This window comes from Cajanus cajan, chromosome 6 (genome assembly GCF_000230855.2).
Source record: "Cajanus cajan strain Asha chromosome 6, NIPB_CcT2T_4, whole genome shotgun sequence".
In the NCBI taxonomy this organism is placed as follows: Eukaryota; Viridiplantae; Streptophyta; class Magnoliopsida; order Fabales; family Fabaceae; genus Cajanus; species Cajanus cajan.
Genome location: NC_138522.1, coordinates 11,550,292 through 11,694,470, shown reverse-complemented (window position 1 = coordinate 11,694,470; position 144,179 = coordinate 11,550,292). Strand labels below are relative to the sequence as shown.

At 32.6% G+C, this 144,179-nt stretch overlaps 10 protein-coding genes, 1 long non-coding RNA gene, 2 other non-coding genes and 2 pseudogenes across 28 annotated transcripts; 8 read left to right on the top strand and 7 right to left on the bottom strand.

Moving 5' to 3' along the window:
* Positions 1-9,265: 9,265 nt before the first annotated feature.
* LOC109806300 (protein FAR1-RELATED SEQUENCE 5) lies at positions 9,266-13,046 on the bottom strand. Its single transcript, XM_083076062.1, has 3 exons — positions 9,681-13,046; positions 9,502-9,585; positions 9,266-9,271 (listed from the first exon to the last, which is right to left on the bottom strand). The coding sequence occupies exons 1-3, from the start codon at positions 11,982-11,984 to the stop codon at positions 9,266-9,268; spliced, it is 2,394 nt and encodes a 797-aa protein (XP_082932188.1). The 5' UTR covers positions 11,985-13,046.
* A 1,591-nt stretch (positions 13,047-14,637) lies between these two features.
* On the top strand, positions 14,638-15,944 carry LOC145958964 (putative phospholipid-transporting ATPase 9 pseudogene; annotated as a pseudogene).
* Positions 15,945-30,284: 14,340 nt separating this feature from the next.
* On the top strand, positions 30,285-33,256 carry LOC145958961 (pentatricopeptide repeat-containing protein At5g15010, mitochondrial-like). Of its 2 annotated transcripts, none has more exons than XM_083076732.1 (2): positions 30,285-30,406; positions 31,188-33,256. In XM_083076732.1, exon 2 carries the CDS (start codon positions 31,454-31,456, stop codon positions 33,254-33,256), a length of 1,803 nt encoding a protein of 600 aa, XP_082932858.1. In that variant the 5' UTR covers positions 30,285-30,406; positions 31,188-31,453. The 2 variants fall into 2 exon arrangements, with proteins under 2 accessions (XP_082932858.1, XP_082932859.1); XM_083076733.1 differs by lacking the exon at positions 30,285-30,406 and adding an exon at positions 30,481-30,733.
* Positions 33,257-33,976: 720 nt separating this feature from the next.
* LOC109795987 (putative phospholipid-transporting ATPase 9) lies at positions 33,977-37,364 on the top strand (annotated as a pseudogene). The gene is made up of 5 exons (XR_014434552.1): positions 33,977-34,118; positions 34,200-34,328; positions 34,439-34,495; positions 34,594-34,686; positions 36,435-37,364. The product of XR_014434552.1 is annotated as a putative phospholipid-transporting ATPase 9 (transcript).
* A 5,080-nt stretch (positions 37,365-42,444) lies between these two features.
* LOC109795989 (vesicle transport v-SNARE 13) lies at positions 42,445-45,600 on the top strand. Of its 9 annotated transcripts, none has more exons than XM_029270851.2 (6): positions 42,445-42,599; positions 42,851-42,967; positions 43,952-44,028; positions 44,103-44,294; positions 44,725-44,895; positions 45,040-45,245. In XM_029270851.2, exons 2-6 carry the CDS (start codon positions 42,874-42,876, stop codon positions 45,136-45,138), a joined length of 633 nt encoding a protein of 210 aa, XP_029126684.1. In that variant the 5' UTR covers positions 42,445-42,599; positions 42,851-42,873; the 3' UTR covers positions 45,139-45,245. The 9 variants fall into 9 exon arrangements, with proteins under 9 accessions (XP_029126684.1, XP_020211170.1, XP_020211167.1 ...); XM_020355581.3 differs by lacking the exon at positions 45,040-45,245 and adding an exon at positions 45,252-45,600 and having other exon boundaries at positions 42,446-42,599; positions 43,970-44,028; XM_020355578.3 differs by lacking the exon at positions 45,040-45,245 and adding an exon at positions 45,252-45,600 and having other exon boundaries at positions 42,446-42,599.
* A 1,818-nt stretch (positions 45,601-47,418) lies between these two features.
* On the bottom strand, positions 47,419-53,548 carry TOC1 (CCT motif -containing response regulator protein). 2 transcript variants are annotated; one of them, XM_083076734.1, is made up of 7 exons: positions 52,846-53,548; positions 52,194-52,266; positions 51,918-52,079; positions 51,679-51,812; positions 50,590-50,757; positions 49,651-49,747; positions 47,419-48,790 (listed from the first exon to the last, which is right to left on the bottom strand). In XM_083076734.1, the coding sequence occupies exons 2-7, from the start codon at positions 52,231-52,233 to the stop codon at positions 47,841-47,843; spliced, it is 1,551 nt and encodes a 516-aa protein (XP_082932860.1). In that variant the 5' UTR covers positions 52,234-52,266; positions 52,846-53,548; the 3' UTR covers positions 47,419-47,840. The 2 variants fall into 2 exon arrangements, with proteins under 2 accessions (XP_082932860.1, XP_020211166.2); XM_020355577.3 differs by lacking the exon at positions 52,194-52,266 and having other exon boundaries at positions 52,846-53,545.
* A 7,736-nt stretch (positions 53,549-61,284) lies between these two features.
* LOC109795986 (uncharacterized) lies at positions 61,285-63,916 on the top strand. Its single transcript, XM_020355573.3, has one exon. It carries the CDS (start codon positions 61,433-61,435, stop codon positions 63,284-63,286), a length of 1,854 nt encoding a protein of 617 aa, XP_020211162.1. The 5' UTR covers positions 61,285-61,432; the 3' UTR covers positions 63,287-63,916.
* Positions 63,917-64,760: 844 nt separating this feature from the next.
* On the top strand, positions 64,761-66,735 carry LOC109797897 (putative pentatricopeptide repeat-containing protein At1g74400). Its single transcript, XM_020358057.3, has one exon. It carries the CDS (start codon positions 64,955-64,957, stop codon positions 66,290-66,292), a length of 1,338 nt encoding a protein of 445 aa, XP_020213646.1. The 5' UTR covers positions 64,761-64,954; the 3' UTR covers positions 66,293-66,735.
* Positions 66,736-72,290: 5,555 nt separating this feature from the next.
* LOC109797858 (galactoside 2-alpha-L-fucosyltransferase) lies at positions 72,291-75,259 on the top strand. Its single transcript, XM_020358009.3, has 2 exons — positions 72,291-72,646; positions 73,548-75,259. Exons 1-2 carry the CDS (start codon positions 72,424-72,426, stop codon positions 74,993-74,995), a joined length of 1,671 nt encoding a protein of 556 aa, XP_020213598.1. The 5' UTR covers positions 72,291-72,423; the 3' UTR covers positions 74,996-75,259.
* A 3,123-nt stretch (positions 75,260-78,382) lies between these two features.
* Positions 78,383-80,971, bottom strand: LOC109797223 (FKBP-like peptidyl-prolyl cis-trans isomerase family protein). 3 transcript variants are annotated; one of them, XM_020357184.3, is made up of 5 exons: positions 80,844-80,971; positions 79,324-79,493; positions 79,108-79,217; positions 78,693-78,835; positions 78,383-78,589 (listed from the first exon to the last, which is right to left on the bottom strand). In XM_020357184.3, the coding sequence occupies exons 2-5, from the start codon at positions 79,466-79,468 to the stop codon at positions 78,547-78,549; spliced, it is 441 nt and encodes a 146-aa protein (XP_020212773.1). In that variant the 5' UTR covers positions 79,469-79,493; positions 80,844-80,971; the 3' UTR covers positions 78,383-78,546. The 3 variants fall into 3 exon arrangements, with proteins under 3 accessions (XP_020212773.1, XP_020212774.1, XP_020212775.1); XM_020357185.3 differs by having other exon boundaries at positions 80,840-80,924; XM_020357186.3 differs by lacking the exon at positions 80,844-80,971 and adding an exon at positions 80,734-80,827.
* A 3,266-nt stretch (positions 80,972-84,237) lies between these two features.
* Positions 84,238-105,467, bottom strand: LOC109798104 (DNAJ heat shock N-terminal domain-containing protein). 3 transcript variants are annotated; one of them, XM_083076730.1, is made up of 20 exons: positions 105,179-105,467; positions 105,034-105,103; positions 103,898-103,940; positions 102,376-102,453; positions 102,161-102,242; positions 101,972-102,054; positions 100,995-101,052; positions 100,391-100,501; positions 99,544-99,601; positions 99,216-99,312; positions 96,027-96,062; positions 95,074-95,210; positions 94,830-94,900; positions 94,684-94,737; positions 93,734-93,876; positions 93,287-93,427; positions 85,656-85,895; positions 85,378-85,437; positions 84,887-85,165; positions 84,238-84,789 (listed from the first exon to the last, which is right to left on the bottom strand). In XM_083076730.1, exons 1-20 carry the CDS (start codon positions 105,315-105,317, stop codon positions 84,661-84,663), a joined length of 2,109 nt encoding a protein of 702 aa, XP_082932856.1. In that variant the 5' UTR covers positions 105,318-105,467; the 3' UTR covers positions 84,238-84,660. The 3 variants fall into 3 exon arrangements, with proteins under 3 accessions (XP_082932856.1, XP_082932855.1, XP_082932857.1); XM_083076729.1 differs by having other exon boundaries at positions 84,238-84,801; positions 105,179-105,466; XM_083076731.1 differs by having other exon boundaries at positions 84,238-84,801; positions 100,412-100,501; positions 105,179-105,466.
* Positions 105,468-119,479: 14,012 nt separating this feature from the next.
* On the bottom strand, positions 119,480-119,551 carry TRNAQ-CUG (transfer RNA glutamine (anticodon CUG)). Its single transcript has one exon. It is a non-coding gene; the product is annotated as a tRNA-Gln (tRNA).
* A 9,086-nt stretch (positions 119,552-128,637) lies between these two features.
* Positions 128,638-129,877, top strand: LOC109795871 (uncharacterized). Its single transcript, XR_014434390.1, has 4 exons — positions 128,638-128,949; positions 129,103-129,357; positions 129,521-129,588; positions 129,695-129,877. It is a non-coding gene; the product is annotated as an uncharacterized LOC109795871 (long non-coding RNA).
* Positions 129,878-130,460: 583 nt separating this feature from the next.
* On the bottom strand, positions 130,461-130,534 carry TRNAI-UAU (transfer RNA isoleucine (anticodon UAU)). Its single transcript has one exon. It is a non-coding gene; the product is annotated as a tRNA-Ile (tRNA).
* Positions 130,535-140,406: 9,872 nt separating this feature from the next.
* LOC109797014 (uncharacterized) lies at positions 140,407-142,580 on the bottom strand. The gene is made up of 3 exons (XM_020356895.3): positions 142,172-142,580; positions 141,734-141,863; positions 140,407-141,440 (listed from the first exon to the last, which is right to left on the bottom strand). Exons 1-3 carry the CDS (start codon positions 142,302-142,304, stop codon positions 140,546-140,548), a joined length of 1,158 nt encoding a protein of 385 aa, XP_020212484.1. The 5' UTR covers positions 142,305-142,580; the 3' UTR covers positions 140,407-140,545.
* Positions 142,581-144,179: the final 1,599 nt, after the last annotated feature.

The window sequence follows — 144,179 nt, the reverse complement described above, 5'->3', positions numbered from 1 at the left end:
ATCATTAATTATGTTATTATATGCATCTTTCACATAACCTTTTATGTAATATTATTTCAATATGATGTGTACACTCATTATAATTATAGGTTGACAATGCAACGAGGATGAAGATAGCCCTTCATTTGGTTTTGACTTCATATAACACCAAAAAAGATGAGGTCCTTAACTATGCTGCCAAAAACTGGAAGCATCTACAACAAAAGAACACACAACTTATTGGTTAAGTTGGCAAAATATGCAACAACAAACAATGGTTAACTCTGTCTCAGTTTATATTATATGATTTTTGTTTGTAATTAATATATTTGGATGTTGCGTTGGGCTTTTGGCAAAATATGCAACAACAATGGTTAACTGTGTCCCATTAATATTTATCAATCATTGTTAGATAGTCTCTAAACTTTTTTTAGTTTTCAATAACTCATTTTTTTTCATGAACTTCTTCGTTAAAATTGCATACCAAAATTAAATATTTTAAATTTTGTAATATATAATGTTAAAAAATAATATTAATATATCAAAATTATATGACTTTCAATAATTATTTTTCATTCGCAATTTAAAATGAAATATTTTATTATTTGTTTATTTATCAATAACTATTATTTCTATGACTACTGTAATTTATCATTTTTTCCATAATAATTTTTTTTTAATATAATACAATTACAAAATGCCTTCTTCCCGCTACTTATAAACTTACAAATACCAATTGATAATATGTTTAGTACATCATGTTAAACATTAAAATACATATATAATAATAAACCCTAAACATTAAATTACATTCAATTTAGGTTGACAGCAGTGTCTCTTCACACACTATCATCTGGTGCTCATATTGCACAACACGATCATAAGTCCTATATTGTAACGTCTCATCCCTTGCATTCCATGTGGCCATAACTCCCGTTTCATTGTTGACAAAGATAATTGAATCATCTGAGGAACACGCCGGTAACATATATCCTGCAAAATTATTACTAACTTGTTAAATGATAACCCAAAATAACACCAACATTTGTTTGCCAGTTCAAACTAATCCAATGAAGACAATGCCAAAAATAGAGTCTCATAGATCCCTCATCAACACAAATAGAAGGCTGTGTAATTGTGTTTAGGGACTCATCTTGGAAATCCCTCCATGAACCAACATTCAAAGAATACACAAATGCACGATGAGATGGATCATATTTACTAAGATAAATTTGAACCACAACATAATTCTGTTCAGATGGGACATAACCAAATCCATAAAAATCTAAACCAAAAAAATCACCCGAGATTCTCATTATAGTAGATGGATTTGCACGAAAAGCACCAAAAAACCCGGTAGAGGGATTCCAAATGAACAAGGATGTAGGAACCCAAAAAAGTATCATGCCCCTGCACGTACCAATAATTTTCATGTACGCATTGGAGTAGGACATTGGTTTCTGAAGAATACAACTTGCGTCAACAAGAGCCTTGCTTGTGTCTACGCATAGTATTTCATTTACGAAACATGAAAACAAAATAATTTTTTTCACGATTTTGGATTCAGCGTAGTGCCTTTTTGCGAAGACAGAATCGGCAAACAAACAAAACCAAAGTTTACACACTGCTTTGCCTCTAGAAATTGATTTGACGGGAGGCCGCAAAAAAGTCTCAATTATTAACTCCACTAGAAGTGCCATTCTATTTACGGTGGTGTATACTGTACACCATGACCGTATTTCTTGTGCAGTGAACGAATGATGACTAAAATGACATTTGCGGATATATATACCAAAAATGACGTATACGAAGAGATACTCCCATACGCAACCTCTGTTCACAATAACTGCACCCCCTGCCTCCCACGTCGCCTCGAGTACAACCATTTCGAAACGTGTACCCTACCAACTGTCTTTGAAAAATGTGAACTTGTAAATTGCATTATTCGGAGAGTAATCATTACTCATTACTTGTAACTTGTAACATATAAGACTGACGCTTTGTTTGCATCATAGACAGACAATTCTAACTTTCTTCCCTTTCATCTTCTTCTAAAAAAAAATTTTCTCTCATATTCTTCGCTCTAAACCGTTAACATGGCCGACGATACCGTCGTTTCTGCAAACAAAAATCCTCAGTAAGTTTCATTTATGTTGTTATTCCATATGTTTAGCGTTTTGCAGTAGATACTCATGTTTGTTATTTTATTCATTTTGACTGTCACTAAATTTTTTTTTTCTTTTAACATGTTTAACCCAAATGCTAATGTTGGTTATCATTAGTGTGTCCAACTTCAATTTTTGTTCTTATTTTATTTTTTTTTACTTTTTAATTCATTGCATGGATATACAATACATACGATTTGCTTTTCCTATTTATATTTGTTATTTGTCAACCTTATTTACGACTGATAAATGCCATTTTCTTTATTTTTAGGCCATTGGTAACACATTTCACTTCTTTTTTGGCACCAAAAAAGGTATTTATGTTATTTTTTTCTCAACTTTTTTAAAAATTCATAAACAAAAAGTTAGCATTATATATGTCTTTTTTAATTTGTGTATGTAATTTTTTTGCAGCCAAAAATTTATTGGAACTATTTATTTTTTAAACAATGGCAAGGGAGGTTAAATGTATGTCAAACTATTGATCCAAAAGGAAATAGTTTCACTCTTGGTTTAACAAAAAAATTTGGTCCGACAGTCGGATATTTTGAACAAGGAGTCAAGGAATTACTCCTATTTTATGGTATAAAAAATAGACATACTATTCAGTTTCGGTATAAAGGTAATAGTACATTTCATATGCGTATTTTTAATATGGCTAGTGAAGAAATTATTTATCCGGACAATCCAAACCCTCAAAATCTAAGGTAACATTTAATTTATAAAATTTCTTAACTTGTTTATTCTTATACTCCTACTTTATAAAATTCATTCAATGTTCGAAGTTGTTGTTATCAGCGACAATAACATAATACAAGAGCCCAATGAGGATAACCTGCCCGTTTATCCACCGTGGTATTTGACTCTAACAAAAGCAGCAGCTACAGGGAAACAACCATTAGTGAGTCAATTATTTACTTAAAATTTATTTTATTAATAAACTTTATAAATTTGCAGAAAATAATTAACAAAACTAAAATATGCTTAATATAATATACTTTACTAATTCTTTTTTTGTTTGGTGTCAGCATTTTCTTGTTGAATACGTGGTTGCTTGGAATATAAATGATTATGGATATTGTTTTTTATTTGATGTCAATCAAAAAAAACAATATGAATCATATATAAGCAGAAGATCGTCCCGCCATACTAAGGAGTGTTATTTGGGTTCTGGTTGGATGCAATTTTTGAAGACTGCAAAATTCAAAGCGGGTGACGTCTTGAAGTTGGAAAAAGTTTATAACTCGGAATATCTAGTCATAAATGTTTCCAAAATTTAGGTTGTTTCTTGTTTTGCTCAATCGTTTAATACATTTATGTTGTTAAACATTCGTAACTTTTATACTTTATTTTCCTGTCATTTACTCTCATATGCATTCTTTTAATTCCAATGACGACAAAAAAATACACAAATATATAATTCTGTTAACTAATTACATAATTACTTCAATTGTATTACATTTAATAAATTCTTTTATAATATGTCATTATTTATTATTCAATAAATTGTTAATAATTTATTTTTTATTATAAAAAAATTAATTAATTATTCAATATAATTATAAATATTATTATTATTATACTGTAATGCGTTTGTATGAAACATTGGGATAATCAAACTCAGCATGCTTTCGTACTGCACGCCTGTATGACAATTATGGCATCTGCATACTTCTGAAATCATCAATAGTTATCCAAATCATGTAATCGCAGTCATTAATAGATTACATATCCCTCTTCAAATCTCTATGTGCTTCGTAAATGTAAATGTAAATACGGTTTGTGTGTCATCACTTTTATATCAAAATTTATAGATTTGTTTATTACATAATTAATATCCACTTGTGTAAAACACGCGTTCCTTTTCGCGTTACGGATTTACAGTTTACACCCCCGCCCCTCAATGACTTATTTAAAGTCACCTACAATACACAGTTTTCACATTCCATAACTGACGACCATAACACCATTGCCTTCATTTTAGGATTTATTCAACATTCACTCCATCCTTCTCTGATCCAGGTATGCCTGTATTGAGTCTAAAAATTTCGAAATCACATCTTCGTTTCGGTATTATTCACCATTCACTTCGTACTACTGTTTTTTTTTCTTCAGATTTTAAACATGGCATCTTCTTCGACATCGGTAAACAACGACAAGTTCAAATACTGGTTTCAAACATCCGCTAGAAAATTAACTCCAGGAAAGGTATTTTCATTCTATTTTTCATGTTCAGTAATATTATTTATCAACTATTGTTGTTTGTAATGTAAGCTGCACTATTTGAATCATATGCAGGATTCAATGAAAATGTCTAAGAAATTTCTGAAATTTTGGGGTCATCGTTTACTTACGGATTTATGTTATGCCATGGATCCCAATGGCAATGTCAACACACTGGTAATTGGTAAAAGAAAAAACAAGCATTCCTTTACAAGTGGGTGCACTGATATGGCAAATTTTTATCAAATGAATACAGTTCATCTTATTTTCATGCACTTTATAGGAAATAATCATTTCCATGTACGTATAATCAATGAAAAATTTTATGAAATCGATTACCCAATTTCAAACGCATTCCTCAACCGGCGTACTATTCAGTTTTCGACCAACTTTTTTCAAACATTCAGAACCAACATAAATAATGAACAGGTATTAATTTTAAACCCTACTAATCAATACACAAAATGTGTCCACTTCTGTCTATGAATATCTTTTTGTTTAACATTTTCTTTAACTTATTTAACGCAGGATATATTGCAACTTGGAGGAACTTTTAACTTTTTTTGGCAAGATAAGATGAATGTTGGCGTTGCCGTCATTACTGATCCTGCAGGAAATGAGTTTTCTTTGCAATTACAATACGACGGTATTGATTTCGAGTTGACTGGTGCTTTGCAACTCGTACAAAGATATAATCTTGAAAACAATCATGTGGTTTGGATTCATTATTTGGAACATAATAAGTTCTTAATAAGGGTCTTCTCTGCAGTCAAGATCGAAATTAATTACAATATTGGTAAAGATGAAGAAAATTTACAACAGTTCATGCTTCACAAAAGTTGGGTCAAAATAATTACTGATGAAGATTTTAATAAATTTCAAACACTGGTAACTTTTTTCCTAATTAACAACTTATATGGTAATTTGTTCAAAAATATTATATAATGTTATATTTCATCACTAATCATAACATGTTGCTTTTGTAGACGATTCCATCTCAAGTTGTTAGGGATTTTATGCCACTGGACCAGAAATTATTAGTCTTACAGGATGAACATGGAAATCAATATTTATGTGACTTGAAACAAACATGTCATGAAAGGTACATCGTTGAAGGATGGTATCAGTTTGTCTGCTCCAACAACTTTGTCGTGGATGATGTCCTTCAGTTTTATTTTACTCATAATCCTAACATACTATATGTACAAAAAGCCTAATGATGTATCCTTTTTATTTGTAACAATTTTATACATAATAGATATTGTATTACATTACTTTATCTACTTTTCATTTATAATTTGTAATCATATTCTTACCTTTTTATCATCAACATTAGTACATTAATTTATCACTAGTTATAGACACAATTTTTCTTATTTAACTAGTCGATTTCGAGATGCATAGTCACATCAAATATAAATCGTTTTCTCCAACAATATTCATAACTTTTTCAAATTTTCGCTAGTATCATTTCAAAATAACTCTACCACAATAATTTATACAAACACGTATGACAACGACTGTTTTGTGGGTTGTAATAATTCATCTATCATACAATTCATTTATGGCAAAACAAATTAAATCAAAAAATAACATTAACTTACATCATCCACCTTGATTTTTCATCATACTATGTAGGAATTCACACCAACCACTTCCAGAATTAAAATTCGAAAGAACACCATAATTCGAAGGAACACCATAATTCTGAAATGATTATTCCAATATACCAATTAATTTATTACAAAGACCAAAATAAAAATAAAAAACAACAAAATCATTTTCATTATATACAAACTAACCATATATGTGGGCATCAAATTTGGCATGGACATTACTCCACCTTCATCACATTTAATGTTAACACCACTTGAGCCAAACCATACTGCCGAAAGACTTATATGCTGTCTTGCCTGACACATTCAAATATTAACATTAAACCCTGCATACCATTGTTAAGTCTCAATTATACATCTTTTTGAATGAGAATTATTGTACAACTCTACTCATTCTTAGCACCATTGCAAGATAATTGTTCCCTTTTTGACTCATCTTTTGTGCAGATATAACTAACCCATTTTAGCTAACAATACCTTAATACACCTCATTTTTTGTGCAGGTATTGAGCTAGAGATTTGAGGATTGAAGATCTTTTGGATTGGAAACATAAGGAGCCAAGGAGCAGAGCAGAGTGGCTGCGCCGGGCGCAAGATGACGCCGCGCCGGGCGCAAGATGACGCCGCGCCGGGCTTGAGAAGAACAGAGCAGTGGACTTCTGGAAGTCATACATGCGCCGGGCGCGAGACTCCACCACGCCGGGCGTGATCGAGGCAGAGAGTACCTCAATACTCTCTGGAACGAATTGCGCCGGGCTTAATAGAGAATTGCGCCGGGCTTGCTCTAAGGCAGAGAATGCTTGAAAGCCTCTGGAAGACACTGCGCCGGGCGTAAAAGTAATTGCGCCGGGCTTATAACGAGGCAGAAAGTGCTCAGAAGACTCTGAGCCGGGCGCGAAGACTTATGCGCCGGGCGCAAAACCCTAATCTGACCTCCCTGGCTCGTATTTGAAGCCATTTTCGAGGGTTTCTCCCTCATTCTCACATTGGGCGCCTCCAGGAGCTGCGGAAGGGATTCCCAGGGCTTGGGATCGTCCGTGTGCGGATCTTTCCTTCGGTTCTTCATCCTCCTTTCATCTCTATTTTGTATTTGCCCTCTTTGTTGAGTGGTTTCACCCATTTTGTGGGGTTAGATGTAACCAACGTACTCTATTGTAATCTTTACGATTTTAATGATATATATACATGTTGTTTTATTCTTTGTTGTGTTTGTTTCTATTCTTAATGCTTGCTTTGGATTGATCACCCTTTGCATGATTTAAGGTTCCATGGGTATTGGAAAATAATCTGTGAAACTAGTTCTGAAACATATGCCTAGTAGTGATTGTATCTAGGGATAGAGCTTGACCCATCAGTAGTCTTAAACCCTAGCCCGTAATGCGGGTGTAGATATTGGGTACTCAAGGGATTGATATTCAATATCCGCACCTAGGCTCTTTCTCTAAGGGATTAGGTTTGAGTAAACTTATGGGTTGACTAAGCAATGAATTCAACAAGAGATTAAGGATACATTAGTGTTACGTTTGGTGAAATCTGACCCCCACAACCTCACAATACCACAATACCATTCCTTACCTTTTCCACTCTCAAAACAATATTTATTTACAGCTTTCATTCCAATAGTCACAACCTTGCATTCACTGCACAAACTATGAAATTGGAATTATTCTTTAGTCACGAATAGTTAATAAATGCTTATATTACCTTCTAATCCCTGTGGATACGATATTTTTACTACTTGAACGGCCGGTATACTTGCCGTGTTTGAGACCGTTGATAAAACACAGTTCAGATCTCTGGGTTGCCTCCCAGGAAGCGCTTGTTTACTGTCCCGAGCCTGACATGAAGGAGCCAACTTGAATTGCTCTGATTCTCCTTCTCCTAAATCGCCATTCTAATCCCCGGCAACGGCGCCAAAGAACTTGTTGAGATTTCCGTTGAAACACTTTTGTTAATATTTGTAAATTCGTTTAATTCTATCAACGGTCTCAAACACGGCAAGTATACCGGCCGTTCAAGTAGTAAAAATATCGTATCCACAGGGATTAGAAGGTAATATAAGCATTTATTAACTATTCGTGACTAAAGAATAATTCCAATTTCATAGTTTGTGCAGTGAATGCAAGGTTGTGACTATTGGAATGAAAGCTGTAAATAAATATTGTTTTGTGAGTGGAAAAGGTAAGGAATGGTATTGTGGTATTGTGAGGTTGTGGGGGTCAGATTTCACCAAACGTAACACTAATGTATCCTTAATCTCTTGTTGAATTCATTGCTTAGTCAACCCATAAGTTTACTCAAACCTAATCCCTTAGAGAAAGAGCCTAGGTGCGGATATTGAATATCAATCCCTTGAGTACCCAATATCTACACCCGCATTACGGGCTAGGGTTTAAGACTACTGATGGGTCAAGCTCTATCCCTAGATACAATCACCACTAGGCATATGTTTCAGAACTAGTTTCACAGGTTATTTTCCAATACCCATGGAACCTTAAATCATGCAAAGGGTGATCAATCCAAAGCAAGCATTAAGAATAGAAACAAACACAACAAAGAATAAAACAACATGTATATATATCATTAAAATCGTAAAGATTACAATAGAGTACGTTGGTTACATCTAACCCCACAAAATGGGTGAAACCACTCAACAAAGAGGGCAAATACAAAATAGAGATGAAAGGAGGATGAAGAACCGAAGGAAAGATCCGCACACGGACGATCCCAAGCCCTGGGAATCCCTTTCGCAGCTCCTAGAGGCGCCCAATGTGAGAATGAGGGAGAAACCCTCGAAAATGGCTTCAAATACGAGCCAGGGAGGTCAGATTAGGGTTTCGCGCCCGGCGCATAAGTCTTCGCGCCCGGCTCAGAGTCTTCTAAGCACTTTCTGCCTCGTTATAAGCCCGGCGCAATTACTTTTACGCCCGGCGCAGTGTCTTCCAGAGGCTTTCAAGCATTCTCTGCCTTAGAGCAAGCCCGGCGCAATTCTCTATTAAGCCCGGCGCAATTCGTTCTAGAGAGTATTGAGGTACTCTCTGCCTCGATCACGCCCGGCGTGGTGGAGTCTCGCGCCCGGCGCATGTATGACTTCCAGAAGTCCACTGCTCTGTTCTTCTCAAGCCCGGCACAGCGTCATCTTGCGCCCGGCGCAGCCACTCTGCTCTGGCTCCTTGGCTCCTTATGTTTCCAATCCAAAAGATCTTCAATCCTCAAATCTCTAGCTCAATACCTGCACAAAAAATGAGGTGTATTAAGGTATTGTTAGCTAAAATGGGTTAGCTATATCTGCACAAAAGATGAGTCAAAAAGGGAACAATTATCTTGCAATGGTGCTAAGAATGAGTAGAGTTGTACAATAATTCTCATTCAAAAAGATGTATAATTGAGACTTAACAACCATGTATACACTTAATCATAATATACTTCTTCAAAATTCTAAATCACACAAATTATGTCTAAAAAAAAATTAAACGAACCATGTACGTGCCCATTGGATTAGGCATTGACAAAATTACCTGTTCTGGGAATTCATTCAAACTATTAACCTCACAATTGTTATCATTCTTAACCTCACAAGCGTTCAACATTGGTTGTTTACCCTGAAACAAATTATAACAACTTCAATATAAATAAATATAGGGATTAACATCAATTTATCAATCAAAATATTTCAAATCCAACAAAATAACTTTACTTTATGTCGTGCACTTGTAATACGCCCACTTTGTGATCCACAAACACCATGAATTTCACTTGCATCATGCTGCTGAGAAACAATAGCAGGGCATGTTGTTATAAAGTGACCAGATTTCTTGCAGTTAGAACATTTTCTACTATTCTTTTTCTGCTTTTTTGTTACTGCAGCACCTTTTGTCTTAACCACATTTGGATCACAACTATCGTTTTTTTCAAAATTTTTATTTAATTGCAACTTCTTATCAACTTGTTCTTTTAACTTCAGGACTTCATTTCTAACAAAATTGAAACTATCAGATTTTTTTGCTGCAATACTGCACAGATTGTTAAAACATGCAGCCAATGATGCAAAACGAGCCATAACATTCATATCAGTATCTTCAACTTCTGACTCAAAAGATGACATATATGAACTTTTAGCATCCTTCAACCATCTCTTGCAAATCAAACTACTTGGAAAACACTCAATGTGTTCATATCGCATGACACATATTATGTGCGAGCATGGAATGCCACAAAACTCATACATCATGCAATCACAAAGATATTTACCTTCTTCTTTATCAAATCCAACATTATGTTCCCGGTGACGCTCACAAAATTTGTCCACCTTAAAACAAACCTTATCCTCACCTTCAAATTTGTTTGTCACATTCAAAGATCCAGCAGTTATAATTTGTGATGCCACTTGTTTAAAAATATTTCTTGTGAATAAATTAGCAGCCTGTCGCTCAATTTTTCGAAGAGAGGATGTCAGAACAGGCTCAGTATATAATGAATTATAATCAGAAACTAGTTCATTGTACCTAAAATCCCTTAAGGAGTGCTCAAAATTATACAACAACTCAACAATTGTATTTTTCCTCCTTATATAGGTTTTGATACAAGAATTAATCCCTTCACATAATGACGTTGTCCTTATTCCTGCAAAAAATTTATCACGAAGATATGCATGAGCCCACATGCCCCTCTTCCTATAAACTTCATTAACCCAATTGTTATCTTGAACCTCATGCTTAACAACTAACTCCTGCCAAAATTTTTCAAATTCAGTTGATGAAAAATTAGCATACATTGCTCTTTTGAAATCAGCTAAGAAATTAGAATTCTTAACATTTTGACAGGCATTTTTTTGCAAATGCCAACCACAAAGTCTATGTGTAGCATTTGGAAACACCTGTTTTATTGCCTCCCTCATTGCTCCATCACCATCTGTCACAATGGACTTCGGTTCTTTGTTGCACATTGCATCCAAAAATGTTTCTAACACCCACTTGTATGTTTCAATTGTTTCGTCTGAAACAACACAACAACCAAAAATCACAGTTTGAGAATGATGATTTTTTCCAGAAAAAATGACTAAAGGTTTATTGTACTTATTTTTTTTGTAGGTGCTATCAAATGCAACAACATCTCCAAAACATTGGAAATCAGATCTGCTGGTACCATCAGACCAAAATAGGTGCTTCAGTTCACCTTCCTCACCAACAACATATCTTGAAAAAAATATTGCATCATTATCTGCCTTTCCTTGTAAATAACTTAAGGCAGCAAATACATCTCCCCCTTCAACTTTACATCGTCTTTGCTGTGAAATATGATTATAAACATCTTTCTTGTTGAACCCTAAACCAACACAGCCCCCTTTTTGCTCCATCATGAAACCCATTATGTGACATGTTCTTATGACTTGAGCATGCAACGAATCAACCTGTGCTTTGTCCACAGTAGACAACCCACGATATGTAGGGATTAATGAAACATATTTTTCTTCACATCTAACATGATTATGACTTGGCTCAAACGATACCACTTTCCATTTACCGATTTTTTCATCTAAACGAACACGTAATTTTGCTTTACAATTTGTTCGTGTTAAAGGTCTATGCTGTTTTTTCCTATCATCTCGAATAAAGTGTTTGTTATCCCTCAAACCAGCCTTGTTGCACAAAAATTGACGCATTACAATATTGTGCTTTTTGTCATAACCAACTTCATCTTTTCTAACACCAAAACCATGATACTTTGCATAATCAAAATAGAATTTATAAGCATCATGTTCACTACAGAACTCCATCTCCAAAATCTCCTCTGCTGTTAAATTAATATAACTTTTGTCATCAAATCCACTGAAACCTACATTTTCTACTTTATCCCTTTCACTTTCACTATCATTACAATCCCTTTCACTTTCACTATCATTACAAAGATCTTCACTCTCTTCTTCAAAATTTTCAATCTCAAAACTACACTCTTCGTCATCACTTAAATTAACAAATGCTTCACCATTGAAATTTTCCATCTGTATAGTATGTGAAAAATTCAACACAAATATTACTAAACAACACAATCAAAGTCCCTAAACCCTAAATCACAATTTCAAATTACCAACAAAAACAAACCGAACCATATCTAAAATATTATTCTTCACAACAATACTATGCAAACCTGATTCATCATTGAAATTTGTCATTCGTATCGTATGTCAAAAATCAAACACAATAATTACTAAACAACACAATAAAAGCAACTAAACACTAAATGACATTTTCAAATTAACCACAAAACAAACCCAACCATATCAACAATACTGTTTCCGGCAAAACGACAACGAAAAACGTAACTCGAACATAACACTTACATGTACCGTCGACTACCGACAGCTAACCACTGCGATCAAATGTGTCGTCAGAAATTTCTTTCGTCGGAGATGATGACGCTTTACGGCTGACAAACCAGCTTCCTTCGCCGGAGAACAACAACAACAGGGATAACGACAATCAACAGCCCTAAGCGGAGACGGAAAACGGCATTCAAAAATCAGAGTCGCAACCACCTCAAAACTCTCAGTCGCAACGACCTCGACGGAAAACGGCAATTTTAGGGTTCAATAACGGGGAAACGACCTCAAAACTCACGGTCGGAACGAGCTCCACAGAAAACGGCAATTTTAGGGTTCAATAACGGGGTAAAATTCACAATACGAACCCCTGAATAGAGAAGGGACAATTTTACATTGATAGCCTTCGGTGAAATAACCTTATTGCCCTTTACGAATTATTTAACTTTAAAGTCACACCTTTCCAGCTCACAAGGTGACTCACCTCATTAAGACCACATGTCAACCTGTCATTGGTTTACAGACAAGGGGCACCAAAACCCCTTCAAATAAAAGGGCACCGGAGCAATAGCCGAACTTAATGTTGTTTGTAATTGGCTATTGCTTTAAATTTTTTTAGGCCTTTTTGCCATTCACTATTTACACATCAAGAATGCATCCTGACTAGGGAGAATTAACAATGTTTTACTGACATAGATCGTATAGTTAAAAGAGTAGAACAGATTGCGCAGGGACTATAAGAGAATTGACTAGCTTTTGTTAACATCTATGAAGCACGGATACTTTAATTTGCTTCACATATCCGTATCCGATACGTATCCGACACGATACTCTTGGATACTTCACCGATACGTGTCAATGAAGTATCCTAACCTTTAAAAATATTATAAAATTTTTATTCAATTTTGATACTTATAGATACTTCACCGATACTTATCAGTGATACGTATCAATAAAGTGTTCAAATTTTTGAAAAATTATGAAATATCCATTACAACTAAATAAGATATATAAACATGTTTAATATAGAAACATAGAATTATTGGTCCTTGATGAACACGTATCTTTCAAGTATCGTATCCTATATATTTTTAAATAATCGTATCGCCGTATCAGATACGTGTCGTATCCGATACGCGTATCGTATCGGAGCATCATAGGTTAACATAGATCAGATTGTGAATTTACTTGATGGCTTATAGTGATTGTGGGATTTGAATAATGTATAATGAGGTTTTGGTTTCTGATTCATTATTTTGAGTGGAATGGAGGTGGGGTTGAAAGATCAATTGTGAGCAAACTTTCTTTTATTGAGTGGAGTGTTATGTTGATGAAGGTATTTTTGAGACAAGTTCGCTCAGAAGTAGTTCTCACCTAGTGGGATAAGACTTTGATGTTGTTGTTTAGCTCAGAAGTAGTTTATCTCCACGTTCTTACACATCCTGTTTATCTATATATTTTATTAAGTTTGTGGTATAGCATTACCAGGTACATAGTTTAGTGCTATCATTATATCATATTACACAAAGGAACATTCTGAGCTGCAAAAATTCTGGAATTGTAACCAACTTGCTTACACAGAAGTTTAAAATACTATATTGGACTTTTTAGTCCTGTGCACTATTTGGGCTTTGATTTTGATTCCTGAACTTTCAGTTAGGGGCTTGATATTGTGTTTTTCTAAAAAGGCACAACGTGATCCCACTATTGGTTACATTACAGAGCTAGTAGTTAATTGATATGACAAAGTTTATTGAGTTGCTCACCACTATATCAAAAAGTCTGAAACGAAGGAGGATAAGGGGCTCTCCTAGAACAATCAGATAAGTAAAAACAGTTGTAAAAAATGCATTTGCTTTATTTTCTTAGTAGAGAACTCTACCACAAATGATCAGAGGAACACAAATCCAAATACATACTTCACCAATAATATAGGTCATTATTGGTTTTCTGACAGAATGAGTTGTACATAGTATTTTACCTTCGTACCAGATGGGCAATAGTATTTAATTGTTGATACAGTCTACTCTGTATTCACACGGCAGGTAAATGTACAATGAATACCAGTTTAGTTTCAATGATTAGTAGTATTTTGTTTGGTTGTACAGTAAAGATATCCTCTGTATAATACCTATGCCTTATTGTTAGATTCCAAAGATTTGTTTATAATTCTATCCTAATGATTTTTTTTCTTCAAATTATGGTTTATTCTGATATAATTTATTTTAACATAATTGAATTTGGGAATTTCTATTTGAAGAGGGTACGAGCGAGGGGTGTAAGCGAGTCGAGATTGGATTGGGTTAGGTACTAAATATAGAGAATTTCTCCTTTTCTTGTCCGTTATGGTGTCAAAAATATATTCCATAAGGGCCCTAATATGTTCTCATGTTTGCATTAATAATTGAGAAATGGAAACAAGAGAAGCCACAGACAAAAAAATAAAAATAAATAAAGAATGCAACCAAGAACCCTTCTCTAATTTATAAAATAACATCATATCTATCTTTCCCCTAGACCTAATTGCTTTTTCACCTTCATGGTGCCATTTTGTCCCCATCACCTCGGAAGCCAATTTTAAAGGATTTATCTAATATATTGCATAACAGGTAAATCCAACTTGGTTGTTTCCAAAGTAAAATCTAATAAGCATCAACTTGTTTCTCTGGTGAGTGATTGATCATTCATTGTTATTTCTGTTTAATGTGGCAGTTTCCCATCCTATACCAAGAAGGTGTGCAAAACGTCCTCTTTAGCTGGCGTCTAATACTTAGCTGGATGCTTAATGGATTTATTAGTGCCACAATGATATTTTTCTTCTGCACAAAAGCAATTGAGCCTCAGGCCTTTGATGAGCAGGGAAGAACTGCTGGCAGGGATATGCTAGGCATGACGATGTATACTTGCGTGGTTTGGGTTGTGAACTTGCAGATGGCACTTTCTATACGTTACTTTACCTTGATACAACATATTTTCATCTGGGGTTCCATTGCTTTCTGGTATCTTTTCCTCCTGGCATATGGAGCAATGCCTCCAAGCATTTCTACAAATGTTTACAAAGTTTTCATTGAAACTCTCGCCCCATCTCCTTTCTTTTGGGTTGTGACATTCTTTGTGGTCATCTCAACACTTATACCATCCTTCTCATGCTCAGTAATTCAGATGTGGTTCTTCCCCATGTATCACCAAATGGTACAATGGATAAGGTATGAGTCGAAGACAAATAATCCTGAATAGAATACTGTGATGTGGTGAGGCAAACATGATTGCTGCTAACAACTGTGAGTTCAACAGCACATTTTGCAGCTAACGCTAACCATTGTAGAGAAAGAATTACTAACCATAGATAATATATTGTATATTGACATCCAACAGGGTGTATTAAAGAACTATAACTGTTTGACTGAAAACATTATAGTATATGGCCCAGGCCCTGATGGAAATTGGAACGGTTGAGAATGAGACAGAGTGGGTCCTATCTAGTGTAATTAATATAACGAGATTGTAGTTGAGAAATGTAATCTGTGATATACCATTCGGTGTGTTAGGATTGATCTATTTTAGGAAAATGCTCTCTCGAATTTTTAAGATTCTTTGTTTATTTATTTATTTTTGGAATAAGAAACAATTACTTTCATAGAATCTTTTTCCAAACATGGTCATGTGGCATCGCCCATTTGAATTTTGATTACAGTTAATTAAACTATTATTGGAATGTCGTGAGGAAGAGGGTTACTTGTTTCAATCTGCAAATGAGCAAGGCATAAATTGTAGGGAATAAAGTATTTCGAGCATTCAACCAGAACTTGTTCAAAGGTTTGTTGTAACGCCTAATCGTATTAATATTAACCTCAATAATATACAAATATATATATATATATATATATATATATATATATATATATATATATAACTAGAAAACACATGTATGATAATATTATACATTATACCATACCATAAGTACTTAACATTACATATTTTACAAAAGGGCGTAGTTGCTTTTTGTATATATAGTATTACATGCCTATCTACATATCATATTTTTATTTTTTCTATTTCTATAATAATTACATAGGTGGTTGGAACAAATTTACGATAAGGTTCACGTGATTAGCTGGGGTAAGTAAAAAGTCACAACGATGGGTCCATCTATCATCGTGGGAACTTCTTGATAGGGAGAAAAAGTGAATGACGACACTGCTATCCCATTGAAAGTTACAGAGTTGGCGAGGGCATCGACACTCCAGGTGGTGCTAGAGAAAACAGCCGAAATGATTGAAGGGAAAGGAGCGGTATCGCTGGAACATCCATCTATATTTATTTAATTATTTTTATGATTATATTATACAAGAAACATAAGGAGTAAGAACATTTTTCAAAGAAATATTTATAATCATAAAGCATGTGTAACAATAGTTAATATTAAACAATATATATATAAAATTTGAATTACACTTGCAGTGACTAGTCAGGATAAATGAGCATTATAATATATCAATCAGCGCAAGAATTTTTAATCATAATTTCTTACTCATTTAAATCCCCAAGGTCAAACTTCCAGCTACAAATAATTCAAATTTTATCTTCTATGGCCATAGAACAATATTTATCTTTAAAACAAGTCAAAGACATTTTAACAAAATTATATTATAATCAATCATAAAACAATCACGCTAAATAAATTTGAGAATTTATCACTATTTAAACTTTAATAACATATACGTAAATAAAATATATTAAGAGCACCAATTAATTAAATGACAATGATAATTATTATAAAATAATTAAATAATATAAAATATGAACATATTAATAGTTATTATGAATAACAATAAGCATAGAACAAGCAATTAAATGAGGTTAGGGGCACCATAAATAAATATAGAAGTATATAAAAAAAATTAAAGAGATAAAGTTCTCCTCCCCCTTATAACATTTATGGACTGGTTATTTACTACTGCACGGAAGAATTTTACTGGTTACATGTGCAGGTGTGAATATGCTGATGTGGCGGTTACCTGACGTGGCACATGGATTCTCTGCTAAATATGCTTGCATACGGATTCGTTACACTTATAGTTATCTCTTCCTAATTTTAATTGTTTTATAAAAATATAAGACCATGTAGGATTCGAACCCAATACCAAGCACTTGAAGTCCTTAAGCACAAGGAGTGAAACCACTGAACTACTTTGTTTTATAAGTCTATAAAATCATGTAAATTTATAATAAGTTATTTTTCATACACAATATTTATACTATAACTAATTAGTACACACACACACACACACACACACACACATATATATATATATATATTTATCTTACTGAACATAAAATTTTATAAAATAAAACACTATTTATTTATACTAATTAATTTAATTACCTATTAAAATATATAAGTTGTAATAGATAATTTTATATATAATCATAATATGATAAATATTTATAATATTGTTGGATGTCATCTATATATATATATAAGATAATATTGTATCATAAATTTAGAATATTACAATTCTCCCCTACTTACAGAAATTTCGTCCTCAAAATTTTTATTGCTTAGAAATAAATAAGGATAGTTTTCCCTGATTTTCTTTTCCAATTCCCACGTAGCATCTCCAGTAACATCATTCCAGATGACCTTTACCAGTAAAATCTGTTTGCCTCTCAACTGCTTGATCCTCCTATCTGTGATCTGTACAGGCATTGTTTCAAATGTAAGGTTATCCTTTAACTGTACTGTATCAGACATTATTACATGAGATGGATCAGAAATATATTTTCTTAATTGAGACACATGAAAAACATTGTGAAGATTAGAAAGAAAAGGAGGTAGAGAAATTTGGTAAGCAACAGGACCTATTTTTCTGAGAATTTGATAAGGACCAATAAATCGAGGTGTGAGTTTCTTTGATTTCATTACCCTACCAATACCAGTTGTTGGTGTAACTTTCAAAAATACACGATCACCTTCCTGAAATTCAAGAGGTCGCCTTCTTTTATCAATATAACTTTTTTGTCTGCTTTGAGTCGTTCTCAATTTTTCTTGAATTATTTTGATCTTTTCCGTGGTTTGTTGCACCAATTCAGGGCCCAAGATTAAATCTTCTCCTGTCTCAAACCAACACAAAGGAGTTCTACACCTTCTCCCATATAGAGCTTCATAGGGTTCCATACCTATGCTAGAATGAAAACTGTTGTTATACGTGAATTCAATCAAAGGCAAATATTGATCCCAACTACCCGAATCTTCTAGCACACAAGCTCTCAATAAATCTTCTAAGGATTGTATGGTTCTTTCTGATTGTCCATCTGTTTGAGGATGATATGCAGAGCTAAGGCGAAGCTTAGTTCCTAATGCTTGATGTAAACTTCCCCAAAATTTAGAAGTGAATCTAGGATCTCTGTCAGATATTATGCTAAATGGTACACCATGCAGTCGTACAATTTCCCTTATGTATAATTCAGTCAATTTTTCTAGTGAATACCTAATGTTGATGGGTAAGAAGTGAGTAGATTTTGTCAGTCTATCCACGATAACCCATATGGAATCAAACTTATGAATCGTTCGTGGTAAACCAACTACAAAATCCATTGCTATACTGTCTCATTTCCATTTAGGTATAGCCAAGGGTTGCAACATTCCTGCTGGCTTTTGGTGTTCTATCTTGGCCTTCTGACAAATCAAACATGTAGCCACATATTGTGCTATTTCCTTTTTCATTTTGGGCCACCAAAACATTCTTTTGAGATCTTGATACATCTTTGTTGCCCCAGGGTGTATGCTCAACTTGCTCTTATGTGCCTCACCTAAAATGATTTTCTTAATTTCTGAATCATTGGGTACACATATCCTATCATTAAATCTCAAAACTCCTCTTTGATCTATACTAAACTTTTCACCATCCTTTTGACCCAACAACCTCTTTTTCTTTTGAATGGATTTATCAACTACCTGAGCTTCACCAATTTGTCTATGTAAGTCACTAGCTATTCGAACCGCATACAATTGTATTCTATCCTGACCTACTGTAGTTGATAAATTTATATCTCTAAATTTTTCTATCAAATTCATCTCATGAATCATTAATGAAGAGATGTGTAAAGATTTTCTACTTAGTGCATCAGCCACAACATTGGCTTTCCCTGGATGGTAATGTAATTCAAAATCATAATCTTTCAAAAATTTCATCCACCTTCTTTGTCTCATATTCAGTTCCTTTTGATCAAACAAATATTTTAAACTCTTATGATCACTAAAAACATCAAACTTACCACCATACACATAATGTCTCCATATCTTGAGTGCAAAAACAATAGCAGCTAGTTCTAGATCATGGGTTGGGTAATTCCTTTCATGAGCTCTCAATTGTCTAGAAGCATATGCTACTACCCTTCTATCTTGCATAAGAACACACCCTAATCCCATTTTTGAGGCATCACAAAATATGACAAATTGTCCATTAGGATTGGGTAAGGCTAAAACTGGTGCAGTAGTTAATCTTTTCTTAAGCTCTTGAAAACTATTCTCACATTTCTCTGTCCGCTCAAAGGGTTGTCCTTTCTTGGTGAGTTGAGTTAAAGGCATAGCTCTTTTAGAAAATCCCTCAATGAATCTCCTGTAATACCCTGCCAAACCCAAAAAACTACGGATTTCTGTTACCGTCTTTGGAGGTTCCCATAATAGAACTGCTTCAACTTTAGACGGATCCATAGACACTCCGTCTTTGGAGATCACATGTCCTAAAAACTTAACCTCCTCTAACCAAAATTCACACTTAGAAAGTTTGGCATACAATTGTTTATCTTTTAGGATTTGGAGAACAGTTTGAAGGTGTTCTTCATGTTCTTCATGAGTTCGAGAATATATGAGGATATCATCTATAAAGACCACCACAAAATGGTCTAAATACGGATGAAAAATCCTATTCATATAATCCATGAACACTGCAGGTGCATTGGTTACTCCAAAAGGCATCACTTGATATTCATAATGACCATACCTTGTTCTAAATGCAGTTTTCTGTATGTCTTCTGCTTTCACTTTGATTTGATGGTATCCTGATCTTAAATCTATCTTAGAAAACACAGTGGCTCCTCTCAATTGATCCATCAAATCATCTATCCTAGGAAGAGGGTATTTATTCTTTATGGTAAACTTATTTAATTGGCGATAGTCCACACACAGTCTAAAACTTCCATCTTTCTTTTTAACTAACAAAACAGGAGCCCCCAAGGTGATACACTAGGGCGTATGAATTGTTTTTCAAGTAACTCTTCTAATTGTTTCTTCAACTCCGTCAATTCAGAAGGTGACATCCTATAAGGTGCCATTGAAATTGGTCCAGTTCCAGGTATTAAATCAATCGAAAATTCAATCTCTCTGTCAGGTGGTAAACCATGAATATCATTAGGAAAAACTTCAGGAAAATTTTGAACAACAACTATGTTTTCCAAGTTGACTTCCTCTTTGGCTTCCATAGAGGATAAGATTAAATATCCTCGAACTTTACCCCAAGGAAACTTGTTTATTAGTTTGGATAATGAAATCAATAGGTCCTTAGAATCAGAAAATATTATAGACTTTTCTACACAATTGAGAAGAACATGGTTGGAAGATAACCAGTCCATTCCTAAAATCACATCTAATTGTGATAGAGGTAAGCAGATCAAATTTACAGAAAATTTTTTATCACTAATAAAAATAGGACAATCTAAACAAACGTTATTGGCAATCATAGATTTGTTTGTAGGGGTCAAAACAATTAAATTAGACTCTAAAGGAGAAACTGACAATTGAAGGTGTTGAACGCAATCATTGGAGATAAAAGAATGAGTCGCGCCTGAATCATACAGTACATTTAAAGTTTTGCCTTTAATGAAACATGTACCTTGTATTAGATCGTTGTTTTGAGCCGCTTCAGTTCCAGTCATGGTATAAACTCTTCCAGTTGTAGGAGGTCTCGGTTTGGGTCTAGAGATATTCGCGTGCGCCTTTGGTTGTCCACACTCAGAAAACACATGACCCGGCTTTCCACACTTGAAACAAACAGGTCCTTTGAGATGACAGTCTTTAGTATAATGACCTTGTCCACACTTAAGACACTTAGCTTGATTGTTCATGGGTCTACTGGAATTTCCTGCAAATTGAGAAGATTGGGATTTCCATTGTGGTCGATCATAAGGTTTTCCTTCATTATTCCTTTTCTTATCAAATTGAGGGCCAAAAAATTTTGGTCTATTATCCTTATTATGATCAAAACCTTCCAAAAATCGACACTTGTGTATTAATGTGGGAAAATCAGAGATTTCTAATATTCCTACTGCCTTTCTTAATTCTGGTCTAAGTCCATCTTCAAATTTAATACACTTCATTCTCTCATCAGGGTGATAAAAGAAAGTAGAGTATGTTCCTAATTCCTCAAACTTAGAAGCATATTCTCCCACTGTCATGTTCCCTTGTTTTAATTGCATATATTCTATTTCTTTAGCCCTCCTAACATCATTAGGAAAATATTTTTCAAAAAATTTAGCTTTAAATACTTCCCATGTAATAATTATTCCTCCTCCTTCTAATAACCTCCTAGTACTGTCCCACCAATATTCTGCTTCTCCTACTAACATAAACACTGCATAATTTACTTTTTGGTTATCAGGACAGTTCATGGCTCGAAATATTTTTTCTATTTCTTTAATCCATAATTCAGCCTTTTCAGGATTATATCCTCCGTCAAATTGGGAAGGTTTATTGCTTCTAAATTCTACCAGTCCCTGTGACTCCCCCATTCTTTCCGGTTGTTGATTCCTTAACAAGGCGGCAGCCATGTCCCTAATAGCCTGCACAGCCTCAATCAGTTCTGTATTTCTCCTTCCTGCCATCTGAAATTTTTAGATTAGTTATTATACTAGAAACATGGTTAGCGCATTTCCCCAAGTTACACATGGAACGTTGCTCTGATACCACTAAAATGTAACGCCTAATCGTATTAATATTAACCTCAGTAATATACATATATATATATATATATATATATATATATATATATATATAACTAGAAAACACATGTATGATAATATTATACATTATACCATATCATAAGTACTTAACATTACATATTTTACAAAAGTGCGTAGTTGCTTTTTGTATATATAGTATAGCTTATTACATGCCTATCTACATATCATATTTTTATTTTTTCTACTTCTATAATAATTACATAGGTGGTTGGAACAAATTTACGATAGGGTTCACGTGATTAGCTTGGGGTAAGTAAAAAGTCACAACGATGGGTCCATCTATCATCGTGGGAACTTCTTGATAGGGAGAAAAAGTGAATGACGACACTGCTATCCCATTGAAAGTTACAGAGTTGGCGAGGGCATCGACACTCCAGGTGGTGCCAGAGAAAACAGCCGAAATGACTGAAGGGAAAGGAGCGGTATCGCTGGAACATCCATCTATATTTATTTAATTATTTTTATGATTATATTACACAAGAAACATAAGGAGTAAGAACATTTTTCAAAGAAATATTTATAATCATAAAGCATGTGTAACAATAGTTAATATTAAACAATATATATATAAAATTTGAATTACACTTGCAGTGACTAGTCAGGATAAATGAGCATTATAATATATCAATCAGCGCAAGAATTTTTAATCATAATTTCTTACTCATTTAAATCCCCAAGGTCAAACTTCCAGCTACAAATAATTCAAATTTTATCTTCTATGGCCATAGAACAATACTTATCTTTAAAACAAGTCAAAGACATTTTTACAAAATTATATTATAATCAATCATAAAACAATCACGCTAAATAAATTTGAGAATTTATCACTATTTAAACTTTAATAACATATACGTAAATAAAATATATTAAGAGCACCAATTAATTAAATGACAATGATAATTATTATAAAATAATTAAACAATATAAAATATGAACATATTAATAGTTATTATGAATAACAATAAGCATAGAATAAGCAACTAAATGAGGTTACGGGCACCTCACTAGATAAAAATAACATAAATAAATAAATATAGAAGTATATAAAAAAAATTAAAGAGATAAAGTTCTCCTCCCCCTTACCTTAAAATGTAGATGTATCAAGATTTTGTTTTCACTACACTTCTTTCTTTTCTCATTGTCGTTACAGTCAAATTTTTGTTGAGGTAAAACGTATGGAGCGCACTATTTATAGGTGCAGTTTGAAATTCAAATTCGTAAGCACTTGCATAATTTTATGGACTGGTTATTTACTACTGCACGCAAGAAGCACTTGAAGTCCTTAAGCACAAGGAATGAAACCACTGAACCACTTTGTTTTATATGCCTATAAAATCAAGTAAGTTTATAATAAGTTATTTTTCATACACAATATTTATAATATAACTAATTAGTACACACACACACACACACACACACACACACACACATATATATATATATTTATTTATCTTACTGAACATAAAATTTTATAAAATAAAAAACTATTTATTTATACTAATTAATTTAATTACCTATTAAAATATATAAGTTGTAATAGATAATTTTATATATAATCATAATATGATAAATATTTATAATATTGTTGGATGTCATCTATATATATATATATATAAGATAATATTGTATCATAAATTTAGAATATTACATTTGTCATAAATATAAAAAAAAGATTGTTGAGTCAGAAGCCTTTTAATTATGACAAACCTTTTGAAAACATCATAGGCCTTCTGAGAAAAAGTGTGCTAATGAGTAATGAGTTTGCTTAAGTGTATTCAAAAAGACAAGTTCGATAAAGAACAATTGATGAGAACTTTGAATAATGTGAGGTAATCAAATAGCTATAATGAATTCAAAATGTTCTAGGTTGTATACCGAAATGAACTCGGTAAGCTCAAAGAAAGAAGAAAAATGTTTTAGCCATGCGATGGAATCACGCTCAAGAACAAGAACATTGTTCTAAATAGAACAATTAGGAGCAATCATGAAAAAGCAATGTAAACAGAATATATATCATAAAGAAGCAACATGTGTAGGAAAATATCCTAGTTAGAAGAACTATCTTCTATTAGTCTAGAATAGAACCTTAGAATGTTCTGAAGTACTGCACAAGTAGTTTACTGCAACAGACTCAAAATGTTGCTTCATCAACAAAAATAGAGACTTGTAAAGGACATATCTTGGTCTTTAGAACTGTGTTTGAGACGAACTTGTTGCTATGGAAATCTTAAAGAAAGATATAAATCTTTCAAAAAAAGATGTCATCTGGTATGGCTTAGATCATGGACATAATTGGACATGAAGTTGTAGATGCTGTTATGCCTTGACAACATGATACAACTGCAATTTTTTTGAAGATATTTTGGCCTGTAGAGCTCTAAACAACATGAGTCTGATAACTGAATTTCAAAGATTGAATTATGTACAACTCACATGAAGACATCAAAAGTCAGTTTGGCCATCTAGAGGTCCAACTTGTGACTCCCTCTACCCTATATGATTATTATAATAAATATAGAATTTTTCACAATTCAAAATAAAAACAAAGGAATTTTCTAAATATTTTATATGTTTTGTAAGGTAGAAAGTCCACATTTTCACCGGTACAATGAAATTAAAAATCAATAATAAATATTTTAAAGATCTGCTTATCACTTCAAAAGGTTATACATAAGTTTTACAACTAAATAATTTAAATATAAATAAATTAAAACAACTAAAGCAATATTTTTAAGTCTCGAGATCACCTCCAATCAAAGTATGGTATCCAAAACTATAGCCACAAAGGTCTAAACTTTATCATTTACCTCAACATCTAATTAATCATAACTTGCAAATGACGTTTAGGCCAAATAAAAGCAAAGAAAAGCAAACAAACAAGAGTTACATATATCTTACTCATACTCTTGTTGTAAAATAAGGTTGGACAATCTTAAACATTATAAATACATAACAATAATATAACATTTTATATTCAAACACATAAAAGAGATATAAGATGTAGTATGCATGTTCTGAAATACGCATGTGGCATTATTTAAAAACACACGGCACTCGAAAGCTCATAAAATAACTTAGGAGTACATGCCAATAAATAGTCACTTGGTTAAAGGTGTCTGCCACTAAACACTTTAATTAGGGAAAAGATTTACAAGGGCGCATTGGGGTCGCATGGTCGCACAAAGTCTACTCATACTCATCATAAAGTGTGACTGGGGTTCTCAAACCAAACTAATCCTAAGGTCTTAATACAGTAATCACCAAGTGACCTCCTTGACATTGACTTTCACACCAATACCATGTATAAAACAGTTTTTATGAAAATGATACATGTCACAAAAAATATGCTTCTAACAATCTTAACTATCAATTGTCTCAAAAGGGGTTCAATTATTCAATTGTCACATTGTCAATTGTTCAACTATTTTTCACTATTCACATGATTCAAGTGTATATACTCTTCAATTGTCCTAGACTCTATAATATATATATATATATATATATATATATATATATATTAATTTGTGCTCCTATTTTAAGTATTCTTTCTTGTTCTTTTATTCCTTTCATTTCCTTATAACTAAGTCCTAAAGGAAAATAGTGTCGATCGGGGGGCCAATTTTGCTAGGCATAATAAGAATAAACATAGTTGTACTTTGTTTCTCACAACTCCCCCTTGTTTTTGAGCACAATTGTGCCACCCTTAGTACGCTCGTGCTCATATTCTCACATTTTTTTCTTCAGAAGAGGAGAACAGCCTAGGCTAGCAAGATTGTGGTTCACTCAACATGACCCAACTTAAAATGAGCACGATTGTGGTCACCACGTACATGTATATGCTTCTATTAGCCCTCGTGCTCTTACCCCTACATGCCCAAACAATGCGAAAGCAAATTTGTAAGTTGCATATCGCGAATCTTAAATCTAACTAAATAAAGTACAAATTACTTATTTCCTTTAAATATAAAGAACTCAATTGGTGAAACAATTATCACATAATTAAAATTAATTCCATTTGTCAACCTCATGAAAGCTAAAGTACCAAATTAGGGTAATATAAGTTAAAGTCTATTCATACAATCCATCCCATCACAAAAACATACTAGGGACAAGACTAGATATAATCTAGTTATCCACAAAGCTAGTTAATGGATAACTATACAATCCATCACACTTTTAGGGTACTCAAAACCCTCTAAACACATACAATTATAGAACTTATGGGGTTGAGAGACAACCTCAATAATTAAATTTATTCTACATTTATGAGCAAAATAAGTTACTCCTCCTAACTTCGAAAATGTTTCCACAGAGGCAAGGGTGCTAAAGTGTGATCTCCCCCTCCTCTAGTTCTAAGTTCCTTCACATGTGGTTCTAACAACAAGAGAGTGTTCCCAAAAAGAAAGAACAAAAAGAGAGTATTACGCTAACTAATAACTCTACTTCTTATTTAACCAAGTCTATTGGGCTACTAGTAGGGATGACATCAAGATAGAGCGAGTTCGGGTTTCAATATCCTCATCCCCAAATTCGTATCATATATCCATCCTCGTCCCCATATTTAACGAGTGTAGAATTCGTATCTCATCTTCATCTTCGTCAGATATTGGATATCGTATTTGTCCAAAAATTAATTAATTTTTTTATAAAAAATATATAAAAATAATAATAATAATTCCAACTTAGAGTAACAATTACAAAATTATATTAAATAAGTTTTATCTAACATAAATTTATAATAGAGTTGGAATTATATAAATCTCAAATAAATTCTAAAAAAGGTAAATTAAATTTCTACAAATTTAAAGTAAGGATAGGGATGGGGTCATACGAAGTGGGTAAGTACCTATACCCATGCACAACTTACTAAATCGATATTACTCATACTCGTGTTCAATCAAACATGATATTCTTAACAAAGGCGGAACAAGTTTGGACATTATTCACATGTATAAGTTTATTTGTCATCACTAACTAATAGAAACTAAAACCAAATAACTTAGCTCTCTTTATTTTCAAAGGCCATTTTTATTTTATTTTACTTTTAACCATTAGTCATGAAATCCAATTAACTTAACTTTTAATTTTTTAAAAATACTCTAATTAAATAATTTCTTATTTTTGTTTTATCTTTTAAAAACCGGAGTATTACACAAATAAATAAAATATAGTGGTAGACATAACCTATTGTAACAAGTTGCACATCAGAATGGTGGAACACAAATCTGTCATGATTAAATCTAAAATAAAAACTTTTAAATTGCTTTTGATTTACATTAGAAAACCTTCTCACAAAAATCACCATGTACATAGATGATTGTATCTAAATGCTTCATCAGAATACTGCTCAAAAATGGTTGCTTAGAAAAGTATTGTAATAATTGTAAAGTTAAAAATATTGTCTTCTTGTCCTCTAAGAATATTTGTAAGCTTAATTTGTTGAAAAAAAATATCATGTAATTCATATAATAATTATGATTGGTTTAATTATTTTATTAATTTAATTATTATTTTTAATAATATAAAGTTATTATAAAATAATAGTCGATTATTTTGAATCATAATAAACATATTTTATTAGTTCTTAATAAAATAATTAATAAAGGATTATTATAATAATATGCATGTGGTGTTTCATTATCTAATGGATTTAAAAAATGACTAAGACTAGAATAACCTCTATTTCTCTAAATATCTAAATACTTTATATATTTAGTATTTTTAATAATAATGACTATAAGTGATACATTTCCATTATTATAAGTTACAACTTAAAGTTATATATTTTTCTTCTTCTTATATTGATATTTTTCTTACATAATTGTGAAAGGTGAGAAAAACAACCTTATGTGTAAGCATTAGATGTAATTCAAGGAGATTTTAAGGGAATTAGAATAAATTCCCTATATGTATTTTTTTTCCTCTCCATTTAAATTCAATAATTTAACCATCATACACATTAGAAAAGCGCATTAAAAAGATTGATATGAGATTATTCCAATCTAATTAGAGATCTTGAGTGTAAATAATGGTTGTGTAGTTGTCTTAAATATTTTAAAGGAGAACTATGTCATTTATAATAATTTTATTTAATTCAAACAAAATTATCTTTTATATTATCTGTAGTTTCTAAAAAAAATAGTCTACTAAATATAAAAACATTTTTCATAGTCTAACTTTGACTTTTAAACTAAATAAATTCTTCAAAATTCTTTAACTCAATTTATTTAATAAATATTACATATGCGAATTAAGGTAGTATTATTTCAACTTAATAGTTTTTAGTTTGAGTTTTAAATAAAAAAATTATATCTGAAAAAATTTATTGTCTTTAAAGTTTAATGAAGTTTTTTCAACTGAACCGGATTGTCCCTATACATGTTCTCCAAAATTAAGAAAAATATTTGACAAATGAATCTAATATGAATATTAGACAAGTATAGTAAGAATTAAGTCATGATTCATGAACCCTCTTCGAATAAGTACGTTTTTCCGTGCTCTCATCCAACGAGAGGGTACTTTTGTAATTAAACACTTCAGGTTGAGGTCAGAAATGTCAATCCAATAATTCCATGGCAATTGCGTAAATACTCACAAGTTGGGTGAAACCCAACTAACTTTGGTTCTCCTTTCTTCTTCTTCGATTGATTCGTTGTAATATTTGGGCTAACTTTGTTGCTTTCTCCGCCACCTCTCCTCCGATCAATCTCTGGCGAACCACCGATCATTCTCCGGTAAGCTTTTCCGACAGCCTCTATCTCCTTTTCATGTCCATTCGTCTCCCTAATTATCTATTTCGTCAAATTGCTAGTTATTTTCTGAGATTCGATTTATCTGCAAAATTTTGAACGCATAAATTATATGAAAGGCTCAAAAGTTCAATAAGGGTGATATAGTAGTTCAGAACGGGCCGTTCCCAAACTGGAACGGGGCCTTCGAAACTACTGCAAAGGCTTATAAACTCTAGTTTGGAACGGCTCGTTCCCAACTGAAACGGGGCGTTCTAAATTAACAAAAAAGACTTGTAACCTTAGTTGGGAACAGACCGTTCTGCTTTGAGAACGGGTCGTTCCAAACATGGATGTTATGGGTAAAATGCAAATCTAGAACAACCCGTTCTGATTTGAGAACGGGCCGTTCTGGATGTGAATTTTACATGTGACGAATGAGTCTAGAACGTGCCGTTCCGAATTTGAAACGGGTCGTTCCGGCTACTCCTGAAGCCTATAAATAGCATGCTCTGGCACTCCCAAAAGCACAAATTTCACTTCTGACTTCTTTTCTTTTACATTCTCTGAAGACCGAGTGGAACCCAGAGGAGGAAACCAACTAGATCTTGCTTTAGTTTTAACTATTGCTTATCGAGGTACGGGAGAAAAGGAGATTATTTGTATGCAAAGTTACATGAGAGAATTGAGTAAAGGAAGAATCCCATAGGATTATAGGTAATTTTATAATTATTTCTGTTTGAGGGCATGATGATTTCATTAGAGTTTGCATGTATTAAGGATTAGGAATATGTATTAAGGATTAAGAATATATAATGGTTGTAAAGAGATGGTCAATTTTAGTATGCTCAAATAGATGAATTAGACAAATTTTATTTAGTTTATAATCGACAATAATCCATTAAATTCACAAAATTTTAATTAAATGATCTATTGAATTTGAAATAAAATGAATAAATTATTATTCATTCATTTAATTATATAATTCATTTATTTTGATTCAAATAGTTTTTTTTATCAAAATAATTAGGCAAATTAAATTAAATTTTACATATATGAACTGAATGGATTTTTGAGAAATAGATTCTTGGCAGATGATAAACACACCTCCACTCTTGTATTAACACACCTCCTTTTAAAAAAAATATATAAAAAATGTCTAAATTACCCTTAAAAAAAATAAAATTCCTAAATTTACACCCCCTTCCCGCATTCCCTTCCCCGCACTCCCCTTCCTCGCAAACAATGTACTGATCTAAAATCAGACATTGCAATTAATCTTAAGGATGGTATTATTTGCTCTATTGTCAGTGACAGGTGAATATGAGGGTTTGGAACTCATCATGGATAAACAATGTACTGATCTGAAATCTTTGTTTGTTTTTTTTTTTTTTTTGGTTTGCAATTTTATCTATTTCGATTTCACAGTTTCGTCACTGCTCAATACCCTTTGCGGCTTTGCGTAATTTCTTTAACAAATCTAACTGAGATGATTCGAGACAGTGGAAGTGAATCTAAGATTTTATATAATTTGAATTCTATTATTTCTTGACAGAGATATTCTATTATGGGTGGCCTATGATTTTGTTTCTACTTTAGTTGGTATGTCTTTCAAGAATTAGTACAAATACGAACACAAAATAGTTACTTCGGCATATTCCAGGGTCAGAGTAAAACTTTGGAGTTAAGTTTAATGATTTGCGTGATAAAATTTTCTTCATCTACCTTTCTGCATTTATATTCATATATGAACTTCTTTTGGAAATTATTTTCTTTCTTTTTCTCTTTCAATCTGATTGAACTAGCAGATTTTGTGAGAAACATAGCTATTAGTTATTACTGTTAACTTTGATTGCTTTCAAGATTTAGTTTGCTTTCTTCGAAAAGGTCACGCAAGTTTACTTATGTCATACACACAATGGGAAGATATGCGGGGAAGGGGAAGGGGGTGCGGGCAAGGGGATGTGGGGAAGGGGGTGTAAAATTAAGAATTTTTTTTTTAAGGGTAATTTAGATATTTTATATATATTTTTTTAAAAAAGGGGTGTGTTTATATAAGAGTGGAGGTGTGTTTATCATCTGTCTAGATTCTTTTGTCATCTCAATTGGGCCCAATCTAAAATGCTCCATTCTTTAGGTTGCCTCGTATATATCAACAAAAACTTCTCAACAGACAAGGAAGAAGGAGTGGCCCAACTTTGATCAGTAGAATCGTGTTTCGCTTCCTCACTTTCCTGCTTAACGTCTAGACTTTTGATTTACGAGTAATGTTAGCTTTGAGTTTCTCTTGGTCATTTTCACAAACACCTTTCGCTCAACCTTAACCTAGGAAATTTGGGATATCTTATTTTGACGCTCTATCAGCTTTCGATAGACTGAAGTGTGCATTGCTTATTGTCAATCATGATCAGAATCAGATTTAACTTACCCGTTTTCTCTGGTGTGCTATCACGCATCGGCCATAACTCACTCGCGTTTAATCACTGTCATGTAGTAGAGGAGCCCGTTATGAGTGCTATTTTCAATTTCTTTAACCCTTTTAAGTCTGAAACTTTCTTTGCACTACCAAAATTTGGTTTCTCAGTTAGGCACTTTTCTGCTTCATCTTCAACCAGAAGCCTTGGGGTGGTAACTGATGCCCCTGCACATGAGGACTTGAGTGATGATGATAATGATGGGGATGAGGATGAGGATGATGGTCATGGCAAAAAAAAATTACATTTAAGGGATGATGCTATTGCCCAAGATGTTAAAATCATTTTGGATATAATGCATGAAGTGGGTTCTGGACCATCTGAAATTAAGCACAAGCTTGAGCATTGCAGTGTTGTGCTATCATCAGAGGTGGTTGTGGAGGTCCTTTCGAGAACTCGCAATGATTGGGAATCAGCTTTCACATTTTTCTTGTGGGCTGGCAAGCACTCTGGGTATGTTCATTCGGTTCGCGAGTACCATTCTATGATCTGTATCCTTGGCAAGATGAGGAAGTTTGATACTGCTTGGACATTAATTGAGGAAATGAGAGGAGGTAGAACTGGTCCATCTCTTGTCACTCCTCAAACCCTGTTGATTATGATCAGGAGATACTGTGCTGTACATGATGTTGCAAGAGCTATCAATACTTTCTACGCTTATAAACGATTTAACTTTCATGTTGGGCTAGAGGAATTTCAAAGCCTTCTTTCTGCCCTTTGTCGGTATAAGAATGTGCAAGATGCTGAACACTTACTGTTCTGCAACAAGAATGTATTCCCACTTGACATCAAAAGCTTTAACATCATTCTGAATGGATGGTGTAATCTGATTGTTAGTGTTTCTCAGGCAGAAAGAATATGGCAGGAGATGAGCAAGAGAGGGATCCAACACGATGTTGTCTCCTATGCAAGTATCATATCTTGCTATTCAAAATCTTCTAGACTTTATAAGGTGCTTAGGATGTTTGATGAGATGAAGAAAAAGAAGATCACTCCAGATAGGAAGGTTTATAATGCAGTCATTTTTGCTCTTGCAAAGGGTAGGCTTGTGAAAGAAGCTGCCAATATCATTGCAACAATGGAAGAGAACAATGTAACTCCAGATGTTGTTACTTACAACTCCCTGATCAAGCCTCTCTGCAAGGCCCACAAAGTTGATGAAGCAAAACAACTTTTTGATGAGATGCTGGAGCGGCGCCTATCCCCGACAATTCAAACTTTTCATGCTTTCTTCCGTATGTTAAGGACCAAGGAAGAAGTATTTGAGCTCTTGGACAAGATGAAAGAGCTGGGATGCTACCCAACCATTGAGACTTATATAATGTTGATAAGAAAGTTTTGCCGCTGGCGCCAGCTTGATGATGTATTCAAGATATGGGATGCAATGAGAGAAGATGGCATCAGCCATGATCGAAGTTCTTATATAGTACTGATTCATGGGCTGTTTCTCAATGGAAAGTTGGAGCAAGCATACAGATATTATGCAGAGATGGAAGAGAAAGGCTTCCTTCCTGAACCAAAGACTGAAGAAATGCTTCAGGCATGGGTTTCTAGGAAACCGGCAATAGAGGGCCAGGAGACAGATTTAGAACCTAATCAACTGGAAAATGATACTCTTAAAAAGAAAGTGAAGGCCGTACCAAGTAAATTTGACAGGGAAAAAGCTTATCTTCAGGAACCTGAGACCAGAAGAGTAACAAGAGAACGGGGTTTTTCTTTTTGGGAGCAGTAAATCCTTATTTGACAAGAGTTTCAATGACACTAGTACTTTATCTATGAAGATGATGCTTGTTGGCCAGCATACCTTTTAAATTTGAATGTATATAAGTGGATGGCATGCTCTATTCTTGGTTTATAACCAGACTTCAACTTACTAATCACGAGAGCTACAAGGTTTGTGCAATTCATAACAACCCAAGTTTGCTAGTTGTCAGATTATAGTGATCTAAACGTCATTGCTCCTTTACTAGCAGTTAACCTGGGTGAATGTTGAAATACTAGAGCTGAACTCAGGTACTTGTGTGTTTCCTCACGAGTTCGGTATAAATTCCGCAACTGGAGCTAGAAACTCAAGCCATTGCTGTGATCCCTTTGATTGCAGAGAAAAATTTGAATTGATAGTTGCTTGCAATGCAGGGTCATATTATTGTAGAATCGACTGTGGAAGTAAAATTAAACACAAGAAGTTAACATGCGTTGACTGAAGAAATTCATTACAACCTATGAAGCTGCATGAAAATCTGACTATGCACCTTGACTCCTTGAGTTGGGCTTCCATTAGTTTTTTTATGCTGCAGGGCCTAATGGAGCTAATGGAGCATCTTTTATTTTCATGTATTTGGTTCTGGCTTCTAGGACATAAGATCTAGTATGTCCTCTGGCTTTTGGTCTTTGGGTTGTTAGAGTCCTTGCAAACATGCTATTTTCCCAAGGGCCATAAGTCAAGTAGCATCGAGAGTTGAGACTATTTGATCTGACTCAGGCTTCTTTGCTTGACTTTAACCTATCCTGCACCCCAACACCAGGTCTTAAAAGGGTGTCATGATTGTCAATCGGTTAGATGGAGATAACTGATAGAATAAAACACCATGGAGGTATTTTGGTGCCCTTTTTGTTTATTAAGTTATTTATTTGCTTGTGTTTTTGGTTTGATAGTGTAGGTTTGTATTTTGTAGATTAAACCGGGTTTGAGTGTGTACGCTCAGAATCCGAAAGAGGCAGCGGAATCTTTGGTTTCGCTTTTGGATAAAGCGGAGAGTGTTGTTCCTCGTGAATTGCGATCCAAGACACCGGTTCGAGTTGGGGTGGGTGGTTTATTTTTGTTATGTTTGTGTTTACTGAATTGATGTGTGTGTTAATTTACGTCAGGGTTTCTCTGAAGGGAGATTTGTGCTGAATCCATGTGCTATTGCAGGCAACTGCGGGTTTGAGGGCTTTGGAAGGGGATACCTCGGATAGGATCTTGCAAGCGGTGACTGCTACTGTGTCTCTCTATTTCAATGGTTTTAACAGCTATGTGCAATTTCTTTTGTTTTAACTTTTTGTTGCTTTGAATTTTTTTGATTTAAGGTAAGGGATTTGCTTAAGGACAGGAGTAGCCTGAAATCCGACGTTGATGCTGTTACAGTGCTGGATGGAACTCAAGAAGGTGCTTATCAATGGGTATGGTATACGAACTTAATGTTGTTTGTAATTGGCTATTGCTTTAAATTTTTTTAGGCCTTTTTGCCATTCACTATTTACACATCAAGAATGCATCCTGACTAGGGAGAATTAACAATGTTTTACTGACATAGATCGTATAGTTAAAAGAGTAGAACAGATTGCACAGGGACTATAAGAGAATTGACTAGCTTTTGTTAACATAGATCAGATTGTGAATTTACTTGATGGCTTATAGTGATTGTGGGATTTGAATAATGTATAATGAGGTTTTGGTTTCTGATTCATTATTTTGAGTGGAATGGAGGTGGGGTTGAAAGATCAATTGTGAGCAAACTTTCTTTTATTGAGTGGAGTGTTATGTTGATGAAGGTATTTTTGAGACAAGTTCGCTCAGAAGTAGTTCTCACCTAGTGGGATAAGACTTTGATGTTGTTGTTTAGCTCAGAAGTAGTTTATCTCCACGTTCTTACACATCCTGTTTATCTATATATTTTATTAAGTTTGTGGTATAGCATTACCAGGTACATAGTTTAGTGCTATCATTATATCATATTACACAAAGGAACATTCTGAGCTGCAAAATTTCTGGAATTGTAACCAACTTGCTTACACAGAAGTTTAAAATACTATATTGGACTTTTTAGTCCTGTGCACTATTTGGGCTTTGATTTTGATTCCTGAACTTTCAGTTAGGGGCTTGATATTGTGTTTTTCTAAAAAGGCACAACGTGATCCCACTATTGGTTACATTACAGAGCTAGTAGTTAATTGATATGACAAAGTTTATTGAGTTGCTCACCACTATATCAAAAAGTCTGAAACGAAGGAGGATAAGGGGCTCTCCTAGAACAATCAGATAAGTAAAAACAGTTGTAAAAAATGCATTTGCTTTATTTTCTTAGTAGAGAACTCTACCACAAATGATCAGAGGAACACAAATCCAAATACATACTTCACCAATAATATAGGTCATTATTGGTTTTCTGACAGAATGAGTTGTACATAGTATTTTACCTTCGTACCAGATGGGCAATAGTATTTAATTGTTGATACAGTCTACTCTGTATTCACACGGCAGGTAAATGTACAATGAATACCAGTTTAGTTTCAATGATTAGTAGTATTTTGTTTGGTTGTACAGTAAAGAATCCTCTCTATAATACCTATGCCTTATTGTTAGATTCCAAAGATTTGTTTATAATTCTATCCTAATGATTTTTTTTTCTTCAAATTATGGTTTATTCTGATATAATTTATTTTAACATAATTGAATTTGGGAATTTCTATTTGAAGAGGGTACGAGCGAGGGGTGTAAGCGAGTCGAGATTAGATTGGGTTAGGTACTAAATATAGAGAATTTCTCCTTTTCTTGTCCGTTATGGTGTCAAAAATATATTCCATAAGGGCCCTAATATGTTCTCATGTTTGCATTAATAATTGAGAAATGGAAACAAGAGAAGCCACAGACAAAAAAATAAAAATAAATAAAGAATGCAACCAAGAACCCTTCTCTAATTTATAAAATAACATCATATCTATCTTTCCCCTAGACCTAATTGCTTTTTCACCTTCATGGTGCCATTTTGTCCCCATCACCTCGGAAGCCAATTTTAAAGGATTTATCTAATATATTGCATAACAGGTAAATCCAACTTGGTTGTTTCCAAAGTAAAATCTAATAAGCATCAACTTGTTTCTCTGGTGAGTGATTGATCATTCATTGTTGTTTCTGTTTAATGTGGCAGTTTCCTATCCTATACCAAGAAGGTGTGCAAAACGTCCTCTTTAGCTGGCGTCTAATACTTAGCTGGATGCTTAATGGATTTATTAGTGCCACAATGATATTTTTCTTCTGCACAAAAGCAATTGAGCCTCAGGCCTTTGATGAGCAGGGAAGAACTGCTGGCAGGGATATGCTAGGCATGACGATGTATACTTGCGTGGTTTGGGTTGTGAACTTGCAGATGGCACTTTCTATACGTTACTTTACCTTGATACAACATATTTTCATCTGGGGTTCCATTGCTTTCTGGTATCTTTTCCTCCTGGCATATGGAGCAATGCCTCCAAGCATTTCTACAAATGTTTACAAAGTTTTCATTGAAACTCTCGCCCCATCTCCTTTCTTTTGGGTTGTGACATTCTTTGTGGTCATCTCAACACTTATACCATCCTTCTCATGCTCAGTAATTCAGATGTGGTTCTTCCCCATGTATCACCAAATGGTACAATGGATAAGGTATGAGTCGAAGACAAATAATCCTGAATAGAATACTGTGATGTGGTGAGGCAAACATGATTGCTGCTAACAACTGTGAGTTCAACAGCACATTTTGCAGCTAACGCTAACCATTGTAGAGAAAGAATTACTAACCATAGATAATATATTGTATATTGACATCCAACAGGGTGTATTAAAGAGCTATAACTGTTTGACTGAAAACATTATAGTATATGGCCCAGGCCCTGATGGAATTTGGAACGGTTGAGAATGAGACAGAGTGGGTCCTATCTAGTGTAATTAATATAACGAGATTGTAGTTGAGAAATGTAATCTGTGATATACCATTCGGTGTGTTAGGATTGATCTATTTTAGGAAAATGGTCTCTCGAATTTTTAAGATTCTTTGTTTATTTATTTATTTTTGGAATAAGAAACAATTACTTTCATAGAATCTTTTTCCAAACATGGTCATGTGGCATCGCCTATTTGAATTTTGATTACAGTTAATTAAACTATTATTGGAATGTCGTGAGGAAGAGGGTTACTTGTTTCAATGTGCAAATGAGCAAGGCATAAATTGTAGGGAATAAAGTATTTCGAGCATTCAACCAGAACTTGTTCAAAGGTTTGTCATAAAAAAAAAAAAAAAAGATTGTTGAGTCATAAGCCTTTTAATTATGACAAACCTTTTGAAAACATCATAGGCCTTCTGAGAAAAAGTGTGCTAATGAGTAATGAGTTTGCTTAAGTGTATTCAAAAAGACAAGTTCGATAAAGAACAATTGATGAGAACTTAGAATAATGTGAGTTAATCAAATAGCTATAATGAATTCAAAATGTTCTAGGTTGTATACCGAAATGAACTCGGTAAGTTCAAAGAAAGAAGAAAAATGTTTTAGCCATGCGATGGAATCACGCTCAAGAACAAGAACATTGTTCTGAATAGAACAATTAGGAGCAATCATGAAAAAGCAATGTAAACAGAATATATATCATAAAGAAGCAACATGTGTAGGAAAATATCCTAGTTAGAAGAACTATCTTCTATTAGTCTAGAATAGAACCTTAGAATGTTCTGAAGTACTGCACAAGTAGTTTACTGCAACAGACTCAAAATGTTGCTTCATCAACAAAAAGAGAGACTTGTAAAGGACATATCTTGGTCTTTAGAACCGTGTTTGAGACGAACTTGTTGCTATGGAAATCTTGAAGAAAGATATAAATCTTTCAAAAAAAATATGTCATCTGGTATGGCTTAGATCATGGACATAATTGGACATGAAGTTGTAGATGCTGTTATGCCTTGACAATATGATACAACTGCAATTTTTTTGAAGATATTTTGGCCTGTAGAGCTCTAAACAACATGAGTCTGATGCCTGAATTTCAAAGATTGAATTATGTACAACTCACATGAAGACATCAAAAGTCAGTTTGGCCATCTAGAGGTCCAACTTGTGACTCTCTCTACCCTATATGATTATTATAATAAATATAGGATTTTTCACAATTCAAAATAAAAACAAAGGAATTTTCTAAATATTTTATATGTTTTGTAAGGTAGAAAGTCCATATTTTCACCGGTACAATGAAATTAAAAATCGATAATAAATATTTTAAAGATCAGCTTATCACTTCAAAAGGTTATACATAAGTTTTATAACTAAATAATTTAAATATAAATAAATTAAAACAACTAAAGCAATATTTTTAAGTCTCGAGATCACCTCCAATCAAAGTATGGTATCCAAAACTATAGCCACAGAGGTCTAAGCTTTATCATTTACCTCAACATCTAATTAATCATAACTTGCAAATGACGTTTAGGCCAAATAAAAGCAAAGACAAACAAACAAAAAAGAGAGACATATATCTTACTCATACTCTTGTTGTAAAATAAGGTTGGACAATCTTAAACATTATAAATACATAACAATAATATAACATTTTATATTCAAACACATAAAAGAGATATAAGATGTAGTATGCATGTTGTGAAATATGCATGTGGCATTATTTAAAAACACACGACGCTCGAAAGCTCATAAAATAACTTAGGAGTACATGCCAATAAATAGTCACTTGGTTAAAGGTGTCTGCCACTAAACACTTTAATTAGGGAAAAGATTTACAAGGGCGCATCGGGGTCTCATGGTCGCACAAAGTCTACTCATACTCATCATAAAGTGTGACTGGGGTTCTCAAACCAAACTAACCCCAAGGTCTTAATACAGTAATCACCAAGTGACCTTGACATTGACTTTCACACCAATACCATGTATAAAATAGTTTTTATGAAAATGATACATGAAGCAATACATATGCTTCTAACAATCTTAACTATCAATTGTCTCAAAAGGGGTTCAATTATTCAATTGTCACATAGTCAATTCTTCAACTATTTTTCACTATTCACATGATTCATGTGTATATACTCTTCAATTGTCCTAGACTCTATAATATATATATATATATATATATTAATTTGTGCTCCTATTTTAAGTCTTCTCTCTTGTTCTTTTATTCCTTTCATTTCTTTATAACTAAGTCCTAAAGGCAAATCTTGCCGATCGGGGGCCAATTGTGCTAAGCATAATGAGAATAAACATAGTTGTACTTAGTTTCTCACAACTCCACCTTGTTTTCGAGCACGATCATGCCACCCTTAGTACGCTTGTGCTCATATTCTCACTTTTTTTCTTTAGAAGAGGAGAATAGTCTAGGCTAGCACGATTGTGGTTCAATCAACATGACCCAACTTAAAATGAGCACGATTGTGGTCACCACGTACATGTATATGCTTTTATTAGCCCTCGTCCTCTTACCCCTACATGCCCAAACAATGCGAAAGCAAATTTGTAAGTTGCATATCGCGAATCTTAAATCTAACTAAATAAAGTACAAATTACTTATTTCCTTTAAATATAAAGAATTCAATTGGTGAAACAATTATCACATAATTAAAATTAATTCCATTTGTCAACCTCATGAATGCTAAAGTACCAAATTAGGGTAATATAAGTTAAAGTCTATTCATACAATCCAGCCCATCACAAAAACATACTAGGGACAAGACTAGATATAATCTAGTTATCCACAAAGCTAGTTAATGGATAATTATACAATCCATCACACTTTTAGGGTACTCAAAACCCTCTAAACACATACAATTATAGAACTTATGGGGTTGAGAGACAACCTCAATAATTAAATTTATTCTACATTCATGAGCAAAATAAGTTACTCCTCCTAACTTCGAAAATGTTTCCACAGAGGCAAGGGTGCTAAAGTGTGATTTCCCCCTCCTCTAGTTCTAAGTTCCTTCACATGTGGTTCTAACAACAAGAGAGTGTTCCCAAAAAGAAAGAACAAAAAGAGAGTATTAGGCTAACTAATAACTCTACTTCTTATTTAACCAAGTCTATTGGGCTACTAGTAGGGATGACATCAAGATAGCGCGAGTTCGGGTTTCAATATCCTTATCCCCAAATTCGTATCATATATCCATCCTCGTCCCCATATTTAACGAGTGTAGAATTCGTATCTCATCTTCATCTTCGTCAGATATTGGATATCGTATTTGTCCAAAAATTAATTATTTTTTTATAAAAAATATATTATAATAATAATAATAATTCCAACTTAGAGTAACAATTACAAAATTATATTAAATAAGTTTTATCTAACATAACTTTATAATAGAGTTGGAATTATATAAATTTCAAATAAATTCTAAAAAAGGTAAATTAAATTTCTACAAATTTAAAGTAAGGATTGGGATGGGGTCATATGAAGTGGGTAAGTACCTATACCCATGCACAATTTAATAAATCGATATTACTCATACTCGTGTTCAATCAAACATGATATTCTTAACAAAGGCGGAACAAGTTTGGACATAATTCACATGTATAAGTTTATTTGTCATCACTAACTAATAGAAACTAAAACCAAATAACTTAGCTCTCTTTATTTTCAAAGGTCATTTTTATTTTTAACCATTAGTCATGAAATCCAATTAACTTAACTTTTAACTTTAAAAATACTCTAATTAAATAATTTCTTATTTTTGTTTTATCTTTTGAAAACCGGAGTATTACACAAATAAATAAAATATAGTGGTAGACATAACCTATTGCAACAAGTTGCACATCATAATGGTGGAACACAAATCTGTCATGATTAAATCTAAAATAAAAACTTTTAAATTGCTTTTGATTTACATTAGAAAACCTTCTCACAAAAATCACCATGTACATAGATGATTGTATCTAAATGCTTCATGAGAATACTGCTCAAAAATGGTTGCTTAGAAAAGTATTGTAATAATTGTAAAGTTAAAAATATTGTCTTCTTGTCCTCTAAGAATATTTGTAAGCTTAATTTGTTGAAAAAAAATATCATGTAATTCATATAATAATTATGATTGGTTTAATTATTTTATTAATTTAATTATTATTTTTAATAATATAAAGTTATTATAAAATAATAGTCGATTATTTTGAATCATAATAAACATATTTTATTAGTTCTTAATAAAATAATTAATAAAGGATTATTATAATAATATGCATGTGGTGTTTCATTATCTAATGAATTTAAAAAATGACTAAAACTAGAATAACCTCTATTTCTCTAAATATCTAAATACTTTGTTATATATTTAGTATTTTTAATAATAATGACTATAAGTGATACATTTCCATTATTATAAGTTACAACTTAAAGTTATATTTTTTTTTTCTTCTTATATTGATATTTTTCTTACATAATTGTGAAAGGTGAGAAAAACAACCTTATGTGTAAGCATTAGATGTAATTCAAGGAGATTTTAAGGGAATTAGAATAAATTCCCTATATGTATTTTGTTTCCTCTCTATTTAAATTCAATAATTTAACCATCATACACATTAAAAAAGCGCATTAAAAAGATTGACATGAGATTATTCCAATCTAATTAGAGATCTTGAGTGTAAATAATAGTTATGTAGTTGTCTTAAATATTTTAAAAGATAACTATGTCATTTATAATAATTTTATTTAATTCAAACAAAATTATCTTTTATATTACCTGTAGTTTCTAAAAAAAATAGTCTACTAAATATAAAAACATTTTTCATAGTTTAACTTTGAATTTTAAACTAAATAAATTCTTTAAAATTCTTTAACTCAATTTATTTAATAAATATTACATATGCAAATTAAGGTAATATTGTTTCAACTTAATAGTTTTTAGTTTGAGTTTTAAATAAACAAATTATATACAAAAAAATTTATTATCTTTAAAGTTTAATGAAGTTTTTTCAACTGAACTGGATTGTCCTCTATACATGTTCTACAAAATTAAGAAAAATATTTGACAAATGAATCTAATATGAATATAAGAGGAGTATAGTGTGAATTAAGTCATGATTCATGAACCCTCTCCCAACAAGTACGTTTTTCCGTGCTCTAATCCAACGAGAGGGTACTTTTGTAATTAAACACTTCGGGTTGAGGACAGAAATGTCAATCCAATAATTCCATGGCAATTGCGTAAATACTCACAAGTTGGGTGAAACCCAACTAACTATGGTTCTCCTTTCTTCTTCTTCGATTGATTCGTTGAAATATTTGGGCTAGCTTCGTTGCTTTCTCCGCCACCTCTCCTCCGATCAATCTCCGGCGAACCACCGATCATTCTCCGGTAAGCTTTTCCGACAGCCTCTATCTCCTTTTCATGTCCATTCATCTCCCTAATTATCTATTTCGTCAAATTGCTAGTTATTTTCTGAGATTCGATTTATCTGCAAAATTTTGAAAACATAAATATACATAGGAATTGTGGAATAGAATATACAAAAGTTTATAAATGTGTGTGTTTGAAATTAACGTGTGAGTAATTGAGGTCGTTGTTTACAATTTTTGTATTGGATCTGATTGATTGGAATTGAGAAGGTAGGGCAGAGAAATTAGGAACAATGAGTGAGGTATTTGAAGGGTACGAGCGTCAATACTGTGAGCTATCAGCGAATCTTTCGCGGCATTGCACTGCGGCTTCTGCTCTTGATGGAGGTAATGCAATCTCTTTCTTCACACACACTCTTCAACACTTTGAGATTATTGATTCTTTGGTCCTGCTGGAAAACTATAGGATCAGGAACAGCGTTGTAAAATCTAATGATCGGGTTGGGTTGACGGGGAATTGTATAATTACTGCACTGCGGCTTGAAGAAATGATAGAAATTTGCCTTTTGTATGATTTTAAAATTGGACAGTACTTGGATGCAATTCTTTAGATGCTTCTAGTGTTGTTTTTTTTCTATTAAAATTAAAATTGGAATGGATAACTTGCACAATTGAAATTGGTGTTTAATAAAAAGTTGAAACTCTAATCTTGATTAGAGGACAACACTTGCACCTAAAGAACTGTTCCTAAATTTAGTCCTTTTAAATTTCTTGTTTTGCTAGTTTCAGCGGATGCAACTATGGGGAAATGAGTGTTGAAGAACCCATGTGATAATTTTTTGGCTTAAATATGTTTTTAATCCTTCAAGTATGAGGTAAATTTATTTTTGGTCTTTCAAATTTAAAATTAATTTTTATTAGTCTTATAATTTGAAAATATCTTATGTTAGTCTCTCTGCTCAAATGTCGTTAATGAATCAATCAAATATTGTCAGACAAAATCTACATACTAGTATCTTTATTAGTAAAAATATTATATTAAATCTAGTTGATATAACATAACTATCTCAATCCATTACTACCAGTTATGTTATTAGTGGCTCAAAGGACTAAAACATATTTCTTTTGAAATTATATGACTAGAAAAATAAATTTTAAATTTAAAGAACTAAAAACAAATTTATCTTAAATTTAATGGAATAAAACATATTAAGCCTAATTTATTTATATATTGAATCATGGATGTAGCTTTCGTTGAAGAGGATTAAGCTTATTTGTTAAGGATGCAATTTTTTTATCACCCCCATCGCACACACCAAAAAAAGAAAAGAAGGAAAATAACTGTAGCTTTCTCCGTCTGATGTTTGCCAGTTACTATTTGTGCTGCAGAACAGAAGAAGCAGAAACTTTCTGATATAAAAGCTGGACTAGATGATGCTGATACATTGGTATGATGGGACTTCTCTTCTCTTTTTCCTCCTGATGTTTGACTCTATTATCATTGCTGCTTGAATATTTTCAGATTCGGAAAATGGACCTTGAGGCTCGGAGTTTGCAGCCAAGTATGAAGGCAGCTCTTCTTGCCAAGTTAAGGGAATATAAAACTGATTTGAACAATTTGAAAAGTGAAGTTAAAAGAGTCACGACATCATCTAATGTCAGTCTCACTGCTCGTGATGATTTGTTGGAGTCAGGAAGGGTCGATACACTGGCGGTATCTATCTTATATATCCTTCCTCAGATATGAATAGATGTCAATGTTATTATTTTGAACTGGGGCTTAGATTACTAATACATGTAAGAAGATGAAGATACTAGGTGGGAGATCCGAGACTTTGACTGGCTGGTAACTTTTATTTGGCTTTTTGGAAGTAAAAGTGGTGGATTGTCTTCAAGCCAAAGTTGACCAGTAATGTCCACATGTATAAAACGTTAGATGACTTAAGTGTTGTATGTTGTTTTTTTTTTTTTTGAGTTGGAGAGAGCGGGAAACATTGCATGATGTAGATATTTTGAATCTCAACTTTGAATTCTTTGATATTTGCAATGAGCAATGAACTATACATTGCATGGATAGATTTGAATATTTTAGCTTCTTTTCATTTATTGTGCATTCTAATAGCTACTTATGGATGCTAGGACAGGTATCAAACGATCAAAAAGGAAGGCTTTTGATGTCTACTGAAAGACTAAATCAGTCCAGTGATAGAATAAAGGAGGGCAGAAAAACAATGCTGGAGACAGAGGAGCTTGGTGTGTCTATCCTCCAAGATTTGCATCAACAACGTCAATCATTACTCCACGCCCATACGACAGTAAGTTTTACCTAAGAGTTCTTAATTTCACTTGGTAATGTATTGGCCCCGTTTTCCTCTAGATGATTTAAAACTTGTTTGGATATTAACTTAGAAAAGCTTTTGGTCGCTTTTTTATTGAAAAAAATTCTTTATTTTTTGCAGAGAAACTTTTTTACATTTTTAATCTTATATCCAAATATACTCTTAGAATATGATAGTCAAGCTCAACTAGCTGATATTTATAAGCACTTCACTACTTAAAATTTCCGTGTGCGGTGACAATATGACCTCAGACATGTCAGATGTGGTTTACCCTATACCTTAGTCCAGGTAAGTTGTCGAGGCTAAAATATTAAAAATTTTTCCCCATTCAGCTCCATGGAGTGGATGATAACATTAGCAAGAGCAAGAAGATTTTGTCAGCCATGTCAAGAAGGATGAGCAGAAACAAATGGATTGTTGGCTCCTTAATGATAGCTCTGGTCCTTGCAATTATAATCATTTTATATTTCAAGCTGACCCATTAGCCTACTATCTTTGCTTCGTATATCACAGATTGGAGCCCAACAATGTGACGGTGTTTGAAGAGTTGTGTGAGCAATGGTTCTCACTTATTTCTCTTATTACATGTAAAATTCTTTCATTTGCGCAAGCGCAAATGAGAATTTTATCATTATGCATTCCTTCGATGCATCATTGTTCAATCAATTCTATGATACTTTATACTGGCCTATACAAAAAATAAAATAAAATAGAAATATTGTCAGTATGCGAAAAAAAAAAACGAAGTGGATAATGGAACAGCAAATTGTTGTTAATAAATATATTTACACGCATTACAAGATTTACATTATATTTTTTTTTAGAGTTTCAAACATGTATTTTTATCACATCATATGTATATCAGTTATTAATCTCCTGTTCATGACATGCGGCATGATCCAAAATAAGAAATGAACGACTTTAAAAGGGATCTGCCTGCTGTAGCATCTTTTGCGGAAGATCAATGCTATACTTTCTTCTATATTATTTTATAAATCATTCTAATAACAATATCAAGTATTAAATGAAAAAACAAATACACTTTATACCTCGAAATATATATATATATATATATATATATATATATATATATATATATATATATGAGGAGGGTTCAAACGACACCGGTGTAATTTTTACGAAGTGTTACACTGCTCAATAACTTTATATTAAATGTGAATTTTGAAAATCAAACCGTTAGATTGAAAGTTCATATCTCTTATATTATATATCCAAAATTTTATATTAATCCAAGATGATTTGATACTTCATTCTCATAAAACAAAATTGACGTAATATATTCATTTTAAAATACATTAAAATATGAACATTTTGATTAACTTCAAGTTGTTGTTCAAATTTAACAAAATTTGATATATATGATCTAAGAGATATAAACTTTTAATCTAACAGTTGGATTTTCAAAATTCAAAATTAATATAAAGTTATTGAGTGGTGTAACACTTAATAAAAGTTACACTGGTGTCGTTTAAACCCTCATTTATATATATATATATAGGAGGGATCTGTTTATTCTAGGAGTAAGTCTAAATATACTTACTACGTTCAATAAATCTTATTCTACATCAAATTTCAATGTTCTAACTGTTGAATTTAAAGTTCTTAATGCATAGATCAACTGTGTAAAGTTTTAAAAAATTTGAAAATTATTTGATACTTCATTTCATTAATTTAACTTACTCTCGGAGTAAACGGATCTCTCCTCGTATATATATATATATATATATATATATAATAGTTAGCTATTTATTCATCAAGTATAAGGCTATTTAGAAATATTAGTCGCCAAATATGTTGTTTGATTCATTAAATTGACAATTCATATTCAATAGTAAACAATCCCCATTTTTGTTGAAATTCCACTTTTCATAGAATATAATCCACTTAGTTCGAGACTAAAAAATATTCACGCCAGATCCTCTTTAATAGTGCCATCGAACCAGCTGATTTGGTTAACTTGCTCTCCCAATTAGAATCTTTGTATATTTACATTTGGATGACTAAAAGCTTATTAATTGGATTCCTGATACATTTTATAATGCCCACTTGGGAGTGGTTTCAAACCATCCATAGTTTAGTAACACAAAAGTAGACCACTCAGCTACTGACAAACTTTAAATAAATATGAAATTTTATTTGACTTTCACTATTGTTGAAGCACCGAATCCAGCCATTTTAATCTTGAATTTAAACATTTAATATTATTTGTATCAACGTAACAGTTTATAATCTATGGGGGTTAAATCCGAGAAAAATGGCCTCATCCCTTTAGCATGTAATCTTTGGTTTACCTTTCAGATTCAAGTATTTGAAAAAAAATTACCCTTTAAAAATTAATCTCAACAAGAGGAAAATATGTCGACGGGGTAAAATCTATTTATAAGAAGAAAAATAGGAAGGTAAAAAAACTTCTAAAGTTTCGGATAGTAGTAGATCTAACAATCCTCCGGGTAAACCAAAAACAAAATACACAGAAAATTAGGGAGGCGAAATGATTTGGATGGTTGTGAAACTTTGAAAGTTAAATTTTAGACAAATAACTCATTTCTCATGTCAGTTTTTTAAACGTCTTGATATTTCTCCATAAACATAAGCAGGAACAACCTGCTTGTAATTGTAACTGTTTCAATAAAACTAAGCATGATACTTTCAGCCGCATTGGACACAACCAGCAGGAGGTAGCTCTCATCAGTAGGACGGATCATTGAATAAACTGGTATTCAAAAATGACCGAGCATGAGCTTGATTCAACTATAAATGATGAGGGTGCACACATTGGATCAGCACCCCAGTTACATGAGAGCACATGCCTCATCAATTGATGCTTTGGTAGCAACTTTCAATACAGGAAGGAATTGATGGGCCCCTGGTCGCTGAGTCAAACAAGCAATTTAACAAACTCAAACATCCTCAGGAGATGAATCTCTTGCTCCCTGATCATCCTCGTCCTCTTCGTCATCATCATCATATTCAGTTGATGCAGGCTGCCCATTAAGATCCACATTAGCACCGTTCATCTTTCTAACAAACTGTCCCCTTACCCGAGGCCGCCTTTCAGCAAGTCGTTTCCTGTTAACATACCTAATTTTCTTATCAAAGCAGCGCTCTTTCCTTTTCTGTCTGAACTTCATCAATGCTGCTTCTCTCCTATCAACTTTACTCAATTTTGCATCTGATGAACTTGGGCTTCCATATGAAGGCCATGAATGAGGTGTAGGAATCTGACCAGGTTGCAAGCATATGCTCATTGGGTAGTATGGGAAGGATGTCATCCCCGTTCCATGAGGACCACCTTGGGGAAGATGATTGTACTGTGCAAGCATTGCTGTATTAGGATGATTCTGTAGGTCCTGGATATTCTTTTGATACATTTGTGCTGATGAAGGCATCATAACATGATTAACAACTCCTGAAATATAATATGGATAAGCATGTTGGGAGGTCATGCCAGATACTTCAAGCTCAGAACAATGAGTCCCATTTCTCGGATGCATCACACCCTGATGTAAATTTTCTTCCTTGTTGTGCTTTTGCTGTGAAACTTCCATTGATGCAGGTGGAGTACAAGACCTCTCAATAGAGAAAGAATCAGGCATACTATTGCTGCTGGGTAAGTCATCTTGCGATTGACTTTCACACGTCTCTCCATTTTCATGCACTTGAAGGTCACTAACCCCTTGTTGAGCACGCGCTTGATGCGTAACTTCCATCCTCACATGTGTAGCACCATTGTCAACATTAACAACCCCTTCAAAATTGCTCTTCAGTATTGATGCTTTGACATACGTGAAAAAGGCTGATGACTCCCCAATCCTTAGTTCACTCTTCTTTGGACCAGATGAAAAATGACCTACAAAATTAAAGCAAATCAGAGAGGAAACAATTAAACTGAAACGGGTTTTTGCACAAGTCAAATTTTGTTCAACCTCAGGAACTCATTCCATTCAGATTGAAGCCATTTTTCAGAATTAGAAACTATGGACATATTAAAGTCAAGCTACAAATAAGTGATTCTGCTACATGAACAACCATACTTTTTACAAGTTACTTGAACAGATATACTTCACATACCAAGATTGGCTACCAGGTGAGAAAGATGGGGAAAACCAAAGTTTGTCTTAGAAATGGCCAAATGGGATATACCTAACTCAACCTCACAAAATTAGTTTGTAAAGTGAGGATCACCCAAACTTAAACACAACAAAGAAGTCACAAATCACAACAAAGGCAGGTCAATGGTGACTGCAATTAAGATGGCTTTCCAACACCCCAGGACTATCAACCTAGAGTCTGACCATGCAACCGGCCCAACAAAAAATCTAGAATAAACTCTAATACCATCTTAGAAGTTGGACTTGGGACCTAACTAACTCAATCCCCACAAAATTAACTTGTAAGATGAGGATTGTCCAAGCTTTATAAACACTACTTAGGCCATATCTCTAATTAATGTGAGACTAAACACACCCCTTTCAACACTGCAATTAAGACAGCCCAAAGATTGCCGCAAGGAAGGCTAGAGGGGACCACAATTAAGGCAGCTTTCCAACAGTTTGTAGCCATTTAAGTCCCCTTATGGTATTCAAAATGAAATCTTACAACATACGCAGAACTGGTTGGTGCTACACTGTATAATTTCATACTCATCACAAAAAATCAATATAGAATTTCTGGGATTTAAAAAAGGTCAAATGAAGAGAAGAAGCATACCTGTTCTGTGATCATTAACTCCATCCACATCAGGCTGATGTTCTAATGCATGAGCATTTGGAGGTTCCTCAACAGCAGCAGCAATTGCAATAGTCGACTGAAAAGATAAATTATATACATAAATGACCCCATAGTACAGAACTTCTGATTTAAGTTATTAGCAGCTATATAATATCATCTACCAATAGCTTAAACAACAGTAGTTGGCAGATAAAAGGTATTAGAGAAATTCTAAACCTAAACCCATTTACACTTGCGAATAACTTGCATCCCTTTTCTGAACTACTGGATTACTTCTGGATCTGTGTGGAGGCAAACTACCACTTCTCCATATACTCCACATGAAACCCAATGGCTCTAAGCGTTATTGTGCACAGGGCACATCAGCATTTTTCTACAAACTGACATATGAATAAACTATCCAATAAGCTTAAGCTGTAAGGTAAAGCCTAACAAATAGATTTTACATTAAATCTCTAACATGCCCCCTCATGCGGGATGGCAACAGTCCTTTAGGCTTGAGGCATGAATAACAAACAACCCACCTACAACTTTTTATTAGAAGAACATGGATAACATGGACCAAACTCTACTCCATTTTATATTAAGTCTCTAACACACTCCACATATAAATAATGGCTCTACACATAATTCTGACTCATTTCTCTTTTATAGTTTAATCTCTATACATCATCAGACTTGATGTCACCTTAACAATGAAAGGCAATATCTGAACTTAAAAACATGTCAATGTCAAAGTTCATATTCTGAAGGGTAGAAATATTTGCAAAGTAAGCTCAAAAATAGTATCACCTCTTCATAGATAAATTTACAATCACAGTTTACCATGATGCAAAAGTTTCTTGATTTGTAATCATGTTGATCTCATTGTTTATTACATTCTTGCATTATTTAAATACGTTTTCTTTTAACATTCACCTCTTGCTCTTGCTGTACTGATATTCCTGCCTCTGGATTAGTGTTTCTCTTGGACTTGTCATCTGTGTCATCAGAGAACAGGGTGGTACTGTTTGTATTGGCATCACTAGGGTCTGATGCCACCAGATCAAAGTCATAATTCAAGATGTTCTTCTCTACAAGTCCAAGCTGCCAGCATAGATATAAAACAAAATTTCAATCTTAAATCAGGAAGGTCTAAGCATGAATTGGCAAATCCAGAGAAGAGTTTCATGAATGTTTATATGCAAAGTGCATAATTGAGATAGGGTAAAGGGTAGAGGCCACCCCAATAACATTATATAACCCATGCATTGTATGGTTGATTCATCATCCATGTTAAGTGTTTACATATGAAATCTGTTAAATCAAGGTCGCTTACTTCCCAAAATCCAAAGTTTTACCATCTGACAAATTCCAACGTAAACATAACATGATTTCATACAATGCAAAATGAAACTACTAACTATAATTGATGTCTGTGTGATGCTAGCAGACATAAAGTTCAAACTCCCTTGAACATTTTGATTTAATTACTTGTGTCACTAACAGTGTTTGGCTGACCCTAAACTGTTGCACAGATTGCACAACAGATGAGGTAGCCTGATAATTGGTATGCAAAGTGGCTCTTACAAAATCTCAAGTATTTTCCTACAATAATTCCATTCAAAATTAGGCAAATGGTTGTTATAAGGAAATAATGTAAACTGACAGGCCAAATCATAAACCTCGACAACTTTTGGTAGAATGTAGATCGGCCATATCAACCTCCAAAAAAAAAACTTTCAAAATGCTAAATATATATTATACCCATCTAGTATACCAAACAATTATGTATAATATCTTATACATATAATTAAGGAGCATTCATGTGTCATCCAAACCATGGCGCATAAGGTTTGAATCTTGACAACCTAATTTCTAAAAAATTAATGGCTGTGATGGTAAAAGTCGACAGCTCTAAATACAGATGCAAATCAACTCAGCATCAACAGAGATGAAAAAATAATAATAGGATTAAAGAACACAAAATGGGGAACATCCATAAATATGAAGTTGACCGATACGAACCATGCGCCTCCGTCTCCACATGTGCGTCCACAAATTTAATAGTTCATTAGTGCGTAAAGGCTTTACTAGATAGTCTGCTGCTCCAAGTCTCAAGCACTTAACAACAATGGATACCTCATCTTGTGCGGACATCACTTATCAAAACAAGATATTCAAAACATTGATGAGGAGCAGAATATAATTTACTTAAATTCAAGAGTCTCACGGGTTTCTTAACAAAATAAAGAGCCAAAGCTTACTTATTACAGGAATTCTGCGTAACTCTTTATCCCGTGCTATGTACTTCAACATCTTCATGCCCTTCTTCATCGGAAGGTCAAGTTCAGCCAGTATGATATCTATATGTTGCCCCTCTGCATTCAGTGCATCAATCACTTGTCTCGCCGACTTCACCGAAGTAACTGTGAAGCATAGACAATGAAGAGGTTTATTGTATAAAATCTCAGAAGCATGCCATAAATTGTATAATCTTTAAACCAAACCAGCCAAACTGCATCACACAGTATGTATCATACAGCATTCAATGAAATCACCACTTGAGGCATTTTCACTCATAGAAAAAACTTCTCTGCATGTTCATACCACCGACTGTTGAAAGAAAAAAGAAAAACTTGAACCTCAAAATTAAAGCACATGAGAAGAATCTAGAATCTAAAAAGCTCATACATGTAAAAGTTGCAGCAAGCAATCACACTGCCAGGTCTTAAACAAACCTATCTTATCTTATTACAACCAAACATTGTTCTTGCCCTTATCTTTGACATACATACGTACATCAACTAATGGGTCTCAAAGGTGAAATAGCAAAAATGACAATTCCAACCACTCATTATACTTCAACAATAGCACAAAGAAAAGAACACAAACTGAGCTTCAAAAGAAACTATAGTCAAACTTGACTTGATGAAATTCAAGTTAACCTCTTTCAGTGTTCCCAACTCACCCACAAAATCTGAATCCACAGTTAACCTCTATCTAGCAACAAATTCAGATTAAATCATTTTTCACAAGACCCAGCCCAAAAAAAAAAAAAAAAAAAAAACTCTTTTTTCCTTCAGAATTTGAAAGATGACATAACAACAACACAGCAAGTAAAGACTACAACGCACAAAAATCAACGAAAAATAAAAAAGGGGTTGATTTGAGTGTTCATCCGTACATACATACCCTGATAAGAACACCTCAAAAGAAGCGTAAAAACCTCTTCAGAACTCTTGGAATCGTTATCACACAACAAAATCCGCACCTTACTCCTATCAATGAACCCATCACCACTCTCTATATTCAAATTAATCTCCTCAGTCTCCATAGTCATACTTTCCAACCAAAAATAAAAACTTTTAACAAAAAATCACTCACTTACTTACCAAACAACTCCCCCAAAGAAAAAAAAAATCAAAAACCCTCTAACCCCACCATCAAAACGACGACGCTATAGAACTCTCATCAAACTAATCTCCTCAGTCTCCACCCTTTCCAACCAAAAAATAAAATTTTCAAAACAAACTCACTCACTCACTTACCAAACAACTCCCCCAAATAAAATAAAAACCGAAACCCTCTACCCCTAGCATCAAAACGACGACGCTCATGAAGCGAATAAAGCGGCAACGAGAGAAGTGAGGGAGATCAAACGCCGGCGTTCAGATGGCGCACGTTAGCATGGGTTGGAGGAAAAGGAAAGGATGGTTGGTTATGATTGAGGGAGGCGAAGGGGGTGCATAAATGGGAAAATGAGAAAGGGGGTGCTAACGTGCGCAGGGGGCGTGGCGTAGGGAGACGTGGAAAGGAAAGGGGAAAAGTGCAATGGAAAAGGAGAGAGGGTCTGGATAGTTGGGTAGAGATAGAGAGGAGGCCACGTCATCTGCATATCTTTCTCATTCGACCAAAATGAACAAGAATCAATGTGTGTCCAAAATATCCCATTGCTCTTCTCTCCTAATAAAATCTATTGGACGATATTTTTTGGAATTCCAATGTTCAATTATTATGTAATAATAATAAGTTTGTGTACGAGGAAGATGTTCATAAATTTTATTTTTTAATTTTTATAATTAAAAGTATTTCATTTTAATTTTTATACCTACTTTCTTTTCTTTCTATAATTTTATAAATTTAATATCTTAGTCTTAACAGGAATAATAGATAATTATAAGGATCAAAAATACAAAAATGATTAAAATGTTATTTTTCTATATTTTGTATTATATGTCTTATTTATATATTCTACTGTTTTGTTGAAAGGAGTTAATAGTGAGAGGACTTTGGAGTTAAGCAATAGTTTTATAATTTAGAAAAAAATAAAAATAGAAGGGAAAATAATGAGGTTAATATAGAAAGAAAAAAAAAGTGAAACCTCATAAATTTTATCTTAAGTTTTCTATAAAGATAAATTAGAGAGTGTCTCTGAGAGACAAGGAGACATTTTCTTCATTTGATCCTTCTACGAGTCTCCAATCTCCCCTAAGTTATAAATAAAAGTATTGATAGTTAAAGGAGAATCCTTAAAGCAAAGATCTAGCTATTGTGAAGAAGTTGAGAGAAGTCATTACTTGGGGTTTTAGGAAACCTTTCTCTTCATCTTCATTTTAACTTTTAGGAAACTAATTTGAAGCAAGAGAAACTTAATACTTGTATGTTTGTGTTATATGGTTGAGATAGAAACTTAATAGATGTTAATTTGCTGAGAATTGGTTTATTTTCTCTATTAAAGAGTCTAGATTTTAGGTCCTATCTGAGAAGGGTGATTTTGACTCTATTTGTAGTTGTATTTGGCTTCTTAAGAGAGTTTTGGTATTCACAAGTTGTGAGTCTTGTTGTGGATGGGAAGGGGAGTGGATGAGGCCACCGAAAATCCCTATTAGTATAAAGTTCTTGAGTTTTCTCACTCAACGAGCCTTCATGGGATGAATCTATAGGAAAATGATGAATTCTCATTGAGTAAGATAGTATTGCTTAGCAAAATGTGATGAACTATTGTTTGCTAAGCCAAACACTTGCATTATTTTTGGGCCCTCTAGTTTCACTCAACATAATCGATTGGCTAAGTGAGCTTTTAGCCTATGTTGTTTGGTTTAGAAATTTGCTCAATGAGATGTTCTCATTCAACGATTCTTGGCCTTTGTGATAGGCCTTTTTTAATTTGCTCAATGAAGAGTTTTGCTCAACAAATTTTCATCTCTCTGGAAAAGTGGCTTTTGGGTTTTGCTTAGCCAAGTATTTTGGGTAAGCAAGTTTTGGCCTATATTTTAAGGTCTTTTGGAGTTTGCTTATCGAAGGTAGTTCACTAAATGAATTTCCTCCTCTACTGGTTTAACTTACTCAACAAACCTTGTGATGTTGAAATTGTAGGCTAGTTGATGTAGTTGATGAATAGATGATATTATTCCTTGTATATAATAGACATAGGAATCATATGAAATAATTAATAGCCTTATGTCATGTAATCAAGTTTTTTAATCAAATTAAATAAATGATTTAATTTGTCTAATAGTACAATACATCTTAGGCCATACACATTACAATGGCTAAGTGAGGATGGAGCATTATTGGTGGACAAACAAGTTTTGATTGATTTCTCTATAAGTAAATATGTGGATGAAATATTTTGTGATGTAGTACTTATGGAAGCAAGTTATATATTATTGGGAAGACCATGACAATATGATAGAAATGTCACGCATGATGGTGTTTCCAACAAGTTCTCTTTTGTTTCTAAAGGGAAAATGTGTCCTTAAAACCTTTACCTCCTAGAGAGGTATTGAGGATCAAATAAATAGCAAGAAAGAAAAAGAAGAAAAAAGCAAAATTAAAAGAAAGAGAAAAACTTGAGTGCACAAGAGAAGAGTAGAAACCAAAAAAGGGTGCAACAATTGAAAAGAGTGGAAAAAGATTATTCATAAGAGAAAATAAGGATAAGAGAGTGATGGTTGCAAGACAACCACCTTCTTACTTATGCATAATAATCTTTGCTTGTCTTCTTTAGAAGTTTCTTTGCCACTAAGTGTTGAGTAATTGTTGAAGGAGTTTGAGGATGATTTTTTCTTAAGACATACCTCATGGATTACCTCCCAAGAGAAGATTGAGCATAAAATGGACTTCATTCTAGGTGTTTCTCTTCCTAATAGGCTATCATATATGAGTAATCCTAAATAGACTAAAGAGATCCAAAGACAAGAGGAAGGCTTGATGGACAAATGTTGAGTAAGAGAAAGCTTGAGCCCATATGCCATGCCGATGATACTTATTCCTAAGAAAGATGACACTTGAAGGATGTGTATGAATTGTCGAGCCATAAATGGCATTACCATTTGATACAGGCATGTTACCCCCTAGACCTAATAACTTGTTGGATGAAATGCAAGGTGCTTGTTACTTTTCCAAAATTGATTCAAAAAGTGGTTTTATCACCAAATTAGAATTAGAGTAGGTGAGGAGTAGAAAATTGTTTTTAAAACCAAATTTAGGTTGTATGAGTGGTTAGTGATTCCTTTTGGGCTAACCAATGAACTAAGCACTTTTATGAAATTGATGAATCATATGTTAAGAATTTTTTTTGGATTTTTTTTTTGGTGTATTTTGATGACATATTGATTTATAACTTAACATTTGATCAACATATGGATTATTTAAAGGAAGTGGTAGAGGTTATGAAGAGAGAGAAACTATATGTCAATAGGGACAAATGCATGTTATGTACTTATCAAGTAGTATTCCTTAGGTTTGTAGTTAGCTAAAAAAAGTGTAAGTGGATGAAAAGAAAGTTAAGGTCATAAGAGATTGGCTCACTCTTAAAAATGTTAGTGGGGTGAAAAGTTTTCATGATTTAGCAAACTTTTTTGTTAAAAATTTTAGAACCTTAGCGTCCCATTGAATTAAATTGTCAAAAGGGGTGTGGGGATTAAGTGGGAAAAAGAACACTATCTGTGGGAAAAAGAAAACCTTGCCACCTATGCATCTACAAGGCATCCATGTCGTCCATATTTAACACTATCTGTGGAATTTGGACAGAAGTCCCACATTGATGTGTTTTTAAATTATTGGGGACTAAATTGAAACAAAAAATAAAGTGGGACCAAATTAAAATTTTTAATTATTATGAGAGACCGAATTAGGCATTTAGCCTTGATAATATTAAATGTAATTATTTTACAAAGTAAGAAATATTATGGTAATTATATTATTAAAATGTAGTTAATTAAATATAAATTTAATTAATTAATTGAAAATTCAATATATACAACCTATATAATTTAAATATTTTATATTTTTGTGATGTTATTTAAAATGACAACTTAATATTAATTTGTCAATTAATTTTTCTTTGTTTGGTAAGCTAATTATTGATGTCATTGATTTAATTTAATGTTAAAGGGTTATAAATAAAAGAGAAATAATAATTTAGAAAATGGTAATTTACAAAATTTTGGGAATTCTAATAAGCATATTCTAAGTATAGATTGTTTGAACTTGAAAAAATTTTGATCTTACTTACAAATGGTTTGGACCTTCGGTTTGAAAATCTCATCAACTTCGGAATGCTTGAAGACCGGACTAATCCTTGTCTAATGGTTTTGAAAAAAAGTTTGAAGGAGTCATTATCGATATTTTACACAAAACATCGGGAAAAAAAAGTTTTCAAACATGTCGATTTTGGCCTTCATAACCAAAGTTGAGTTTGGGGGTCAATTACGTGTGATGAATGTAGTAGGCACCCCACAACATCCTAGCTTGGTACCCTATGACAAATTTGGCATAATAACAACCTAATTAAGTTTCTATCCTTTTTATTTTATCATACATACAACAATTTACATTATTCCTACTTTACAACATGCGTATTACTGTGTTATCTACATGGTGTTCGATTTATTGCATGTAAATAGAGCTTATAAATAAAGCAAATAAAGAGAGGGAAAAAGGAAGATAAAGAATTTAGAACCTCTGAAGCAAGTTTTTTTAAATCTCTTCACGAGTTCGTATAGAGGCGCTTTTTGGCAAACTTTCGCTCTTACAAAGACCTCGCTATCACTTAGAAATTTCAAAGAGGGGAGAAGAATTCCGTTTGTACATCGTGTGTTGGGCAATGAGCCTTTAGCACGCTTTTATAGGCACCCCAGGCAAAGGGAACAATCGTTCTCAACACTAGAATAGTCGTTCCACGCCTCAGATTTACATATGATTAGGGTTTGAGAATAGTCATTTCTCGACAGCAAAAATACACTAAAAATTTCATTGGGAACGGTCGTTCTAAGGGTGGGAACGACCGTTCCACACTTGAATTAGATTTTTTAATGCAAAGTGTCTATTGGGCTCCCTAGGCCTTGTCTCGGCTCGCTTCCATACTTCCTTCATCCCTCCAAGGTTGCTCTTGTTGCTTTAGAAGTCTCTCAGCCCATGTAGGAATAGCCAGAAAAAACCTGGTGTCTACATAGACCAAGATGACTTGGATGAAGAGGAAATGATTAATAATGGGATTGGATTTCAAAGCCAAGTATGAGCTATGTTCAACAATAATTACAAACAAGGATGCAAGTCGGTGTAATTACATTATTGTGTTGTATTGGACATGTTTTATATTTGCTTAAATTATTGTTAAGTAGGTTGGAAAATCAAATTACTCATTTTGAACCTAATAGGGAAAGAAGGAATAATGAATTAATGAACTATTTAAGTCATAGTGTTAAGTGTCGTGATATTATATGAATGGAGCTGAGGAATTCATTTTGTTGTGTCAAAAGTTAAGAGGTATGAGTATAGTGAAATATATTGTAAGGTCCACAATGGAAGAGCAAGTAACAAAGTTTTTACATATAATTAATCACAATGTGAAAAATCAGATCGTTTATTTCTTCTTTCATTGATCTAGAGAGATTGTAAGTCAACATTTTCATAGTGTGTTAAATGCAATAGTTGCATTAGAAGTAAAATATTTAGTTCAACCATTTGGTACAAATGTCCACTTACAAATACTTAACAATAACAAATTTTATCCCTTTTTCAAGGTACCTATTTATACTAAAATGTTATTTTATTTTTATCATATTAGCAACATTTAGATGTTTAGGTAACTTTTTTAAATAAATAATTTTTGGAAAAATGATTGTTTGAAAGTTATATATGATACTCATATATGGGTTAAAGTCTCAAAAGGCAGAAGACTCTCGATATCGAGGCGAAAAAGATTGGTCAATGCAAAATGTATTTGTAACTTGTGATTTCGACATGAGATTCACATAAAGCGGGGTGTGAAGGTACAACATCTAACTCTAGGATATTAAAAGATGCATTAAGTAGGGAAGATCTACCAATAATACTTGAAGGTTAGCTGACTATTCATCGTATATGGTGTTGGATTCAATTTTTATATCTACCATATATAATTGTTAAATTGCATTTTGTTTATAGGAAAGTATTATCTTGGGGATATGATTTTCATGCTTAAATGTTAGATTATAGTACCATAGAAAGGTGTTCATTATCACTTGAAGGAGTATTCAATTCATGACCCTCAAAATCTTAGAAAATTATTCAACCATCGTCATTCATCACTCAAAAACGTAATAGAGAGATCATTTTATGTTCTAAAAAAAGATTTCTAATTATAGCTAGTGACATCGAACCTCACTATTCATTTAAAATCATGATAAATATAGTAATTAAGTATTGTATTTTACATAATTTTTTATTCAATTTGGATGATGATATTCATTATTAGAAGTTGATCATGAGTTACTACAACGTGAGCTAAATAGATCACAAACACAGCATGATGATTATTACAAGAAAGATTATTACAAGAAAGGAACAAATTTAAGGGACAATATTGCGGAACAAATGTGGATGGATTATCTACATTAATTGTGTTGTTTTATTAATGTTATGAATGTAGTCTTTGTTTTTGGTAGGAATGTTATGTTTGTATTTGACATTGGAACAAAGCTTTTGTTCTATTTCTTTACTACAATAATTTTATAATCATAATCAATAATGTTGTATATTTGTAGGGTACATGATGAGTAAGGGTAAGGAAAAAAGTTGATATTAGTCAACCTCCAAGAGAAACATGGAGATGGTCTGAAGAGATGAACTATCGGGAAATTATTGCAGTGGTTAATGAGGCTAAAAAACAAAAATAGTTTCAACATTGTTTAAATTTCAATTAATGTGCACCAAGAGCCATAAAGAGCGATGCTCGCTCAGCGTGCCTATCTTGTTTAGTGAGCATGTCTCACTTAGCAAGAATAGTTAGAGAGATTTAAGCTTGTTGAGTCATCACATCATTACTCAATAAACCTAGCATGTTTGTAATTGATTTTTAAATTTGTTAAGCACACTAAAATGACCTTGACTGCCTTCCAAGCCATTTGAAATGTGTCTTGTATACTTTAGTTATTGGTTTAGTATATATAGATGTTTGAAACATTTGTAACTCATTTTTGAAAATTAATTAAATGAGATATTCATATCTTGAGAGAGAATCTTCTCTTGATTTTTATTGTAGGGATAAACTTTTATGATGAATTTTTATCAACTCATCAACATGGTAGATTGTGGCATATACTCATCTCTATTCTATTTTGTGTTCTCAAAATTCCACTACATTTTTTGTTCATACTTTTGTTGTTGATTAATAAACTAATTGTTTGAAACGTTCAAAAACTTTCTTTTCATAAATCGAATTGTATAAAAATTTATGATTAAATTATTTTTAAAAGTTATATATATTTTTTTAAAACAAATAACTGCATATGTCCACATATACTTGTAATTTTTTTATTGGAAAAATTCACAAGCATCTAGTACGCAAGTATCCCTTAAATATGAAGAGAACTGCAAACTAAATTTTTAACCAAACAAAAAAACTACTACTTGTATCCATTTTTTAAGTTGATGTTTCTTTAAATCTACAATTTAATTAAACACAATAATAAAATTAGACTTAAATATATTTTTATTTTCTATAAAATAAATTAATTTTGATTTTGATGTTTGTATCAAATTTTCTTTATTTTATTTCTCATTCTTTAAAAGTTAAAATTACTGTTTTAATTTTGATTAATTACTAATATTTAGCTACTAATTATTATTATTTTAGAGGATGAATCCCTTTACTCCAGGAGTAAGTCTACGTAGACTTACTCCGTTCAATAACTCATGTTTTAGATCAACTTTTAATGACCCAACCTTTTAATTTAAAGTTCTTAATGCATAGATGAAATCTGCAAATTTTTAAAAAATTTTAAAATTATTTGATACTTTATTTCATTAATTCAAATTGACAGATAATCATAAAATCTTGAATTAATGAAATAAAGTATCAAATAATTTTAAATTTTTTTAAAAATTTGCAGATTTGATCGATGCATTAAAAACTTTAAATTAAACAGTTGAATCGTTGAAATTTGATCTAGAACATGAGTTATTGAACGGAGTAAATCTAGGTAGATTTATTCCTGAAATAAAAGGATTTGTTTCTTATTATTTTAATTCTTAAATATATATTAATATTATGACTTTATTCTCATAATTTTTGTTTTTACCGATGATAATTTTTTTTTTTTTTTTTTAATTTAGGACTCATATTACTGCGCATTCAAAATTCCAAGAATGGAAGTGTTCACTCGATCTTAATCGGATGAAGATTTAGTTCACAAAATTGTTGATAACAAAATTTCTGGTCACATAGGTGATGAATTCCCCCCACATTATTATCATACAAATTCTGGTTCTTTTCTTCTTCTAAGCAACAACCATGTTGTTGCGAGACAACCACCGAATAGCGATTCATGGTACAATGTTGAAGCTCGTTGTGCGCAAAGGAATCCCCATCATCACCCACCCTTCATCATTCTCCACATCCACCTCTGACGAACACGTCATCATCATCCACAACCTCACCTCCTCCGCCAACGACTTCGCCAAAGCCACCTTCCTCACCAGACTGCATCTCCAAAACTCAACACCCCACACCCTCTTCCACGCTCTCACCCGCGCCAACCTCACGCCCCGCGCCTTCGCCGTCCTCATACTCGCTTTCTGCCAACTGGGTCTCGTCCACCAAGCCCTCTCCCTTTTCAAAAACCATTCTTTTCTTCCTCCGTTGCAGCCCTGCAACGCGCTTCTCCATGGCCTCGTCAAGACCCACATGTTCGATTCCCTGTGGGAGGTCTACGGAGACATGGTGTCGCGCGGCTTTTCCCCCACCGTTGTCACCTACGGCATTTTGATGAATGGTTACTGCGTACAGGGTGATTTTAGCAACGCGCGCAGGGTGTTCGATGAAATGCTCCAGAGAGGGATTGAACCGACGGTGGTGGTTTACACTATTCTCATTCGCGCGTTTTGCAACGAGGGTCGGATGGGAGAGGCAGAGGGCGTGTTTGGACGAATGAGGGAATCTGGGGTGGTGGCTCCCAATTTGTACACTTATAAGACCCTCATGGATGGGTATTGCAGGATGGGTGATGTGAAACGGGTTTTTGACTTGTATTGTGATATGCTGAAGAGGGAGTTGCACCCTGATGTTGTCATTTTTGCTACTCTGGTGGATGTTCTATGCAAGGTGGGGGATTTGAAGGCTGCGCGAAACTGTTTTGCTTATATGGCCAAGTTTGATGTTGTTCCTAATGCGCATGCTTATAATTCTTTGATTCATGGGTATTGTAAGGTAGGGAACTTGGCTGGAGCAATGCGCTTGTGGGTGGAAATGGAAAAGTGTGGAATCTTCCCTGATGTTTTTACGTACAATATAGTCATCAAGGGTCTGTGTGACTCTGGTAGATTGGAAGAGGCTGAGGGTTTGATGGAGAAAATGGACAAAGTTGGGGTTCTTGCCGATTCTGTGACATACAATGTGGTGATTGATGGGTGCTGTAAAACAGGTGACATGGAGAAGGCTATTGAGGTGTGTTCCCAAATGACTGAAAGGAAAATTGAACCAAATGTTATTACATTTTCGACGCTGATTGATGGGTTTTGCAAGAAAGGAAATGTAAAAGCTGCGATGGGCTTGTACACGGAAATGGTCATCAAGGGTCTTGCGCCTTGCGTGGTAACTTACACGGCGTTGATTGATGGACACTGCAAGGTTGGAAACATCAAAGAGGCTTTCAGGTTGCAAAAGGAGATGCTGGAAGCTGGACTAACTCCCAATGTGTTCACAGTTAGTTGTGTAATTGATGGCCTTTTGAAAGATGGAAGGATACATGATGCAATCAAACTGTTCTTGGAGAAAACTGGAGGTAAAATGGATGATGGTAGGTTTTGTGCTCCAAACAGTGTGATGTATGCCATTTTAATTCAAGGATTATGTAAAGATGGACGGATCTTTAAGGCCACCAAGTTTTTTGCGGAAATGAGATGGAATGGATTCAAACCAGACATGCTAGTTTATTTAACCATGTTGCAGGCGCACTTTCAATTCAAGCATATGATTGATGTAATGATGCTGCATGCAGACATGCTGAAGATGGGTGTAGTGCGAAATACTAACATATATCGTGTAATGTCTAGGGGCTATAGAGAGAATGGATACTTGAAATCAGCTCATATGTGTTCTGAGCATTTAATGGAATGTGGCATTCGGTTTCCTGATTCAGGAGGGTGATGCAGGTTTGGCCTCTTTGACTGCTAGATATATTGACAAAAGATTTTAACAACCGATCTTGAGTTACTGAAATCAAGCATGCCACTGGTTCTTAGTACATTACAAACAATTACTTAACAAGTGATGTTCACTAAGTTATCATTTGCACACATTGTGCTTATTTGGTACTTGACCAAATTGGTGGGGCTCGGTGTGGCATGAACGGGTCTGTTTTGATCATGACCGTAGTAGCATTACTCCAAGACCATTGAGAAAGGCATTGCGACATAAAGGGGACTTGCTTTCCAAGACCTACATGAAGGGGACTTGGGGTGTGTTTGGAAAAAAAAGTTGGGTTGAACGTAACTCAGATATTTTCAATCTATCGGTATTGTGACTTCTCCCTTTGTAGCTTCGAAATGTACGAACTAAGTTTGGTAGATTGCAAATGGCAAACCAAACACACTTGCTTTCCAACTTTGATATGAGAAAGGCATGTTAGCATTGGATCTCTATGGTTTTCTTCTCATCCAAAGAGCACCAATGACAGAGAACTGACATCTTTTTTCACAAAAGTTATCCTGAGGAATGCCCTCGTGAATTTAAAACTAAATACTTGATTAAGTAAAATGGTACTGATCTTAATGCGTATTCACTGAGTTATGCCTTTTTGCATTGTTTTAATTTTGTTTCAAAGTAATAATAGGCACGTTTTCAGCTTTAAAATATACAATTAGCATACCATACTCTCTCCAAACGTCTAACGGTCTAAGGATTAAAATACTTGAAAGCTAATTTAGGTTACACTTATTTCGATAGTAAACACTTCAATTTGTTTTTCTTCTTATATTGTAATTTTGGTGCTTCTATTTTCTTTCTATTTTAAAATAAAAATATTTAGTCTCCTAATTTTATCAATAAAAAATTTTAGGCTTCTCGTCAAATTATTATTGTTAAAGATAAAAACTAAAAAAATGCATAAATAATATTTATTAATAAAATAAAAATTAATCATTTGTTAAAATAAATACAAAGATATTTTGTAAGTTTTTTTTAATTTTTAATTTTTATATATAACATTATTAAATATTACGTTACTTACGTGACAAGCGGTGAAATGTTACCAAACAACTTAAAAATTTAATGATTAGTGAACATCTAATTAATAGAAGTAAAATTTTAATTTTTTTTTCTCTATGAACATCGCTTACACACTATTCCAAAACTGATAACTAATGACTAATCTAAACTTGCGGAGATAACTTTTGTTGATCAAATATTATTTGAGTACCAAGTCAACCCTGTGCCCCAGTACATGTGTTAGAATTCCTAAATTAAAAGACAGTTAAATTTTACATTTTTAAAATAAAAAGACTAAATATTTTTATTTTAAAATAGGACTAAAATTTTAAATAAAAAAAAATAGAAGGAACAAGTATAATTTAACTTTTTATTTTTTATTTTTTAACATTGACGTACATACTGTGCATACTATCTAAATTCTCGTCACTAGCCCGCTAAATTGTGTTTAATTTGAGTTGGTTATATTAGTTTTTGTAATTTACTTTTTGTCCTCAAGCAATATTCGAAATATAAAGAGTGCGACATTCATGGCAGAACCGAAGCCAACATAAGGTCTTAAGGTTGTTGACATACAGTTACCATGGCAGAAGCGAAGCTGTGACATTCATGACACACTTGAAATGGTTCAACACTTTGCTTGGAAGCTGTGCGAACAAGATGGTTCGTAGCCCCATGTCCACGTGGCATCATAATATTAGTCTCAAACCACCAAAGCCAAACGAGAGCCTTAGGAAGCACCTTGAATGCAACAGGCACACCAAGGTGCTCCTCCTCTTCAGATCCTTCCTAAGAAAAAGACCAACTTTCAACTCCATTGATAGCTTTTCTCTGCTATATGCCCTCAAAGCTTCTCCCACCCAAGGAAAACAACTGCACACCCTCATCATAAAACTTGGGTACCAAGCCACACTTCAACTCCAGACATCACTTCTCAAAGGGTATGCTGAATGTGGCAACCTTCTTGATGCACGCCAAGTGTTCGATGAAATACCCTCCAAGAACGTCATATGCTGGACCACCTTGATTTCTGCCTATGTTGGCAACCACAAGCCTGGGAAAGCCTTGCAACTGTTCAGGCTGATGCAGATGAGCAACGTGGAGCCTGATCAAGTCACTGTGACCGTTGCTCTCTCTGCCTGTGCTGAGACTGGGGCGCTGGAAATCGGCGAACGGATCCATGCTTTCGTGCGAAGCAAGCAAGAGATGGATAAGGATTTGTGTTTGGAGAATGCTCTTATTAACATGTATGCTAAGTGTGGGGATGTTGTGACAGCCAGGAAGGTGTTTGATGGCATGAGGAACAAGGATGTCACAACTTGGACTTCCATGATTGTGGGGCATGCAGTACACGGGCAAGCGCGCGAGGCTCTACGACTTTTCTCAGGAATGAGCACAAGGATGGAGGGGGATGATTGGAATTCGCGAAGCTGTGTCATGAAACCGAATGATGTAACGTTCGTAGGGGTTTTAATGGCTTGCAGCCATGCAGGGTTGGTTGAGGAAGGGAAGTGGCATTTCAGAAGTATGAGTGAAGTTTATGGTATAGAGCCAAGAGAGGCTCATTTTGGCTGCATGGTGGATCTTTTATGCAGAGGTGGGCATCTCAGAGAGGCCTATGACTTCATTATGGAGATGCCAGTGCCGCCAAATGCGGTTTTGTGGCGAACCTTGCTAGGGGCTTGCAGTGTTCATGGTGAACTAGAGCTGGCTGCAGAAGTGAGGCTCAAGCTACTGAAGTTGGACCCTGGCTATGTGGGTGACAGTGTTTCTATGTCTAATATTTATGCAAATAAAGGCATGTGGAATAAGAAGATAGGTGTTAGGAATCAGATAAAACAGTCAAGAGCTCCTGGTTGCAGCTCCATTGAGGTGGGAAGTGGGGTTAGTGAATTTGTTACCTCAGATGATGATCATCTTTTAGTGACAGATAAGCGATGTTCTTGAGCATTTGAGCTGAAGCATGAAAGCTTATATGGTTACATACTAAGCACCCATGAAGGGTAGCATAAATATACCAGCAAATTCAGCAAAGCTGTTTGTTTCCTTTCTGCTCCAATGCCCCCGGCTCAACCCATCCTTGGGTAAAACTAGAATAAAAACCAACTCAGACATTCCAAACACAAAGTTTTACTAACTTAGATCTCACAAATGTGACCAATTCAACTGTGAAGTTTAGTATATGGGTAAAAATTAAAGTTATGTATTCACGAGTTTTATCAGTAAATTTTTATTGACCACCGATCCATGAGTGTTTTTCTCATTTTTATGTTTGTTATGTTTATGGCAATATTGCATTCTTGTTAGAGGTTAGACCAAAGTGTGTGGTTGTATTATAGATAATTCTTGTTCTCTCTAAGCAAGAAAATTTTATATTTTGTACTTTTGAATGTTTATAGTTCAACTAGTTGTTTTATATCTAATAATTTATTTTAAAAAATTTATACTCTGTTTATATTAATAGTAATTTATAAATAACTATGATAATATTTCTTTTTCAAAAAAAAATGTACAAACGTTTTTATGATAAAATAGTTAATAAATTATTATACATAGATAAGATATTTGTTTCAATATTAATCCAGGCTTAATTTAATATTAAAGAATAAATTATGTAAATATTATAATATTAACATAATTCAAAATAATTATAAATACATATTAAAAATTAAAATATAATAGTATTAATGTATAATTGAAAATAGTTACATTAATTAAAAATTAGTCAAACTAAGGATATATTGAACCTAAATGTAATTACACACATGCTACAATGAATAATTGATTATATAAAGGAACGTTGAAAATTATTTTCCTTACCACTTTTCATCAATTGTATTATTCATTAATATATCTATTTAAAAAAAGTATATTTTTCATGACTTAATTTATTTCTCAATATACTCATTCATGTGATATAGGCCAACTTACAACTTACGAGTTTAATAAAAAAAATGACGATAAATTTCTTAATGTAATTCGGTGATGCAGTGACATATGGTAATAATGAATGGATATTTTTATAATAACTATTAACTAAATTAATTTATTATTATATAATTAAAATTGATACTACAGTGCTTATGTGTCTAATTAAATTGCATTAGAAATCCTTTCATACAAAATCTCATGCAAATCGATACTGCACTATAAGATGCATTAGAAATTTCCATCAAAACCATAAAAAACAAATATACTCAATAAAATTATATAAACAAAGAATTGATTTAACTCAATCATTATTCAACTGAAATTCAAAATATGTGATATTCTTCAACTTGTAAAGCTTAATAATCATTATAATGGGTGCAATATTACTATGATTATTTATCTCGTTACATTTCTTCATCATAATATTTCCATAGTGTACAAATTACTTTGTTATACCTATTCAAAATAACCACAAAAAGATATTACAACGTGTATTTTTTTTAATTTTTTTTTTGCTACATTTAAAACATTGTCTTACTTTAAATCACTCAAAACAATTTCAATTCTTTTGTTTATCTTTCCATCTCTTTCATTTTGCCTAATGTCGTCGTTCTCCATAACATGACCAATAACATCCGATAAATAAGACTTACCAATGAATATAAAATATAAAATAATATATAAATATGAATTAAATATAATGATAATGAAAAGAAAATTAGTTGATCAATATATATATATATATATATATATATATATATATATATTTTTTTTTTTTTTTGTTTGCTAGAGAAAAGGATATTAGAAAAAACCATTAAATTAAAACAATGAATTAGAATATTATCATCTTCAATTTTACTGCATTGGTTTGCATCAAATGTTGGATAGTTTTGAACTTTGAATCATTCTCAACAAAAAAAAGTAGAACCTTCTTGTAATATATATGTAAATTTTGATATTAATGACTTATTCACAGATGCATAGATTTTTTCATACTATAAATTATCAAAGAATCATTTATTAAATAATTTAGAAATTATTCCAATTGTTAGTACTGTTAGAGTCATCGTGATTAAGGTATTATTCGTTTTGGTGCTTATTAGGCTAGTATAGTTGTCCTTGAAAAGGCGCCTTAGTGATTAAAAAAATAAGATATTTATAAATTATCCTTAACTTCAATTCTTAAGCGATGTGAGACCTTTAAGCATATCAGAATAAACCTCTAGTTAAGGCTAAGGGGTAAGAGCAACTTGGGCTCTTATTATAGCGCTAAAATGTTTCAGTATGAGGGATTATCGTCGGAGAATCTTTAACGATATAAGTACTAAAAGAACCTAGCAATTATCCCGCCCTAGAACATTTGATGGGTATAATCCCTTTCCTCTAAACCTAATTATGCTTATATATAATGGTGTGGCGTTATAGACCTAAATCTCGTACTTCCTTCTATGATTCCTCATATGCACTATATTGTCATTGTCATTAATAGGTTTGCGATCCTAACATTTATGGTCATTATCATGTCTATTCTAAGGATCATGAGATTTAACTATCAATTGTTCATTTGAGGAGGTAGATTGTCCAACATTTGAGCGTCCTCACAAGCTTGGAAATTCTTTCGGCTTAAAGGAGACCACCTCTACATGTCTCTCCTTCGCTAACCCCAATATTCAGAATTATGTCACTTAAAGGTAGAATATGGTTAAATGTCTTATGATTGGGGTCCTATGTATTTGTTTAGGAAGTCTCTTAATTAATGGGAGATCATCACGGTACAAAGTCCTCTAAACTAGAATACTAAGATGCGAAGAGACTTCATTCTCCTTAAGTCAATCTTTGGATGATGAAGTTGCTCGACCAATGGGAGATTACCTTGGTTCAAAAACATAAATAAATCAAGTTCTTAAAAAATAAGAAAATAGTAAACAAACCTAATCATCAAGCAATAAAATCTCTAAGTTGTTAATTTGGTTTAGATTTTTGAATTTGGGTGATGACCACAACTAAATAACATGTTCCTTCAATTTCCACTCAATTTTTGTAGATACAATATTACATATTAGAGATATAGAAGACACCATATGGACAAAGAAGATAGCGAAGTTAGGTGAAAAGGAAAATGAATTAGGAGGATGAATTACAATTCTTTACAAGTTTTGTGTGAAAAAAAAAACACAACATACATGAATTTATAATTTTTACAATTAAATAGTTTGAATTTATAATTAGTTGTGATTAATTTAACACAAGCCTAAATTTTTGTGAATTAATTTAATATGACGATTATTCGATAAACTTTTAAAATGAATGCAACAATTAATATGAGAAAATCATTGTGGGACTTGACAATTACGATTTTCTCCTTCAATAGATTCTAATATATAATAATTTACTCATTTTTTAAATTTTTCGTTTAAAAAATTTCATTAACTTCCATAACAAAAAAATTATCACCAAAACACCCTTTACACTAACATCCTTTCAGAGATGTAAATATTACACCACCCTTATTTCTTATAAACATTTTTTCCTTAAAAAGTTTAAACATGCTACACTTTAATAATATATCTCTTAATTTACATATTTAATTATTATTTTAAAAATTATTGCAAATTTTACTAAAATTAACTATATATATATATATAAATCTTAAAAAAATTTCATTATTATCTTTACAAAATATTTTTAAAGTTACATATCAAAATAAAAATAATATATAAATATATAGTAAAATCAAATACAAGTGTTAAGATATTAGTTAATCTAGTTAATTTAATATTTTTGTAAAAAGTTAAATAAAATAATATTTTCATTATATAGTATTAATTATATCTGTGTGTGTAATGTATATGAAATATATAATTTTTTAATAAACATATTTATATTAAAGATATATTATTAAAAAAAATGTAATTATTATAAAATTTAATATATATGTGTGTGTTAATTTATATATATATATATATATATATATATATTATATTGACATATATATAAAATTATAATATATAATTTAATTGATAGTTTATTTTATTAATTATTTTAATAAATTTATTTAAATTTAATTAAATATTTTACAATTGTTTAGTTCAATGACTGAATGGCAATGAACACAAAAACAAATATATTTTTAATTAAAATTATATATTTTTTATGAATAATTAAATTAAATGAATCATTTTTTTATTATAAATAATTAAATTAAAAATACTTTTTAAATCTTATAATGATAATTCTTTAATGATATTAAGTTAATATAATAACAGAGTAGTAATATATCACTTGAAACTCTAAGAGATACAAGTGTAGTTTATTTTATATTTTAACATATTCAGGATGGATAATGTAATACTTATATCTCTCACAAGAGCTGTAATTTACATTAATTACATTAAGTTAAATTGATTAAATTGTATATTTAACATAAAAAGAGAGAAAAGTATAATACTCTTATCTCTCACGGAAGAGTAATGTAATTTACTCTTAAATATTTAAATAATTATCAAATTACTAATATATATATATATATATATATATATATATATATATATATATATATATATATATATATATATATATAAAGGTTATATTTCATGGAAAAATGGGGAGAATCAAAATTTTTATTGTATTAGTCAATGCAATACAAAATATTTATATTTATTAACAAGTATTTATATTCGTAATAGTATTTTTTTTTATCAAAATCTTTATAATATGTATTTCCTATTTTCCCAGGCTAGTAATAGTTAATTAATATGTAAGTAGAAGATTTTATCAATTAATTTGTTATTGTAATATATTTAAAAATGTTTTTAAGATATGTGGACAATAAATATGACAAAATGAATGTGCTTTGATATTTGATAATCACAAAGTAAATATATTTTAATATATGAGATTGGAAAAGAAAAAAAATGAGAGACTATCCTGAATTTAATATTATTGAAGTAATTTTTTTAAATTAACAATTTTTCAAATAATAATAACTAATAAAATATAATATGGTAAGAAAAATAAAAACTTAAGATGATCCGAAATTGTAAGACTATTAATGTTATTCTTTCAAATAATTTATATTTTCTTTATTGAGTACAAATAATATATATTTCTTATTTTTTCTAATTAGAATTAAGAATATTTGATTGATATGTATGTAAAAGAGTCTATCTATCAATTTTTTTTATCATAAAATATGCAGGAACATTTTTAGAATGTAGGTAATAAATAAAATGAGTTCTTATAATGAGTGCACAATCAATATGGAAAGAAAAAAATTGAATGTCTTGATATTTGTTAATCACAACATAAATATATTTTAATGTATGAGTTTGGGTAGAAAAATAAGATAAAAGACTATTTTAGATTTAGTATTGTTAAGATAAGATTAAATTTTTTTAATTAAAATTAGGAATAATTAATTGATATATATATATATATATATATATATATATATATATATATATCAATTTGTTTTCTTAGTATATTCGAGAATAATTTTAAAATGTGTGAGCAATAAAAATGAATAAAAAACCCTTAAAAAATAAGAAAAAATAATTTTATCTTGATATTCGAAAATCATAATATAAATATATGAGATTAGGTGTAGAAAAATATTAATTTAAATTTCTTCTTTACATATAACACTTAATTTTATCAATACACAAAATTAATTCTTAATTTAAATTTCTTCTATACATGCAAAGGGTAAGCTTTATTCCGGATATTCTAATTAGATTCTAAAATTAATTTAATTACATTTTTTTGATAAGTAACTTAATTTACTTAAAATAAACAAATCGCAAATTAATTTTATAATATCTTTTTCACTTAAATTAATTTTAGAATCTAATAGAATAAATTAGTTAACATTCAACAAAAAGACCAAAAAAAAAAAAAAAAAGTAATTCACATTTCACAGGCTAGTAAACAAAAAAATAAAAAATTATGTAACCAAAAAAAAACCCAAAAAAAAAAAAAAAGAGAAGAAACCATGACATAAAATTTTCAGAAAACGAGTAAAGGGTTGAGTCAAAATTTGTGGCATGAAGAGTGGTGTTGTTAAAGAGATCTCCGTAGCGGTTTAACGACTCTACAGCACCGTGTTTGGTTGGAAGAAAATTGAAGTGACAGTGACAGTGACAGTGCACATGAAGAGGCACTGGCGCAATAGGAGTCACGACGACGGAACCCTCCCAGATTCCGATTCCGATTCCGACACGCGCTCCAACCGGAGATTCCCCCTCACGCGCCTAATGGCCCTCTTTCTCTTTTCTCTCTTTCTCTTCTCTCTCACCTTCATTCTTCCTCACCCTCACATCCAATCATCTCAAACTGCAAAATCTCTTCTCCAACTCAAGCAAACTCACCAAGGTTTCTTTTTTAGTTATGAATATGATTCCATTCATTTGCTCTTAATTGCCCTTTTAGCTTCGTCACACTTCATGAAACTTGGATCCTACAATTATGTCACCTTTGTTTTTATCTTGTGTAATGTGACGTAATGTAACGCCTAGGAACATAAATGTTGGATTTTTGTGTTTTTTTTTTATCTTGTATCTTAGTTTTGTTTCATTTAATGTATATGTTGCATAAACCAATGAACATGATGAAATTTTTTCAGTTATGTAAGCTTCATGCTCAAGATCAGGTGTCCAATCATTGAAGTGAGTTTTGTTGGGGATTACGTAAATTTGTTCGGTTGTGTAAAGTTCATGCTCAAAATCAGGATGTCCAATCATCCTAGTAAGGGATATTGTCGGAGAATGCATAAATTTGTTTGGTCCTGAAAACTTCATGTTCAAGATCGGGATGTCCAATCATCCTAGTAAGGGATATTGTTGGATTACATAAATTTGTTCAGTCCTGGAAACTTCATGCTCTAGATCGGGATGTTCAATCATCGTAGTAAGGGATATTGTTGGAGATTACATTGACTAATGACATGACTAAAATAATGCATACAAGTGTAGTGGACAACCCTTACCTTTGGAGTTAGATTTTGGGGTTGAGTTAGGTTAAAACTCAAATTCTTTTTTTTTTTTTTTTTTTGTTGATAAGTGGATTGATTTTTCCTGAGAATTTGGTTTTTAGCCTAGTTCAATGGGGTTGTGTGATTTATGTACCTGCCCCCATCTAGTGGGACAAGACTTTTGTTGGTGTTGTAATGAACTAATTTTCCCTTTCCCAGTTCTTTTAGATGTTTGATCTTCCTCTTAGGTACATGAATGAACATTGTGATTTAATAATGGAATTCATCTTCTGTGACTTGTAGGTGACACATCTGAATCTGTTGAGTTGTTAAAAGATAAGCTACTTGGTGGCCTTATAGCAGATGGATTTGATGAAAAATCTTGTCGAAGCAGGTATGATTCACTTACATATGGCAAACGACTATCAGGAAATCCTTCTTCTTACCTTGTTTCTAGATTGAGAAAATATGAAGCTCTTCACAAAGAATGTGGACCTTATACTGAATCATATAATAGAACAGTGAGAGATCTCAGGTCTGGTCATGTAAGTGAGTCCTCAGCATGTAAATATGTGGTCTGGATTTCGTATAGTGGGTTAGGGAATAGGATATTGACCTTAGCTTCCACGTTTCTGTATGCTCTCCTCACGGATCGCGTTCTATTAGTTGATCCTGGAGTTGATATGGTGGATCTTTTTTGTGAACCATTTCCACATGTTTCATGGTTTCTCCCTCCTGATTTTCCTCTCAATAGTCAATTTCCTAATTTGGGTCAGAAATCTGATCAGTGTTATGGGAAAATGCTGAAAAACAAATCAATCACAGACTCCATGGTGGTGCCATCTTTTCTCTACCTTCATCTAGTCCATGATTACGATGATCAGGACAAACTTTTCTTCTGTGACGGAGACCAAACTTTTCTTCAGAAAGTACCATGGTTATTGGTGAAAACAGATAATTACTTTGTCCCATCTCTATTCTTGATGCCATCTTTTGAGCAGGAACTGAATAATCTCTTCCCAAACAAGGAAACAGTTTTTCATTTCCTGGGTAGGTATTTGTTCCACCCCACAAACAAAGTATGGGGACTTGTTAGCAGATACTATCAAGCTTATTTAGCTAATGCTGATCAAAGAGTAGGCATCCAGATAAGAGTGTTTGACTCTGAAACTGGTCCATTTCAACATGTATTGGATCAAATCTTAGCTTGTACTTTGAAGGCGAATCTTTTGTCTGATGTTAACCGGGCCGGAAATATTGTTAATTCATCAGGAAAGCCAAAGTCAAAAGCTGTGCTGATGACATCCTTGAGCTCTGGTTATTTTGAAAAAGTGAGAGACATGTATTGGGAATATCCAACTGTGACAGGAGAAATTGTTGGCATTTACCAACCAAGCCATGAAGGGTATCAACAAACAGAGAAGCAGTTGCACAACCAGAAAGCTTGGGCAGAAATGTATCTCTTGAGCTTGACCGATGAGTTGGTAACAAGCTCTTGGTCTACTTTTGGCTACGTGTCACAGGGGCTCGGAGGTTTGAAACCGTGGATACTGTACAAACCTGAGAATAGAACAGCTCCTGATCCTCCTTGTCAACGTGCCATGTCGACGGAGCCATGCTTCCATGCTCCTCCCTTCTATGATTGTAAGGCTAAGAGAGGAATTGATACTGGTGCACTTGTTCCACATGTAAGGCACTGTGAGGATATGAGCTGGGGTCTTAAGCTTGTAGACAAATATAGTTGGCAATAACTAGCTAAGGTCATGAGTGCTATCACGAATGTGTCAAAACTCGTTTACAAATTTTGCAAATTTGTTGTACGATAGAATTAGTTATTGATTTTAAATTATATTATTTCCTATAGAAACCATAAAATAGAAAATTTTCTCGCTGTCGTCACTATTTTTCTGTTATGCACTTACCATCTATGGGAATGACTATGATAACTGGTAGCCTGTGTGTGAACTCTGTATTTAGATGCACTTGCTTATGAGAAATTATAGGTATTTTAAGACTATTAATTGTCTTTGGTTCTATTCATCTCTATATTTTATGTATTTAAGTTTTTCAACTTATGAGAAATCAATTAATGAAACTTGATTACATGTTAGTTACATAAAGATTAGTTATGAATCATGTGATTTTTTTTTGGTCATGAAAAATTTAGATTAAGACACGATTTCATGTAAAATCAAAATTTACTGTCAATCTCTGAAGATTTTCAATGGGATTTCAAATTGTCTCTCATTTCCACTACAAGTCTGCACAAAAGGATATTAAATATGGAAAAGTGAAATTTGATTTCAAGTCCTAGCTAATAAAAGTAATGAAACTTAGCTAATTGTGTTATCCTTGCAGGGTTGAGATTATGTGTTTTAAGATCACTTAATAATTTCTCCAAGCATGGGAGTATTGATGATTAAAACAGCTGAAAGAGTTGCAAAGCACACAAACATCAAACTTATCATCTATGCCTTATTTTTTAGGATAACTTACCATTAATGTTATACTCTCACTTAAAAATTAGAATTTTAAGTTCCAAAACAAATACATATCATTTTCTCTTTATAAGGTAGCCATGGAGTAAACTAAAGTTGATTTCATCATTGCATTTTATGCGTTGTGATCATGACCCAGCACACTAGAAAAATAATTGGTACATAACTTTGATTTAGCACTACAGCTATTGTTATTTTTAATTAAAATTAACACTTTATCTTGCTGTTAATTTAGTTATAGAGATGAAAATGAAAGAAATGCAATTGTATCTAAAGCTTTTCGAAACAGCTACCGCATTTTATAAGTCTAATGGTTGAATATTGAATAGTGCAAGTATGTATCTGAACTGGTGTAAATTAGAAACAAAATAGTAAATAAGGTTATTTTAATTTTTTTTTAACTAAATGTTTAGTCCAATTTTTTTTTTTTCACTTAAAAGTAACCTTTAACCTAAAGCTAAAATGTAAGAACTTAAAAAAAATAAGTATTTGACTTAAAAAATAAGTATTTGTTCCTTAAATTTCATTTTTTTTAGCTTAAAAATTCTTTTTAAGTTATAAGTTATTTGATATTTATTTTAAAAAAGACTTCAGTTTTAAAGAAAATTAGTTATCTCATTCAATAAAAAAAAGAGTATATTTATAAAATAAAAATAGTTTGTAAAATGATTTTAATAATAAGATAAATAAATAAAAATATTGAAGAACAACATATTGAAAGTTTAACTATTTAAATGTAAAAAATTACTTAATACAATTTTATTTTAATGTTGATTTGCAAATAATATAAGTAATGCATAACATCAATTAAAGATTTTTAAATCATTACATATTGTTGAATAACATTTTTAAAGAAATAAATATTTATTTAGGAAAAATTCAATGATATAAATTATATTAAAAATTTTAAAAATATTGTATTTGTCAAAACACTCAATAAATTAATTAGCACTCCATATAGTTATATTAACATATATTGTATTTTCTCAAAAAAAAAATCTAATTAACAATCAAATGAAGTAGAAAAAAAATTAAAATAAAAAAAATACAAAAGAAAAAACATCTAATGAGAATATTCAGAGAACAAAAGTTTCAACAAAATAAAACAGTAAGCAAGAGTAACCCACAACAACATAAGAGAAAAAAAAATGTAAATGACAACATTGACAACTTTTACACGTGTTTAATCTACCTTTTACTAAAAAGTAAAATTACAGTAGATACAAAATTGCTAAACTGTGCAGTAATTTCTAGTTTCATTTGGCTTTTATTTAAAAAAAAAAAAAACAAAACAAAAAATAGACTGCATTCCACATGACATGCCATGAGACCCAATTTATTTATTTTTTTTCGAAAGTTTGTCGTCTTCACTTCATGTCACAATTGTAACACCAATATTTTCCAACATGAGATTGAACTTGATTGATAATAATTACAAGATTAAACTAATTTTTAATTATGAAAAATTAATAAAATAAATATGTGATTTTCTGTAAATTTCAGTAGAAAATCCTATCCAAACTATGTTATAATTTAATTAAGGTCATTTTTTTTATTCTTTATAATTTTTTTTTACCTTTTATTCTTTATAGTTGAAAATAAACTTTTTTGAGTTTTTATACTTATCTTTTTTAATCCCAATAGTTTAAGATAAATCTTTTTAATTTCTATACTCACAATTTTTTTTTATCTTTTTAATCTCTATTTTTTTTTTTTTTTGTAACATTTGTTTTGTATTGGCGTGATAAAAAACTTTAAATTAAGTTTCTCAACATACTTTATATTTCTTTTGTATCCTTACTTGTAACATCTATCATGTCAATATTAAAGAGACATTACAAAAAAAAAAATAACAAATTAAAGATAAAGATTAAAAAAATTAAAAAAAACTACAAAGGAATTTATCTTAAACTATAGAGAACAAAAAAGATTGAAAAATATAAGTGTAATGACTATAAGAATATATTTTAAGCTATAGAAACTAAAATATAAGATAAATGAAACTAAAAAATAAAAAAATATTTTAACCTTTAACCAATAGGATAGGATTACACTGAAAGTGAGCAAATAAAAATTTATAGAATTAATTATAATTATTTATTATTTTTCTACCCCACAATGAATGCAATATATACATATTAAAAACAATAATATATTATATATATATATATATATATATATATATATATATATATATATATAATACAATTTTATTTGAGTAGTTCACTTTCTCAATAAATATATGACTTTTAATTGTAGTAATAGAATAATTTATAAAATGACAAAATTAGAAAGAAAAAAAAATTATTACATTGAAACGTGAGAACAAGATCATCATTCATTTTGAAATATTTTTAAAATTTTAAAACTGCAATTATTATGACATGGACATGGACATGGAGCGAGTATATTAGCAGTTCGCTTCTCACGTGTCTGGGTTCTCCAAAGTCATTCATTCATTTCATCCTTGACCTTTCCCCAAATTCATTTATGAAAAATTTGACAACAAATACATTAATTTGATTGCAAGAACCGTATCATGCCCATAAGAACCACAAATGGCGGTCATATGAATCTTTTCAAAGAAGAATTTGGGGGTCTACTTGAATAGGACTAAAGCAGTAATGCACAACACAGATGTAATAAAACCATCCACATTCACATATATTATCTGATTTATCGAAGTATTAGAAAGCAAGATCAGTGCACACACTATGGAAACTGTAGGTTTATATTCTCAACCACAATCTCAAAAGGAAAGGAAGCAGAGCATTTAATTAGACAGTTCCGTTCTTATTCAGGGATCAGTTCTTTCTTCCTTCGCATAAGATAATATGGTAGCCATGCCTGCATCATCATCCAAGCAAACATTAGTAGGTCCTAAATGGAGGAGCAAAGGTGCTATGTGAGAGGATTAAGCACCAAGATAATAAGAGTACAAGAGAAATACGTTGATTTGAAAGGAGCACTAGTAGCTCCAATAGGTGTGCTGAAGGCAACATCCTGAAAAGGACCAGCCATCTTTCCACGGGGAAACCATCCAAGGTCTCCACCCTTCTTCCCTGAAGGACATTCTGAATACTCTTGAGCTATCTGTGAAGTCAGTGAAATATTATTGATAATTAACAATTGGACAAAATATTTGTCTCCAGATTAATTTTGAAGGAACAGATTCTTATTTCTCCTCTTGAAATGCCATTCATCAAACTTCATATTACTAATAACAGGTTGCGAGGGGCAGAAAACAATTATGTTATTAAACTCAAAATAAGATTCTCAGCCTCACTAAAAATATAAAACCAAATAAGGATCTAAAAAAACAAACAAGAGTAAAGATCATTGTATGACATCTGAAAGTAAAATACCTTTGCAAACTCAGCTGGTGGGACCTTATCTCCGTCGCTAAGCCAACCATCCTGCAGTTTCTTGTAGGCTTCATTGATCTTACCTTGTTTCTCACACAAGACATGCCTCGCTGAATGGAATAACAAACAAAAAAATAATGTCATTCTAAGACAAGAACCATGAAAGGAATTAATCATATGGTTACAATAGTATCCGTGGATGGGGAAATTTTCTACCTTTGACATAGGTGCAAGTACCAAGTGCATCTCCTCCTTTCCCACCTTTTCCTTTGCCCTTAGAAGCATTCTCGTCACTTCCACTTGCAGCCTGTTTCCCCTTTCCCTTCCCCCCGGACTCCTTTGCCTTCGAGTCTTTTCCCATGTTTATCACAATTTAATGATTTCCACTGAATAAGCAAAGAAAACGTTTGTAGATTACAAATGTAAACCAGTAAAAGTCAAACAACAAATGGATACTAAGTTACTAACTATAAACAGATTAACACATACACAGGGATAATACAAACAAATAAAGTGCATTAATGGATATAATTCTAGGAATTCCAACAGAACTGCAGATTGTATCGTATGATTATTGGATTTTTCTTTTGAGGATTAAAAAAAAATACTAAGAAACATATACGATGTACGAAAATGGTACAAGAAATTCCAGCTATAGCAAGAACAAAAGAATAATTGAAACAAAAGACCAATATACTAGCTCATAAAAACAAGCGACCACTCTCAACCTCCTAATAAAAAAGAAAGAAGAAAATTTGTCTGCTCCACCCACATTGAAATCCTGGGAAACACCTATAGAGCTGTATGAATAAACTTCTCCGAAAGTACTTCTAGGATGGAAAAATAGGAAGGAAGATGGAAATAAACTTTTCCATAAGTTAAAACTAGCTTATGTATAAGTTAATTTTTTTTTTGGGGAAGAACTAATATGAAATAGCTTCTACTAATTAACTTACAGATAAACAAATTTTATCTTATGAAGAAACTTATTTCATTTTCTCTTCCTATTTTTCTCTCTTAGAAACTTATAAAAAAAGTTTACCCAAACAAACTCCTAATCAGTTTCACAGAGATGAAGGGGGGGTAGAAGCTTCTGAGTAAAAAGACACTGGCATTGACCTGCATCCGTAATCCACAAAGACCATAAGAAAACCCAATAAAATGAGCACATAGGCACGAAATTTTCTGCCTCTTCTTCCCCTAGCCATTGTTCCTAACGGGCTTCACAAAAATGAATCTAAGTGTCCACTGTCCACAACAAACAAACTACCATACACAAACAGGTAACACACCATGACTACGGTTGGTAGAAGCAAAAACTGCCAATCTGAGTAAACTCGAAACTTCACACCTCAATTTCCATTACAATCGTTTAACTAAGGATAGCTAAAAGGCTCTCACTCTTTGGATACAAACAACTTAAGTTATAACTAAAACAAACAAAAATAAACATAATAGTATACCAGAACACTATCATAATGAATAATTCAAACAAATCCCTGAGAAGTGAGAACAAAAGGATTCGAGTGCATAGAACTATTATTACATTAAAAGCGAAATGAAAAGCAATCCCAACCAAATTGGACATTGAAATAAGGCATGTGATTAAATAAGAGCTACATGAACCTGGAAATTGAAAATTCAATTCATGGCGAAGAGAACACAACACAATAAGCAATTGAAAAGCACAATTCAAGAGAAAAGGATGAATTGAAAACAAATCAATACATACATACCGGAGTCGCAGACTGAGAAGTTGTGACTTTGTTGTGAAGTGGCAGCGAGTGGAGAATCTCATTTCATTTCGCTTTTTTTCGTATTTACGCTATTTCCTGGGCTGGGCAATAATGAATTGGGCCACTTAATACAGCTTTCAACCTAGGCCCAACTTGAAAACATGTGCATGTATGAATGAGTGTACGAAATTCTTACACTTTCATTACATTTTAATTCTAATTAAATTTCTAACACAATATGAATAAAAAAGTATAAAAAAAAATCAAATGAACCTGTAAAGAGAATATAGTCTATAAGGCCCATTAAACTCTTAGGCTTTGTCTACATATACACTGGATTATAAACTATTTTTATTTTTAATAATAATATATATCTTTTTTACTTTTCCTTTCCTCTCTTTCTCTCTTCTCTAAATCTTATATGATATCAAGAGCAGTAAGGTCTTGGGGCAAATAATTAATTCTTCAATAGTTTCTGCAATCCAAACAATCGTACCTATTTTAGTCAAACTTGATGATGAAAACTTCCTCACATGGAAGATGCAGGCTTTGGGCACCATCAAATCCTTCAAGTTACAATAATTCATCGATTTTTCCTCTCATGACGGCATGCCCAACAAATTCAAGGACAAAGATGACATGGCTCTTGGGAAAATCTCTAATGACTATGGCAATTGATAGCAATAGGATCAAATCGTATATACTTGGCTTCTTGCTTCAATATCTTCTACTTTTCATGCTCAGATGGTGGGTTGCAACCACGCTCACCAAATTTGGAAATACCTCCACACCTACTTTGAATCTCAAACTTGTGCAAAGGTGTATCAATTGAAAACCCAACTCAAAGGTATTCGTAAAATTGATTCTCTCAACAATTATCTTTTATCAATCAAGAAAATTGAGGATATCCTAGCCTCTGTAGGATCCCCAATTGACCCATCTGAACACATTCCGTCATTCTTGATGGGCTTTCAAATGAATACAACCCTCTTGTTACCTCCATTATTTCACGCACCGACCCCTATATCGTTATTGAGATTGAAACTCTCTTAGCTACCCTTGAAAGTCTCTTAGAGAGAAAAAAGAAAGAAGAATCTAATAGTTTTGCTATGCAATCTCTTCAAGCAAATATGACTCAATTTCAAAATTGATTTGGCAAGAATCAAGAATTTAGGTTATGTAGCAAGAATCCCCAAAATTTTCGTGGAAGAAGCAATCTTACTGTTAAAAACCTGGTCACACTACTCTCCAATGCTATCACAGACTTAATCCTAACTTTCAGCATGATAATCCAACATTTCAACAACAAAGTCACTACTCAGAGTGTCAAAACAAGGTGATGAATGCTAAGGCTAATTTTTGATAATCACACAAATGTGTCAACATTAATGGCTGTTCTAAAGACATTGTAAATTTGTATTATATGATCCCTCTTAATACTCGGATACCGGGGCAACAAACCATGTCACCCCTGATGCATCCAACCTAATGGGTAAGACATCCTACAAAGGTGAGGCCAAGCTAAAAATGGCAAATGAAGATTTTTCCTCCATACAATACATTGATTGGGGAGCTGATGTTGATGATAGAAAGTAAACAAGATTTTGTGTCTTCCTAGGGTGTAACCCAGTCAGTTGGTCATCTAGGAAACAATAAGCTATTTCAAGAAGCACAACAGAGGCAAAATACAAAAGTTTAACTCTGTTACTGGAGAAATCACTTGGCTGAAGAACCTTCTACATGAACTTCAAGTACCAAATATAAGAACTCCAAAGATATATTGTGATAACCTTAGTGCAATACTTCTGGCTGCTAACCCAATTCTTCACTTCAAAACTTCTAACTTGTCCTTCCTTCTCAAGCTGCATATACAAACTTAGGCTTCATTTTGTTCTCTCATAAGTTTAAGAGGGAGTATAAAAGGGATATAGTGTATAAGGCCCATTAAACTCTTAGGTTTTGCCTACATATACCCGAAATTATAATCTTTTTATTTTTAATAATAATAATAATACATATCTTTTCTATTTTCCCTTTTGTCTCTTTCTCTCTTCTCTAAATCTTATAAAACCATATTTTAATAAAAAATATTTTAATTGAGTTATTATAAAAATATTTAATAAAAATTATAAATACGAAAATCTATCAAGTCAACAACAATTTGAAAAAGAAAATGAAATAAATAATTTGATAGATTGTTAATATATATATATATATATATATATATATATATATATATATATATATATATATATATTATTCGACCACAAGTCAATGTAGACTCTTCAAATGCGATAAATTCATGATCATATGAACAATAAAATGAAAAACAATGGGTTCAACCATATTTAACACTTGTAGAGACGTGTTTTAGAAACTCTCGTGAAAACTGCTTTAATCTCATGAAATTTTTATTTTACGTGTTTAACTGCTGTAAACGGAAAGCATAATGAACCTCAGGTTTGACAAATGTCATTAAAAAGAATCCAACATCTGAGCAAGATACCTTTATCCCAATAAAATGTTTGTTTTAATTTTTTTTTTATCCGGAGGTAAGACTACAACGATAACGATAAAATTTAAATTTATATTTTTATATATCTACCCGTGCAACTCCACTGATAAGATAATTAAAGAAAATGTATTACATAACAATTAAATGTGTTTAAATTATTTTTTTAAGATCATTAAAATTCATTGCGTGCTCCCGGAATACAAAACCATAACAAAAATTACTCCCAATACACTCTGAATATATATAAAAAAAAGACATAAATAGCAAAACAAAATATTAGAAAATATTAACTAATTTTACCTGGACAGCCATCTCTAAAATACTTTCATTTTATTAAAATTATATTTTTAATGATTTTTTATATATATTTTAATATCATTTTTTTTCTCTCACTAATTTCACTTTAAACTAATATGACTCGACTGAGAGTTAAATAAAAATTAATTAAAGATTATTTCTATCAATAATCAAATTTAGACATTGTCTGAACACTTTTTTATTTTATTTTAATATCATGTTCAAATAAAACATAGTATTAAAAAAATTTAATTTGATTAATAAAATTAAATAATATTAATTAATTTTCTTAATTATCACATAAATGAGCTAATGTTAGCTAATTTTATTTATAATTGAGTCCGAAATAAGTACGTGCAAAAAAATTCTCCACTTTAGGGTAATTGAGATCGAATATTTTGGGGAAAACGAGGAGAGGTGATATTTTTATTTTTAAATTAAAAAATATGTAATATTTATAAATAAAAGAGCTTTAAAACATTAAATTTATGCTAGCTTATTCTATTTCTTTAGTTTAAAAAGTTACCAAATTAGAGAATATTAGAAGTAAAAATGACCTTTTCCTCCAAAAGTCAACTCATATACATATCCTTAGACTCTAATTATTTCATTTAAATCATAAAAAATATAAACAGACGTTCCAGGAATGAATTAACGATAAACTTTTCACAGGTTACTTAATTTAAACTCTCAATTTTGGTTAAAGCATCTGGCTAGGCTATATGAATTGACAGACATGAATAAATATCCAAATCCAAATACTAAACAAATTTACGTATGGAACAGTCAAATTCGCAATATAATATAGACACATTTCATTTTTTCATTCTCGGAATCTGACAGAAGGGATATACGCATGCTGATCTTTTGTTGTCTTGTTGACATGGTGGCAATCTTGTATTATCTGGCTCCAAACCATGAATTCAATTCAAGAGTTTCACCTTCAGAACATGTAACTTTATGTCTGGAAAAGCTCCTTTCCCTCGTGGAGAAACCAAACAGAAACTACTCAGATTCAGAATCTGATAGTGGCATCTGGTAAGCATCCGATGGCTCCAAATCTGTCATAGAAGGGGGTGCTTTTTTATTTGGCCGACTCCGGAGCCGGTCTCTTGGTTTCTGTTTTCTTTCATCCTGGGATGATGTCTGTCAGAATGAAAATATACAAGTAATTCCCTCCAATTTCAAAAAAAGCAAGATATGCATAATTGTATATCAAGGCAAAAGTTACCTTGGAACTAGGTTGGTTTGATTCAGATGGCTGATTGGAACTAGGTTGACTTGGTTTGAATGGCTGAACTTGTTGGTTCCTTCGCAGCCAGATGGTACCCAAAGAAATTAATGCACCTAGAAGCAAAAAGGGGCCAACTCTTGGATCCTCAAGGTGCACAGAGAGTCCACTAAGACCACTCAGAATACTTTGCTTCAGATTTTTCAAAGGAAAACTCTGTGCAGTTTTGGACCAAATAGGTTCTGTGTCATCCGGAACAAGCTTAGGAGTTCGTAGTGTCTGCCACGAGAAAATGTTATTGCATTATAAACAAACTACAAAGAAATAATCCCATCAAACCAACAACTATCTCTCATTTTAAAGCATTAATCGGGGAAATCGTGAAATTATGATCACATAAATAAATGTCACATTTGAAAAACACCAGTAAACAGAATCACATCACATTAAAGCTTACCTACAAAACCTATTCAAAAGTTTATAAAACTTACAAAGAATGGCAAGTCTCTGGAGTCACCATCCGCTATAATATTTGCAAGCCAGTGGATTATCTGCAGATGAAAATAGAAAATATCTTTAAAAAAAACTGTGCAAAAGGTCTCCGTCATTGTACACTAATAGTTCTTATACCGCACAACACATTTCACAAGTAATATGATGATAATACATTTAAGTTACAAAATAGATGTAAAAACTAATGGAAGAGAAAGAAAACAACATACAAAGCATTACTTGTCAATGTGAAAAATTTTATTGCAAAATGGCAAACCTGTGAAACATCATTTTCTCCCTTGTACCCAGCTACAAACTGGCCTGCCAGATCAGAATCATTCATTAGATCTTGGACGAGTAATGATTTCCACGTTGTCTTTTCTTGTGTTCTCAAATCAACAGCACTACTATTCCTCAGGAAACGAATAACAAATAGCCGAGGAATATCAGTCATATCCCGTCGTTGCCCACAAGTGTGATCGCTAGCCGCATGACCAAGGTAAAATTGGCAGTAATCCTAAACAATTAGTTCAGTTAATAGCTCAGGCCAGAAATAGTTGCATAGATTCTCAAATTTAGAAGGAATAATATTCTCTCTTATTGATATTATGAGGTTATTAAACCTCTATATATATACATGAATCTGCAGCCTATTTTAGGAAATATGGACAGTTAATTCTAAGGAGACAAATCCCTATGATTACGGGATTAATCCTGCATAAATAAATCTAATAATGGCAGCATAAGACAGTTACAGAAATACAGCATAGCAAATATAAAACTTCCTAAAATACACAACGCCAATCACGATTTTGACACTCCCCCTCAAGCTGGTGAATAGGTGTTTTCCATTCCCAGCTTGGATATAATTCTTTCAAAGTTAGTGCAGTTCAGCCCCTTGGTAAGTATGTCTACAAGTTGATTCTGAGTGGATACATATGGTGTGCAAATCATGCCACTGTCAAGTTTTTCCTTGATAAAGTGTCTGTCAACCTCGATATGTTTAGTTCTATCATGCTGCACCGGGTTGTGGGCTATGCTAATTGCAGATTTATTGTCACAATATAACCTCATAGGTTCATCCCACTTTATCTTCAAATCTTCCAATATAATCTTCAGCCATAGAAGTTCACATATTTCGTGGGCCATTGCTCGAAATTCTACTTCAGCACTTGATCTAGCCACTACACTCTGTTTTTTACTCTTCCAAGTCACTAAGTTTCCACCAAGGAAGGTGCAGTATCCAGTAGTTGATCTCCTATCTACCACTGACCCTGCATAGTCCGCATTCGTATATGCTTCAAGACTTACACTCTTATTTTGTTTGAACAAAATCCCTCTTTCGGGGGTCCCTTTCAGGTACTAGACAATTCTAAGAGTAGCTTGTAAATGTGCTTCCTTTGGTTGATGCATAAACTGGCTGACTAGACTCACAGCAAAAACAATGTCTGGTCTAGTGTGAGATAAGTAAATAAGCCTGCCCACAAGTCTTTGATACATTTCCTTGTCCACGGCAATATCCTCCTCCATACTTCCCAACTTTATATTTGGGTCAACTGGAGTACTTGCTGGTCTGCAGCCTGTCTTCCCTGTTTCTTTAAGCAAGTCAGTAATATACTTTTGTTGAGATATGAAGATTCCTTTCTTGGAGTAAGCCACTTCAATTCCTAAAAAATATTTAAGCCTCCCTAGTGTCTTGATCTCGAATTCCGTGGCAAGGCATTCACTTAACAATTGTTCCCTTTTGTCATCCCCACTTACTATAATATCATCTACATACACTAATAGAATTGTTACTCCCCCTAAAACTGAATGTTTGATAAATAATGTGTGATCCCCTTGGCTCTGTTTGTAGCCCAGACTTGTCATAACTTTGGTGAATCTTCCAAACCATGCTCTTGGGGATTGTTTCAGCCCATATAGAGCCTTTCTTAATTTGCAAACAGTTCCAGCAGCAACCTGTCCATTGTACCCAGGGGGCAACTCCATGTATATTTCTTCTTCAAGGTCTCCATGCAAAAATGCATTCTACACATCAAACTGCTGCAGATCCCAATCATAACTTGCTGCTAATGACAATATTACTCTGACCGTGTTCATCTTAGCAACCGGGGCAAATGTCTCCAAGTAATCAACTCCATAGGTTTGAGTGAAGCCTTTGGCCACTAACCTTGCCTTGTAACGTTCGATGGTCCCATTAGCCCTGTACTTTACTGCATATACCCACTTACATCCTACTGGTTTTTTTCCAGGAGGTAGAGTGACAAGTTCCCAGGTCCTATTTTTGTTTAACGCCTCCATTTCCACATCCATGGCATGTTTCCATTTGCTGTCAGATAATGCTTCAGATACAGAGGAAGGTGTGTGTGGAGTTGAGATTTGTGAGAAAAGTTTTATGGGTAGGTGAGAATTTTTCAAAGGATAAGAAATTTGATAGTGGGTAAAGTGGTTGTTGGGTACATGTTCTAGTTCCCTTTCTAAGGGCAATGGGTAGATCAAGAGTTTGGTCCACCTGTGCTTCTAGATTTTCAGAAACAAACTCATTAGAATCATTGGAGTTTATAGGGTTCGAAGGTGTTACCTCATGCAATGATGGTGGGTTGGATTCTTGGACATTGCCAGATTCTAGAATGGCCTTTTCTCTCCTTGAATATACAAGATTTTTTCCAAATTTTCCGCCATTAGGTGCTGGAGGCGCTGCTGGAGGCACTGGTTCAGGTGCAGGTTCTGTTCTTCACTCAATTTTAGGGACAGCAATGCCATTTGTCCCAATTTCAGGTCCAAATGTCATATTTGGAAACATGAGAGTCTCATCTTCCTCTCGTACATTCTCCCCCTGAAGATGAGGCTGTTTGAAGTAGCTCTCTTGTTCGTTGAAGGTGACATCTCTTGACACATAGAATCTTTTTGAAATGGGGTGAAAACATTTGTATCCCTTTTGTGTGGTAGAGTACCCTAAGAAAACACATTTGACAGCCCTAGGGTCCAATTTTCCCCTTTCATAACTATGAACATGCACAAAGGATACACACCCAAATATTCTAGGTTGGAGTTTATTTGTGGGATGTAAGTGTGGGTAGAATGAGGATAGAACTTCCATGGGACTTTTTAAGTTTAAGATTTTAGTGGGTAACCTATTGATTAGGTAGGTGGCAGTAAGGAGGGCTTCTCCCCAAAATCTCTTAGGAACATGGTTTTGAAAAAGTAGAGCTCTAGTTTGATCTAATAGGTGCCCATTCTTCCTTTCTGCAATCCCATTCTGTTGGGGTGTGTTCACACATGAGGACTCATGGATTATCCCTTCTTTTTGGCAAAAAGAGTTTAGTACAAGATTAAAGTAGTCCTTGGCATTGTCAGACCTAATTCTTTTAATACCGACCCCAAATTGATTTTTAATCATGGAGATAAACTGAACAAACACGGAGCTAACTTTAGTTTTTTCTCCATACTGGGAACCCAGTTTTTCCTCATGTTAGCAACCATGATTGTTCCTCCTTCAGCTATCATTGCCGAGCTTTCAGTGGTTGAGGTTTCCAGCATCAGCCCTCTCCTGCTTTCTTCACTTCGGATAATGGCTACCACTTCATTAAGCCCTGGGACTTTCTCTTTTCCCAGGATTTGGATTCGGACCTGGTCATATTCAGGATTTAGGCCTACCAAAAAATCATAGACCCTATCTTGTTCAATATATTCTTTTAGAATTGCTGAGTCTTCTGAACACTTTGCTTTTATAACTCGATAGTGATCCAATTCCATCCATAGAGACTTGAGTTGATTGGCATATTCTGTAACTGATCTATTTCCTTGTTTGGCAGCCACGGTTTTCACCTTTACATTATAAATTTGAGCAGCATCCTTGGCCTTAGAGTAAGTTTGTTCGACTGCCTCCCAAATTTCTCTTGCTGATTTAAGGAACATGCAGGTATCACTGATTTCTGGGACCATCGAATTCCACAGCCATGCCATGATCATGGAGTCTTCTTCATCCCATGATTTGAATTTGGGATTTGTTTCATCAGGTGCATTACCAGTCAGGTGACTGATCTTTCCTTTTCCTTTCAAGATGGTCCTAATGAGTTGAGACCATTTGAGGTAATTCTTCCCATTTAACCGATAAGCGGAATGAACATTCTGCAATTCTCCAGCAGTCTGGGGTCTGTCCCCAGTTTCCAGATTCACGACCTCAGCCATAACCAGGTATGATCAAGGTAGAGAGGGTTGCGCTGCAATGAAGGCTGCAACAAGGCTTAAAGGTAGCGCAACAATGAAGACTGCAACTTAGGTTAAAGATAGCGCAGCAATGAAGGCTGCGACTTAGGTTTAAAGGCACGGTCAGAGACTCCCAAGGATCGGGAGCTCTGATACCATCTCAAATTTAGAAGGAATAATATTCTCTCTTATTGATATTATGAGGTTATTAAACCTCTATATATATACATGAATCTGCAGCCTATTTTAGGAAATATGGACAGTTAATTCTAAGGAGACAAATCCCTATGATTACGGGATTAATCCTGCATAAATAAATCTAATAATGGCAGCATAAGACAGTTACAGAAATACAGCATAGCAAATATAAAACTTCCTAAAATACACAACGCCAATCACGGTTTTGACATAGATTATGCAAAAATATTTTTCATTCAAAAGGCACAGAATTTAATACAACACCTCACTCAAACATTAGAGGAGGTTATAGGAATTAGCGGCAGGTATTGTCTAAACAAATATTTTGTCTTCATTCCAGTCATTAGAGATAATTACAAAAAAAAATGTTCATTTTGTTTCTCATTCCCAAATATTTGTATATGAAACAGTAAAAACAAAAATCCTACGTGCACTACTTCCTATACAAATATTTGAAAATAAGGTTCCATTTTTTAAATTATTTATGTAAACAAAAATGTTTTCTCAAACCAAACAGGTCCCAGCCCTTGGGCCTTCCACTTGCAACTAATATCACAAGTTGAATGTAGAGGAGAGAAACTAGAAACATATGGTAGAGATTGTGCGTTTGAAATGCACAATGGAGATTATTATATCAACTGAGTAATAAATAGAAGCATTTATTATATCATAATTAGATAACCATATACAGCATATAATTTATTAATCAATCCATAATCATTTTGTCTAACACTCTTAAATTGGAGCTTATAAATCACATGCATCAATGTTGTTACATATGTAGCTTATCTGAGATTCTCTCTATGACTTGGTGAAAACATCCACGAATTGATCATTTAAACTAGTAAAGCTAGTGGCAAATGCATATCCGAGGTTCTCTCAAGGACAACTTCATTGTTACAAATGCATCTCACTTGCATAACCTCCCAATCCTAAGTACTTAAAGCAACTATTTGAACCAGGTGAGTTCACAACAGGTAGCTGCATCCATGACTTGATATTCTGCTTTCTGCACTCAACCTTGCGTCATCATTTTGTTTCTTACTTTTCCAAGTGATAGTATACATCAGATTGTTAATTGAGCTAAGTCAATTGTTGACTCAGTATCGAGAAAAACTCAAGTTTCATATCGACCAGAGATAAGACAAACAAAGAGTATATAAGCGGAAGGAAATCATTATCTTATAAACCAATTTTGTAAAGTTGATTTAAGACCAAATCCATTTTGTAAGATGATATCAGAGTTATCTTAAATTCCCTAAAAGGGTCATCCATAATTTATACATGTGTCAAGCTCAATAATGTTGCACATGAAGGGGTTTATTGGAAAAAACACAAGTGCCACCTATTGTAGATCATTAAAAAGGGTTTTGTATAGTTAATTAGGATCAAATTCATTTTCTAAGGTGATATCAGAGCTATCCTAGATCTGCTAAAAGGGTTACCCACCATTTATACACACACCAAGCCCAATAATGTTGGGCATGAGATTGTGTATTGAGAAAAATACAAGTACCGCCTATCCTAGATCATTAAAAAGAGTGTGTTGAGGTTGACCCTACTTATATACTCTTTGTTTATGATGGGAATCTCTACAAGGTTCATATCAGTTTACCTTATCTCTAGTCGATGTAGGATTTGAATTTTTTCCTATACACTCCCTCATGCTTAGTACTATTGGCTTGTTGACTTGGTGCATAGATTAATGATGGGTAACCCTTTTTAGTGATATGGGATAGGCGGGACTTAAATTTTTCCTAACACCACCTTGTGAAAGTTAGTAAGCCAGCTGCCTTTCTGTTGACAGTTGGGGGCTGTTAACCTTAGATCTTTAGCTTGTAATAGAAGCTATCTCCAGCTTGTAGTGGAACCTATTTCATTGCATAAATAGCTGTATTCAACAGATCTGTATTGTGTTATCAATTTTCATCCTGACAGTTTAATAAAATTCACATGACATTTTTCTTTCTTTCTCTGATTTCTTTACCAACCAATGAATTCGTAACATTTGAAAGTGGATCTCCTATCAATAGGGGAGTTTGCCCAATCAACATCTGAATATCCCACAACTTAATTATGACCTTCATCTATAAGACTTTTTCATCGAGCTACTTTAATATATTTCAAAATAAAAATTATTGCATCCCAAAGGGAGTAGTGAATAACTTAGTTCGCTAATCAATCTTTAGTACTAGTTTGGGTCTGAAAGTGACTCCCCTTACTTGGAAAATCTTTGACATTAGAATCCATGACTGTCAATAGACTTAGCAACCATCAAAACTTGTTTCCTCTAAAATGTGACTCTTTAAGTAGTCATGTTGTGACTACTAAGTAACTTAATATTGACCATCTGACTACGCCAGCTAGCCCACTAACAGCTACAGCCGATAACTGATTTATAACAGAAATACAGTTAAGGCTTGCAAGAAAATAGTTTTTCTCAACCCCCCTATCCCAAGAATAAAAAGCTCCAGGTGGATGAGTCTGAAAAGAGCTCAGACACATTGAGCTTGTCTCTTAAGTAGAGAAATCAGGTAGGCGAGATGGGTTTTGTCATCAACCAACTGATCATGACTGGGAACATGCAAGACCTGGATTTGCTTATTCAACACCTTTTTCATGAACAACAAAGAAATCAAGTTCCAAGAGTTTTTTCATGGCATGAAGCACTGGATTATGAGCCAAAGAAACAGTATTTTAACTGTCACAAAAACACTTGAGGAGTAATGAAAGGAAATGTGCAGTTGAATTGTAATGTGAGATCGCTTTTATACTCTCTGCAATGAGTATGAGAACCCTGCCTTTTCTAATGCCTGTGTCCATAATTTCCTGTAAAAAGCGTCATACGAATACCACAAGCCAGTAGGCTAATGAACAAGCCATCTTTGTACACATATAATTGCACAAAAATAATACTTTTATACTTAACAAGTATATCATTCCTAAAAAGACAAGTTCCTCCAGTTAAAAGATGAATATGCAACGTTGGGCATTGTATTGTGATAGCATGTTCATGAATAAGCATGAAACACATTCTAATGATTTAGTAGTAAAATTAGGTCATGTCACAAGTTCAAATCGATGCATTATACAGCCATTGTCTGGCAGATTAAAGTATTAAACACCATCAGGGCAGCAATTTAGAACAATTTTTGCTTTGATTTTTGCTAGAATAGCTTGTTTAGAAAGCCTCTTCATTTTTAAATATTTTACTGTACTTTTCTGATTGTACTTTCTCTTGATGTGATTGCTTAGGCTTCTAGACTCTTCAGCCTTTTTTTTCTTTTCTTGTAATCCTAATCATTATCACTCCTTATATAAGGAAAATACACAGATCAGTGAGACTGGTCTTTTTCTGCCAATCTGTTTCAATATTCAAGTATTTTGATGCCTATAGGTCATTGTCAAATGAAATTAGCATTCTTAAAATTTTTTATGAATACTAATATATTTAGAATAACAAGCTAAAATATAAATAATACATGAAAGAAAAAAGATTACCTTCTGTTTTTCACCATCAAGCCAAGCAAATGTCAACCGGCTTCTCTTAAATGCATCCACAGCTGGAGCAAAGGATTGATTTTCAGACAATGTATCCTCCTGGCTATGCTTAGACAATGTTTCTTGGACCCTGCACATAGTCTATGGAACTGAATTAAAAATCTGCCAGATTTGATGAAGCTATGAAAATTGAAAAAAAAAAATGGTAGAAAATTGCCAATTTCATAAGATTATGCATGTATCTAGAAAACTAGTATGGAGCCCCACATCTACTTTACTAGGAACCTGTTAAAACCCAAATATGCCAACAATGATAACAGAGATTAGACTTTTGTAAGGAAATTAAATAAGCATAATTCTCGAAGTAAATCATGAATTAGCACCTACTTTGTGGAACATATCATAGAAAGTTAGAAACTATGCCCAAAACAACACTAAAATACATACTTCACGCATTTTGTTCAACTCCAGACTTGGCCTTCCTACTGCGACAGCACAATACCATATAACTGTATCATAACCAGCACGAGAATAGCCTTGAGGATCACAGCCTAGCTCCATTGATGTCACACTCCTTAGTTGCAGAAGCTCTGGAAACCAAAAGGGTGGACAAAGGAAGATGAAGCAGATTAATTAGGGCTTAGAAAGTTTACCATTCTATAAACAAAAATTAACAATGCCTTGAATAGAATAACGTGTCTATCAGATGGAGAAAGTAATTTATATATACCATGAAATACCACATAAAAACTCAAATGATGATAGTATATTATCATGCATCTATTGTAAGATCAAAAGAATTGGCTAATACATTCAAGGGACTGCGTTGATATAAGTGGATATAAATAGTCAGTAATCACTTAGTGGTTCCTACTCACAAGAAGTTGATAAGAACATGTCCCAAAGACACATAGTATGTATAAACAGACTAACAGTTTCAGGTTAATATTGTGGTCCAAGCAACATGTGCTAAGGATAAAATCCAAAAAATAGTCAAGTCAATGGCTACATAATTACAGTCCTCCCAGTTTTTTTTTTTCATTACTTTTTCTGATGAACTACATACTAAAGTTTCCTTTTAACCTAAAGTTTTAGAATGTATTTTTCATACAGAAGTGGAGTATCATATTTGTTCCCCCAAAATCTTTAGTTTATTGATTTATTCCAATTAAATTAGAAGCTAATTCCATCAATTTTGGGATAAGATTCAACTGTGAGATCAATTGAAGTTAGTGCACTACACCCATATAGGCAACTTCTCCACCCCATACCACTTAAAAATTTGCTGGCTACATTGCCTTCCAAGTCCCAACCCACCTTTGAAATATTTAGTATCAAATGTTCATTATAAAAAATTAGGGCATCAAACATGGGAATCTAAAAAATTTTGCATCTACCTTGCTGTTTATTATTTTCCATCATGTTAAAAAAAAATGAATTGTTAACTGAACCTGCAGCACACAATGCACAGATAGTCAGTTCATTGAAAGAGAAAAAGTAGATTCAAATGATTCACATGTAGTATGACAAAGATGAAACGGACCATGGTGAACAACAGGTTTGACACCTGGGTCTTTAAGAAATACAATAGCAGGTGCAGATTCCACCCCAAATCTGACATTTAAAAACAGATAAAACAAAATTGATTCAACACTTAATACCAGATGAAGTAATGAATCAATAAGTTGGTGAATATAACAATATACATAACACCATCTTCTGTATATAAAAAAAAAGTAACAGAATAATGTTTTCCCGATTCAGATTTAGTGAAAATTGTCACTTACGCTCCCCACCAATAGGAAGATTCCTCTTCCCGCCAGAGAATGAATGCAAATGAAGCATAAGCCCAATAGTCTTTAGCTGCTTGTCGTACAAATGGAGCAGCACGCTCCCCATATTTTGAGAAAAATATTACTTTTACCTACAAGTCATGATGCACAAAAAAACAAATCTTAATTAAAACAGACAAGTTCAGGTATAGATCTACTCAATCAAAGGGCATCTTAACAAGATTAAGTGGGTGTTTGGGAATATGTTATTTCCGGGAAATAATTTTTTTTTGTTCCAGCAGGTCTCTCATAAAGATGACAAAAATTAGATACTGTTTCTCCAAAATAGGTTGAACCAAACATGCAGTAAGATAATAGTTGAGCATTTCAGAAAATATTATAATAAAAATTCGTCAAAAAGTTACCAAATGAGCAGCAAATTATAGGAACATGAGATATAATCATGACAGAGACCAAGACCCTATTTGAATAAACTTCATAAATATTTATGAGAATAAAATAAGGTAAAACAAATTGAACTTCTCCCATAAATTAAAATCAAATAATGCACCTCAGTTTTTGGAGAAGTTAGACGAGAGAATTTACATAAAATTTAAGTACGAGGTTGATTTTAACTTATGGGAGATGTTCAATTTATTTTACCTCAATTTCTCCTATAAGTGCTTATGGACCCAACTAATTGCCTCTAGCTAAAGAGATGGAGATAAACCCTTAAGAAGGCATTCAGTACACAGATCAGGTATCTAAAGCACCTAGCCTATAAATATTAGCATATAAAATTGCTCAAAATGTAGGATTGCAATGTTTGGTATGGTATATTTGATGCCTAAACTTGTGTGATAATATTCTTATATCATATGGAAACTTTAGTCAACAAAAATGTATAAGGAAAATGCAAAAGTTAATTTGTACATGGGAAGTATAATAGAAGAGCAAGGAAATTGTACCTTATGATGGCTAGTTTTACCGAGAAAATTTGGCACCTGAAATTTTGGAAGTAGTGTTCCATATACCCTTAGTAACCATAGAAACTCACACAATAAACAATTTAAATGTCAAAAGCAAATCAGTAAATAACATTGAACAACAACAAAAGTAAGATAGCCAAATAAAAGTAAGTTGTCCAATTCATTGGATATGACATGAACTTGTACAACCTTTGTTCTGTTGCCCTTATACCAAAACAAAACTATTTTCATTTTGCTAAAACAGATATCTAAGAATAACGAAAAATATTGGTCAATATTCGATGATATAGCTATATTTCTATAAGCTTAAAAATAAATCCAAATACAATTAACGAGAATTTGGTTATCACTTATTCACTTTCTTTTTAGGTAATTAGTTATCACTTCTTAAACTACACCCATGTTGTGCATTGTTGTGAAGCTTTAAATAGCTGATCCTGAGCCGGGATAAAAGTGAAGGTTATGTTAGGCACTCAAATTCTAACATAAAACATTGTTGAATCTTTTTTACATGCACAAAGATGTGATTGTTTAATGGTTAATGCTGGATAATTTGGTAGAGGTTTAAGAAAGGCTAGATGAATGAAGGAGAAACACTTTAATCTCTATTTATAGGAATGAAGAAGACATACAGAACTATACCAACTACAAAATGGTAAAGCTCATCATAGCCACACTATGAGCATATGGGAGAGAGTAGTTGATCAAAGATCAAGACAAGATTCATTCCGTAGAGAACCAATTTGGTTTTATTACTAGGAGGTCAACCATGGAAATAAATCAACAATATATCTTTTGCAAGGTTGATGGAGAAATGTAAAAGGAAATGAAAAGATCTACACAAGGTTTTCATCAAGCTGGAAAAGAGAGTATGCTAGACTGACTAGATAAGATTTGAAGAAGGCATTCAAAAAGAAAGGTGTTCATTTGAATGAATTTTTTCTGCCAAGGAGGGTGACAAGTCAGGAGCATTCAGACTAGCAACTAGTATTCCATCCATAAACAACACAATTGAAGGACCCACCCTGCCTATCACAGGCCACAAACTAAATGGGCAAAACTAGATCCAATGGGCAAGATCAGTTTCGATCTATCTCCAAGGAAAGGAAAAGGAAGAATATATCACTGGGGAAACAAGCAATCTAAGAAAGATGACCCCAAACTCAAAAATGGAAGCTTGAGAACAGCTTAGTTATGTCCAAGGTTGTCAATCTCGAGAGTTTACGTAATCTCGTGGAGGCTCTGTAAACTCGTAAGAGATTACTCAATAAAAATAATTAGAAATAACATAATAATTGAATATTTTAACTCCATTTAAAGAATAAAATAACATAATAATAGCATTTTAACTCGAGAAGCCGCGCGACTCACGGAGGAGAAGGCAGACAATCACGCACGGAGGAGAAGAGTGATTCGCGCCTTCACGGAGAAGGGAGAAGACAGAGGAGGAGAAAAGTGGTCGCCTTCGCGGAGGAGAACATAGAGGAGGAGAACGCACGGAGGAGAAGAGTGGTTCACTAGTTCGCGCCTTCACCATAAAGAAGACAGAGGAGGAGAACGCACAAAGGAGAAGAGTGGTTCACTGGTTTGCCTTCACCGCGGAGAAGATAGAGGAGATCGAAGGGTTTCGTAACGCGGGGAGAGTGAAATGAAACTCTCTTCTCAACCCTAACCAAAACAGGTTGTTTAGTTTATTTTGAGAAATAAAAATAAAAATCGTGATCTCTTAAAATTGGACTGGTCTCACGAGATCACACGAGATCACGCGAGATCACCGAGATTACTCAAAAACAAGTTTACTTCCGAGTTATACAAGTTGTCCTAATCTCAAACTCGTATGAGTTTACGAGTTATCATTAGAGATTGACAACCATGGTTATGTCATGGCTTTTGAACACCATGCTAATGAAATTGGAGAAAAATTTATGTACAACGGTACTGCTAAAGTGATACGGGATGCAGCAAAGGAGCCATATTCAAACATAGACAACACCTTTGCAATCTTTGAAATCAAGAGTTTTTACTTCATGATCTCCAGTAAGGTGAGTCCATAGTTGTTGAATATTTCAATTTTCAACACCAGTACCTGACATTGGCAGCAGCTTGACATTTATTAAGACACCGAATGAAGTATCCTAGAGACAGCTAGCAAAACAAAATAAAAAAGTGGAGAAAGACGGGATTTACAATTTCCTACTTGGACTCAATAAGAACCATCATGAAGTACAGCAAAATGAGAAAAGAACTTTGTTGAGCATGAGGCATGTAGGACGACATGCCAATCTCTGAATATCTGCTTAAGTAATCCCCTTAATAGACCTTTGGCATGACTCCACAAAGAAGATAAGTGAACTATTCTAATCTCAAATGAAATACAAAACTAGAGCTCAACCAGTGAAAATTCTCCCTTATCTTTCCAATCATATAACTTGTATATCCATTTTTACAATGAAGGAAAGAGAAACCCAATCGAAAGATTATGTTTTACAATCAGAATTGGCAATGGATATATGATTTAAGCTTAACAGAAAATGTGCATTTAAATTAGCTTATTTTATGTTTAAAAAACCTATAAATTATAATCAAAATCTCCTGAAGAGAACTTTTGGAAAACAAGCTATTAGCTACAAATAGAAAAGGCCCATTGAATTTAATTTTTAAAATGTTTCCAAAAAGAAAGTTGAATTTCCTTGATACCGTTCAAATCCTAACATAAGTGCGTTTGATTTGGATTATCTTATTTTGTGTTTAGAAAAGCTTATAATCAAAATGCTGCAGAGAGAAGCTATCTTTATATAAAAGTGATAGCTTACTCCAACATACAAAAACAGCCTCTTATACAATTGAGAGCCTAGCAATTTTAGCAAAGGGTGTATTATAAACCAAAACAATCTGTTAGTTCTGTAGAGATTCAAGGAAAAAAAATACTGAAACTGACCAAATTAAATAGTCAAAAAGGAGGGAAACCTCAAGGGAAGACAAGGAACATAATCAAGCTTGTTCATACCCAATATTGTACTACATTAACCCCTCATCCATGATCATTACAGATGTTCATTATTCAAGGAATTTCTTTATATTACAAAAAAATTGCTCCAGAGAAAAAGAAAAAATACCACGCATATTTACAGAAAAAGAGAATGATCCTTTAGAGTTTAAACAAATTACCAGTGTTTCCTTTGAGTAGTAGTTAATTTGAGGTAAAGCCAATACAGTTGTTGCAAACCAATTTGTAACCTTGTCAACAGTAAGCTCACCAACAAACCTAACACGGAAAATAATGTATAGTAATTCCATGCAGTAGATTTTTATTTTTTTAAGCCATGCAGAAGAATATGACTTATGCAAGTAGACTCACTAAACACATGACATAATAATTTGTATAACCTAATTTAATCTAAATGTGAATTACCCTCTGTTAATAAAGTAAAAAAGGATTTACAAAATTTGAATTATCTATTCTCAAATCAACCCTTGGTTTTATAATAAAACTCACCTATTAATACATTTAGTAGCTCGACATCCAGCAGGAATGGCAACAAGAGATGGAATTCCTGAATTAATATTTTCAATAGGTCAAGTCAAGGCACATGTGATCCTTCTAACCTAAAATCTGAAACATTCATCTACCATTTATGACACAAAACAGCCATTTGAAATTGTTAGTCAAGTATAATTACTGGAAATTTTATAAAACTTTTACCCCTTTTCGGATATTGAATTTCAGTTATAAGTAACACTCACTAACATACACACACACACACACTTATTGAGCTCTGCTGGTGGGTGTAACGGAAAATTGAAAATGATTTAACTTCTCACCACCCCTACATTCTAACAAATTTTTGCTCAAATAGAAGGTCAATCCGGTAAATTCAAATCTTTAACAAATCGAAAATTTGATTTTCCCCTCTATCAAATTCCCAATTCCTCTATTGAAAATATTCTCAGCAGCAAATGAAACACTCAATTTGTAGCATAGAAGGAAACAATCAATAACAAATCAGTTTTATACAAGTATACCTAGATATATTCAACATATCTGCTATAAGGAAAAGCTCAGGAGTCCCGAACACAGGTATGTATAGACAAAAAACATACTCAGAATTAACAGCATACCTGAAACTAGTCTGATTTGGGTAAAACACACAATCTTTACAATGAATTTACAAAGTATAATTGTAAGTTTTGCAAAGAATGTTCCTTGTTGGACCATTGTTAAAAAATATAACAGGAGGGTAAAAAAGAAACTATTTAAACCTGGGAAGAGTTTTTGACAGAGATCCTGTAAGATGAATAAAAACAAAAAGACAAATAAAAATTTGTTTGTATTCAGCACATACCATTTCTAAAAAATGGCTTGCCTGTTGATCTTCTATCAGCAAGGAATATGGCATGCTCCTTCTCACCAAGCTCCACCATACCAATGTTTGCAACCGGATCCAACAAAGAAGCTAAAAACAGAAGAATTAATAAGAATAATCTTATCCTTAAACTAGTGACCAATATAACACTCTGCTTGGATATCAATTAGCTTGAGTCCATGCAAAATATATAGAACAGCTCCAAAAATTTAATTCTGTACAAGAAAGGAAATACTGCCCAAAAAAACTAGTACCTAGCCTTTTCTTTTGTCCACAGAAAACTTCCAAGAGAAAGAGAGAGACAGAAACAGAGATAAGGAGGGAGGAGAAGAAGCATTGATTACACCCAAAACTACCCCTTATCATAAAACAAGCTTTCAAATTTCTCTTATTAGCTTTCATCTACTTGGTGAGAAGGGAATTCTCTCCCTTTTCTAGAAATACCATTTTAAAACCTAAAGATTAACTCAAGAAAATTAAATTCTATTATTAACCATAAAAGGATAACATTATCTCTATATTCCACAGTTACATATCATGTGCATAAAGAAATTTTTTTATGTCAGGAGTTCAGTTCAAATACCAATCTTATTCCATGACTCGGAAAATTGAGCACAACGTTCGCTCCCTGATGAATACAACTGATACAAATACATTCAGCATGTACTTCAAGTTAATACTTTTAAAGCATAAAATGTATAAAGATAATAGAATCAAGCAAAAATAGTCAGTACAGTAGGTTTATTAAACATACATGCTTTAGTATGAGATTTTAGTGTGGGGTTTATAAGGCCTTGGGCTCTCCAAACTACAATGGCTAGCTTTTGTGGAGTAGTTCTCCCAAGGTTATTGTCAATATCAATATCCATATATTGTCATACATCCCAGTTAACATCAACTAAATGTTTCATTTTCTAGTGTTTTTTGTTCTCCCTCAATATCTAAAACTATACAATTTCAACAATGATCAAGACAGCATTAAGGAGTTGAGGCAATATTTCTTTAGACAATTTTAGACCAAAAATCTTGGATGATTGCAATACTTCCATTGAATTGAAGTAGCTCAATCAATAAAAGATACTAATATTTCTCAAAGAAAATATGCACTTGATGTTTTGGAAAAAACTGGGATGCTTGATTTTAAGCCTGTCGATACTCCTATGAACCCGAATGTGAAGCTTCTACCAAATCAGGGGCAACCCTATCCTTACCTAGGAAAATATAAAAAATTAGTTGGGGAATTAAATTATCTCACAATGACTAGACCAGACATTGTCTTTCCTATTACTGTTGTCAATCAATTTCTCAACTTACCAAGTGGTAGTCATTGGATTGCAATTGTTTGAATCCTGAGATACATTAAAGGATAATTTGGCAAAAGCAGGATTGTTTATATGGGTAAGGGTCATGCTAACATCATTAGATATAGATGCAAATTGGGCAGGAGATGCTAGTGATAGAAGATCCATGACAGGCTACTGCATTTGGAGGGAACTTGATCTCATGGAAAAGGTAAAATAAGAAACAAACTGTGATTGCAAGATATTAAACAATGTGTACCTGAATTAGCCATGGCTTTGCATCTGGAAATATATACTGGAAGTCACTAGCAGTAATGACTTTAGAAGGATGATCTATAGATCCTGAGAGGTTAAAAAAATTATGCATGTGTCAATGAGTCACAGACTCACAAATCTATTGAAAAACATCAAATAATTCCAATTGCCTGGGATGAACGTTTTGACTAACCAGAAGGGGCCTGTAGTAAAGGGAAGTCCAATTCTGAAACACGTTTTCCTGCATAACGCTTGCTGGCACTCTCAACAACATGCTACCATCACAAAATTATATCATTTAATAAAATCATTTGGGGATGATAGTAATCAGGGATGTGAGACAAACATTTAGGGAACAGATCTTACAAACGGACACAAGGATTAAAGAATGCAAAAGAAAGTACTCACAAGTTGTTCATCAATACCAAATATGTCATAGTCTCTTTTCCATAAAGGATTTGTCAGCAACTCATAAGCATATCGAATCTGTAAATCATGCACTCAAAACAAATTACATAAACAAAACCATAGTAAATCCACAATACTTGTGCCACAATGGACAGCCATCAAATAAAGAACACGTGTAATACATCAAACCATATTATATACCAGGGAATATGGTAACCACCCCTTCATAGCATGTTTGAGTTATAATATCCAAAACAGTTTCAGCATATAAATTTCTTTATAAATCAGTATACTACAGCCCAATTCCATGAAAACAATCCCACCCCTTCATAACATGTTTGGGAGTTATAATATCCAAAACAGTTTCAGCATATAAATTTCATAATAGTTACATTGAATCCCAGCTTTCAACCTGCCAGGTTTTTTATAGAATAACCACACACAGTTCATGTATCACGTGCTAAATCCATTTAGTGTTTGTAGGAATCAATGCCTAGGAAATAGCACCAATCACTTATCCTTGTAAATTGTATCATGAAATGTGTGTGTGCACGTGCACAACATGTGTCCATACTCCATAGTCATCTTATTCAAGCTATTACTAGCCCCAATCTGTCTCATTTCAACATTTTTCAATAGAAAACAGTTTCAGCATATCTATTCAGAAGAGTTACATTGCATGCCAGGGTTCCCACCTGCATGCAAGGGGTTGAACTGAATGGTGTTTCACCTTCAACTACTACTAGAGTACTAGTTACATTAAATATCTAATTCCGACACTTTATTGGCCTGAATATCATTTGCTTTCCAAGGAACTCTCCACACAAACCAATACTAACAAGGGCCACCAAATTTGACATGCAGATCGAATTTAATCACAATGGTTTCATCTTACTCACTGAAAATACCCTGGTTTTGCCTACATAGTATAGATCGATTCACACTAGGCTACCTTCACTACAAAAGACCTTACTTCAACCATACATTTGAAACTCTCATACATTAACAAACAAAGCTCTCATTTCTCGAGTTTCTTCGCATCATTACCAATAGTTTTAGCAAAAACCAATTAAGGAAGGTGCAATTCACAATTTCAAGGCAGTAGTTGTTGATCTCTGATTAAGCAGATTTGTGGCCTAAAACCATGATGATGGGATTCATTCAAATGAATTAAACAGTCTCTAGTTTGTTAGCATTAAAGTATAATTTATTGAATGAGAATCAAACTGGTCCTCAGAAAATAGATTGAATCATTACACCAACACAATAAACTTAAACTAGATTTGTACAAAGTATAAATCGAGCAGAATGATAATGATCATGGTGTTTGAGACATTATTTATAGATCCCCACTTCAGGTCACTACATAGTTGTTTGTCTTTCAAGATTTCTGTAACAATTATACAGAAATAATCTAAACATAAATTTTAGATCAATGATCTTTGTTCTTAGGAGGATTCTGTGCATCAAACAATTATTTGGCTGATAGACAATATAGTTGATAAATGACCTCTCAACCAACCTTTAAGAACTCATGAATATCAAGAACTTCCACAGCTGAATTCCTGAAAGACAACGTAACTAATGTCATGATATTATTAATAGCATGCTGATAAAATGTCACAAGGAACACCCCAAACAGTTTTAGTACATTCAGAAAAAAGTGATATTGGAAAACTTGTTAAAAAAACTACATCATAAACAAAAATCACTTTTCTTTATTTGAATTATTCTGCCAAAAGAATCTTAAGCTTTTTTTTTCTTTTTTACAAGCAAAAATGACATTGAATTGAAGCACAAGTGTGCCAGCAACCCACCAATACAGAGAGAAAGTTGTATAGAGACTCCTGTTATAGTAATTAAACTCCCTTTACATAGTATATAGACTCCAATTTCATACACACACACATATGTGCATGTGTGTGTGTATTCTGACACTTAAAATAGATCAAATCCCACCCATCTAAGGTGACCTGAAAAAAGAAAAAGAAAAAATAAACACACAGACTTCAAAGAAAAATGTAAAATATAAAACAACCAAGCTAAGTAGAGTGAGCACTGAGCAGTAGCCTAGACACTACTCATCTCCAACAGCCCAAACGGAAACAAAACATTAAAGGGCTGATTGGTACAAAGGAGGGAAGAAGAGCTCGTTTTTTATTTAGTTCACAAGGTGAAGAGATGGATTTTAAAAACTAATTTATCTTTGTACCCATCTAATTTTGAATTTCAAAACATATTTTAACACTCAAAATGTTTTAAATCACCTCCCTTTCAAATCCCCCCGATATTGGGGCTGACAAAAATAGGACGAGGAGGGGCTTTGCTCCCTCCCTTCTTAAAAATTGAACCAAACAACAAAAGTTCAATAAAAACCCTCCCCTCCATTTTCCCCAACCAAACACTATGTTAGCTACAATCAACCCGTGTTGCACCATTCACATAGATGTTCCAAATCATTGAGGCAGTAAACAAGAATCTCCTTTCCGCATTTCCCATACAGTAACACAATTTCCCGGAATCCACAGTCCTCGCACATAAATCAGGGTTTCAAATTGCGGTTGAGAATGGCAAATTCAGTAATCACAACGCAAATGCAAACCATGCACACAACAAATGAATTAACTGCGTGTTCAAATTAGCTCACGGCAGAATTACCATTTAGATTCAAGCTCGTCGTATGCCTCCTTGACTTTATCGACCGAACTATAGCTCTCAATTTGCAGAACTGCAATCGCGGAAACAAAGAGGATAAAACAAAAAGCAGATTCTTAATAACGAATAAATGAAAGAGAGGGATTACCGTCGTAATGGGAAGGAGGGAAGGCGTTGGGAATAAGGAAGAGCTGGTAGAACATGGCTCCGGCGAAGAGAAGAATAGGGAGCGCGTAGGCTCTGAGTGTGGAAGCCATAGAAGGAGTCGATGATGAAACCCTAGGCATGGCGATTGTGATTGTGATTGTGATTGTGAATGTGAGGAACGAGAACGAGAACGAGTGGAATCGCTATGTGCAGTGGGAACACTCGCTTCTAGTCTCCGCTTCCCCTTGGCTATTCTGTTCTTTCTGTTTGCATCAACGGTTTCAAAACTTGGAATATACAGAATTTTTAAATAAAAAAAAATATCTTAAGAAATGATCATATCTTGGTTATCAATTTTTTTCTTTTAAGGGATCTTGGTTATTAGTTAAGATTTTATTCTTACGTGCTAACAATGTCAATATGTTTTTAAATATTCTATTTTCAAATTATTTTTTTATACGTTGAAATTCATTGGAAGTTTATTAGTTTGAAAATGAGACTTACAAATGAAAGATGAGACTCACGTAACTATAATTTATATCTGAGTTTATCTAATGTACGAGACAAATACTTATTTTAATATGATTAAAATTTATAATATATATATATATATTAGATATTATCTCGTATGAGATGGTCATTGGGAATTTAACTTTGAGAGATTTTTTTTTAATGAAAAAGCTTTTAGAGATTTTTTAATTTTTTAATTTATTTTAATTTGTACTTATTGTAAATTTATGAATTAAATTTAATTATTTTAAAATAAATTATTAACTAATATTTTAACATGTGTAAATAATGTTCAGATAAAATGTTTATTATGGTAAATTATATATACAAATAAATATCATATTTAAATATATAATTTATATTTAAAATTTGTAGAAATTAATATTTTTAAATACATAAATTATATTTTAGATTTATAATAAATAATTTATATTGTGACATAAATTATCTTTAATTATTGATAATTTATTTTAAAGTTTAAAATCATAGATAAATATGATAGATAAAAATAGAATCAGATAATAGGTTAAAAGAATTTTTTTAAAATTGCCAAAATTATTTTTAAAATATTAAAATTTAATTATGTAACATTGTTGATTTTATAACTTTTGTTGTTTAATTAATAGTTGTTGTCAAGAGCTGTGGAGTCAAGAAACCCTTAGAGTAAGTTGAATCTCTAGGTAACTGAAGACTAGAGATAAGCAAAGTTGGCTCAAGAAAGGTATAAAAAGGAAGTTTTTCAAAAGGAGACTCATAATTCGATATCTTTCAAGAACTTTAGGGAGAAGCAAGTGAACTCAAGTCCTCTTCTTCTCCCAATCCTTCTAAAAAAACCCTTCATTTTCTTACCTCTTACAACTAAAATTCGAGTAGGAGGCTAGAATCTAAGCTTGAAGGGCGGAGGATTTCAAGCCAAGGTTTTGTATGGAGTTGCTTCTTCCTCTTCTCCTCTTGTCGGTTTTGATTCTACAAGAGGTAAAAAAAAAGTTATTTCAAATTCTTGTATGATTTGTGGGGTTATGATGCTTAAATGAGTTAATTGTTGGTTGTTAGGAAGAATTAGGTGATGAAAATGATGAAGTTGGGAGGGCTTTGTAGCTTTAAAGTGGAGTATGAGAAATTGAGTAGATTCTTGATTGATTTTAGTTGCATGTTATTTTTGATAATGAAATTGTATTGTACGAGTTGTATAAATGTTTTATGTAGTGCATGTTGTTTGGAATTCTGAATTTCAGGTGGAATGGCCAAAATCGGGTTTTGCACAAGTGCAAAATATGGTACCGCACTTCAAGGTGTTGGTTGTGACTCCAAATAGGGGTCTTTGTCTTATTCACATCGGGCGTAAGATTGATGGTGCCAGATGTAAAAAGAGAGAATCATCTCAGGTTGGATTCATGTCGAGTGTGGGTTGAACAACATTGGGCATAAGGAGAGAGTCTCATCTCTACCTGGATTCATGTTAGATGCTAATGTAGGTGGTGTTAGGCGTGAATCAGACAAAGAGCCCTCTTCCTAAATGGGATCAGGCATGGTGTTGTCATGCTAGGCACAAGAATATGGGAGACTATTTGCCTCAATCACGTTGGGTGCAGGTGGTTTTGCGTTAGGTGTGGATGAGACAAAGAGCTCTTTGTCTTAATGGCGTCAGGCGTCCAGTGAGTGACGTTGGGCATGAGTTGTATGATAAAAAGTTGTTATTTAAGTTGTTTTAAATAGTTGATTGATGTTGAATAAGTTATGTAGATGCTGATGGATGATAGAAAACCTATGTGTTAAGTTGAGTTGATAGATAATTAAGGTGTAAAACTGCATGTGTTAATTTATTTAAAGTTTTTTACGTTGTTAAGTTATTAAGCATGGGGTCGAGATACATGTCCTATTTAAGATACATGAAAAAGAAAAGTAAGTGACGACTTTGAAAACTAAATATCCCATTGTGTAGATATGAGATATGACGCTTTGAGAGCCCAAGTGTTGAAAAACCTTCAATATGTGGGTTGACTATTGAATGGTAAGTTTTATATGGTATACCAGTGTGGACAAGGTCGAGATATATGTATAAAGTGACCAACTGAATAATGTAGTAAGCTAGAGACTTAGTCTCTAACCTAGTATTGGAAGGATGTAGTACTTAGAGGATAGTCGATGGATTTATCCCATAAGTGACTTAATGATGCAAGCTAATGTTGTGATAGGCTCGCACCCAAACTGTTATACTTTGACATTAGTACTATACTTCCTAATTTAAGTGACAAACCTGAGGAATCAAATTGAGTTCTTAACTGACCTGCTTGAGATAGGTCACACGTTGTGATTCGATAAGGTCTAGGCACTTAAACTACTCACCCTGTGTTGTAAGAAATCTCCATAGTTTTAATGTGTAACAACGCATCAGATGTAATAAATGTGTTGATGTGTTGAACATGCTGAAATTGATTAAGTTGTCATGTTGCGAGTTGTTATATTTTGATGTGATGGTATGGTTTATGTGTTGATTATGTAGTATTGCTACGACTTGTTAAATTTTGATTATATGTTGAGTTTTCATTGTAATTGGAATTGCAACGATCATACTTGATATGGGAGCAAGACAGGATTAATAAGATGACTTGTGCAATTAGCAGTTAGTCACGATGGGGGTGGCTAGGTTTTGCTAATGGCTACTCTGATGTAATCAAGTCTTGTATAGACGTTGACCAGCGCTTAGGTTTATTTTGCACTTAGTACTATATTTTGTATATAGCATGTATGTACATGATACTAGTTATTGGTTGTATGATAAATCCGAATTATGATGTCTGTTGTTTAGTCTTCCATTGTGTAGTAATTGAATCGTAGTAGGTGTAATGATCAACCAGGTCATTACACTTTTATGGTATAAAAGCTGATCGAGCCTATTATGGATACTTTGTGGGGGTGGATTTGTTGTGTAGTTGTTAGGTTGTATGTGTTGTGTTGTGTTGTGTGTGTTGTTGTTGTTGGGTGTTACTCAATGGATTTATTAATCCTTGTAGAAAATGGTGAGACCCCAATATGACCAAATAGCTCGTGTCATGGAGATGATGGTCATGGCTATGCAACAATAGAATGCCCATTTTGATCAAGTGGAGGCGAACAGAGTTGCAACTAAGGTAGCAAGACTAGTAGGGTCATAGGAGAGTTACGGCTTGGTGGAGTTTTATAAGTGTCATCCTCCTTAGTTCAAGGGAGATGCAAATTCAGAGGTGGTTAACCACTAGATTTGTGAGATGGAGAAGATTTTTGTAGTGCTAGGTTGTATAGTTAAAAGGATGCTTAATTATGCAATTTATATATTGGAAGGGAGATAGAGTATTAGATGTGTTGTACTTAGTAGATGTTGGTTGTTAGGAGAGTGATAGTTGATTGGGAATGCTTTAATAAGGTATTCCTCGAGAAGCGTTTTTCCGAGAGCGTGAGATAAGGTTGAGTTCATGAGGTTGTAGTAGGAAAGCTTATATGTATTTGAGCATGCCATAAGATTTGAGCATCTAGCTCATTTCTACACCTAAGTTATTTCTAAGGCTTATAAGTGTAGAAATTTGCTAAAGGGTTGAAGTACGACTTCAAGCGGGTGATGGTGCCTATGGCCATCACAAAGTTTCCAACTATGGTTGAGAAGGCAAAAATGGTGAAGGGACTTGAGGGAGCCAATAGATTTGGGAAAACTGTTGAGGGGCCAGCTAGGTCCAAGAAGTGTAGTGGTCAAAGGAAGCCTTATAATAGGCTCCAGCCTCAGTAAGGGGCTTTTATCACAAGGAAGCCTACTGATACACCTAAAGGTGAAGCACTGGGCGTGAGGTGCTATAGATGTGGGGGACCGCATATTGTGAGAGATTACACAGCTACTACTTCAAAATGTTTTCAATGTAGCAACTTTAGGCATATTACCAAAGATTGTTTGGAGATGGCTAATCAAACTAGGAGTGTATTGAGGGTGGAGCGACCAACCACTGTAAGTCAAGTTTTTACATTGACTGGTGTTGAGGCTTCCACTTCATCAGATATAGTGAAGAGAAGGGCAAAGTGGCTAGTAAGGATGTCTTGATCTTATTTGATTTGGGTGCTACACACTACTTTATCTCTATTCATTATGTTAGAAGTTGAAGCTAGTGGTATTAGATGTTGATTTAGTGCCTACTCATACTTCTACTTTCGTAATTTCTTATAAGTGTTGTTTGGGTTGCTTAGTAGAGGTGTTTGGATGGTGTTATAAGGTGAACCTTATCTATTTTCCTTTAGTAGGGTTGAATGTGATTTTGGGAATGAATTAGTTGTTTGTTAACCAGGTTATAAGTGATTGTGCTAAGAAGGAGTTAATTTTTATCAATGAAAGCAAAGATGATTTAATTTATGCTAAACAAGTTGAAGTGTGGATGAAGGAATAGTTAAGTGTTTCTTGATCTTATCCTCTATGAGCATAAAAAGTGAGCAATTGGTGGAAGTAGTGGATGTAGTGAGGGATTTTTCGAAGGTATTTCCTAATGAAGTTTCGGGATTACCTCATAATAGGGAGGTGGAGTTTTGCATTGATCTAGTTTTAAGTGCAAGGCCAATATCAATGGCTCCAACGATGTTGGCTAAGTTGAATACACAAGTGGAAGAGCTCTTGAAGAAATAAATGATCAGACCTAGTGTGTCTCGGTGAAATGCACCGAGTTTGTTAATCAAGAAGAAGGATGGTATTACCAGATTGTGTGTGGACTACCAACAACTAAATAAGTTGACCATTAAGAATAATTATTCACTATCCTATATAGATGACTTGATAAAATTGAAAGGAGCTTCTATTTTAATAAGATGAAATTCTAAACAATGTTTAATTTCAATCAAACACACCATAAGAGCAATATTTTCTAACTCATGGGAATGAGTCTTTTAGCACAAAAAATTGTTATTTTTTATTTCTCTTTTTATATTCAAATAAATATTTTGACACTGACATATATTTCATATTCTAACTATGTGTATATGATCAATTATGCCATTTTTTGGCAACAAAGAAAGAAATATAGTAGATTGAAAATAAAAATAATTAATATAAATAAAAAAGAAATAGATAAAAATAGGGTAACTTTTTTATGTCTTTGAAAGAAAATAAAAGAAAATTGCAAAAATAATATTGTGAGGTTGTTCATTTTAAGATAAAAAAGAAAGAAAAAGAAATAATATAAAATGTAAAATTATTAGACATGTACTTCATACACGATTCACGAAAATGACTTAATTAGTTAAATTTTTTTACTCTTATTTGTTAGAACTAGGCCTGAGCATCGGTTGGCCACAACCGGACCAAAATCTTTGAAATCTCTTGAAACTGATTAAGAAAAATCAAGAGCCATCTCCGATCGACGAGGGCCTTGATTTTTGGTGGGTTTAATCTATGCAGGTTGTAGGTTAATCGATTGGATTTATCATTTTGAGAAGCTTCCTTTTGGACCTCGCGCTGCCTTTCACCGTCGATCTCCATCACTACTTCATTGGGGGAAATTGTTGAGTTTCAGATCATTGCATCACCATTCTTATTAAATAGAGCAGGGAACTAGGAGCTTCTCAATGACGATGGCAATGAAAGGGAAAGGTTGTGACACCCTTACTACCCCAACACATATATAATATAATTTAATTAAGAAGAATAAACTTTCAAAGGGTTCGTAAAAAGGTTCACATAAAACTTCAAAACTGTTCTTTCTTCAATATAAGAAAATGACTGAAAAATAAAACTTGAAAGGTAAAATTTAAGAATTTACAATTTTAAAATCATTTATTACAATACCAAATCCATATAAATATTCTGTCCTAGAAATCCTCTGCCCCGATGTCACATTATCAGAGCATTCCCATAATTTAACTGTTGACATTCTAGATGCCACTCGTAGCCGGATCTTCTTCACCTAAAATATCCACAGTTTATACGGTGAGAAAAGAAAATATCTATATGCAAAGTACATACAAACACATCACAATATAATCTCATCATAATTCATTAGTTAATAAAAAAAAAATATATATATATATATATATAAATCATTCATCATCTTCACATCTCAATTCACATTTAACATATCTCATTTCACATACATATCACAATCCATCATAATCCACACCAATTATACAATTTACAAAATCATTTCCATATTCATAATTCATGTCAATCTTACAATTAACAATATCATTTCCACATCCATAATTCACACCAATCTTACAATTAACACTATGCCAAGGCCACGCCACAACTGACATAAGTGATACGGGCTAATTGCCTCACTCATCCCACACCATGCCAGGGTCACGCCCTCCCTGTAGCATCACTTACCCAGGGACCGTGCCATCCCTAGTCATTGATGTGAGGAACCACAATCACATGACAATCCACACAATCTCTTGCACTTAACCCTATGCTAGGGCTGCCATATTCGACACAAGTGATACGTGTTAACTGTCTTACTCATCCCACACCATGCTAGGGTCACGCCCTCCCTGTAGCATCACTTACCCAGGGGCCGTGCCATCCCTAGTCATTGATGTGAGGAACCACAATCACAATTATATTCACATTCATACAACATCTCATCTCATAACTCAATTCCATACACACATCAAATAGATCCAAAATAATGGGTTTCATACATATCAATCAATTCACATTTTAAATCATCAATTTTGATCAAATAATATAACAATGATATTCATAAATTAATATAATAATCAATAGAATTAGCAATTTAATATAATTTCAACATAAACAGTAAAACCCCTAATTGTTCCAAAACCTAGCTCACAAGCACTTTTCTACAATTTTGTTCTCTCTCCCAGATCATCATTCTTGCAAATTATTAGCATATTTATAATCCTCAACACATACAGAATCTAATGGTATAATTAATTCCTCAAACAGAAATAATCCAATTTTCCCAAAACCTAACCTACAGACACTTTTCTATAATTTCGTTCTCTCTCCTAGATCATCATTCTTACAAATTAATCTTATATTTGTTGTCCTAAATCTACACAGAATCATATGAGACCAATAATTCTCCAAACAGAAATAATTATAAAATTTCTCATAATCCTAAGGGTTCTTCCTCTACCCAATTCCCTCATGTAACTCTACATATAAATGATCCCCTTTCCCCCGTACCTGGATAAACAGTAGTTGAAACTACAACAGGGATCTCTTGGTCTCCTCCTCTAAGTGTCGCATGGTCTTCAGAGAGAAGAAGAGGAGAAGAAAAAAGAACAGAAGAGAATAGGAAGAGAGAATGAGAGATGTGAGAAAATGAGAGGTAAGGCCTCCTATTTATAGGAATCTGCCTCAGCTAATCCGGAACAACCCGTTCCAAAAGTGGAACGGCCGTTCTGGACCCTCCAGAACCAAGCAAAAATCTCAACTGGAACGGCCCGTTCCAAAACCGGAATGGCCCGTTCCAAAACCCAGCAGAACGGCCCGTTCTACCTTCAGAACGGCTCGTTCTCCAACCGGAACGGCCCGTTCTCCAACCGGAACGGCCCGTTCTCAACTACGTTTTTTAGGCAAATTCTTTATTCCGGAACGGCCCGTTTCACTTTTGAAACGCCCGTTCCAGGCAACGAATTGGGCCCACGGCCCAGTAAAAATTTGGGTTGTTACAATACTCCCCTCCTTTAAGAAATTTCATCCCGGAAATTTTTGCAATGGTAGTCTCCTCGCTTCTTACTTTCTAATTCTTATCCAACCTCACTACCTTATTGATGTACAACTCTATCACTTTCACCAAAGGATATCTAAGGATAAAACAAGTAAATTTGGTGAGCCTATCCACTAAAACACAAATAGAATCGATCTCTTAAGCGTCTCAAACAAACCTACAATTAAAGTCTATCCACTCACCATTACAGTTCCAAAATGGGACATCTAAGTGCTACACAAATTCCTAAAGACTTCTTGCATACTAAACACGAGCATACAATTTCTCTACTCCTCTCTTTACCTTAGGCCACCATGCTTCCGCTGCACCACTCTGATACATCTTCCTAAGGTCCCGATACATCTCAATAGCTCCTAAATGAATGTCTTCCTCTAAAATCATCTTTCTTAATTGAAGGTTACTAAGCGCCCAAATTTGTTCTTGCACCTCAAAACAACATCGATTCTACTCAGAAAAGTTATCTACACTTCTACCAATCTTTTCCACTTGATTCTCTAAGAAAGGCTCTAATTCCTAGGCTTCTCTAATCTCATCCATTAATTCACTAGTCATTTTCAACATAATCAATTCAATGCTCCTAAGGATAATCTCACACACAAAGCATAAGTCTCTAAATTCTTCAATCAATTCCAATCCTTAAATCATCAAAATGATATACCAGAGGTCATCATAATCAAGGCATCTGCCACAATATTGGTTTTACTTCTATGATCATCTCTAAAGATTAAGCACCTAAGCATAAGTTCACTAGGTATACATATCAAATCTCTAATTTCACCACTCCATTTATACCCAAGTCAAACTCTCATCCATCACCTTATCTTATAGCCTCATATCTTGTCACCAAAATTATGCTTCTCCAATTTCCTTCAACAATTCATTCACTACTCAAGTCATACTTAGTCTCACACTACTAAGGGTAACCTTATAAGCCAAACTTAAGTCTCTAATTTGAGCCAAAAGATTCATCTCTCTAATCATAAGGGAAGATAAATATAAAAGTTTCCTACACAAAACATCGATCACCACAATGGCTTTAGCCAAATAATAAATAAGATCAAAATCTTATTCCTTAAGAAATTCCAACTATCTCTTTTATCTCATATTTAACTCCTTTGGTCAAAAGATATTTAAGGTTCTTATGATCACTAAATACCTCAAGCTTAGAATCATATAGGTAGTGTCTCCAAATCTTAGTATAAATGACAAAATCACTAACTCAAGGTTATGGGTAAGGTAATTCCTCTTATGAATTCTCAATTTCCTAGAAGCATAAGCTACTATTGTTCCTTCTTGCATCAACACTCTGTCCAAACCTATCTTAGAAGCATAACTATATACCACAAAAGACTTACTAAAATCTAGTAGTATTAACACTAGTCAATCTTTCGTTAAGAATTTCAAAACTACTCTCATACTTACTATCCCCCACAAGGACAACACTCTTCCTAGACGACCTAGTCGAAAGTAATGTTATCTTAGAAATTTACTCAATAAATCTCTAGTAGAAATGAGCTAACCCAAGAAACTCTTAACCTCACTAATAGTATCGCTCACTTAAGCACAAATTCTATCTTAGATAGATCTATGTTATACCTCCGCCAGAAATTACAGGACCTAGAAAACTCACTTCACACAATTAAAAATTATACTTAGATAAATTAGCATAGAGCTGTCTTGGATACATCTTCATCCTCATCTCCAATATGATGATATCACACCCTAAGATCAATCTTACTAAACACATAAACACTCATTAAATGATCCATAAGGTCATCTATCCTCATATCAACATACATGCATATCAAATCGTATTAGAATACCTACTTTAAACCTTCATATATACCATTCCTAAGCATGTACGAATCAATCACCATTTACTCCATATAGCACGTACATGAACCAACTTTACCACATAGCATCATATCATCTTAAACAACCTCTCAATGACAAAACCTCAAAACATCATATCCAAATCTATTTTTATCCTTGCTATGCCTAAGAACTCAAAAACATCATGACAACATATACCCACCTTCCACAACTATAAAAGCAATTGACACACAGAGAGTTATACTCATCCAAATGATCTCAAACCTATCTCAAAAGAAAGCTAAGAAAATAAGCTACAACTCTTATGAAGACATAAGATTCCAAAAAGATCATCTTCTTAGCTAAAAATTTCAAAAACCTCAGCAGATATATTCGGCGCTTACAACTAGACCTTTGATCACTAAAGTAGCTATAACTAAAGTTCTAGACCTCCGTTTTATCTGATTCCAGTTCCATTGGAAAGATAACATTCAAGGCTACAACTTTTGTGAAGACCATAAAATCTAAATCTGTCAATACGATACTGTTATTGGCACAACAAAACTGCAACGAAAATATTCCCTACACCATACAACAATAGTGTACTAACATCCCACAAAATACCTCAACCATTCCAAAATCACTTCTTTCCATCTTAAACTCATATCCAAGATTTTCACTACAATTCTAAACCAAATCAACTCACACATTCAGCATAAAAGACTTATAACTGAAATAAAATCCTCATGCAACCTAACCCTAACTAGGTTAATATGCAAGTATCAAAACTTAAGGGAATCACCAATACTTTGACCTTTCATCAAGAATGCTCAAAGCTCTAATGTTCAACACATAACCTTTTGGATTCAATCACTACAACTATAGTTTTCAGAAAATCCACCAATCGTAAACTCTTAATACACTCGATAAATCAATGTCTTACCCACATTTAAGGTTCTAATAGTTCTAGTTGGTTAGCACAAGGCTTCGTCCACTATTACTGGCACATATGCTCACAACACGAGCGATACCACTCAACCACCACTTCTTACATAAGCAATAAGTGTCAAAACAAATGAACAATCATGAATAGCATCAACTAAGCTATATCATGTCTTTCAACCAAACTATGAAAAAATAATATAAGTGTAAGCACAACACTAACAATACAAGGGAAACATCACCATCGTTATCATCATCATAATGCAAAACATTGTTAGAGTACACACAATTAAATAACAACAAACAAAATCAATCATCATACTAACATATCAATAAATTTGACAATCGATTCATTCTATCATTCATTTACCAAATAAGCATAGTAGACTCGTAACTCACGGCCGATTGGATCGACCTGCTCTGATACCACTAAATGTGACACACTTACTACCCCAACACATATATAATATAATTTAATTAAGAAGAATAAACTTTCAAAGGGTTCGTAAAAAGGTTCACATAAAACTTCAAAACTGTTCTTTCTTCAATATAAGAAAATGACTGAAAAATAAAACTTGAAAGGTAAAATTTAAGAGTTTACAATTTTAAAATCATTTATTACAATACCAAATCCATATAAATATTCTGTCCTAGAAATCCTTTGCCCCGATGTCACATTATCAGAGCATTCCCATAATTTAACTGTTGACATTCTAGATGCCACTCGTAGCCGGATCTTCTTCACCTAAAATATCCACAGTTTATACGGTGAGAAAAGAAAATATCTATATGCAAAGTACATACAAACACATCACAATATAATCTCATCATAATTCATTATTTAATAATATATATATATATATATATATATATATATATATATATATATATCAATCATTCATCATCTTCACATCTCAATTCACATTTAACATATCTCATTTCACATACATATCTCAATCCATCATAATCCACACCAATTATACAATTTACAAAATCATTTCCATATTCATAATTCATGTCAATCTTACAATTAACAATATCATTTCCACATCCATAATTCACACCAATCTTATAATTAACACTATGCCAAGGCCACGCCACAACTGACATAAGTGATACGGGCTAATTGCCTCACTCATCCCACACCATGCCAGGGTCACGCCCTCCCTGTAGCATCACTTACCCAGGGGCCGTGCCATCCCTAGTCATTGATGTGAGGAACCACAATCACATGACAATCCACACAATCTCTTGCACTTAACCCTATGCCAGGGCTGCCATATTCGACATAAGTGATACGTGTTAATTGTCTTACTCATCCCACACCATGCTAGGGTCACGCCCTCCCTGTAGCATCACTTACCCAGGGGCCGTGCCATCCCTAGTCATTGATGTGAGGAACCACAATCACAATTATATTCACATCCATACAACATCTCATCTCATAACTCAATTCCATACACACATCAAATAGATCCAAAATAATGGGTTTCATACATATCAATCAATTCACATTTTAAATCATCAATTTTGATCAAATAATATAATAATGATATTCATAAATTAATATAATAATCAATAGAATTAACAATTTAATATAATTTCAACATAAATAGTAAAATCCCTAATTGTTCCAAAACCTAGCTCACAGGCACTTTTCTACAATTTCATTCTCTCTCCCAGATCATCATTCTTACAAATTATTAGCATATTTATAATCCTCAACACATACAGAATCTAATGGTATAATTAATTCCTCAAACAGAAATAATCCAATTTTCCCAAAACCTAACCTACAGGCACTTTTCTATAATTTCGTTCTCTCTCCTAGATCATCATTCTTACAAATTAATCATATATTTGTTGTCCTAAATCTATACAGAATCATATGTGACCAATAATTCTTCAAACAGAAATAATTATAAAATTTCTCATAATCCTAAGGGTTCTTCCTCTACCCAATTCCCTCATGTAACTCTACATATAAATGATCCTCTTTTCCCCCGTACCTGGATAAACAGCAGTTGAAACTACAACAGGAATCTCTTGGTCTCCTCCTCTAAGTGCCCCATGGTCTTCAGAGAGATGAAGAGGGGAAGAAAAAAGAATAGAAGAGAATATAGGAATCTGCCTCAGCTAATCCGGAACGGCCCGTTCTACTTTCAGAACGGCCCGTTCTCCAACCGGAACGGCCCGTTCTCAACTACGTTTTTTAGGCAAATTCTTTATTCCGGAACGGCCCGTTTCACTTTCGAAACGGCCCGTTCCAGGCAACGAATTGGGCCCACGGCCCAGTAAAAATTTGGGCTGTTACAAAGGTTGAAGAGAAGAGGTTGTTTGCAGAGTGAAGAAGAAGAAGAAGAAGAAGAAGATGATGATGATGATGAATACATGAAGACGATGAAGAATATGAAGAATATGAAGATGAAGATAAAGAAGATGAGCTGTCAGGTTTGGATATATCGGATGAGAAAATTCTAAACATCGAGCTCGACCGTTTAAACCTATTTGAACTCGAAATTTACACTCGAAAAAATCCAAAATCCATGAGAAATAATCGCTTCATCAAATTTGAACGTTAGTCTGGTCAGTTTCAGATCGGCCAAAATTTTTTGCTCAGGCCTAATTAAAATTATGGATTGATCATATGATTCTAATGTCCTAAACTTTGTGCTCAGCCAATGGTTTCGCATTGCTCAATTACATACATACAATTAGATGGTACAGAGCACAAAGTACATCCAATCTACTATGAGACATTTTCCTTTTATTTCTCTTTATTTCAACGTGATAAATTTTTCTTACTAATTTATCTCAACTAAATAATTTCAATTTTCTCACCTTAATTTTTTACCTATTTCATCACCAAGTGTTAATTAAGAACAATGTGTTCACATTGAAAATTTTCATGTTTACTATAAAAAAAAAAATCAAAATTCAAACGTGATTTACTATTTGCAAAGACCCAAAAAGAAAGGTCTTGAGTTGTTGAAGGCATAGATTGATAAATCCAAATTCCACATGATACAACGTTACTGTGGCCAACATTTTAATTCGAAAAGAAGGTTTTATAGATAAATTATTGCAAGTCCCATTGATTAAAAAGTTCCCCTCATAGTGGGCAAGGTTACTGTGCTAAATGCCAAGGTTTTCACAAAATTGGACTCTTGATTGCAGGACATAATAATACTCTTCAACTCAAAGCAAATTAGAAGGGTAAAAAAATTATGGAGTTTGTAAATAATAAATAATATTATACTATTTTTGAAGATAGTTAAATTGATTTTATATGTGCTCCTTTTTGAGAAAAGTAAATAAATATACAAAAATAAAGGTCCCACCGAGATTTGAACTCGGGTTACTGGATTCAGAGTCCAATGTCCTGACCACTAGACCATGGGACCATTCGATGATATAGGTGTTCTCTTAAAAGTATATATTGCATTTTAAGTCTGTTTTCTTATTCATTTATAAAACCTTCTTTATAATAGTGTTTTATAATTGGATTTTTTTTCATAAACTATTTATTTAATTAAATTTTAATGTGATTTTCTCTTGGTCAAGTTTCTTTTATTATAAATTTTTTATTTGATTAACCTTAAATAAAAAAAAGAAATATTAAAAAATCTAAATACTTTATATTTTGAAACTATAACTGTTTTAAATAGTCTTAATTTTTACATGATATTAGTTATAATTACTTATCTATTACTTGTTTTAAATTTTACCTTCAATACAATAGAAAGTTAAATATCATTTTAAGTCATGAATAATTTTTGTTTAGACTTTTGAATTGGTTTCTTCTGTAGTTTGTCAGTTATAATAATTATTAGTTTCATTAAAGTTAAACTAAAGAAAATACTATTTATATGGTAGATTAAGCAGTAACCAGTCAAGCAACCAAAGACAAAAAAATTGTCATTGTTATTGTTGATAAAGTGAAGCCACCATAAAAACTAGCTCTTACATATTGTTTGTTTCTATATAAATAGAAAAGAAAAAAATACTATAAAAAAATGTTAAATTTCATTATTTGTTTAAGAGAAGAAATAAAAAAAAAAAAAAAAAAAACAAGTCGTACAAGAAAAAAGTCCATGAAATAAGGGAGGGCCGGGGATCTCTCTCTTTTCCATTTTTTTAGTTTCTTAAAAAATTAAAATGAACTTTTATGACATAAAAAGTTAAAAATAATAAATAATTGTATATTAAGAAAAATAATGGAGGAAAATTTTAATTTTTTGGGATTAGATTTATTATTTTAATTAGCACAAAAATATTAAATTTTATTTATTTATTTATTTCCAGTCTCTTTTATTCATTCATACAAATATATAGAGAAAATTTTTCATTTCTTTCTTTCTCATTTATATTCATCAAAATAAAATACATTTAGTTATTTATTTGTATTTCTCTTTTACTTTTATTTCTTTCTTCTCTTTTTCATTTATAATCCAAACAAAATTAAAGGAGTGTAATAATGTTATGAATCTCATATAAATTAAAATAATAGGTTTAATGTGATATTTAAGCTATGAATTTTTCTCACCTAAAAGAATATTATTTTAAGATAAACTCTCTTCATATGATTATTAATACTACTTATATTTTAATCTCAATTGTAATATTTATCGTAGAAAATATTATCCCTAGTAAAATATATTTAAATTTTGGTTTTGAAGGTGAGATAACTTAATCAAAGTTTAAAAGAAGTTAGGTCTGATTGTTAAAATCAGTAATGTTATTATTTAAGGAAGGTTTCTCGTGTAGAAAAGAAAAAGGATAGTGTAGAATTTTGCTTCGAGATATTCTAATTAGTGTGATTGCATGAGATCTTATGAGTCTTGTTTATATTTATATAAAGAATGAAGATAATAGTTTTTACCTTTATCTAAAACCACAAGGTAAAAAGGAATATGTTATCCTAAGCAAAGGGTGTTATCTCTTTACATAAGATGTCTTTTTGCTAAAGCAATTTGATCGCAAAATTTGTTCAAATTTTTATTGAGTCAAAATCTCTTTTGAATGAATAAAAGATTATTCCTTGACAAGAACTAAAAACTAATCTTTAAAAATCTATTAAAGAGTTTACATGCCGTAAACATATATCTATTTTCCATATAGAGATTGTTGTCAATATGTTGAGAACACGAACAAATCTGAATTTTTAAGATGTGCAATGCATTGTCCTAAAGGACTCATATATAGAACTAGCAAGTTTTTAATCCAGAAAAGAGAGGATATAAAACAGAGTAATGCTCACTACATACGCCTACTGAATCTCAATATTTATAAGAGGGGAACACTGACTGTTATGGCTATAATTAATCATGATAATTAAAATCAATTAATTTTGAAATATTTGATAATTAAAACTACAACGATCAAGTTATTGTATCTCATTAAAATTGATATTAATTAGGCTTTAATACCACTAATTAATAAAATAATTATTTTAAATTTAAATTGAATTTAAATTTAAATTAAAAATATTTTCACAAATTAATTAACCTTTTGAAATATCTCGCAATATACAACAATCCCCACATATTTCAACAGGTATTTTTAAAAAAAATCTAGGTTCTCATATTATTGAACCGGACCTAGATTGATAAAAATTAATACACAGTTTAGTGAGTGTAGCAAACTATTTAACCCAAAATACTTGGTGTACACCAGAGGTAAACCAATCGCAATATACCCCACAATTCTTGTCGTTATCACTGTGTTGCGCTTTCAGGCCATGCATGCACTTGATATTCATGAATGCTCTAAAGATCTTGCCAAGATTCCATGCAAGTGGCCCCACTTGATACTCATATAGGTAATTTCATCAAGTGTATACTGCAAATCATACACCACCCATAAGGGATATGAAAATTATTAAAATCTTTATAAGAGGTTAAGCTTTCTCATAATCACATAAAACTCAATTATAAAGATTATTCTCTCAATAGTGCAGTTTTAGCACTTTCTCACACCATAGGAAGAGATTAAAAAATTAACTTCAGTGCTAACAAAATTTGACTTGTTTTTCCTATTGAACATTCTTCATGGGATTTTCAATCACAAAGGTTGGGTTACTATCACTATTCGTTTCAAATGACTTTAATAAAATCTCATTTTCCTCGATATCTATAAATAACTCACAATGTTTAATAAATAATATCTTAATTTCATAAGGGTTTAAAGTCAAAGGATAAGTCAAATTCATTATTGACTACACATAATCATTTTCAATCCTTTAAGCAATTGCTATATCTCATTTCTTAATTTTATATTCTCAACAAAATATTTGTTAAAAAGTTCTCAACCACTAAGCCTCATATGAATCTAAGACTCAATTAATCATCGTTGTATTTTCTAATATAATGGAAAATCCACAATCTTAAATACTATTAATTTATGGCATCTCTATAACATCTCATGTTATGTAAAATATTGTAACATGGATAACATCATATTACTGTCATCATATTACTCATAATTCTCCACTAACTCGTGTCATAAATGCCTATAGCTTTTAATAGTTAAATTCAAAAACTTACATCAATAATACCATCATACCATAAAGGTATCATCACATATAATAATATCTGCAAAATTAGAGAAAAAATTGTTCATCATTACATAAAATCATTCACACTAAGATCAACATAATTATTTATCTGTGTTGTTTTAGGTGAGTTTCATCTCATAAAAATTATAATTTTTCTCACTATGAAGAGATTTTCAAAAATAATATTAATTATATACATCATTCTTTTCTAAATGATACCTCACAATTATTCTCTTCACGAGGCTTTCACACAAATAAATAAATATTTGATTCTCTTCAAACATTTCCAATACAAATAATTAAATATATAAAGCCTCTCAACATAATGTGTTGATCATGATTGTGAATCACGTAACATGCACCAAATGTTAAATTAGCAATTACAACCCAAAATAATTTAATTGCAAATTAACATATCATAATTGAATATACTAATTCCCTAAAAAAAAATTGAATATACTAATTCAATATAAAATATGTTATGTACCATGATATCCTCGCATAAAATATTTAACATATGTTGATCAAGAAAATTTGAGCAAATTCTTAGCAAATTGGTTGACAAATTAACTATGCTTACTACTATTGATATGAACACGAAACTCATGCTCTCCAAGAGGCTCACGACTAATTGACATCTTGTTCTTCACATGTGATAGTCACAACAATATGCACATGTCACATTCTCCTTTGTAGCCTTGTACTCAACTTTGACATTCATCAAGAATTTCCAAAGACAACTATAAGTCCTTTAGATTGTTGTAGATGGATGTCGAGAACACAAATGAATTTGAACTCTTGAGACATGTAATGCATTGTCTTAAAGGACAAGGACTTATTCGCAGACTCTCACCCAAGTCCCCAAAATACAATAAGATCTTCCCAATACTAGACTGAGATACAAAATTAGCAAGTTTTTAACCTAGAAAAGAGAGAATAGAAAATAGATTTGTGTTCCGTACATTTGACTCTTACTGAATCTCAATATTTATAGGAGATAAACACTAACCATTATGACTATAATTAATTACGATAATTAAAACCAATTAATTTTTAAATGTTTGATCATTAAAATTACAATGATCAAGTTATTATATTTCATTAAAACTGATATTAATTAGGACTTAATACCAGTAATTAATAAAATAATTATTTTAAATTTAAATTTAAAATAATTTCACGAAATAATTAATTTTTTAAAATATTTCAAAATATACAACAAAGATAATATGAGAAAAAGAAAATTGTAAAAATGTTTAAAAAAAATGAACATAAAACATACCACTCATTTAAACATCATAATTTACCAACATAGTTGATCTTAATTGAAAGAATTTCTTGCAATCCTTAGTGAGTCATGTAATTTTCGTATTCTCTTGTTTTTCTTGAGACAAGCTTTACTATTGGCCTCGGTATTAATCCTTTGACACTTCCTTTGGTGAAGACAATTTAAGAGGAAATAGTAGGGAGGGGGAAGCAAGACAATGGAAGAGGAGGGAAGATTGTTTTGATTTAGTATTTCGTGCAATCGAAAAGGAGAGAAGTAGAAGTAATTAAATATGGGTCTCCCAATACTTTTTATACTTGCTGAATCGATTATATGGACTCATATTTAATAAAAAAGCATTCAATTGCACAACTTAATTTTTATGAACATTTTTGTAAACTATTTTGTAATATCAATTTAACTTTTTTATTTAATCCATTATAAATCAATAAAAATTTGTACCTAGCTTGCTTGCTTCTCCAAACATGAGCTCACCATATCTGCTGGAATATTTCCAGACAGAAAGAGATCTATAGTTTGAGATGGACAGCTTTCAAGAACAAGCATTGAGAACTCTAGAACAAGTATGGGGTCTGTCCCACATAGTGGTTGCATCAGAAACACGCCAAATTAAAAATTAAGAATCATAAACAATGATTTAGAGTCCTCCAGCAAACTTAAAATCCACGAGCAATGGAGATTGAATACATTTTTCTAATTAATGTTGACTACATACAGGCAACATTTTTCTGTATGGTTGATGCAGAGGAAAACAACTGAATCAAGTCAATTAACTAATATAGGAAAAACCTCTACATCATTTGCTGTTAGCATATCAGTGCCACGGGAACAAAAAAGTTCATATGCTAAAATGACTAAGTGTATCTGATGTAGACTACCGAATAATGCAAAATAATAGTATCTTCATATAATCTCCATCAATGCTAGAACGGTAGAACCTAATGTTAATGATTCCCCCAATAAATACATCAACAACTTCAGTGGAGTGAGTACTTCTATCTCATAGAATCTCATATTTCAGACACTAATGCTTTCTTAATCCTAAGTACCATCTATATCAGTTAGGTTTTAAGGTAGCAAAAAATTTAGCCATCACAACACAACCTTTTGAAAATATAATGGAAAAATTACCATGCCCCTGTCACCAACAATTTCAAAATGACAAGGACATCATACATCCCACAGCTTCATAATCTATCCTCACAGTAGATACACTCCTTTTATATATTATATACACTCCTTTTATATATTATATACACATGCACATGCATGCCACACACAAAATAAACCTCTATATAGACATGACATAACACTCACCTAGTTGACTTCCCACTGAAAGGTGAGTTGAAAATTTTTAAGGTTTAGAGTTGGGGAATAAATACAGGCTATAACCACCAGCTAAACAATACTTATTGCTTAGAATTAAGATGAACCTAAAATCAAAGGATTTCAACTTAACAGGGGCAATTATGTCTAGTTTGTATTTTCAAAAGGAAGAATATCGTAATAGCATACAACCTTATATGAATTGACCCCTCCTTTGCAGCACGGAGACTTGAATCTTCAGCAGGTGGAAGAAGCTTGCACAATGACAAGGCCTCTTCAAAGTTGCTAGAAGCCGTTAATTGGACTATCTGCTATGATATATCAAAATCCTTGACTTCCAACTTAAGTTAAACATTGCAACACAAAATTAAGTACAAACACTAAAGTATAAAAAGAAGCAATGTGATTCACAACAAATCAATCTATTTATCCATCATTCTTTCATTCATAAGTAAATTCATTAAATTCATCCATTATAATAAAAATAAATAATAGATTAGATCCAATCCATCTATTTAATTTTATAGATGGTTAGTGATTCATCCACTATTTTTTTAAAAATTTATTAGATTATAATATAAAATATTTATTAAATTTAGATTTTAAAAGACTTTTTTAACATAAAAAAAAAATATTTTGTGAAAACCCAAATCCCATGTTCCATCATACCACCTATACCCTCTTATCCAAATTACAAATTCCACCCACAAATGCATTTCCATAATCCTTGTTTACGCCTTCAGAAGTGGAGAAGAAACTTGTAGAACATACGCAACAGCCCCCAACAGAGCGTCAAAAAACCAATTAGGAGAGTGGGCCACAACAACTTTTTCTTTTCCACATGCAACAAAAGCAATAACCAATTTCGCTACAAGTACAGCTGTGTCTCTCCTATGCCTTAAGTTGTCACCAAATGTATTTTACATACCACATTCTATTACAATTATATTACTCACAGTAAAATATTTCTCTATCTCTAATTTTAATGGCCTAGATTTGCCTTTAAACCTTGAGGACAAGATTCAATGTGAACCTGTGGCTAATGTTTGAATGGGTTTAGAAAGATCTAAAAATACCTTCAAATTAAAGTGATTGAATGATTATATTAGATGAAGTTAAATATTTATTTTACTCCTTTAAAATAATAGGATGATGACACTTGTACAATCATCCTTAATGTTATTAGGTTATAAATAATGTATTCCTTTAACCTATGAGATATCAATGAAAAATATGAACGTGATCCTCATCTTTTTTATAACTTTTGTTGTATTTATTATATATATATATATATATAATATTGTTGATCTCTATGTGTATTGATTATATGTAATGCATATAGATTATGTATAGTGAGGTATGGATGCTGAGAATACAGTATGATATTAAGGCATATTGGCTACTTTAGGACTTGAGGAGAGGAAACTGTTTTTGAAATATGAAGATCCCATATGGGGAATCATTGAAGTAGTGCTCAAATAGACCACTGTTGAAAAACTCTTCATATGTAGTTGTGTCTTTTGGAGTGAGCTTTGAGGTGTGTTGGGTCCTCTTTAAGTCCTTAGTTAGTCATTGAGAAAGGTAGGTGATCAAGGATTACAACCCTTAAACCAAGTACTTAAAAGGTTGCATGAGGATAATCAATGGGTGAATTCTATGTATGACTTGGTTATGCAAGTCAAGGTCATGGTAAGTTTATACCTAGTTATACTGTTCATAACAATTGAACCGAACTTTCCTAGTGTGAGTGACAAAACCCAAGAAATCAAATGAGGGATTGTTATCCTATTTTGCGATGATCGAGTCGACACTGAGTGTGAAAATGATTAGGCTGATTTGGTAGGGTGGAGTCACTTAATTGGATTGTTCATGTTGTTAGGAGATCTCCATAGATAAATGCATGATAACACATTTTTTGAAGTGTATACATATAATGTATGTTGTGGTGTGTTCATATGCATTGTTGGATATCTTGTTTGATATGGTTTGAATGAAATATATGTTAGCTTTGAAGTGTTTAACTTTCATATATGTTTTTGACATAATGTTATATGATATAGAATTATTTTCTATGTTTACATGTTTTTGAACTCTAGTTTATCCTTGTTGTTTTCATTATGATTTAGACTACTATGATCATGTTATGTATAAGAGCATATCAAGGTTAAGTTTGAGGGGGCTTGATTGACGATTGGATACTATATTTTTGTTGGTATCAGTGATACTTTATATAGCTTGTACATGTGTGTTTCATCAACACTAGATTATATAGTATGCCTTTAGGATTTATTGTATATATATATGATTTATATTAGTACTGTGAATACACTTTTATATTCATATTATATTTATATTTATATATTTATTAGTTAAGCTTTTATAATTTTGATAAACTAGGTTTCATTATTAGTGGTTATTACATATAGTGTACTGTTACAATAATTTTTTTTTTAAAACATAAATTAGTTACTGAAAAACAAGAACAATATTCAAAGCAACTACTAAAAATTATTGTTCTAAGTATATATTTATAAAAATAATTGAATTTTCCTTTTTTCATATTTAGTAGATATCCCTGTACATATTTAATAGTAAGATTTTCATTGTACGTGCATTTTTAAATTTGAATAAATTTCTTATAAACAAAAATAAACTAAAGGAAATAATATTTTTTTATTATTATTAATAGTGAATATTTTATTCTACTATGTACAAATAGATAAAATATATAAGACTTTTAACATTAATAAAAAAATTATGAAAATGATTTATTTAAGATAAAACCTTTCATTTTCATTGATATATATAGTGTGTCAGAATTGAAGATGTAAAAATAAATTCAAATTAGGATTACTTAAATTTCAATAAAATTTAAATTAAATTTATCATAAGAGAAAAACGTTTTTATTATGCTAATGCAGTGATATTCAAAATTAAACTTAAAATCAAGTTATATAAAAATAATCAGTAGTACAAAAATGACTTTTAAAATCAGAGTTTTAAAATTGGTCATAAGGCAGCCGATGTTAAAAGTGACGCGGTGACAATTTTGTAAATAATGACATTACTTTTAAAATCGGCTACCTTATGACCGATTTTAAAAGTCTCTGATACTACTAAAAATTATTGTTCTAAGTATATATTTATAAAAATAATTGAATTTTCCTTTTTTCATATTTAGTAGATATCCCTGTACATATTTAATAGTAAGATTTTCATTGTACGTGCATTTTTAAATTTGAATAAATTTCTTATAAACAAAAATAAACTAAAGGAAATAATATTTTTTTATTATTATTAATAGTGAATATTTTAAAATCGGTCATGAAGTAGTCGATTTTAAAAGTGATGCGGTGACAATTTTGTAAATAATGGCATTATTTTTAAAATCGGTTACTTTATGACCGATTTTAAAAGTAGCACTTTTAAAATCGGCTATTGAAGAGTCGGTTTTAAAAGTAATATCAGAGTTTAATCTGCACTCTACGGTCATTCTATCCCTTCCCCTCCATTCTCTCATCTTTGCCTCCATATATTTTCTAGATTAAGTCTACGAATATATTTTTCTCTTTACTCCGTTTGGCTCTCATCTCTCATCTAAAGTGTCCAGCTTAATATATTCTTCATGGAAGGTAACATTCTCTTCTCATGTATGTTATTTCGTTGTTGCTGGGCGACTTTTGAAACTGGAACGGCCCGTTCTCTACTTGCAGAACGGGCCGTTCTAGGACCGTTCCAGACTAAAGTTTTAGGTATATTTTGGATTCCGGAACGGCCTGTTCCAGTTTAGGAATGACCCGTTCCAGAGTGGTAAATGGGAGTAGCACACCATTGCCTCCTGCTAGGCAGAGATTAAAAGTATCTGCAATGAGGCCAATTCCTCACATTCGTCGCCAAAGCGTAGTAGTATTGGTTCAACTTCTGCAACACACAGAAAATCATTTTCAAGTGCAGCTCAGTCTAAGCAGGTTATTTCATTGAATCCGCTGCCTCTTAAGAAACATGGTTGCGATAGAGGCCCAGTACAGACATGCTCTGAGGTGAGTTTCCTTTAGTCCATTGTTTTCAGTATAATTTGATGAGTAGTAACCTAAGCCTACATGACAAAAATGAATTTTTAATTAAAATATCCCAACTCTGAAGATTAATTCTTTGTCAGATATAACTTGAAGATTGTGCTCTCATGTTTTATCTTAAATGTAGCATTGTCTTCAAATAGAAATCTCTAAATACTACATAAACGCCTTGATCTCTACAACTTGTATAAAGAGGTAAGTGACTGAAACTGTGTTCTTTGATAACGATTATGGATGAGTTTTATTATTATTTATGTTTAATATATATTTTGTTTCTCAATTTGTTGGTCTTTTTTTATAGGTGGTTACCAGGGGAGGATTTCATGTTGGCAATGGCATCAACTGGAAGGGACAAATATTCTCAAAGATGCGCAATTACACTACAACAAATAGAATGACCGTATTTACTCAATTTGTAGTATAGGATAATAATTTGTAAGTTATTTTAATTATATATATGTTTGATATTTACCGACTCTTATCATTTGTATGTAATTTGATATATTAAAAACATATGAATTGTCTGATATTTTATTAATTTACAGGTTTTGTTCAGGGATCCTCCTAAAATAAGTTAAATATTAAAAAAAAAATTAATCACTTTTAACATCGGTCATGTCATGATCAATTTTAAAAGTTCCACTTTTAACATCGGTCACTGTTGATCGATTTTAAAAGTCTCATTTTTAACATCGGTCAGCGACCGATGTTAAAAGTCCCACTTTTTAAAATCGTCTCTTTTGATCGAACTGATTTTAAAAATAAAAAATAACCGATTTTAAATTCCACTAATATTGTTTTAGAAAAAAATATTTAAATACAAAAATCACACAATTTAGTGAGAAATAAACGAACTCTTAAAATATATAATATTTCAGATCAGAACTAAAATATATGATATTAAAAATAATTGTAAATGTTAATAAAAATTAGGGATTATTATTTGAGAAAATATTTACATAAGATTTAACAAATTTATGCCGCTGATCAGCCATGATTTTTCTCTTAATAATAATAGTTTGATTTTCATGATTTTTTGAAGAATTCGCAAAAACCTATGCAGTAGGTGGTCCCGGCGGGGCTCGAACCCGCGACCTTCGGCTCATAAGACCAACGCTCTAACCAACTGAGCTACGGGACCTCTTTTGTTGTTGTGTGTCACTTTAGGTAGTATATTATATAATTATTGTACTCGCAAATGCTTATATAATTTTATTTTAGCAAACACTTCTACTTGTTTCGAAATGGCCACATGGCCAGAGATGATAATAGAGTGAGATATGTGCAAGTTTCAATATCTTTATCCTTGTTTTTGAGTTTATTTTTTATATTTATTTTGTTTTCATATCAAACAATATGAAATTTGTATCTCTCCATCTCTTCTAGGTATTAAGTACATCCGTATCCTCCATAAATTAATTAAATATTATTTTATGTAAAATATAAAAAAAAATAACATGAAACAACAATTATAAATTTACAAAATTATGTTTCATCTAACATACATTTAAAATAGATTAAAATTACATAATTTCAAAATAAATTCTAAAAAATAAATAAATTAAATTCTAGTAATTTAAAGCGAGGATGGATACGAATACGAGTAAGTATATACCCATCCTTGCCCTCATGTTCGGTTTAATATATCGAATATTAACCATACTTATGTTTGTGTCCGATCAAATCAAGTATTTTCTATTAAAATCATGACGAAACATTACTTATGAGTACGAGTTTATTTGTCATCCTTACACACAACTCGTAAAACATCTTGTTATATATTTTATGTTGAGAATATTTAATTTTAAGAAGAAGTAAAAAACTTCCGTGCACTTTCTTTGCATTGAGGGAGATTTTGTGTATGATTGTTGCTTCTCCTTATCACTCATATCAAATTAATAACAATAAAAACACGGTATTCCCTAAAAAACCCTCTTGAAAAAGAAAAACTCTTAAAAATCCTCTCATGTTAAATAGAGATTCATGTTTAATATATAGAATTTGATATTTATTATATATAACTAAAATTTATAATAAATTATATATACAAATAAATACTATATATATAAATCACATTTTAAAATTTGAACAAATAGATATTTTTAAACATTTAAAATTATATTTTAGATTTAAGATAAATAACTATATTGTGACAAAAAATTATTTTTAATTCTTGATAATTTATTTGAAAATTATTAAAATTTAATACATAAATAAAAAACTGAATTAGATAAAAATAATCTATACAAATCCTCTCATATATATGATAGTTGTTTGTGTTTAATATATAAGAGTTATTTTTTATCTTATTTCAAATCACATGAGAGAGTATTTTCCCAATAATAACAAATGTGTTGATATAGAAAAAAAAAAATACCTTTTTTCAGCGGCTTCAAACATGCTACCATAACAAAATCACTTTTTCCTAGCAATGTCAACACCATTGGCACAAGAGAGTACTTTTCTCAGTGATAATAAATGTGTTGACATAGGAAAATACCTTTTTCCAATTAATATTGTTGACATAAAATAATACATTTTCCAATGACACATAATTCTCACAATAATATTGATTTAGTTGACAAAAAGAAAATCTTATTGTAAAAAATTTAAATATTGTTGTCAAATGTCAAATATCTATTTATACCAACAACTCATTTATTATTGTAAAAAATTTGTTCCTAATGACCCTTTTTCTTGTAATATACGTTAAGGGACAAAATGTAAATATATAATCACTAGAAAATAATATGTGATAAATTTATAATTGATCAAATTTTTATCATCATCTATAATTACAAAATTAAAGGATAATTATGATCACATTTGGTCATTGTATTTATATTAATATTAATTAACACAAGTGATTATTTATTTATATTTTTTAATTAAGTTGTTTATAATTTGAAATTTGATATTGAATAAAAAAAATAAGTTATGTTGAGATATTTACTTTGTGTGTATTTGTAGTTTTTAAATAGTCACTAATTTTTATAATAAATATTGAATTAATATTATAGTAAAAAATTAAAAAAAAAATTGTACTTAAAATGTTGAGATTCGCAAAAGAATAGGTTGGCATGGACCATTATGAACATTGTATCCACTGAGGACTAGTGTACAAAGAAAGAAGCTAAAAAAGAAAGAAGTCAAGATTCAATGTTTAGGGTTCATAAAAGAAAAAAGATGGGGAAAATAAAAACAGAGAAAGAAGGGCAAAGGGCCCATCTCTGACTTGTAGAAAAGGGTGCCAATCTTTGAACAAGGACTAAAAAAAATATAAAACACGTCTTTTAGTTTGAGTAGGATTAATTTTATATATTTTAAAAGAATTTTAAGAATTGATCTGAACCATACAATTTATTTTATTATTAAATTAATGATTTTTAACTGTAGGATGTATTTTGGAGTAAAAAAAAACAGTAGGATGTATTTGAAAAAATTGTGAAAATTAAATTATTTTAATAATTATTTATTACTATAATCAATTATAATTGGAATAAACTTTTATTTGAATAAGTTTGTTGAAAAATGATATTAAGATATTTAATTTGATTTAAATACAAACAAAGAATCAATTTTCAATGTAATAAATCAACTTTTGGAGAAAATATTGTTAGAAAATAACCATTAGTTTCAAATCTGCAGATACAACAACTTACTTTTTACAATAAAAAAAATTAAAAATTTTAATAATTGTCCCAAAAAAATCATTATTAAAAAAAACTTTAGAATATTCCGTGAACTCTCTATAAAAAAAATATTCATATATAACGTACTTGAGCATTAAAAGATATAACAACAGTTTCATATTTGGCGATAATTTAGCAAAGAGTTTTTATTTTTTTTACAATATAACAAAGAGTAATTATGTTTAACAATATAATGTTGGGTACAGCTGCACCGAAAGGAAAAACTTTCGGTGGTTTTTTAATTAAAAAGCGGGTCCCACATAATAAAATAATATTAAAAGTTTAGGATAAATTACGAAAATGCCATTGGGACTTTCCTATAAATAGGGAAGCTGAAAATCATAATTTTCATCCCAAATCTTCTTCTCTTCTCTCTTCCTCTCTTATACACCTTGAGATCTGTTCTCGGTAGTAGTAGTCTCCTAATTCAAAGGAGTAAGTTATAGAGAGAGAAGTGCTGTAATTTCCTCCCTTTCAGTAAATAATATTTTTACTGTGGTTATTTTCTCCCTTGTCTCTTTTTTTCTCATCTCTTATTTTAGCTGTGAGTAACTATTAAGCCTACTCTGGACCTAACAGTGGTATCAGAGCCACTAGGTTGTTTATTATTCCGCTGTGGTGTACATTGGTATAGTGTCGGAGAAAATTTCTTAGTATGCTCTGTGGCTGCAGTATTGTCTGATCAGTCACATCAGAAAAGAATTATTCTTGTTACTGGATTTTATCATTGTTCCAGTAGGCGGTACTATTCTAGTGGAAGTCACTTAAGTCGGTTTAATAGAAGAAATTATGGCAGCAAAGTTTGAGATAGAGAAGTTCAACGGGAACAATTTTTCCCTGTGGAAATTGAAGATAAGAGCAATTTTGAGAAAAGACAACTGTCTTAAAGCAATTGAAGGCAGGCCATCAGATATTACTGATGAAAAGTGGAGAGAAATGGATGACAATGCTGTTGCCAATTTGCACTTAGCAATGGCTGATTCAGTTTTGTCGAGCATAGCAGAGAAGACAACTGCAAAGGAGATTTGGGACACGCTCGTAAAATTATACGAGGTCAAGTCACTTCACACCAGAATATTCTTAAAGAGGAAACTCTACACTCTTCGAATGAGTGAGTCCACAGCAGTGACGGACCACATCAACAATCTGAATACGCTATTTGCTCAGCTTTCAACAGCTGATTTCAACATAGTGGAAAATGAACGTGCGGAGCTTCTACTTCAGAGTTTACCAGATTCATATGATCAACTCATCATCAACATAACAAACAATAATGTTGTTGGTCGTCTATCCTTTGAGGATGTTGCCGGAGCTATTCTTGAAGAAGAGTCCAGGCGAAAGAATAAGGAAGACAGACTGGAAAGTTCAAAGCAAGCAGAAGCTTTGACGATGATGAGAGGAAGATCAATGGAACGTGGCTCCAGTGGGAGTCAAAATCATGATAGATCAAAATCTCGAGGAAGGAAGAACCTCAAATGCTATAATTGTGGCATGAGAGGGCACATGAAGAAAGATTGTTGGCACAAGAAGAGTGGAGGAGGGAAGAATTCTGAAGCGTCAACCTCTCAAGGTTGTGTTGCTAGTACCCAAGAAGATGGAGAAATATTGTACAGTGAAGCAATAAGTTCTAGAGGCGAAAAACAACTCCATGAATGTTGGATATTGGATTCAGGTGCAACCTGGCACATGACTCCAAATAGAGATTGGTTTTGCACTTATGAATCAATCTCAGGAGGATCCGTATTTATGGGAAATGATCATGCTTTGGAAATTGCTGGAGTTGGTACTATCAAATTAAAAATGTATGATGGTACTGTTCGTACAATTCAAGGGGTACGACATGTGAAGGGCTTGAAAAAGAATCTATTGTCCATTGGGCAACTAGATGATCTCAAGTGCAAGATCCACGTTGAAGGTGGAATCTTAAAGGTAGTTAAAGGCAATTTGGTGGTGATGAAAGCTGAGAAGATCACATCAAATCTATACTTGCTTTTGGGAGAAACGTTGCAAGAAGCAGATGCATCAGTTGCAGCAATAAGTCAAGAAGAGGCAACGATGATGTGGCATCGTAGACTAGGACATATGTCAGAGCGAGGCCTGAAAATTCTTGCGGAACGTAATCTCTTGTCAGGGCTTAAAATGGTAACCTTACCATTTTGTGAGCACTGTGTGACAAGCAAGCAACATAGATTACAATTTGCCAAAGTAACTACAAGGAGCAAACACATACTTGACTTGATCCATTCTGATGTTTGGGAATCACCAGAAATTTCCATGGGAGGAGCAAAATATCTTGTATCATTTATTGATGATTATTCCCGGAGATTGTGGGTGTACCCAATCAAGAAGAAGTCAGATGTGTTCCCAGTATTCAAGGAATTTAAAGCACAAGTGGAACTTGATACTGGAAAAAGGATTAAGTGCTTGAGGACAGATAATGGAGGAGAATATACAGATGGTGATTTTCTGGCATTCTGCAAGCAAGAGGGTATTAAAAGGCAATTTACAGTTGCTCATACACCTCAGCAGAATGGGGTAGCAGAGCGGATGAATCGAACTCTCCTAGAAAGGACAAAAGCTATGTTGAGAACTGCAGGATTAGCCAAGTCTTTCTGGGCAGAAGCAGTCAAAACTGCTTGTTATTTGATCAATCGCTCACCATCAACAGCAATTGGTTTGAAGACACCAATGGAGATGTGGAATGGAAAACCATCAAATTATTCTTCATTACATGTATTTGGTTGTCCTGTGTACGTGATGTACAACTCCCAAGAAAGAACAAAGCTGGACCCAAAATCCAGGAAATGTATATTCTTGGGTTATGCTGACAATGTTAAGGGGTATCGCTTGTGGGATCCCACTGCCCGCAAGGTTGTTGTTAGCAGGGATGTAGTCTTTGCAGAAACTGAACTGCAAAAGGAGCAGGAGAATGACAGCACTATCAAAGACACCAGTATAGTGGAGATAGGAGGAAAGTCTAAAAAGGATGACACCTCTGAAGCAGAACAAGAGCATGAGGAACAAGAACCAGATGAAGCCAATGATGAAGAAGTTCAACAAATAAGACGTGAGAGAAGGAGACCATCTTGGCATTCAGACTATGTTATGGCAAGTCATGATGCGTACTGTCTCTTAACTGAAGAAGGAGAACCATCAACCTTTCAAGAGGCGTTGAGGAGTTCTGATGTTTCTCAGTGGATGGCAGCAATGCATGAAGAAATAGAGGCCTTACATAGAAATAAAACATGGGAACTTGTTGATCTTCCAAAAGGTCGAAAAGCCATTGGTTGCAAATGGGTCTATAAGATCAAACGTGATGGCAATGATCAAGTGGAGAGATATCGTGCAAGATTGGTGGTTAAGGGATATGCTCAGAAAGCGGGCATTGATTTTAACGAGATATTCTCGCCAGTTGTCCGATTAACCACAATCAGAGTTGTTCTAGCTATGTGTGCTGCATTTAATTTACATCTTGATCAACTTGATGTAAAGACTGCTTTTCTTCATGGGGAACTCCAAGAAGAAATATATATGCTCCAACCAGAAGGCTTTAAAGAAAAAAGAAAAGAAAACTTGGTTTGTAGGTTGACCAAATCTCTGTATGGTCTAAAACAGGCGCCAAGATGCTGGTACAAGAGATTTGATTCCTTCATAATTAGCCTTGGTTACAACAGACTGAGTTCAGACCATTGTACGTACTACAATAGGTTTGATGACAATGATTTCATCATCTTGCTGTTGTATGTGGATGACATGTTGGTGGTAGGCCCCAACAAAGATCAGATCCAAGAATTGAAGGCACAATTGGCTAGGGAGTTTGATATGAAGGACTTGGGACCGACAAACAAGATTTTAGGGATGCAAATTCACCGAGATAAAAAGGATAGGAAGATTTGGCTTTCTCAGAGGAATTATTTATTGAAAGTCTTGCGGCGCTTCAACATGCAAGACTGTAAGCTAATTTCTACCCCACTTCCTGTCAATTACAAATTATCCTCAAGTATGAGTCCTAGCAATGAAGCAGAGAGGATGGAAATGTCTCGAGTGCCGTATGCATCAGCGGTGGGAAGCCTTATGTATGCCATGATTTGTACGAGACCAGACATTGCACAAGCAGTGGGAGCGGTCAGTAGGTTTATGGCAGATCCTGGTAGAGAGCATTGGAGTATTGTAAAGAGGATCCTTAGATACATCAAAGGAACCTCAGATGTTGCATTATGTTTTGAAGGATCGAAATTTACTGTCAAGGGCTATGTTGATTCAGATTTTGCAGGAGATCTGGATAAAAGAAAATCTACTACTGGTTATGTGTTTACACTTGCTGGAGGAGCAGTGAGCTGGTTGTCTAAGTTACAGACTGTTGTAGCTCTATCTACTACAGAAGCTGAATACATGGCAACTACGCAAGCATGCAAGGAAGCAATCTGGATTCAAAGGTTACTGGAAGAACTCGGGCACAAGCAGGAGAAAATTACTGTGTATTGTGACAGTCAGAGTGCCTTGCACATTGCAAGGAATCCAGCCTTTCATTCCAGGACAAAGCACATAGGAATTCAATATCACTTTGTTCGTGAAGTAGTAGAAGAAGGAAAAGTGGATATGCAGAAGATCCATACAAAAGACAACATAGCAGACGTAATGACAAAGCCTGTCAACACTGACAAGTTTATATGGTGTCGATCCTTATTTGGCCTATTGAAGACATAAGCAACATGAAGTATCAATGGTGTGAAGATATGATTAACTTAATCATAATCTTCAAGTGGGAGAAATGTTGGGTACAGCTGCACCGAAAGGAAAAACTTTCGGTGGTTTTTTAATTAAAAAGCGGGTCCCACATAATAAAATAATATTAAAAGTTTAGGATAAATTACGAAAATGCCATTGGGACTTTCCTATAAATAGGGAAGCTGAAAACCATAATTTTCATCCCAAATCTTCTTCTCTTCTCTCTTCCTCTCTTATACACCTTGAGATCTGTTCTCGGTAGTAGTAGTCTCCTAATTCAAAGGAGTAAGTTATAGAGAGAGAAGTGCTGTAATTTCCTCCCTTTCAGTAAATAATATTTTTACTGTGGTTATTTTCTCCCTTGTCTCTTTTTTTCTCATCTCTTATTTTAGCTGTGAGTAACTATTAAGCCTACTCTGGACCTAACATATAACACAGGATGTGATAAAAAAATAGACACAATTATATTTTACAAAGTATTGTATATATTTATGTACATGTATTTTTTTTTTCTATAACAAAATATCTAATATAAGTAAGGAAGGCCTAATTAACACGACGGTTTGATCCAACTTGTCATAATTTAACTAATAATTTATCAGTTCATTCAAGTCTAAGAAAGAGTTAAGATCTAAAAAATTGACTCAATCAAAACTTAAGAGATAAATTAGGATCAAATATAATTCATCTCAATCCATCTTTGTATTTTGTAATGTAATTTATTGAAAAAATTTAACCTATTAACTTTTTTTTATTAATATTTTTTATACTAATATCAAAACTATTTTTTAATTGAATTAATATAATAAGTCAGTTTGTTTAACTTTTTTCTCTCTCTAAAAGTCCTTATTTTTAATAAAATAAGCACTTATTTATTTATTTTATATTTTTGTCTATTTTTTTAAATAAGCAAGTTTTTGCTGTTTTTTTTAAAACAACTCCCATGTGTTTTTTAAAGAATTGCTCTTTTTTTTAAATACTTATTTAAAACATTTATTTTTAAATTTAAACAAAGGAATCCAATATTAAACATAATAATCAAATATAAATTATTCTTAAAATATTAATAAGAAGTTAAACTTATATTTCTAGTAAATTCACTCTTATTTTAAATAGTCTCGATCTTAAATCAATCCGTAAATAAAAAATGAATTAGGGTCTTAAAAATGGATCTCAAACCAATCCCTCCTTTGCTTACCTGTGTAAACGAAGTTTGTTCCTTACTATTTTTCTTTTCTTTGTCTTTTTACTTATTTTTTGAAAAAAAACAAATAAAAATAAATGTTAGAAACGTCACAACAAGACAACTAAAATGGCACGTTTTCTTTATATTCATTATTGCATGAGGTCCACCAATCACGCAGAAACAATTGTGTTACAACCGATAAATCAAAACTAATAATCCAAAATGTGTTTAATGAAAAAGGCATAACACAATGGGGTTGCTTATAAGTAATTCCTGTGTCACATCAATTCTGACTCACTTTATGGATTGTTTAAATTTTAGCAAAATTACTTTTTAAGTAATTTTTCTAAAATTTAAATAACTCATAAAGTAGACTAGAGCTAATGTGGCAGTGATGTGGCACAAGAGTTACTTATTAGCAACCCCATGACAGATGCTTTAATATATTTATCACGGATGTGTATAAAGAAAAAAGACTTAGCATTTTTTGGATATATATAAAAAAGGCTTAGTATGTTTATAAGGACTACTTAAATTTCTTTTTAATCCCTTAATTTAAAATTAATTTTTTAGTTATAATTTTAAAAAATCTTATTTTAATTCTTATTCATATATCTCCGATGAATCTATTAAATAATGTTAAATAAAATTTACTTGATTATCATATTAAAATTAAATGATCATTTTATCTTAATCTATCATTGATGGTGACATGAAAAGTTAAAATACTTTTTTTAATTTACAAAAATTAAAAGAATGAATTTTAAATTTGAGAAACTAAAAAATAAATTTATCTTAAATTTAAAGGATTAAAAATATATTTAAAATAAAGAAATACATTAAAAAAAATTTATAAAATATTTCAAAACTACTACATATTCATATCCTAATGGAACATCTAATTTTTTAACTCATAAAAATAAATTAACAAAATTTAATTATGTTATATATAGAATAACTCTAACCATGATAGTCTCATATCTTATAGTACAAAAGTATATGTTTTTTTAATTAAAATTACAAAGTATATGTTATTATGTTAGATTGAGGTCGCTTTACTCCTGAGGTATAGTGGGTCCTAAACTCCTAATCATGTATAATCTATTTTAGTGAGGTCGCTTTATTCACTGAGTTATCGTGGGTCCTAACTTCGTACAATTTTTTTTAGTTACATTCTTATTTTCTTTTTCATTTTTGTTTGGTTGTATCAGCTATTGTATTCCATAAAAAATGATAGCGATATTTTTTTCAATACACTTTTGTTCATTTTTTTTATATTATTTATTTGAAATCACAAATTTTAGTAGATCTTATCCTTAAATAAAAAAAACCATTAGATAATATACATAATTTACAAATTTTGAATTTTTTAATAAATTTTATTAAAAAAAGTGTTTGAAAAAAATGTGTTAGAAAGAGTAAGAAAGCATTTCTCTTTATTCTATATACATTTTTCGCTATTATTTTTACACTGCCGTTACAGGAAAAAAAAGTTACAAGGAACATAATTTCTTATTACAAAACAGTAAAAGGCCTTCAAATTGTGCTACAAATACTGAATGTACTTGGTTATATCATCATCACACGTTCCAAGAAGATCAGCATCTTCAAACAGGAAGCACGACGTGGAGCTAGAAGACTCACCAAAGTTGATTTCAGACACACTGCAGTCACCACCACTTGTTTCAAAGTTTCTGAAGGAAGCAACATTTGATGAAACGCATTGCCAATTATCTTCATTATCAGAAAAGCACGAGGGTGTGGTAATGGTTTCTTGATTGAACATTAATGTAGGACTAGAGGGAGAGCCATTAATTATTTTTCCTATGTGTGGTCCATCCTCAAAAGGGCTTAAACTTAAAGCACTTAAACAACCACCACCTCCAACTTGATCACTGCCAATAAAGCTACCATCACTAGTACTAGTCTCACCTTTTTCACCATTTTCCATCAATTTCGAAATCACAGCTTTTGCATCAGCTTTATGAGGGAGAGAAGTAGCCATCTTGTTTAGTAACTTAGCAGAAGTTAGTGAATGACTTGATGAGGCCAAATTAGGCACAACGGGTTCTGTGATATTGTTATTGCCCTTTTCTAACCCAATTCCTGTTTTGAACACACTTTCACTAGCAACAATAGGTTGGCATGATTTGATTGCTTCAAGGTACCCAGATGCCAGAATCTTACTAGCAACTTTGTTGAGAAGCTGAGTAGAAGATGACATTGAATTGGATGAGGTGTGATGATGAGATTGGTGTGTGGTGGAGTTTGGTTCATTATGGCATGGAGTTTTCTTGGATGAAACCATGTACAAGTCATTGGATTTTGATTCTGTGGAACTATCAACCTTCTTTTCAATTTTCTTTTTCAGATATGAGTTCCAATAGTTCTTGATTTCGTTGTCTGTTCGCATTGGTATGTGCTTTGCAATACTTGACCACCTAGCAGGAAAATAATATTATCACAATGTAATAAAAATTGGCCACCATATCAAGTGAAACAAGTTGCTTAATTAAGTGCAGAGCTACATTCTGGTTCATATTATCCATTGGAAAGAGTCAAAGAGCAAACATCATTGATGAGAAACTAAAAGTCTACGGTGTCATTCTCATAGGAATTTCCTAAATCATAAACAAAAACATATTGAATGCAAAACTTCTTGAGGCTATCTAATTATAGACATTCATATAACTACAGATTCGAGCTATAGCAGCTAGATCTTTCACAGTTTCACCTGTTGCCAAGAATTGCATGAAATTTTATAATTGTCTGCTCTTCTTCTTCGCTTAATTTTCCTCTCTTAATGTCGGGTCTTAGGTAGTTAAACCATCTAAGCCTGCAACTCTTTCCACATCTCTGAAGACCTGCACAATACCCAAGAAAACATTACCCTCATTTTATTTAGTGGCAAATGTTATTCCCTAACCAGTAGAAATCAAAGGTAATGTTCCATGATGCTGAACTCTTATCATAATATAAAGATGAAAATTATTGACCCAAATGGATATATTCTAAAACAACAGCAATAACAACAGTAGAAGAACAAATTTTCATATCCTATTTATATTCTACAAAAGGAGAATGAAATTAGACTAAGGATCCACTACATAAATGTGAACCATACAAGACTAAGACTAAAGATGGTACAAAGAGGGTTAAATAAAAACTTGACCAGCTTTGAGTGGCAAGGTACGCCAGCTTCCTGTGCCATGTTTCTGAATGTAAGCTATTAGTTTCTGATCTTCTTGAACTGTCCATGCTCCTTTTCTCAAGTCCTCATGGCTGCAGCAAGGAGTTCTTACCATTTTGCAACATCAGTGGAGGCAGGAAGCCATGAGCATGCCTAAGAAGGAAGGTAATAGGTATGGCTTTATTTTGGGATTGAAGACTTGCCAAAATAAAAGATAAAAACTCTAGTAGTACACTGATACTGTTTGCTTGGGTGAGAAATGGTTATGACTATGAACTGAGATATCAGATATGGACAAACTAATAATCAGGGCATTGAAAGTGTGGCTGTCGACGCTGCATGTGTTCAATTTAGGCCTCATATAAAGGAGAAATTATTATATAGTTCCACACATCGTGTGATCAATTATTCTGGAAGTCTTTGGTTAATTAGGATGTGTAAAACTCTATGGATAAAAAAAATAAAGGCGACATATAAACTTTAATGTGATATGATGAAAATATTATACTTGATTACATTTCATATAAAGATTAATTCAGAGTTTGATAGTTTCGGACCACGAGTACGACCACTTTGAGCATTGATAACATGTGGGGGCATGAATATGGCTGGCTGGACTCGAAGAGATACTATAATTCACAAGGTGACAAATAGTACAGGGATAGTTAAGGGTGGTCCTTCCTTGGTCTCAGTAGCCACGCCTATCTGGCATTGAATTGGAGTTCATCATATACATAAAAAAAGGATTCACTAAATTATCAGATAATTTTTATAAAGGAAAAATAATATTATAAAAATAAATGCTGAACCAATTGTAGAAAATAATTTTATGTTGAGTTGCAGGAGAAATTGATCAACATAATAAGCAACTTGAATCACATATATTCATATCTCATGTAGAAAAAGACACACATGTACGATTACATCCATGGTAATTGGCTGGGGACAAGGGTCGTTGTGAGCAATGAATTGCGATGAATAGAGGGGCGATTTGATTATGATCTTGTAACTTTACACCACGTTGAGTTTGTACGATCAATTGACTTCTTGTGCCAAATATTTGTGGTAGGATATAATGAAACGTCTTCGATTATCCACGTGGTACGGTGGTAGAATATCAATGACTTAGGAACGTTGATGTTGGTGGTATTACCATTACTAGCAATCAATGTTGTAGTCCTGTTCCGTGGAGTGTCGCTACCAATCATGTTCCTCTGTAGTTGAAATCCGTGTAAGATCTGAGCCCTTGATTGGTGATTGTACAAGGAGGAGAATGAATGATCCTGATTTTGTCTTGAGAGGAAAGCTTTGGTGGGAGAAGTAGAAGAGGATCCGTCCTCACTCGTAGCCCCATTTGTGTAACTTAATATACGCGGCGGTACGAGTACAAACAAGTTATGTTAATTATTAAATAAACTACTTTATCTTTAAAGTAAAAGAAATACTTCGTATTTATGTGTATTTTAAAAATATATATAAAAAGTGAATGAATTAATAATAAATTTTTGTTTAAGTGTAATTGTAATGATAGTTTTTTGAGAATATTATAGAGAGAACACGTAGTTTGAGAAGTGATTATAACGATAAAGTGGCCAAAAAAAAATACGTACACAAAAGGGTAATCATTTATATTAATATGTAGATGTCATTTTGTTTCCACATTTTAACAAGAATTAGTAAAAATTTAAATAAATTTCTTATTACTCACAAAAAAAGTATTTCAATTATATATATATATTGTTATAAAAAAAAAGCACAAGACAATATGAGATGGAGAAAAGAATCTGATTGATATATTTTTTTTTGGAAGAGAATTAACCTATTTATAAATATATGTGATAGTCGAACAATTACATAAAAAAGAATAATATATAATGAAAATATAAATGGTAATAATTGATAGTGAATATTGACATATACTAATTGAGCTACTAATTATTATTCATAACACTCCCCGTTAGATATCCAATATTTAGAATGTGCCTTGCTA

Excerpts from the sequence above, each read along its gene's own strand:
- LOC109806300 (XM_083076062.1), bottom strand. The coding sequence starts at position 11,984 with ATGGAAAATTTCAATGGTGAAGCATTTGTTAATTTAAGTGATGACGAA. Across the intron at positions 9,586-9,680 it reads TTACAAGTGCACGACATAAA|GGTAAACAACCAATGTTGAA; the intron begins GTAAAGTTATTT and ends AATTTGTTTCAG.
- LOC145958961 (XM_083076732.1), top strand. The coding sequence starts at position 31,454 with ATGATCAGAATCAGATTTAACTTACCCGTTTTCTCTGGTGTGCTATCA.
- LOC109795989 (XM_020355578.3), top strand. The coding sequence starts at position 42,874 with ATGAGTGAGGTATTTGAAGGGTACGAGCGTCAATACTGTGAGCTATCA. Across the intron at positions 42,968-43,951 it reads GGCTTCTGCTCTTGATGGAG|TTACTATTTGTGCTGCAGAA; the intron begins GTAATGCAATCT and ends GATGTTTGCCAG. Across the intron at positions 44,896-45,251 it reads TACTCCACGCCCATACGACA|CTCCATGGAGTGGATGATAA; the intron begins GTAAGTTTTACC and ends TTCCCCATTCAG.
- TOC1 (XM_020355577.3), bottom strand. The coding sequence starts at position 52,993 with ATGACTATGGAGACTGAGGAGATTAATTTGAATATAGAGAGTGGTGAT. Across the intron at positions 52,080-52,845 it reads TTTGAGGTGTTCTTATCAGG|TTACTTCGGTGAAGTCGGCG; the intron begins GTATGTATGTAC and ends TATGCTTCACAG. Across the intron at positions 50,758-51,678 it reads TGTGGAGACGGAGGCGCATG|CTTGGACTTGTAGAGAAGAA; the intron begins GTTCGTATCGGT and ends CTATGCTGGCAG.
- LOC109795986 (XM_020355573.3), top strand. The coding sequence starts at position 61,433 with ATGTTGTTGCGAGACAACCACCGAATAGCGATTCATGGTACAATGTTG.
- LOC109797897 (XM_020358057.3), top strand. The coding sequence starts at position 64,955 with ATGACACACTTGAAATGGTTCAACACTTTGCTTGGAAGCTGTGCGAAC.
- LOC109797858 (XM_020358009.3), top strand. The coding sequence starts at position 72,424 with ATGAAGAGGCACTGGCGCAATAGGAGTCACGACGACGGAACCCTCCCA. Across the intron at positions 72,647-73,547 it reads ACTCAAGCAAACTCACCAAG|GTGACACATCTGAATCTGTT; the intron begins GTTTCTTTTTTA and ends TGTGACTTGTAG.
- LOC109797223 (XM_020357184.3), bottom strand. The coding sequence starts at position 79,468 with ATGGGAAAAGACTCGAAGGCAAAGGAGTCCGGGGGGAAGGGAAAGGGG. Across the intron at positions 79,218-79,323 it reads TACTTGCACCTATGTCAAAG|CGAGGCATGTCTTGTGTGAG; the intron begins GTAGAAAATTTC and ends TATTCCATTCAG. Across the intron at positions 78,590-78,692 it reads AGTGCTCCTTTCAAATCAAC|GCATGGCTACCATATTATCT; the intron begins GTATTTCTCTTG and ends ATGATGATGCAG.
- LOC109798104 (XM_083076729.1), bottom strand. The coding sequence starts at position 105,317 with ATGCCTAGGGTTTCATCATCGACTCCTTCTATGGCTTCCACACTCAGA. Across the intron at positions 102,055-102,160 it reads TTTACTACAGGCCCCTTCTG|GATCTATAGATCATCCTTCT; the intron begins GTTAGTCAAAAC and ends TTAACCTCTCAG. Across the intron at positions 99,602-100,390 it reads CAAGCCATTTTTTAGAAATG|GAATTCCATCTCTTGTTGCC; the intron begins GTATGTGCTGAA and ends ATATTAATTCAG.
- LOC109797014 (XM_020356895.3), bottom strand. The coding sequence starts at position 142,304 with ATGGTAAGAACTCCTTGCTGCAGCCATGAGGACTTGAGAAAAGGAGCA. Across the intron at positions 141,864-142,171 it reads TACCTTGCCACTCAAAGCTG|GTCTTCAGAGATGTGGAAAG; the intron begins GTCAAGTTTTTA and ends GGTATTGTGCAG. Across the intron at positions 141,441-141,733 it reads CATGCAATTCTTGGCAACAG|GTGGTCAAGTATTGCAAAGC; the intron begins GTGAAACTGTGA and ends TTTTCCTGCTAG.